Source organism: Phocoena sinus, chromosome 6, assembly GCF_008692025.1.
Source record: "Phocoena sinus isolate mPhoSin1 chromosome 6, mPhoSin1.pri, whole genome shotgun sequence".
Taxonomy (NCBI): domain Eukaryota; kingdom Metazoa; phylum Chordata; class Mammalia; order Artiodactyla; family Phocoenidae; genus Phocoena; species Phocoena sinus.
In genome coordinates, this window is record NC_045768.1 from 83,330,580 (window position 1) to 83,474,758 (window position 144,179).

General features: G+C 42.5%; 1 protein-coding gene across 1 annotated transcript; it reads right to left on the bottom strand.

Moving 5' to 3' along the window:
• Positions 1-20,300: 20,300 nt before the first annotated feature.
• Positions 20,301-78,640, bottom strand: SLC28A3 (solute carrier family 28 member 3). Its single transcript, XM_032633892.1, has 18 exons — positions 78,563-78,640; positions 50,981-51,079; positions 47,453-47,532; positions 43,908-43,999; positions 42,308-42,497; positions 41,123-41,267; positions 39,526-39,639; positions 38,838-38,915; positions 35,917-35,997; positions 34,442-34,522; positions 32,122-32,247; positions 30,396-30,526; positions 28,667-28,835; positions 28,069-28,266; positions 22,354-22,435; positions 21,602-21,700; positions 21,271-21,391; positions 20,301-20,421 (listed from the first exon to the last, which is right to left on the bottom strand). The coding sequence occupies exons 1-18, from the start codon at positions 78,638-78,640 to the stop codon at positions 20,301-20,303; spliced, it is 2,085 nt and encodes a 694-aa protein (XP_032489783.1).
• Between the last annotated feature and the right edge of the window lie 65,539 nt (positions 78,641-144,179).

Below are 144,179 nucleotides of genomic sequence, written 5' to 3' on the forward strand. Positions count from 1 at the left end.
AACTGGCCTGCTGTCTTCAGGGACTCAGTGATGTGTAACAAGAGATGAGTGTCCCAGATTAAAAGAAAATTAAAGAGCATAATAATCTGATATAATGCATGGTCCTGGATTGGATGCTTGGTTAGCTAAACTAGCAGGAATGCATTTTGGGTACAGTGTGGTGGTGGAGGGAGGTGGTTGAAAGGTATTAGCTTAGAATAAAATTTATGAACATGGAAAGATGAATTATTATATATATATGTGATATATATGCATAGAAAGAAAGTGTGGCACAATGTAGATATAGGTGTTAATTGTGGTAACCTTGGGGAATAAGAATATGATGTTTTAATTTTCCCATTTTTTCCTTATTGACATTTTCCATTTTTTCCAGCTTTATTGAGGTATAATTGACACATAATATTGTGTAAGTTTAAGATGTACAATGTGATGACTCATACATATATATGTTGCAAAATGATCTAATTTTTTAATAGTGAAAAGATATTGCTTTTGTAATCACAAAAGGTTGTTAAAAAGAAAACAAACCAAGAACTGCATTTCTGGGCAGTGATAATAAAAAGGGTCGGGTCGGGGAAGCCGGGTCAGCCAAGCTGCTTGTGGGCTAACACAAAGGATGTGCGAATAGTCCCGGCCAGCCTGGGGCTTATCAGGAAGTCCCCGGCAGAGATCATAACTCTACAGTCACGTAGCCCCACTTTTCCCATTTTGAGGCGCAGGTGAACAATTTAAAATTTGTTACAATATAATTGAATGTGCCGAGTGACTTCCCACCGACGATGAATTTTGAGGGCTGGGGACAGTTGGGATAGAGGCGCAGGGCGGGAGCCTCATGGGAGGGGCTGGGCTGTGATGCCAGCCTGTGTCCGCTGGCCATGCCTTGATCTTGATGGGATTGATCTTGATGGGAAGCATCTCTTCAACATGCAGTCTTTATAGCTTTGCATATCATCTGGTTAATTCCTCAAGGCCAGCTTTTACCAGTGACACTTTCCCTCGTCAAAGCTTTTCCTGAGAGAATTCTGTAGGAGGCAGATGGATGACACAGTTTTCCACCCAAACAGTAAATGACATGTTAGCTGAAATAACATCCAGAAGTTCTCTGCTTTACCTAATGAGTCTTTTCTCCCAGGCAGGTTAGTGATATTGAATGACACTTTCTGAATATTCAAATGAAGGGATGGTGGAACAGCTTCTCTAATCGTTTTGATGGTAAATACAGGACAAGGAAAAACAAAACTAAAAATGAATTGAAGAAGAACCAGAGGGTTATATCTCAATAAAACTGGGGCAAAAAATTTACTCTTAAAATGAAGCCAAATACCTAAAAAAAAAAAAAAAAAAAAAAAAATTACTCTTGCAATAAATTACCGTAAAGAAACAGAAAAAGAACGAACCAGAAGGGAAAGATAGCTCACAGAACAATGACTTCAATCATAATTTGCAAGGTCACATCTGCCCTGAGCGAGGGAGGTGGAAAGGCCAAGTGTACACTCCATTCCTTAGTGAAATCAGTTAAGTTAAAATCGGATCATCTGGCCTATCTAGCGGAGTCCCAGGACCTAGAGGGACTAAGTTGGCAAATTTGCTTCCAAATGTGTGGAATATGGATGGCCATTATGTGCAGGCTATGACTTAGGGTGAGACCGATGTTTCTTACAGAATAGCCCTGTTTGTGAAAGGCTGTTTGCTGGTGTGCGTGGCTGGCTTTTTCACCCTCAAGATGTGCAGTTTAAATTAGATAATGAAAAGCAACCTAAATGCATAAAAAGTAGAACTATGGAGGGAGAAAACTGATGTTTACCTCTCGGGTTGTTTGGCATCGTTTTCTGGCGATTCAGTGTTGACACTCAGGATCGCCCACCTCAGCACGGTGACATCTCTTAATGCTGTTGAACACCTTTTTGCCACTGGGCTAAATATTACGACTTCAAATGTATTAGCTTGAATTATATGATTTTTGTAGGTCAAATATGTCCGAATGGCAGCAATTTCATGTAATTTAATCTAATAATTGGCCTTTTCCCTTAGAGGAGCTGAGACATGAGTTGGGAGACAGAAGAGTAACTTACCAGTGGATGCAAAATGATTAAGAACTGGAATTAAGAAGGCTTTATTTTGAAATCAGTAACGTACACATTAGTAATACCTTAAAGTTTTTCCTGACCGCCTCCAATAGGTGATTCTTTTCCTAGATGAGCCATCTGGTCGAATTTATAAACCACAGGGGAAATCGACCCAATGACTATATGCAACTCAGTTTTATCCCAAAATATTATTATCTGTCTTGACCACCCACCTTACTCCCAAGAGCTGACTCTGGAGGTTTTCCAGAAACAAGTCCACCCTCACACAACCCAGATTTACGCCCATGGTAGATATCTGGCAGAACATGGTGAAGCTCTGATGGCAAATCCCAAAGAAGAGTTAACGTTGGAGCCGCTGCAGCAACTCTGGCACAAATATGCAGCTTCCCAAGGTGACTGCTCACTTAGACGTGTAAGCGCTGGTTGTGCTTCTTTTAAAATCAGACCCAGGGCTTCCCTGGTGGCGCAGTGATTGAGAGTCTGCCTGCTAATGCAGGGGACATGGGTTCGTGCCCCGGTCCGGGAAGATCCCACATGCCGGGGAGCGGCTGGGCCCGTGAGCCATGGCTGCTGAGCCTGTGCGTCTGGAGAGACCACAGCAGTAAGAGGCCCGCGTACCTCAAAAAAAAAAAAAAAAAAAAAAATCAGACCCATTACTTTATAGTCACACCTCCTGAGACAGGCTCAGGGTCTCCGGTGTCCCCGGAGAGGCATTTTGCTCCTTCTGCCTGAATTTTATGTAATCTCATATCCCAGTGCAGTGGGTGTGACCTGGCAGTTTCTTTTTCAAGTTCTAGAAAGACTCACCCCTGGATCATCTGTTAGGGTTTTAACTTTTGGAGGGTGGGGGCATTACCATTGTGATCATGATGCTTCTCAGTTTTTGTCTTAACCGCTGCTGAATTTCTAATATGGATCCAGCTGAAGTGCTGGAATCACACAGCATGATACTGGACTGGTACTTTCTCCTCTTGCAAGTAGTTTTTCAATTCTGTTGGGTAAAGGACAATCATGACTTTCCTGACACAATTAAATGAAAGATCTAAATTAGTCCAAACTATCCTGAAAGTCAGATGACAAAAGTTCAGGTCTCAGTTCTGAACTGACTTGCTGTGTTATCTTAGGCGAGTTAATTAACTTCTGGCAGTACTACTTTCTTCACTGGGAGAATAAGGGCATTAAAGTAAATAATCTCCCAGTTACCATCCAACTCTAAAACAATCCAAGTCTGTGTAAAACCTTGTATATTGTTAAGCCATTAAATTATTCCATAGTCCTTACACATTCACTTTTGTAGAAAGTAAAAGGGAAGGTAGCTCAGAAACAGGTAGGTTAGTAGGAAAATCCAGGTTTTAAAATGTTTATGGTAATTTTGCATAATATGGAAATAATTTAATTTTAAAGATATTTTCATCTTTATAAGAAAATATTATATAAGAGAGCTCTGAGGGTTCTGGAGGATGGCTCCCAACACCTAAAGTTTCTCAATTATTTTATATGTTTGAAAATTGGGATTCATGTAAATAGAAGTAGTCATATATGTTAGAATAAGTTCATGGTCACCTTGAGGTTCCTTTTTGTAGGTGAAGATCGATGAGGTGCCCATTTTACTGTCTGGAATAAGAGCTGAGCATTTAGGCAGAAGAATGGCATTTGCAGAATATTTGTCACTAACTTAGGTTTAGGGCTGATGTTAACTGGATTATTTCATTTGTTGTCTTGGGTGTCAGCGACCTTCCCTGATTTGCTCCAGCGTGAAGTTTGGGCTTGAGCGTCCTTGCTGGTGACATTCTGCCACCTTGTGGCCAGCAGTGGACTTCAGCATTGTGCATTGTCCCCAAAGTGTACCAGGGCAGAGAAGCAATATGTGACAGGTGTTTCTAGCCTTTGGGATTCCAAGCACAATTCTGTGAGTTCTGTTCGTTATTTACAGACTCTTCTATTGATCATCAAATGTTTGTGTTTCATCCCAGCCTTAAAGGAGAGTCAGTAATCCTTTAACTCTTCAAGCTTACATCAGCTCACATAGCTGATGGGATGGCAGAAATAAAGAGAGGTTTAAGTGTTGGAAATGTCTGATCTGATCTTAGTTTTGCCCCTAAATAGATTCTTTTTTTTTTTTTTTTTTCAGTACGCGGGCCTCTAACCGCTGCGGCCTCTCCCGCTGCGGAACACAGGCTCCGGACGCGCAGGCCCAGCGGCCATGGCTGACTGGCCCAGCCGCTCCGTGGCACGTGGGATCTTCCCGGACCGGGGCACGCACCCGTATCCCCAGCATTGGCAGGCGGACTCTCAACCACTGCTCCACCAGGGAAGCCCCTCCCCTAAATAGATTCTTGCTTCAAGGAAGCCCCAAGTCTGGAGTTGAGAGGCCAGGTTCTTCCTGGTTCTGCAGATTAAAAACTGTTCATCCTTGGGAAGACCAACTCACCCCTCCGTGCTCAACCAACAATTACAAGGCTTTACCAGGGTTGCCGCATGTCTGTTACTGCACATCACAGCACCAGTCTGTGGTAGGTACTAGTTTTATCCTCATTTTATAGATTTACTGAGGTTCAGAGACATTGAGTAACTTGTCCAAGGTCGATCAGACAAACCTTAGTAACACGAGTCCCCACAGGGAACCCCTCAGCCTTATGCCTGTGAAATGAAGTAAAAACACCTACTTTAGTATACACAAAGCAGAAGTAAGATCAAGTGAGATGATAATGCAAATGAAAGCTTTTTTATTTTTATTTATTTATTTATTTTGGCCCTGATGTGCGGCATGGGGGATCCTAGCTACCTGACTGGGGACCGAACCCGTGACCCTGAATTGGGAGTGCAGAGTCTCAACCACAGGACCACCAGGGAAGTCTCCTGGAAGCTTTTTTAAATGAGAAGGATCTACCCAGTTGTTGGCTGGCATTTTAACAAATGATCATTATTGCTATTATTATGCATGATGTTGAGATTGTTGCTAATGGCAAGCAAAAATTGTTTCCTCAATGGAAGAGAAGAGTAACTTCTTGGGGAGGAATACCTAGATCGATTAAAAAGTTATTTGCAGTTGCTATTAATGATGTTCTGTAATGCTCTCATTTTCCTGTCTGCTGCACAGTTTCAAATGAAGTTGATCCTAATTAGAGATTCCGTTTGTGGGAAATGAATTTGTTTGTGAATTCCATATATAAGTGAAAAGGTGGCTTTGGGCCGCTGGAGGATAACTAGACTGGTGTGATAAAATTTTGAGGTGTTTGCCTGTAGCTGCCTAGGGGAGTTGGACAGTTAATTAAATCGGGGAAAATAGATGTTCCATCATCCTCTCTGAGGGATCAAAAGGAATTCATTTTGTGTTCTGTTTCTGTGGGACTTGGGTTACTTGCAATGACCGCAGATATACTCTCATATCTCTACTTTACCAATTTAAGTGCAGTATTTGCATCATGAAAACAAGTAATGCTCAGGGTAAAAACCACCAAACAAAAAACAATGTATCCTTCTATTCTCAAATCCAATGTTGGGTAATAGGAAAGCATACCTTAACAAAACCTAGCCAGAAAGTATAAAGGTACCACACTGGATGTGAAGTATGTAACCATCTGGTTCAGGTAGCACATGTTCACTACTCATTTCCCACACTGTCTCACAAATTATTCCTTCAACAGGATAGAGCCAGAAAGGAACCCAGGCTGGAGAGCAAGATCCTGCTTGAAATGCTGTAGAATCAATGGAGCAGGCATGAGGCTCCATCAGGAAGCATCTCACTAGAAATTTTGAAAACGTGTCTCTGTGACTTTGGCGGTGTCTGCCCTGCTGCCCCTAGCAAAAGAATGTTGTGTTGGAAACCATTTTAGTTTCCTTTGCGGGATACAAACTGCTGACATTTGCCACTTTGTATTCACAGTTGGGACACATGACCCATAAGTTAAATATTTACATTTTTTGTCCTTGTGTTTTTCTTTTAGTAAATGACTGCTTTACTTGGCTGTATTTTATTCATTATCTACTTGTATCACGCAATTCAGAGATATGTAGGGACTGCAGATGGAAAAATCACATACAAGTGCACACAGACACACAAAAATTTTAACAGATTTGAAATAATCTATAAAATGTAAGTTAAAATAACTTCAAGGGTGTTTTAAGGAGAAAATATCATAACAAGAAAGGTTGGGGTACATGGAAGGGAGGACATATCAATCCTGCCCATTTCTCACAGGTGATGGTGATGCTGGTGGTAGACAACTTGGATATGGGGGGAGTTTGGTTTTTTAAACCACCTTCTTATCCTCGCACCTGTTATCTCTCCAAGTCCTACCTAGAGAGTGTTTGTGAGGGATGGGAAAAAGAGCATTCAATCTAGCATACTACATAAATGAGTAGACAGGGCACTTTCAAGTCAAATTACCTACACTGGGATTCTCCTGGCCTGTATGGAAGAACGTCATGAAACAACCGTTTCTACCGTCAGAACGTTGTGGCAGTTGTTGTTATTATATTACGTGATGGATGCCCTCTTTATGGAGACTCTTACGATGAATTAATTTGTTCTTAGCATCAGGAACAGTTGTGTTTCTCCTGAGCAATTAAAAAAATAAACGTCATGACACTGAGATGTGTCTTTAAAAGACTTATTGTCACACTGACCATTAGAAAGCGTGAAGCTAAAGTTGCAACTTATTCACAGCGAATATATAAGACTATATGGTATTTATTTTTGTGCTAAGTTTATTTCTGGCTTTATTGTATGTTTTTATCTTTTTTCCCCTCATTTATGGTAGTAGTAAGGATTAGGTTTGGCTGTGTGGAATGAAAAACCCCAAACACCAGTGACTTAAACAAGAAAGAAGCTTCAATTTTCTCAGGAAAAAGGTGGGGTAGGGCTTCCCTGGTGGTGCAGTGGTTGAGAGTCCGCCTGCCAATGCAGGGGACGTGGGTTCATGCCCCTGTCCGGGAAGATCCCACATGCCGTGGAGCGGCTGGGCCCGTGAGCCATGGCCGCTGAGCCTGTGCTCCACAACGGGAGAGGCCACAACAGTGAGAGGCCCGTGTACCGCAAAAAAAAAAAAAAAAGTTTGGGTAGGTTGTCCAAGTTTGGAATGGCAGCTCCACCATCATCAGGAGACCGGACTTCTAATGTGTTGCTCTGTCATTCTCAACACACAGCTTCCAACTCATGGTCCAAGATGGCTACTCTCCCCATTATGTCTGTGGCCAGTCAGCAGGAAGAGACACAACCAATCCTCCCTTTTGAGAATACTTCCTAGAAGTTGCATAAACAACTTCCATGTACATCCCATTGACCAGACCTTAGTCATATGGGTACACCTAGCTATAAGGACAGCTGGGAAATGTGGGTAGCCATGTGTTCTAGCTAAAAATGAGGACTATTAATACTGCAGAGGAAAGGGAGATGGGCTAATAGGGAACAAGTAGAAGGCTGTGCTAATTTACGTTATTTTATGAATCTTTGTGAATTACTTTAAATTCTATCCATACTGGGACAGGGGTAGTTATAAGTAATGAAGGAATAAATAAGTTTACATTCCTTAGAAGGAGGATGGATCTTGTTATTGCTTATGTTTAACATCTCAGAACCGGTCTTTGATGCCGTGGAGTTCTTCAATAGTTTCTGTAATCCCAATTTGGGATGCTCAGATCACTAAGCGTTGGCAAAAGTAGGACTGGGGAACTTGAGCTATTGTTTTTAATCTCTGAAAGCCTAATGAGCTATATACATTTCACCTGAGCTGAGGGGGACTATATACGTCTTTGATTAAAAGGGGGAAAATCATTATTCAATATAGCTATCCCTTGGTATCCTCAGAGATTGGTTCCAGGACCCCCAGCGGATACCCAAATCTGCGGATGCACAAGTCCCTTATAGAAAATGACTGGTACTGTCGGCAGCGTATCCGTGGGTTCTGCGTCCGCAGATTCAACAGCCTGCGACTGGCATTGGTTGAAACCGTGGATGCGGAATCCCAGGATACGGAGGGCTGACTGTACATGCAATTTGTTTGGTAGACAAATATCTTTCAAAGAGTGCGGCTCTTAGGGAGCCATGGTGATGTAAGAACATGACAAAAAGGAACAAGAATGGTGAAATGTTTTGGTGCTACTGACCGGAATTGTTTTTGTATTGAGACTTTAAAGTTATATAGGTACACTAGGGCAGTAGTTTAAAAACTTCAGTGTGCCTAGGACCTTAGGGACATGGTTAAAACTGCTGGTACCTGGGCCCCACCCCCAGAGATTCTGATTTGTTACCTTGGGAACAGCATTTTGACAAATATTGGACTTAAGGTTGTTAATTGCCCAAGGTTAAACATTTTTAAATGGAGTTAAACTTTCCTTTGAAAAAGAACATGAACAAGTCACTAAAAAAACCACAGAATTTGCTTTGAATACTTTATTTTCCAGGTTTCTGAAGGGTCCAGCGTTTCTTCTCCCTGTGACAATCTCTTTCGTGAAGCTTGACCCTCAGACCAATTGAGCACAATTGAATTCCTGCCTAAAAGTTAATGATTTGATGAGGGCTTTTAGCACTCTCTTGCAGCTCTGGACACCTGACATGCTGGGCACCAATGGGCATGGAGAAAGCATCCTTAGGTTTTTCCTCACCATGGCAACCAGTGCACACTGATCTATGTCTGTCAGTTTCCAGGCTGGTGACTCTACAGAGTCACCTGTGCCACAGCAACAGGAGAAAGCTGCAGCTGACTTTGGCGTTTCAAATGCTCTGGATACAGCATTTCAATCCCAGGTCCCAACTTCTTCCTCTTTGTAGTTTCCTAGTGAGAAACTGTTTGACTCCGGGACTTGGGGGCCTGAGAACAACAGGGTGGGAGGGGGGGTTCTGGGATGTGAGTGATATTGGCTGCTGATGTGGAGCTGTCAGAATTGGACAGCTGTCAAATTGGAGCTGTCAGCTGAACCAGCAGGAAATAAAAAGTATGAATTTTAGGGGAAGGGAGGGAATCACATACATAACAACAGCTTGTAATTTTGGCCAGGAAGTGAATTACAAGTTCTTCACTCCATGCAAAATATCAAGACACAAGGAAAATCAATCATCCTTGCCTTTGAGTGTTTGTGGGGGGTTACAGTAAAATTAGGATGGGAAGGAGAGAGGGATGGTAGCCTTGAATTTTTCCAAACATTTTACTATAAATTTTTTTTCAAACATACAGCAAACTTGAAATAATTTTGCACTACTTAGATTCTACTATTAATATTTTATTTTACCTAGTTTAATCACATTATTCACACACATCCCTCTGTTCTCCATCAATATATCCTACTTAAAATTTTTTAAAATATTCTGATTATTATGTCCTTTCTTTCCTTCCAATACTGGTGTTTATTACTGTAAGGTTGGATCTTAACAAACGGCACTGCGAAACAGAGGAAAGCTTCAAGTGAGCTTTATTAGGGAGCGCTCCCGGGCGAGGTTCACTGGTCCGAGAGAAGGGGGCCAGAGAAGTCGCACCCGGCCGAGGGTTGGGCAAGATTTTATAGGGGAAGAAGGGAAAGGGGTGTGGTGAGTCTGGGAGGGCGCAGGGTATTCCTTATTTGGTGGTCTGTTCGGGTATCGTGGCAATATCTGGTGCCGGTTGCATCAGTCTTGGGACCGTTAGTCCCGCCCCTCGAAAGGCGGGAAGGCTGGGCCGGGTGGGAAGTCCCCAGGTCAGTTCCTGGAACTGGGTGGTCCGGAAAGTCTCCAGGTCAGTTTCTGGAGCTGGGTGGTCCGGAGAGTTTCGGTCTGATGCAACCTGTGAATCTGATTGCGTTCCCCTGCCTCGGGCCAGTTGGCCTTACAATTACCCTCCTTTTTTTGTCCTCATTCACCCAAAGCCATAATCTTTAATGATTATGACGAAGGACATGATGATGATAAAACAAAAATAGCCACCATGGGATTGAACATACGCTAAATGACAAACACAGTGCTAGCCAATTATCTTACTATCTCATTTGTCAGAATGAGAAGGAAGTATAGTTATCTCTCTTCTAATGATAAGGAAACATTCTCAGAGATGAGTGGCTAAACTAGAATTCAAACCTGGTCTTGCCTGCCAAATTTGCCTTGGCAGTCCAGTTTCAGGAGAATAACAGTCCTAGAGATTCCCTTTCAAACTGGGTTAGTGAGAAATTCACTAAAATTACTATCAGGATCATTGCTAATGTCACTTTTTGCATGTAGAGAAATCTTTAGTTCAGAGTATAATGAAAAGGCTAATCTGGGAACCAGGATTATCTGTGAACCCTCTGGGTATCTGCATTTCTTTGCACAGGAGTGAGGTAGGCAATATTTTCCTTCTCTTCATCATCATTGGTGAAATTTATTGAATTCCTCTATGGGCCAAACACCCCACGTTCATTTGATTCTCTAATCTAATTCTTCGGGGTAGATATTATAACCTCCGTTTTAGAGATGGTGGGGGAAGGAAAGGATCCTTTCTTATACCCTCTTGGGTTCAGTGCCTGGGGGCCATGAATTAAACACATAAAAGACAGGTTAACAGAAGAAGAAATCTACTTTGCATATATATGGGGGCTTCAAAAGAAAGAAGAAGAAACCCAAAGAAGTGGTTAGACCCGGGGGCATGTATACCATCTTAACAAAGAGTGATAAACTGTGAAGTTACTAGACAAAGGAAGTGGAGTAAATTGTAGGAAGTAAATTAGCAATAAATTGTGCTTCCCAGGGCAGTAAATTGTGGGAAGGTAAATATATAGGGGCAACTAGTGGAAGAGAAGAATTATAAATTTATTATGCAAACTCAAATTGGTATTTTCTCCATTGATAAGAGTTGTCTCCAGTGATTAAGGGTTGTCATCATCTTCCTGGTGTAGGAGGAGACACTTTTACAAATGGAAATTTATGCCTTGCTTTTAGACAGAAAAGAGGAGGGCAGAGAGCTAATTGCTTTCAGCTCAAAACAATCCTTACACAAAAGTGGCATCTTTTAGGGTAGCATACCTTGATCCCCTTCAAAATCAAACAATTGATCCTTATTGGAGATAGATCAAGGGAATAGAACGGAGTCTATATAAACCCCAATACGTGGAATGTTATTATGTGTTAAAAGTGATATCTTAAATAAATGGCGAAAATAGAAACTACCAGTATTCAGTAAATGAAGTTGGGACAACCATCTAGCAAAAATGAAGTTAGAGCCATATATCACACCACTTACCAGGACAAAATTTAAATGGATCAAAGATTTAAATATGCAAAGTGAAACCATAAAAAATTTACAAGGAAATTACTTTTTTTTTTTTGACCACACAGTGTGGCTTGTGGGATCTTAGTTCTCCAACCAGGGATTGAACCCAGGCCCTCACCAGTGAAAGTGCTGAGTCCTAACCACTGGACTACCAGGGAATTCCCAGGAAATTATTATTATTATTATTTTTTGCGATACGCGGGCCTCTCACTGTTGTGGCCTCTCCCGTTGCAGAGCCCAGGCTCCAGATGCGCAGCCTCAGCGGCCATGGCTCACGGGCCCAGCCGCTCCTCTGCATGTGGGATCTTCCCGGACCAGGGCACGAACCCGTGTACCCTGCATCGGCAGGCGGACTCTCAACCACTGCGCCACCAGGGAAGCCCGGAAATTACTTTTTGACTTTGAAATGAAGATGGATTTTTTTATGACACAAAACCTAGAAGCCATAATTAATCAATACATTTAAACATGGAGGGGAAAAATGTATGCATGGCAAAAAAGCACCATAAAAAAGTAAAAATACAGGGCTTCCCTGGTGGTGCAGTGGTTGAGAGTCCGCCTGCCGATGCAGGGGACATGGGTTCGTGCCCCGGTCCGGGAGGATCCCACATGCCGTGGAGCGGCTAGGCCCATGAGCCATGGCCGCTGAGCCTGTGCGTCCGGAGCCTGTGCTCCACAACGGGAGACGCCACAACAGTGAGAGGCCTGCGTACTGCAAAAAAAAAAAAAAAAAAAAAAAGTAAAAGTACAAATGACAATATGGGGAAAATATTTACAGTTCTTATTGCAGATAAAGGCTTATTCTCCCTCATAGATAAATAGCACCTACAAATGTCTGAGGAAGAGACAACTTACCCAATAGAGAAACTAATAAAGGGTAGGAATAAAGTATTCACAGAAGAAATGCAAATGGTTCCTAAACATACAGAAAGATTCTCAGCTTCATTAAGCAAGAGAAATATACATTAAAAAACACTGAGGTACCATTTTCTTTGCATTTTGCAAAAATTCATAAGTTTACTAAAGCACTGCACTGTGTTTGGCTGGTGAGAATATCAATCAGTCAAATCTTTATGGAAGGTAATTTGTCAATGTCTTTGAAAATTACAAATGTACATGACCTAAGTTTCAGCAATTCCATTTCTAGAAAAGCGACATATGTGGAGGCTATTTACTGCAGCATTTTGGGGATGCAAAATGTGGGATATAACATAAATAGAAAACTACTAAATAAATCATAGTAGATCCATATGATATGTACAAACGAATGAAGTTTTTATATAGTGATTTAGAAGGAGTCCTAGGATATATCATTAAGTGACAAAGAGCTAGATACAGAACAGGTGTATAGTATGCGGCTATTTGTGAACCATCGGTAGGTACAGGGAGTTGACTCTACTCCGTCTCCCTGCAAAGGAGAACCCATGGCTGCTCTCCTGGGCAACCTGAGGAGATAGGACACACAATTCTGGATCCTGCTTTTGCTGGAAATTGCTGGCCCTCCCCTAACTGGGTGAACAGACCCAGGCCCAAGTACCTATGCAATGCTCTCCCATGCCCTGCCGTCAGCTTGCCCTATATCCAGCGGAACTGGCAGGAACCCTACTTTTTTTTTTTTTTTTTTTTTTGCGGTACACGGGCCTCTCACTGTTGTGGCCTCTCCCGTTGCGGAGCACAGGCTCCGGACCCGCAGGCTCAGCGGCCATGGCTCACGGGCCCAGCCGCTCCGCGGCATGTGGGATCTTCCCGGACCAGGGCACGAACCCGCGTCCCCTGCATTGGCAGGTGGACTCTCAACCGCTGCGCCACCAGGGAAGCCCAGGAACCATACTTCTTGATTTTCCATGGACTAGGACTTTCTTCTTGCTGGACTGGGTCTAAGTGGGGTTGGGAGTTGGCATTCAAACTTACTTTTGTTTTATTCGTACCCAGTTAATCTGTGTTGGCAGTACAAAAGCCCACTCAAGACATAGAGAAATCACTTTCAGTTTCAAGTATGGAACTAGAAAACTCATCTTTAATCAGATGAAGATAACCTGGTGTGTCATTTGCCCAGAGTTTTTACAAAGCTGATGTCACTGTTTAGTGTATAAAATCCCACACAAGCCCAAGTTCACTGTCGTTTCATTTACCTTCTTGATTGCCAGCAGAATCTAGCAGGTGGACAAGCTTTATACTGTAAATATGTCGTTCATTCAAAGTTTGATCATTTGGCTTTGCCCTGAGACTTAGCATTTATGTTGGGAGATAAAATCTCTATGTGTCTCTAGCATTTTTGTATGTCTTACAAGGAATTAATCATGAATTTGTGCAAAGATTTGACTACAAGAATATGTATTGTCGATGTGTTGGTAATCATGAAAAATGGGAAACGTCTGTAATAGCCAACCATAAGAGATTGGGTAAATTCTGGTACAGTGATACAGTGGGATGCACAACAGCCATTTACAAATGATGATGTAGGAGAATACTTAACAACATGCAAAAGTGTTCATGATATATTAAGAGGGAAAAGCTGGCCTCAAAGTAAATCACAATAGTGATCTCATTTTGAAAGTCTTAAGCAAACACACACATTGAATGACTATATAGCACAGATTATTAGCACTTGTTATATTTTGTGATGGGATATGGATAAAGTTTTTATTTTCTTCTTCGGATTTTGAATATTTTTCTACAAAAATGAGGCTGATTACTTTTGCAATAAAGCATCTTATAAAAGGTATTATGAGAAGGGGTAGAGACAAAAACACCTCTGAGCACCTCTCCCTATACAGTTGTAGCAGGCCAACATAGGGAGCCACCTCTGGAGCCCCAAATCTCTGCCTTATCCCCTCAGGACCCCCCAGGCTCTGGCCAGCTGCTGGGAAAATTCTCTGGATCTCTGACCCGTTTCTCACTATTGATGTCTGGACAGTGTCTGTCCTATCTGACCAGAGGCACTTGTAAAAAACTGTAACCTGAATAAAATTCTCCCCAAACGTTTTCCTGGTAATAATGGGAAGAGGGAGGAGAGAGTATTTAAGAAATTAATTTTATTTTCAGGTCATCTGGAAGACCACCCTCCTGCTAATTTTAGATGGAATTTTGATCGAATTTTTTGGGAATACTTCTGTAACTTTTGAGAAAAGAAACTTTCTTCAGTGTCCAGCTGCAGCCTCCTGTGAGCACCTGACCCTTGTTTGAGAACGCTGGTGTCTGTTGCTATGGAAATGTACTCAAGTCAGACTGCAACAGGAGGACCTCTGGTGAGTCCCCAAGAACATATTGTTTCCTTCTGTTTGGTTCTTTTTGGTTTAAGTATACACAGAAACCCTCACTTTCTGGATAACCCGTTTTACATGGCCAGACATTGATGAATGGATGGTCAAAGAGAGCAAATAATTCTCAACCCTTTGAGATGTCCATCTCAGAAAGGGCACGTTGAATTTTGATGGGTGAATTCTAATGAGAATTTGAGTCTTTGTTTTGTGCAAGTGCTTTTAAGAACTGGCCAATCTTTCCCACAAATGGGATTAAGTTTATCATGGCTCCTAAGTAACAAAATTGTTAGTTGCTGGATGCTTCTGTACCTTGCAAGCTATTGGAGCCAAAATCTGTCATGGTATGATCAAAGCTCACCTCAAGTATGTGTTGGGCTTTCCTACAATACTTGCAAACTACAAAATGTTTTTTACATTTCTTGTCTATTTTTAACTCATGTTCTTGTCCTACAGTTAATGTTAAGGTAATTTACTTTTACTGGAGACTTAGAAAAGCCCCGTGATTTTTCTCAGAATGTGGTACAGTGAAAGTGCCATCATGCGGTATGTAGCAGCAGGCTAATCAACATTCTATTCAACCAAGAGTGACCTCACGGTGCTCTAGTCTCTCAGTTATTCCCCACTGAGGCTCAGTCATCACTGGTCTTCCAGTTTGTGGCCTGAAGCCCGCCATCTTGAAAATCCCTGTGAAGAGCAACATATAGTAAAAAGATTCAGCAAGATTATGAGGGAGAGGAAGGGTGATAAGGAGCAAGCCCCCATGTGGCAAACGATGCCTTCTTCACATTCCAATTTATATTTCTGAAGCTTAAGATATTCCGATACTCCTAAAGAGTGTGTGGCAAATAGAAATCTCTCTCAAAAGCAAATATTCTACAAAAACTAAAGACAACCTAAATGTCAATCAAGAGTAGACGTGATATATAAATGGTGGTGTAGTCATACAATGGAATAATACTCGGCAATAAAAGCAGAATGACCTACTGGATAAAACTTAAATTCATTATGCTGAATGAGAAAAGCAAGAGACAAAAAAGCATGTGCTGTCAGGATCCATTTACATGACATTCTAGCTGAATCGTTTATTTGAACTAATCTCTAGGGGAAAGAAAATCAATCAGGCTTGCCTGGGAGTATGGAAGCGTGGGGGAGAGATTGACCGGGGAGGGGTACCGGGGAGCTTTCTGAAATGATGGAAGTGTGCTCCATCTTGATTGGGGCGATGGTCACATGGATGTATGTATTTGTCAAAACTCATCAAAATGTACACTTAAAATCTGTACATTTATTGTATATAAATGATACCTTAATGAAGAAAAAGTGTCTTTTATAGCCTTTCTCTGTGAGGCATTTTTCTAAGTGCTTTATATGATTTAACTTACTTAATTCTCACAAAAATATGAGGGAGGAGATGTGTTTGTTTGCACTTTATAGATGGGGAAACTGAGGCACAGAGCAGTTACATAAATATCTAAGGTAATGGAGCTAGTGGCTGCGGCCAGGATTTGGACCTGAGAGTTCAGGTCCAGAGATGGACGCTTAGCTGCTGAATCATATTTCATACCTGCCAGCAGTTGCAACCAGCTTGTGGTTTCCCGTTTCCTATAAGAGCTTTTCCAAATATGATAGCAGAACAATTGCTCATACAAGCAGAAAGAATCTGGTTACTTAAGTACACCTCTTTATGTTGGGTATTGAGATGCTTTTAATGATTCCATTTAGCTTCAAGGTAGATAACACTACTGAATTGCCAACTGGCCTTGCAGAGATTATCAGGAAGACTAGTTGCTTGAACTTCATTTGCTAATCATTGTTCAGGACAGTTAATGCTGTAAGACAAGCAAAATCATGTGCATGGTGTTGCCAAGAAATAGAAGGTGAAAGTAATTCTGGTATTGGGCTTGAAAGAAGATTCATTCACTCCAGTTTGACAGTTATAACTTACTGTATAGTTTATTATATACTGAGAAAAATTAACAGTGATACCAGGGTTCACTGTGGCTAACTATGGGGAATGAGATTGAGGTGGGAGGAAGATTTCCAATTTCTCCATTATACACACTGGCATATCATTTGCAATTTTTATTCTGAGTATGCATTTTTGGATGATATTTTTACAAAGTTTTTAACAGTGATCCAGTTAACTATTGTTGCTTATGTGAAGGTTAGTCATTTTGCAATATTCATTCATTCATTCATCGAATAAACATTTACTGAATGTCTACTAGATGTCAGGCACTAGTACTGGAGATACATAGGAATTAGTAGTCTGTCTAGTGGGTCAGACAGACATATGGGTTAACAATTATGAAATGAGGTAGGTACTCTGCAGTTGAAGGAACTCAGATTAGACCAGGGAATATTGCCCTAATTCTCCTTTTAGCTACAGTAATCTATAGATTTGGTGGCTTTACATGACTTAAAGTGGGTTGGGGGAGTGTGGAAGGAGATGAGGCATTTCTGAGTGACTTAGGATTCTACTGTCCTCTTATTTTATGAGTGTTACTGGAAGCATGCCCAGTGCATGGAAGATACAGGTCTGATTCTTCCTGTAAACATGACTTGTAATACATCAGTTTTTTCCTAATCTTGGTTTCTCATACTAAAGTGATTGGGGAATTCCTTGGCGGTCCAGTGGTTAGGACTCCGGAAGCGGCCAAAAAAAAAGAAAAAAGAAAAGAAAAGAAAAAAGAAAGAAAGAAAGAAAGAAAAAATAAAGTGGTTGGTTTTCAGTTGCCAGAGGACTAAATCTCAAGATTGTCATTTGAGTGCTTTTTTCTATTCCATGGCTATAGGCTGTACCCCTTGTATCAGTCACTGTCTTCCTATTTTGCAAAAGGCATAGTGAGTAGAGGAACTGACTTGGTGCAGATCCATCATTTACTTTCTAGAGTCTCTTGAAATAGAAATGCCAAGTAGTCTACTAAAGACCAGAGTAGAAAGAACTCCCTCTACATCCAGGGGCAGTCACATGGCCTTTGTAATAAAAAGGGAAACACATTCATCATCATAAGCTTGTGATCCAGAAAAAGAATGGACAAGTGTACACTTTTCTTCCTGCTTCAGCTTAAAACAAAGTTGCTTTTATTAAGTAACAGGCTGTAAAAAAGGTAGCTTTTCTTAGGACCATGTGGTTCATTAGCCCCATATGGTGCACATGTACCAAGGATTTCTTTAATCCTGTGCTCCTGCCTGTATAAAATGTGAATGATCGCCTCTGCTGCCCCTGCTCCAGTACATTCAGAGTAGTTTAATCCTTCCTGGCACACTGTGTCCTTCAATACCTTCTTTATAAGCATGCCTGATTTTGGAATTGTTCTGTAATTGGAAGTCAGCCTCACTGGGCAGGTGCACATCTTAAGCTCTTCACAATGGCCTACCAGCCTAACTAAACCACAGAAACATGAAAGCAATTAGGGTGGGAGCATTTTCAAAATGATGCATGTTAGTAATCTGTGTAGTTACAGAGACCTTCTCACTCAGACCTAATTGCTTGGATGTTCTATTTTACCAGTGGAAAGAAAAATCAAAGAAAAATGTCCATATTCTATGACTCCAACTATTTTTGGCTGAGACCCTAAGTCTTCTGTAAGGTCAGAGAATTTGTTTATAACTGTAGCTTCTGGATTGGAGAGAGAAATGCCATTTCTGACCCCCCCCCCTTTTGCAAGCCAATGGAAAATAACAAGGAGAATAAAAAGCCGGAAAGCAAACTTCCATCTTCATTGAAATTAGGAAACATTCATAACTGGATTCATAACTGTATTTAAAAAAGGGCTTTCAAAAAATGATTCTGAAGAACATAGGGGCAGGACAGGAATAAAGATGCAGATGTAGAGAATGGACTTGAGGACACAGGGAGGGGGAAGGGTAAGCTGGGATGAAGTGAGAGAGTGGCATGGACTGATACATACTACCAAATGTAAAATAGATAGCTAGTGGGAAGCAGCCACATAGCACAGGGAGATCACCTCAGTGCTTTGTGACCACCTAGAGGGGTGGGATAGGGAGGGTGGGGAGGGAGACGCAAGAGGGAGGAGATATGGGGACATATGTATATGTATAGCTGATTCACTTTGTTATAAAGCAGAAATTAACACACCATTGTACAGCACTTATACTGCAATAAAGATGTTTAAAAAATAAAATAAAATAAAAAAGGGCTTTCAGATTAGTGTCAGTGTGAAAGATAGACTCAGAAAGACGGCTAGGGACTTCGGATTTCATGGACAGACAAGACAGTGCAGAATTCTTCAAAGTAGATTTCACAGCCTTGGCTTGAAACAAGGTCAGGGTGCACAGACTGACAGCAACATGCTGTCAGCACTAAGTGACCTCAGGCGACAACCGAGGAAACACACAGACACTCCATCTTTGACATCTTAGAAGACTATGGCTGGGTGAAGGATAAACTGTGAGGAACAAAGAGCCCTCCAGCTTCTATGTCTGCCAAAGAAGAGTGAAGACATCACCGTCCACCAAAACTCTCCATCGACTGGCTTCACTGGGAAAACGGAAACTTCCAGCCAGCCCAGAGACACTCACAATGTTCCCAGGGGATTGATAAGGTTTCTGGAGGCAACGAGCCTCAAGTGCTCACCAGCTGATTTACCTGATCCTACCCTTACTATCCTTTCCCATAATATGGCTCAGGAATAATATCTCCCTCCCTCAAACATTAAAAAAGAAACAACAGGGCTTCCCTGGTGGCGCAGTGGTTGGGAGTCCGCCTGCCGATCCAGGGGACGCGGGTTCGTGCCCCGATCCGGAAGGATCCCACGTGCCGCGGAGCGGCTGGGCCCGTGAGCCATGGCCGCTGAGCCTGCGCGTCCGGAGCCTGTGCTCCGCAATGGGAGAGGCCACAGCGGTGAGAGGCCTGCGTACCGCAAAAAAAAAAAAAAAAAAAAAAAAAAAGAAAGAAACAACATTAAAAAAGAAATCAGCATGCAACTTAGGTGAACATATAATATTTAAAAGGAAATATCACACATACTCACAGAAGTAGATGAATAAAACACATCAGAAAATTTATATTGCAAAGCAGATGAAAATTAAGACAACGTATTTCTCTAAGAAGCAGTCTGGCAACATATATTAATACCAAATATATACACACACTTCAATTCATGTAGGAAATCATCCTGTAAAATTTCATTGTCCGTTATGTTAATCATGAATATTTGAAATATGGAGCTATTTCATATATGGAACTGAGGAACTAAAATTTAAAAACTGATACTAATTTCAGTTATTGGAAAACTTTTAGGTATTATCTGGAACAACCTGGGTATGTAAATTTATTTTTCAGCTGTAAATTTTATGAGATCTAATTACAGATTGCCTTGCCAATGAAAATTTAGCTTCTCAAGATAAGCTCTAAGTATAAAATATACACTAGATTTTTTAAAGATTTAATGCAATTTTATTTCTAAAATAAAGTCTAAATACTGAAAGGGCACAGTAAGTTCCAAGAAAAATATGATACAAATGATCAATAATAAGAAATATCCTAGTATATTGTACTTCGGAGATAAAGAGTCCTTTGGGCATTTAGGTCCCTACTTCATCATCACCACCACCATCACCACACACACACACACAAACACAAGTCAACTATTTACACATGGATTTAAAAAAATTACTCTTGTGCATGAACAAGAATGAAAACACAAATAAATTACTCAAGGTATTCCAAAACCTTTTTCACATTTTTTCTGTTGGAGAAGTGGCTGAACTCAAAAAGGAATCCACCTGCAGTTTAGTGTTGGTGGATTCAACAAATTGCAGCAGTGCTTCAAAGAATATAGGCTATGGTTTCCTGCTGGGATGACCTCACTGGAACCGTTGACAACAGTGCTGGTGAAAAGTAGAATAAAACAGTTAGTTGAACCTCAGAAAACAGAAACAGTAGATGAACAGAAGATGACATATTAGAGATTGCATAGGGCGAGAAGCTGATATCCTGCCTCACATTCCAGCTAGGGTGGGTTAAGGACAGAGGCACCAGAGAAGTAGTTTTGACTCTTAAATCCTGTTTGGCCTGAAAGACTCACCTTATTTCCTCTAGAGTAAAAGAATAAAGGATAGAAGCAATCCTTATAAAAACACGTGCACATTAAGAAGGGCAGATGGAGTGGTGATACTGCTTCTGAAGATAGAGACTGTACAGAATGGGGGTGGCTGGCATGGGTCACTGATGGCCCCTCATCCATTGTAGCGTCACCATCACCATGTTGTCAGGGAAGCCTGCATTGCTTGATACCCTTGAACGGGAGGCAGTACCTAGTGACTACTAGGGCATGGGCTCTATGGGCAGAAAGACCCAAATTTTCTTGGGTCTTTCTATCTTGATCTTGCTTGCACTCATTTTGCTTGGGTAAGTGACGTTGCCTCCCCAAACCCAGATTTTATCTAATGCTTAAAAAAGCAGTAGTGCCTAACTTATACAGCGGCTGCAAGGTTTAAGTGAGCTAATTCATACAAAGCACCTAATACACAGCTGGGGGCATATTAAAATGTTTGAGCAGCGCTGGTTAGTGCTATGGTTTCTAGTCTTAGTTAGTCAAGATGAAAGGTGGTTAGAACTGCCAGACAAGTTCTTATATTAAGAGTTATGAAGTTACAAAACTAAGTGGTTGGGGTCTTTCGGTCTATTTTTTTTTATTAATGATGGATATAAAGAAGTTATCATCAAGAATACAATACCTGTTCAGTAGACTCTGGCAACAAGATACTACATCGGTTGTGTTTCTAACCGAGCTGGAGTTGAAGGCATTCTCCAAAATGTGATGACAGTTGCTGTCCACAGGAGTGCTGGTAAGCATGCCTGGAAGTGGAACAGAGTACTGTTTATTTAATTAATGAAGTCACTGAACTCTCCTTCTATTGTTGGCTTCTCCACCATGCTCCACACTTTTCACTTCACAATCTGCTTAATGGCAGCTGTGCCTCTCAGCTCTCTGCAGAGGCACCGTCCCCCCAAAGCTGCCATCCTCTGAGCACAGGGAGACCGGACACAGAGGATGCAATGCAGTACCTGCGATGCAGGCTGTCATGAAGCAGGCGACGGTCCCCGCAATCAGAGCTCTCACTGCTCCTGTGGCGATGTCATGCTTTCTGGAAGGAGCTATGGATGCTGGGAAATGTGGAAGCAAGCATGGTAGATTAATGTTGAGCCTATTGATTAGAATTCCAAACTCCCAGCCTTTGAGAATTGTTCTGGGGCTGGAGTCTCAGGTCCGTTGACTTTTCTTTTTTTAAACTGAGCTGGAGAATTCAAGATTCAAGAGCTTAGTGATGAGCTCCACGTCCAGAGAAGTTTCTCTGGTGTAGGAGAACTCACAGTACGTTCATGAGGGCATGACAAGGCAAATGGGTTTCAAGGAAGGATTCCAAATATCTGCAACTCATCTGTCACCATCTCCTTCTTTGCCCGTGGTGGCATAGAATTAATTAATCATGGCATTTTCCCATTGAATTTCCACTGGCCCTCAGAATCCTTCTCTAGCTGGTCATTATAAATTTATTGGAATTGGCAGACAAAGTGTAATCTATTTGTCATCTTTGAGTGGAGTAACACCTGTACATTTGAGCAGATTTTTCCCGACATTAGCTTGAATAGACATGGGAAAAACTACATTGCAGAGCAGGGATAAAAAATAGACCCAAAAGAATTTATTGCTGTTGCAGGGCTCTTTTTTTCGGGCACAAATAATGTTACAGAGCAACATGGAGATTGGAAGAATGTTTATATCATATCTGTTGTTGGAGAATATTCTTTTCACTTACTGAGTCCGCCGATCACTATTCCTAGGGAACCAAAATTGGCAAAGCCACAGAGAGCATAAGTGGCAATTGTCTCAGCACGAATCTAGAAATAAGCATAAACACACAGATGTATACATGATGTGACCCAGCTGAGTATATCTGGTATCCTAACTGGGCTTCCTATTCCGACTATGGTCAATATTGACAAATAAATGTACAGTGTATGGTGTCAAACACCTGTTGCTTCCTGGTCTCTTTTTTCCATCTCCCCTTGAATTTTTTTTTTTTTTTTTTTTGGCTGTGAGGGGTCTTCGTTGCTGCCTGTGGGCTTTCTCTAGTTGTAGCAAGTGGGGGCTACTCTTCGTTGCGGTGCGTGGGCTTCTCATTGCAGTGGCTTCTCTTGTCTTGGAGCATGGGCTCTAGGTGCACGGGCTTCAGTAGTTGCGGCACGCAGGCTCAGTAGTTGTGGTGCACGGGCTTAGTTGCTCTGCGGCATGTGGGATCTTGCTGGACCAGGGATTGAACCCGTGTTCCCTGCATTGGCAGGCAGATTCTTAACCACTGCGCCACCAGGGAAGTCCTCTCCTTGAATTTTCAGGGAGGGAAAGGGGCTGTGTGGATTCAGAGACTCTCCATGAAGTCCTTGGAGTTGGTACTGTTGGCCTCTACAAATGCTATTTTCTGCTCGATGATAACTCTGATATTCCGTATGACCTGACCACTCGCTATACTGTGTCAGGCACAGTACTAGCTGCTGACAATACAAAACTGGTCCCAGAAATACTCACATTACATTTATTTGACAAAGGACTTATTCAGAATGTATAAAGAACTGTTATAACTCATTAAGAAGACAAGCACCCAATAAAAAACATAAAGAGATTTCACAAAAGATATGCAAATGGCCAAAATAAGCACATGAGAAGATGTTTGACGTCATTAATCACCAGGAAAATGCAAATTAAATTAAAACAATGAGCTCACTACACATCCACTAAAATGGCTAAAAAAGAAGGACAACACCCCGTGTTGGCAAGGATGTTGAGCAATTGGAACTCTTGTACATTGTTGGTGGGAATGTAAACTGACACGGCCTGTTTGTAAAATACAAACATACTTGGCAGTTTCTTATCAAATTAACATAACAGCCTGTATGACCCAGTAATGCCACTCCTAGGAATGTTCCCAGGAGAAATAAAAACATGTGTCTTCAAGAAGACTGCGTGAATATTTATAACAGCTTTATTCATAATAGCCCCAAGCTGGAAACAACTCAAATGCCATTCAGTTGGCGAATTCATAAATAAGGTGTGGATATGCATTAAAAAAGGATACTACTCTGCAGTAGAAAGGAAAAAACTAATACATGCAACAACATGAATCCTAAGTGAGTCCATTTATATGAAATTCTAGAACAAGCAAAAGTGATCTATAGTAAGAGAAAGATCACTGGTTTCCTGGGACTGGGTTGGGGTGGGATGGGGTGTTGTTGACAACTGGCCATGAGGGAAGTTTTCTAGGTGTGGTGGAAATGTGTAGTATCTTGATTGTTTGTGGTCATGGTTACACAGGTGACAGATTTATCAAAACATACGTACACCAAAAATAGGCCTTTTTTGTATGCAAATTATACTTCAGTGAAAAGGAATTACCTTAGTAAAAACGAAGCTCACAGATACCAGAGGGGCTCCTTTCAGCTGACTGTGGTGTGTGCTTGCCTTTCTTTGTTCCTCAGCTCTGACCAGACCATAGGAATGTTAGGTAGTGGGAGAGTGAATAGTCCTTTCACAGGGCAGTAAGAAGATGGCAGGTGACTTCTTGGAAGCGTGAGCATGACCCTCCTTCTCTATTCCAATAGGCAAGAGGTGCTGCTCAGGCCAGACAACCTTCCTCAGGTTGAGGGGCTGATTATGGGAGGCTTGGAAGATTCAATAGGCTCAGTTGTTCACCAGAGGCACAGCCAATCTGGCAAAGGCACCCACACAACCGAGGCAATAATTTTCTTTTCCAAAATCCTGAGGAAAATCTATGATTTGGTTCAAAGAACAAACCTTTTCTTTTTTCTTTCACTAACTGGATTTTTAAAAGCTCACATTCAAGACTCAAGTGCTCATGGTTAAGTTTCTTTTTTTCATGGTAAGTTGTTTGTTGATTATAAGGCTCCTCTTTTCTTTCATAATTTCTGAGAACTCCTTTGTTGATATTCTCAATCAGTGTGCATATAGTGGGCAGGAAAAAAATATTTCAAGTATTTGAGCAGTCCGCTGTTTCTGGAAAAGCTCATCATCTTTGTCCCCTGCTCTGTCTAGTGCTTTTCATTTAGTTCAGTTGGCTTCACAAATAGGCAAGCTTGTTAAGAGACCGTGAGGAGGGAGATGGCATAAAGTGCTTGAGATTCCTCTTTCTCCTTCTGGGGATCTGTGGGAAAGGGATACGCAGACGTGGCCATGTAGGGTTTTATGATAAGAGGAAAAGGAGGCTGGGATGATTCCACTTTGCCTTTGCCCATAAATGTGCAGGATTATGTGATGGAAAGACAAATACCGTATGATATCACTTATATCTAAGTGGAATCTAATCCATCCATAATACATCTTCCAGCTCTCCTTGCACAGGAGCAAAGGTGCCACAAGGACAGTCATTGAAGCATTACTTCTAATAGCAAAAAATTGGTAACTGTGTTCATCAACAAGGGACTGGTTAAAATAAGTTATGATGTGCTCATACTGTGTCACAGGCATTGATATGGCGTGGCATCCGAGATATGTTACCAAGAGCAAAGAGCAACACTAACGACAGTGAGCATAATGTGGAACAGGGAGAGGAGGTGAATGGCAAAGAAATAGGGAGGATGACTTCCTTTTCCCTCCACATCTCTTGTACCTTTTGAATTCTGTACCATGGTATGTTTTATGTGTAAACAAACAAACATGCAAAGTATTATATTTAAGAAGGAGAAAATGATGAAAATGGTGGAGTGATAAAGAGCTCATTCTGGGGACAACGTGCTACATACACATTTCTCTTATTCTTTTAATTGAAGTATAGTTGATGTACAACATTGTGTTAGTTTTTGCTGTACAGCAAAGTGATTCAGTTTTATATATATATATATTTATATATACATACACACACACACACACACACATATATATTCTTTTCCATTATGGTTTATTACAGGGTATTAAATATAGTTTAATTAATTAAACCAATTAATTAACCAAATTAATTAACCAAATTTAATTAACCAAATTAAACCATAATATGGTTTATTACAGGGTATTAAATATAGTTTATTACAGGGTATTAAATATGTGCTGTACAGTAGGACCTTGTTGTTTATCAATTTTATATATTGATAGCAGTGGTTTGTATCTGCTAATTCCAAACTCCTAATTTATCCCTTCCCCCTCCTCCTTTCCCCGTTGGTAACCATAAGTTTGTTTTCTGTCTGTGAGTCTGTTTCTATTTCGTAAATAAGTTCATCTGTGTCATATTTTAGATTCCACTTAGATATAAGTGATATCATATGGTATTTGTCTTTCTCTTTCTGACTTACTTCACTTAGTATGATAATCTCTAGGTCTACCCATGTCACTGCAAATGGCATCATTTCATTCTTTTTTATGGCTGAATAGTATTACATTATGTATACCGACCATACCTTCTTTATCCATTCATCTGTCGATGGATATTTAGGTTGCATCCATGTCTTGGCTATTGTAAATAGTGCTGCTATGAACACTGGGGTGCATGTATCTTTTCATATTATAGTTTTGTCCAGATATATGCCCAGGAGTGGGATTGCTGGATCATGTGGAAACTCTATTTTTAGTTTTTTGAGGAACCTCCATACTGTTTTCCATAGTGGCTGCACTAATGTACATTCCCACCAACAGTGTAGGAGGGTTACCCTTTCTACACAGCCTCTCCAGTATTTATTATTTGTAGACTTTTTAATGATGGCCATTCTGACTGGTGTGAGGTGATACCTCATAGTTTTGATTTGCATTTCTCTAATAATTAGTGACGTTGAGCATCTTTCCATGTGCCTGTTGGCCATCTGCACCTACACATTCTGACCACTTAGATGGAGGTCGTCGGTGGGCATAATGCAATGGATTACACTGGGTTTTTGCCTCATGGACCCAGATCAAATGTTTTAGTCATGTGGTACTTTTTCCAGTAGATGGTGGGACACTCCCACCACTTGTTGGTTGGTAAACAGAAATTGTAGGAACTCATCCCCATTTGGTTGATTGGAAATAACAAATTGGGAAAAACAAAATGTTTTCCCCTTTGTGACTCAACAATAGCAGAAGCCATTGAGCTCATATCTCCAAATATCTTCTGTGGGTCTGCCTCTGGTTGGGCTCACTCCCAACCTAAATCAGCTCTACTGTCCTATTTCTGTCCTCTTAATAACCTGTTGACAAACCTGCTTAGCACAACCAGAACTGAGAGCTTCCTTTGAGCAAAACTACGTTCTCCAGGCAACTGCCAGTTGGGGATGGAAAACATTTCACTTAATTTAGCCTATTCTTTACTTTTGGCAGAGAAGCAAGCTAGTTTGTGGTGGCCTCCAAACAATGTGGACATTTGGCCAAGCTGCATTGCGTGGTCAGTTGAAGAATGAACATTTGAGACGCAGGAGACCTACTGTCCTAGAGCTCTTGTTCATATCAGATGTGTGGGTCAAAATGCCGCTGACCGTAAAATACAAATCAGTACTCTCCTGGAGTTTGCTGTGGTATTTGTGTGACAGGTGGGAGGAAAATTTGCATGTTTGGTGTTTGGGAGGTTGGGTGAGATGGTGGTGGTGGTCAGAGGCGGGCAGTCTCAGTTAGAACCTTGGGCAGCATGCTTTCCCTCCCCGTTCCTTTTAAAGCCAAATACCTGCCCAGGACATTCATTCCAAATGGGTTGTTCTAATGAGTCATGGTGGTGGTCGGAAATGTTCACCATTTCCCTAAGAGTTTCCACGTGTGACAATTCTGTTCTTCTGGAAAGTAGAAGTTAGAGACTCAGCTGCAAATATGGCTTAAATAATGGCCTCCTCCAAGTTCCCTCATCCCATTCAAGGCCAAGCAGACATGAGCATCTCCTTGCACGCTACGGACCAGAAATCCTGACATAATTATAGGGTGCTTGTCTGAAAGGCCCTGAGCTTTTTCTCTTCCCTCATCCACTTGGAGAGTAGTTACTGTGTCTCACTGTTTCTTTCGATATCCAGGTGCTATGCGGCACTTAGGTAGTTTCTCAGAGTTCGAAAAATTTCTTAAATAGGAAGGAAGAGTCCTTCCTGGTCATTAGACTATGAGCCCCATGAGAGCAGAGGCCTTATCACTCATTCAACACCGTGGCCTCCGTACATAGCACAGTGCTCACAGAAGACATTCCATAAATATCTGTTGATTGATTCCAATCCCAGCTCATATGACTCTGGGTTTGTATTGATAGTGCTCAGAGGTAAGTGATCACAGTGGTAAGGATTAGCTGCGTTTCTTTCTGTACACACACACACGCGCACGTGCGTGCGCACAGACACTGATTAACTCAACACAACTGACAATTATGAGTCACTATGTACATTACGATGTCAGAGATTTGGGGCCTGTTTCCTTCTGACGTACCCCAAATGCCTGGCATGGTGCCTGACACACAGAGGCAACAGCAGCTATTTGATGAATGTATGTGTGTGACAAAGAAGTATATTGGCGGGAAAAATTTACTCACCGACATATATTGCTGCACACCATCCACAAATTTGGGTCCACTCTCTTGCCTTAAATGGATCAATTCTGAGAGTTTCTGATAAGCCACAAATTCATTGAAGAATGTCTTATAACCTATGAGTTTGGCAACCATAAAGCTGTCTTGCCAGTCCACTCCCATCATGAAGGAAAAGGGCATGAAGATGTAGGAGCATATTACCTACAAAAACCAAAAATGGATACTTTATTAGAGTAGTGATTTGCTTCCGGTTCTTCGGCCTCACGCTCATGACCAGATTGTTCCCGCCCCCTCTGTGTGTCTTTTAGGCACAGAGATCCCTGTGCATTCTCTAGCCTGTCTATATCCATTAGGAGTCAAGGTTGAAATTGGGTCATTTGAAGTAACCTGGATTTTGGGGAACGGGGTCAGGACAGAATGGTTCTGTGTTGGGGTAAGGAGGGTGATAGGAGACAGCAAAAGGGGTGTGGGATTCATGATAAGTTTGTACATTGTATAAGAGTGCACTATACACGTTAGGAAAGGCTGTTCACAAACCTATTTTATTTTTAAACAAAGATTGGCAGAAACAAAAAGGAGGAAAAGCATGATAGAATCATACCTCGAAACTCAGTTGTGGGTAGTCAAACATGTTTCCAAACCAGGACAGGGCTGAATTCACAAAAGACAACAGGGCCAGGAAGGCAATCAAATTCGCAGCGATGTTTGCCACCAGGGGAATGGATGAGGATGCTCCCTGTGCTGCGGCTTCTAGGAGATTCTTTGAATCACTTTATCAAAAAATAGCAATTCCAGAATTACCAAGGGATTATCAGTGGATGGACATCACAGGTGTAGAAATGGCATAATCAGAGCTCATTCAAATGGAGAGACAAACTCTCAGACCCATGTCCTGGCTGAAATACCTGAATTCTGTGAAATCATGATGGGATTTATAATCGTTGAGTGTAGGTGATGGGCATATGAGTGTCTAAATGTTATACTACTCTTTTAATTTGGAGGCGTTTATAATAAAAAATTGGGATAAAAATATTACAGGTTTTAACAATGATGTTTAATTAAAAGTAGCTTTCAGAGAATATTTATAAAATATTCACAGTAAAAGAACTAGCAATTCAAGGAAGGCCTGTGTATCCACCACCTCGTTTAAGAAATGGAGAGTCACATCAGCTTTGAGCACCCCCTACTTCATCTCATCTTCTTCTCTCTAATATCAGAGGTACTTGGCCCATTGGAATTTGCTTATGATTCCCTTTCTTTTCAATTTTCTTTATCCCTACATAATACATTGTGTCAGTTTACATACTTGCTAACTATATAAGTGAAATCCACATATTCCATATATATTCTTTGGCAACTTGCTTTTTCACTCATGGTTATGACTCTCTCTACATACAAACAAGGGATGAATCTCAGAAACATTGGTTGATGAATTCTGTTACTTAATGACATACTTTTGAATACCCTAAATCCCTTAGTTTTTTCCACCCTCTTCTCTTTCTTTTGAACAGGGCAAAAAGTAAATGAACCTAAGAGGGGTTAGAAATACCTATATCGGGACTTCCCTGGTGGTCCAATGGTTAAGAATCCGCCTTCCAATGCAGGGGACGTGGGTTCGATCTCTGGTCGGGGAACTAAGATCCCACATGCCGTGGGACAACTAAGCTTGCGGGCTCTAGAGCCCATGCATCACAACTAGAGAGACTGTGTGCCACAACTAGAGAGCCTGTGTGCCTCAACTACTGAGCCCACACACCACAACTAGAGAGAAGCTGGCCTGCTGTAATGAAGAGCTCTCACATCGTAACTAAGACTTAATGCAGCCAAATAAAGAAAGAAATATTTTAATAAATATATAAATAAATAAATTTTAATAAAAAGGAATACCGATACCACACTTTTCTTCCCTATTATATAAGAAACTTCCAGAAACAGTGATCCTATGGCTTTCTAACAGTCTTAAATCATGGCCCAATGAACCCTATGCTATATTTAAAATTAAATATCTCTTCACCTAAAACTAATATAATATTGAAAATGAACTATACTTCAATCTAAAAAAGTTAATTAAATGAAATATCTACACTGAACAGTCAAGGAAATGTATTGACATTTAGGTATTGATATTTAGAAAAGATCTCCTTGAGTACTGAAACAAGATACTTTGGGTGAAGCCTACATAGTCATGGGAAATTAAATTCACTTTAATTCACTGTGTTCTCTGATAATCAAATTCTTGCTGCACTTTGGACTGGAGCAAACCTCCCCTCCCACCAACCTCCTGCTTGTATAGTCAGTAACTAATAACTAGGTGAATGTGTCTCACTTACCCATTTTCCATTTTCATGGCATTCTTGAGGGTTATTTTAGGTGTTTCTGTCTCAGGCCAAAAAAGTTTAGAAATAGCCAATGCCGCAGGTGCAGACATAACTGAAGCAGTTAACAAGTGAGAGGACGAAACCTGTGATTTCAGGAGAAAGAAGACCAACTTAGGTTTAGCTTTTCTGTTGTGTTCTGAATGAATGGCTCAAATGCCTTACAAGGCAGGCATTGATTATGTGCCAGAAATCAATGTTTCTTTGGAGGCTTGGAAGAGCCACACGCTGGGTATCACCTTGAGAGGAGGGAGGAAGTTATACCACTTGACCACATCCTCGGGGAGAAGCACAAAACCACAATCTGAGCATTCAGAAGAGAATTAATCCTGTGTTGTAGAAATTTTCAAGGAAGATAACTCTACCTCTCTGTTGTTCCTCTGAATGTTCATATAGTCCCTAAAGCTATTTCATTACATCATCAGTTTAGATGGTGGGTATCTGGGGTGCAGGCATGGGTACACCCCTCTCCATTTTCCTTTTGCTTTCCTGATGTCCTTTGTGCCCCTACATAATATGTGTTTATCCAGAGTCCCTTTAATCTGTAAGCGATTTGTTTTCCTCTTTGCAGGTCTACTTAAACTCTTCCCCCTTCCCTTCCCACATCCTTGTCTTGTTTCTGGATTCTCTTCCCTGTATTTTCAGAATTATAGAATCTGCACCTGCCTCCCCACTCCCATTCCACACAGCACAGTTTTGTATGTAGAATTCCTACAGCAATCCATCTGGAGAGTCAGTCAAACTGGTATTCCTGAGGTCTCCTTCACCCTTTTTTTCTTCCCTCTTCCTACTGATTCGCTCTGTGAGGCTCAGATGAAGTCCTGGAATGAAACTTGCCTATCTTGTAAGAATTCCTCATCACCTGGACCACACAGCTGCTGTGTTATTCCATTTCTCCACCAGGGGTTGTAAATAAGCCCTGTGCTCAGGGCATGTGCACCAGTTACCATAACGTTCTTCAGCGCCATCGCATAGACACACTGCTTTCAAACTGGGCTATACATTGAAACCTGAGGATTGAAAGGGAACACTGATGCCTGGGTCTTGTCCCAAGAGATTCTGTTGAATTACTCTGGGGTAGGGGCCTGGGCATTAGGGCCTTTAAAAGCTCCCAGGTGATTCTAACGTGAAGTAAGTTTTGAGAATCAGTGCTGTAAGCCAGGAGTCAGAAAATGTTTTCTGTAGAGGATGAATAGTTTTGGCTTTTAGGGCCACAACTACTCAAGTCTGTATCATATAAGCTGCTTAGATAATGAACAGGATAGCTGGTTTCCAATCAAACTTTAGTTTACTTTAGTTACAAAAAAAGGAAGTGATCTAAATTTGGCCCATGGGCCATAGTTTGCTGACCACTGAACTAGATGGCCTTTAGTGTCAGTAATAGGTTGTTTTTTTTCTTTTTTTTAACTTATTCAAATTTTCAGCCAAATTAACCTCATAATATGATTTCATTCTGCTATGGGTGGATATAGTTCACATTTAGGTGGCAGAGATATGAGAGTGAAACACCAAAGCTCCTTGGGGTCACTCCATTCAAATGTCAAAGAAACTGTGACCAACTAGACAGCAAAAAGAACACTCTTTTGCCCTCCTTATCTGGCAGCAATAGTAAAGGAAAAAGCAGAAATGACAATAGCAAACGAAGAAGAGGTTTTATAAATTAATCCCCAAACATTCTTACCCCAAAAGAAATGTATGCGCCTAAGACACTTCCAGCAATAGTAGAGAAGCCAGCGGTCATGATTGCGTGGAGTTCAGACTTGGTGACGCTCGGTAAATATGGTCGGACCAGCAGTGGAGACTCTGTCTGGAAACAAAAAGTGATCAGATTAAACGTTCCCTTACGAGGACATGCTAATTTACTCAAAATTCCATTCTCTACAGCAGTATTTCTAAGAGTGGACTTCAGATCAACTCTATCAGCTTGACTCAGGAACTTGTTTGACATGCAAATTCTCAAATTTCCTGAATCAGAAACTCTGGGGCTGGATCCAGCAGTGGTGTTTTAACAAGGCTTCCTGGTGGTTCCGATGCGTGCTCACGTTTGAGAACCCACACCATCATTGTCTGGGTCTTTTGGACTCCAGGGCAGTGCGCATACAGAGCCACGTGTGAAGTTTGCAAGGCCAATTCACATAAGGCTCTCACCTAGCCTAGGATTGGACTGTGATGGCTTAGTACTCTTTTCTAAGGTTGGAGCACCATGGGCCAAGTAACTGCCCAGTGGCCTGGCCTTGGGAACTGTGATTCCCAAACCTCTGTGACTTCCTGTCTTCCAGCTTCATCTCAACAGACCCTAAACCTCTTTGCTGATACTATAGGGAAACAAGACACAAGTATGAAAAAATACCAGCAATAACATATACCGGTTCCCACAGGCCTATTTCTAATTGAGAATCAGAGACCCCCTTCTTCCCCTTGCATGGAAAGGAATCAATTAGAGTGTAGTTGTAAAGGCTTGAGTCCCATTAAGGAGGGCAGGTGGCCTGCAGCATGGGCTCTCCATAAATAATAGCTGTACTTTTAGCATATTAAGTATCAGATTGAGCACCACAGAAGCATGTGTGCAATTTTACAATTTTCCCCTCATTATTTCTAATTGTGCTATGAGATTGAGTGTGCTGAGCTTCAATTTATGGACCAAATAGAAACTCAGTACATGAGCCCTCTTACCCTGCAGGTAGGAGTAATCAACTCAAGATGGTGCCCTAATTAGTCCTGAGAGATTTTATGACTATAATTATAACAATTTCAACTCCTGGGCAAAGAAGTATGGGCCCCACTCTAAAGACTTTGCTCCAGGCTAGTAAGCTGGGCTTACCAATCAGAAGGCTCAGCCTGCCTGGAGCAGTTGTAGAAGTCTACTGATCTGGAGCCATGTGTTTTTCTGGGTGACTTGATTTTTGCTTCGAGTTCAATTTCTTTGCACAGCCGTGCTAGCAAGTATTCACACTTGGTTTCCTTGGTGTGTGATTCCATTCTGCCTGAAGCCATATATCCTGAATGATGAGGATGATTATTACCATTTCTTACTTATCTACCCCTTAGGAATGCTGCCATTTTGAGGGACAGAACTTGGCAACATACTTCTTTGCTTAAATGGACTTCGGGCAAAAGAGCATCTATCGGGACTTCCCTGGTGGCGCAGTGGATAAGACTCCACACTCCCAATGCAGGGGGCCCAGGCTCAATCCTTGGTCAGGGAACTAGATCCCACATGCGTGCTGCAACTAAGAGTTTGCATGCCACAACTAAGAAGCCCATGTGTCACAACTAAGGAGCTGGTGAGCCGCAACTAAGGAGGCCTCCTGCAGCAACTAAGACCCGGTGCAACCAAATAAATAAGTAAATAAATAAATATTTTTTTAAAAAAAGAGCATTTATCCACGTGATGGATAAGGAAGGTGAAAATACTTTTGCTCATCAGCATTTTTCTTCAGACTCAGCAAAGAGACTGCTCAGATAAGTTGAGAATGAGCTTAAGTATTTATATGGCTGCACGGTGTTGGTGGAAAGCCTTTTTGGTCTCTTTTGTTGCCACAAGCATTATACTACAGAGTGTGAGGCTGTCTGTTACATGTTTGCAGCTTCAAGATAAATGGTGAACTCCATTTGAGTAGATGAGCTGCTAGCCTCTGATGGGTGGGCCAGAAACCTCAACAATTCAGTTAATTCAGAAAGGACTTATTGAGAATCTATACATGAGAAGCCTTATGCTTTGATAAAATGATTCAATCTTTCTTCCTCTCCATAAATTCTCAAGGACCCAAATTCCACACTAGTGCATTGATACTCTTAGAAGGGCGCTCTCTCTCTCTCTCTCTCTCTCTCTCTCTCTTTCTCTCTCCTTGGAATCTGGACATTGTCAATATTGAGGGTTCATTATCTTGGCACCCTTCCCCCTACACTAAAAGAAATAACACCGTCATATTTTTAAATTTCTCTTTCTGGAAAGAGTATCCATTTTAGCAAGTGTTTTGTTTTTTGATATTACAACTTACCTGTCCAACAAATATATTGCCAGAAGCAACTACAGATTCAACAGGAGATGTTCCCATAGTCACTAGCATTACCCATCCAACCTAAAAGGCAAAAAAGGATAAAGTCAGTAAAGAACTATTTGTATACACAGAACTTCAAAGTAGGGATAAAAATCTTTAAACTGGAGGAAAATACTGAGGCCTTCAACAATTGTATTAAACTTGAGTATACCTTATATAGTCCGTACTGTAGTCTGATCAAATCCTATTTGAGTGGTAAGTCTGAGTCATTGTATATACTTTGAACACTATACAATGTCTATTGAAATGTCTATTTCATACAAGTAAAGTTTTTTGAATGTCTATTGTGTACAAGTAATAAGTTGTAATAATTGCTAACAGTCATAGCAGTCTTCACAGCATTCCAGGCACTGTTTTAAGCCATTGTTCTAAGTAATGCATTTAATCCTCACAATAAGCCTTTGAGGGAGGTCCTATAATTAGGCCCATTTTACAGAAGAGGAAACCAAGGCACAGAACAGTTTAGCTGTTCTGTCAAAGTTTGCCTAGCTAATAAGTAATGGGATGTAGTTGAGGTTTGGCCTTTTCTACTTAACTCTCAAACAAACATGGTTGATGGTCCCAATTTGTAGTGGTCCTTCCAACCAGGGACTGTGGTGCCCACCTCAGAATGAGGACTTCCTGTTGCATCCTCTCTCCTTCCTTCCTGCTTCGATGTGGACACAGGAATGCTGAATGTTTAAACTGACAATTAGAAAACTATGCGCCCTGGTGCTCTTGCTGAAACTTTTAATTCTGCTGGTATTCTGGCTCTCTCTCTCTTTTTCTTTTTTAAAGTAAATAAATTTTATTTCTTTACAGGGATCAAAAGAGGGCTGTGTCTGTGCCCAAGCCCTGTATACACTGCCTTGCTCTCATGTGCATTCAAAGTAGCTTACAAATTTCTGAGTTTGTGATCTAACATAATGTATGACTGACAGCTGCTGGGGCAGCAGAACTGAGGTTAACTTTTCAGACCTAAAAAAAAAAATTTGTGTGCTTACAAAAATCCCTCAGGAGAAAAGATCAGCTTCCCCTTCTTCTTTGATTCTCTAGCAACTCCTAGACCAGGAGGGTCCACTTTCGTTATCACCTGAGGATAAGCAGTGACTGTGTAAGCCTTGGGCAGATAGCCAAGATGAAGGGACAATCAGGTCCCCATCCCTTGGAGTCAGTTCTTTGGCTAACGGAATAACTGCTTCATGAAGATGCTCAGTGTGTTGCAAGTCACAGCCCTATTAGAAGTCCTGGAGATAAAATTCCCTCTGTGGACCCATGTAGGATTTTTGGGTTTAAATCTAATAACTTGAGGTGGGTGTGGATCTTGGTACAAAGGGAAAGGTACTTTGGAAAAACCCAGATAAAAGGCATTCAAGAATTTGTCCCTGCGATAATCAGCTCTACACCGGTCACCCACTGCCTTCTAGTCCTGGTACCTTTTTAATGATCCACTGCATCAATCCAAGGTAGTACAACATGGACATCACAGTGCTGAAGAAAATCACGATGGGCAGGACCTGGGGGTGGTGGTGGGGAAGAGTGGTCATGGGTTAACATTGGCCCCAGCAGTATTAGTAGCTTTCAGATCAGTCTCCTTTCTGCCTCCTTTTCCCCCTCTGAAATGTCATCAAAATACTGGAAACTCCTCTTGAACTAAACAATGTTTTTAACAGGCAACTTCCCCATCTACAGTCTCTTACTCTAATTTGTTCTGGATAAGCTTGGGTCTATTTCATAGGAAACTTGACTTAAAAAAAAAAATCCTGCTATGATGAGCTTTTCTTACTTTAGTTTCTAAGAGAAGGAATGACGTTTTGGGGGGAATTTGTAATAATTAGATCAAGAAACTGAAAGCCACTGGCAGATATTCTTGTTGTTCTGATATTAAACAGACATGGGCTTCACTACTTATTAGCAAAGTAACCTGGGTCACGATTAAGTGTGAGCTACCTCAGATCCTTATTCACAGTAGTGACACAGTAGGTGCTTAAACAATGCCTTGTATAAAGCAAGCATTCGTGGATTTAGCTTTTAGAATAATAACTATTTTACCTATAGATTTTTGAATCACTTTACAAAGATTAAACTCTGGAAACTAGTTTACTTCTGTGTTAACAAAGGTTGTCTTTTTCTAGATCTGATTTTCCTGATGCTCTTTGGATGCCTTCAATGCAGCTTGTGTGTCTACAGGGAACAGTTTCTTCCCTGCATAGACCACACAGAGCTGTGGTCTGGGTCCCTCCCCACCCCTAGTCCATTGTTCCCCTTCCCCTCTGTTCCCAGCTAAATGGCCAGGGACAAGCTGCCACCAGAGACACAGAATGGCCAAGGACAATTTGTACGGGATCTAATTTAGAAAAATCTATTAATAATATATATTAAAAGACTTTTTGTGCCATTATTCAGAGCTCGCTCACTTATGTGATTTTATTGGCTTTAATGGGCAGGCAGAGCCTTCCTGAAAGCTTCAGGGAGTTAAAGGGGCTCATCTCCCCAATGTTCCCACAGGAATCTGCTTTGGCAGAAAGGATGGAGACTACTGCCCTGGGGGCAGAGGGTTGGGGGAGGTCTGAAGACACTGGTGCAGTCTGGGCAGCAAGTTCCTCCTTCTCCGTGATATTATTTTTTGTAATTCTGGATTCAGTTCATGACAGGAGCATATTTCTATCTCAATTTGTAAACATTTGACCTTTCAGGGATGGCTTAGTTATCTCAGCACCAAAGTATCAAGTCAGCAGTTTAAAAAAAGATTCAGCATAGCAGTTGGCCTAACCGATGCCGAGGTAATTTGGAGGTAAATTTGGAGTCCCCGAGTGAGAAGACAATGGAGAAGTGTAGGAACAGTAGCACACCACAAAAAAGAAATCTGAAGGAAAAGCCAAATGCATCTTTCTGACTAATTGACAAGGATTTGCAGGGACTTCCCAGAGGAAGATGGGCTTCCTGGGGATGGGGGAGGCCTGGGAGAGAATCGATTAGGCCTGAGCATGGGGCCAAGTTGCCAAGTTGCCTTTCGCCTGTAAAATAACATCCCTCCTTTGGTTGGGAGGAGGCCCAGCTTGCAGGCCTGCCGAGGTCAAGGCTGTGCTGAAAGAGAGAGGGGAAAGGTTAAGCAAGGGGATGGCTCTGGAAGAACAAAGCTTGATGTGAGTGACCAGCTGTCCCGGTTTGTCTGGGATTAAGGAGTTTCCTGACTGCAGGGCTGTCACTGAGCTTGGACTGGGGAGGCATTAGCAGCCATATGTCTATTCATTGCCAGGGACCTAATGTTCTTTTCCCTGAAATCTCAGATACTATTACCCCGTATGATCTTTTTTAAGAAAATTAATTAATTAGTTAATTTTTGGCTGCGTTGGGTCCTGTTGCTGTGCGCGGGCTTTCTCTAGTTGCAGGGAGAGGGGGCTACTCTTCGTTGTGGTGTGTGGGCTTCTCATTGCGGTGGCTTCTCTTGTTGCAGAGCACGGGCTCCAGGTGTGTGGGCTTCAGTAGTTGTGGCGCACAGGCTTCGTTGCTCCGCGGCATGTGGGATCTTCCCGGACAAGGGCTCGAACCCGTGTCCCCTGCATCGGCAGGCGGATTCTTAACCACTGCGCCACCAGGGAAGTCCCCCCTACATGATCTTTCATAACTATCTCAGCAAATGCTACGAGACATCCAAAAGTACAGGCATACCTTGTTTTATTGTGCTTTGCTTTATTGCACTTCTTGGAGGTTGTGTTTTTTACAAACTGAACGATTTTGGTAAACCTTGGGTGAGCAAGTCTGTAGGCGCCATTTTTCCAACAGCGTTTGCTCACTTTGTGTCTCTGGGTCACATTTCGGTAATTCTCACAATATTTCAAACTTCATTATTATTATATTTGTTATGGTGATCAGTGATCTTTGATGTTACTATTGTAATTGTTTTGGCATTTTTTTTAGCAGTAAAGTATTTTTTAATTAAGGTGTGTACTTTTTTTAGACATACTGCTATTGCACACTTACTAGACTACAGTAGGGTATAAACACAACTTATATGAGCTGGGAAACCAAAAAATTTTTGACTGGCTTTACCGCGGTATTAATTTTATTGCGGTGGTCTGGAACCGAACCGGCAAAATCTCTGAGGTATGCCTGTGTTTCAGTATTCCTGACTTCCTCTACATGTTTCCCTGAATGTTACTGTCAAAAAATTAAATGTTTTCAGTCCACCGACTTCAGGTAAAGGAGAAAGCCCAGTGATGGGCTGTGTCCCTATGACATGCCTGGCAGGTATGTGCCTGGGTTCTGATCAGTTAGGTGCTATCTGAACATCTACAAAGACTGAGAAGTTACTGAAAAGGGAGCGTCTACATAGAAAGAAAGTGTTTGGCTTTACCTTAAATGCAAAAAAGTGGTCTTCGTATTTCTCACCAAAGACAAACGAGGCACCAGCATTAGTGTACTCCAGGAATGTCTGAGTTAAAGATGGGAAAAGAGCAGATCATTACAAGCACTGAAGAGGTAGTTACCATCCGCAGGACCTACGGCTCTGCAGAGGGTGGGGACTCAGAAAACTCGTGGGATAGACTTGGAGAGTTAATTTTGTCAACTTTCCCCCTCCAGTGGATGGCCTGGAAGTATATCTTAGACCTATAACTGCATACAGTTTCCTGGTGTTTCTGACATTCACTCTGACTCTAGGATGCTAACGAATAAGCTGGGTGTGGTAACTTGCTCCAGAAGCCACAGATGGTACATGGGAGGTACTGGTTGCCACTGGATGTAAAGAAGCCTGTTTCTCTGTTGGGGGAAACATCTTAGAAGAGTGACACCCCTCAGGCAGGATGAAGGGGTCAAATGGGATTGAGGAGTGATGTAGTGGATGGTATGGGTAAGAGACAACCAGAATATTAATAAATGACATGGATTAACATAAACAAAGTTATTTGTCTAATTCATGCTATGGAATTAAAATTTGGGTCAACTAATGCAGACAAATAAAGCTATTTCTGACATGGCTTGAGGGTTATATTCAAATGTTAAAAGCACTATAAAAGCAAGGCATTGTTTTGAACCAAATTTACCTGAACTTGTTTCCCCAGCCAATCAAAAGCCATAAATCCAGGTTCTGTCCTTAGTATCAAAAGCCCAAGAAGAAACTGTAACCCAACACCCCAAAAGACAGGCCTCCAGTAAACCTATACAGAAATAGGAAGAGATATAGGTTATTAGAATATGAATGCTGAACTCAGCATAAATGCCCAGAGGATCACTATTTCCTTGGAAGCTTCTCAGATGTGGCCTGTGATCCACCTTCTTTTGGAGGCCAAAGCAGTTGTGAGCAGAGAATCCCTCCATAGAATCATACCTAAAAATCTCAGGGTTGTGCTCCCTCTTCATAAACCTGAGATTAAGCCTTCAGTCCCAGCAGTGTATGTAACCATTTTGTCAAGATAAAATCACTTAGACACGAAGAGTAGTCTTAGAAGGGCCATTAAAAGAGGAAGAATCTGGCCTTCCTGGTCATGCTGTAAATGTTAGATACATATAATTATTTCCCCATTTGGAAAATGGAAAGGCCGAACATGACTTCTCTGTGTGTCCAAGGTTTGTTGATTTGACAATTTGTAAGTGAATTAAGTGAAATTCCACCCTGTTGAGGGGCTCTCATTTCACAGTAAAAGGAACCAATTAACTCTAATGCAGACCCAGGGAGTGCAGTGGTAATGGACAATCAAGTGCTTTCATTTTTGGAGTAGAGATGAGTGGCCTGCAAAGAACTATGGGATTGGAGGCACAGAAAATAGCAGAGATGGTCACCCGCACAGGGCAAAGAATTTGGATTGTATCAGGTGGCTTTGGTTTTGATTAATGCTCTTTTCTTTTTTTTTTTTTTTTTTTTTTTTGCGGTACGCGGGCCTCTCACTGTTGTGGCCTCTCCCGTTGCGGAGCACAGGCTCCGGACACGCAGGCCCAGCGGCCATGGCTCACGGGCCCAGCTGCTCTGCGGTATGTGGGATCTTCCCGGACCGGGGCACGAACCCGTGTCCCCTGCATCGGCAGGTGGACTCTCAACCACTGCGCCACCAGGGAAGCCCCAATGCTCTTTTCTTGGATCAGCCTTTCAGCCAGTAAAGTCTTCCAGACTTTGCCATTATGAAGCATATGTGAAAGTTTTGATATCTCAGAATTCTTGCCCATTTATTGGGTTACAGGCTGACAGAACAAGGGTGAGAATGGAATTCTATGTGAACAAAACTGCTTAAGTACAAATTTTTGGAGTAAAATAGCCTCAATGGCAAATACAAATTTGATAACTGCAGAATCTAATGGTAGAATATTAGATTATTTGTTGGTCTGGGGAAATCTGAATAAAAATGGATGAGTTTTCTTTGTATGTGTGTTTGATTGGGGGGAAGGGGGTACATGAGTAGAAATCGGACTTGACAGGAGAGAGTATCTCACTGGTTGAGCAACTGGAAAATTACTGAGAATGAAAAATGAGAGCAACAGTACTATTAACGTTCAGGAAAAGGGCACCTTAGCCACTGAAATATCATAGCAAGGTAAGAAAAATATTGAATAACAGTTCAACTCTCTCATACTCATTATTTTGAGCAATTTACACATGAGGGAAAAAAAGAGGGAAAAAGACCAAGAAATGATCGATTTCATGCTTACTTTGGTTGGGTGCTTGGAAAATAGAAATGTCAGGGTAATGTACATTATGAGTCCACCGAAGGACACCAGCTGCTGTTGGCCCAATTTGGCAGTGTCAAAGACCAGCCAGAAAATAACTCCCAGGATCAGGCAGCCCCAAATCACCCTAAGGGAACAAAGAAGGAGGCTTTGGCATCATTTGCTGTGCTAACTTTAAAATCTTAAACAGGCTTCAACTAACAAACAAAAAATGAGTAACACACCCTGGCACCAGGAAATTACGCTTCTAGAAATTGCAAGAGACTCTTTTTGGGTGTAGCTATAAAGGCACATAGTCAAAAAATGAAACAATGTGTCCACAACACTTGGGCCCTTTGGATATGTAAAGGGGTCAGAGAGGAGAAACGATGCTTGGAGAGGAAGTCCGGTGATTTCTTTGCGAGAGCTGCTGGGCGTCTTCATTTTGGGAGATGGGGGAAGCGTTCCCTTCTTCCCTTCAAGGGAGAGCTTGAAATGTGTCCTCTGCATTGGAGACCTCACCCAAGCCTCAGAGAACTAAGTCAGGCTTTAGCCTGGGTTCTGACTCCTTGGGGAATCTAGTGGGCATACAATAGCACTGAATCAGTGGATGGCAGAGCCAGGGAGGGTTGCTCTGTTGGGATTGTACAACCCTGGTTTATTAGGCAAAGAATGTGTGAACTTTCCTGGTAGATTCCATGTGGGCCACACTGGGGAGAATGGGTTCTGGGTCCTACCCTGTAGGGCCACCTGGAAAGAGAGGAGGTCCCACAGAGAGAGAGGCTGAAAGAAAAGCCCTGAATGGTCATTTGCAGGACAGGGGGTCCTATAAGAGAGAGTTGGCTTTACTAATTCACAGACCTTTCCTCCCCAAGAGTCCAGATTCGTGCCCAGAGCAGAAAGCTACCTGTCTAAGTCAGAACCGTCCCAACTTTTGGACAACATTTTATCACTTAGTGGCACTTGAAATTAAGACAGTTTGTAGGGACATTTGAGCACATCTTGCCTTATCTAGGCCTTGATGTCCTGCTTGTAAAATGAAGGCATTTTTTAACAGATTATTCCCTAGGTTGTTTCTAGCTTCAATATCCCATAAATGAGGAAGCAATTTCAGAACAAATCTATGGAACAGTGTTAGAAAAGACTAACATCACTCTCAACCTCAGTAAGAGAACTAAGAGCATTTACCACTTCAGCCAGAACCAGTGGCTGTCCAGAAGCCTTTGGCCAGGAGAGAGGAAATGAGCGATTTGAGAGTCATATTTGGCCATGAAGTGATCCCAGATCACAAAGAAGATGGCAACCACCGTGATCACGAAAAGAGGAAGGGCTCTGTGAAAGTTCAGCACACAGGCCGCAATCACCAGAGCCAGGTAACCTGTTGGAAGCAACGCAGACAGTGAACATCACCAAATCAGCTGGAGACCAGCCTCCAGCATTTATCTGGCTCAGCCAAGGGCAGGTTCAATCAGGAAACCATTGAATGCAGGGGTACTCTTGATATAGCTATAGGTGCCTCTGATTATAAGGACTATATTTTGGGTTCTTAAACAAATTTTAAAGTCTCACTAAGAATGCTAGGAGGACAGGGTGCTAGGTCTTTTTTCTCAAAGAACCTTCTGAATTCTTGAATCTTGTTGCCTGATCAGTGGGACTCTTGCTTAGTACTACGTTTTCTGATATTCAGACTTAGCAGGTGAGCTTCCATCAGAGAAAGGCCAGGCACTAAAGCAACTACTGGCAAAAAGATATTGAGTCTTCTAGTTTGTAGCCCAGATTTGCCTAAGCTTGAGTAGGAAAGTCTCTGAGTGTCACAACAACAATCCCTAAGTGCCACAGCATCTCTAAAGGAACGAGGTAGGGCGATGACCGAAGTGATGGCTTTTGAAGATGCTATTCTAGGGTAAGAACAACACGGTTTTCCATTAAAGGTCAGCAAACAAGTCTTTGTTTCCAAGTTAAGTTTGGCCCACCACTTGTTTTTGTAGGTGGCAAGGACAGTTGTATTTGTATATTTGTATTTTAATTCTACAAATAAAGTCGCCCTGGCACGCAGCCACACCATCTGCTTACTTTGTACTATAATGGCATAGCTGTGTGGTTTTGAGTATGGTCTGCAAAATACTCTCTGAGCTGGTACAAAGAAAGCTTTCAATCCTGCTTACTCCCTGTTCTAGCTGTGTGAGCACCGGGAAACTACGGACCTTCTGGGGCGGCAGCAGTCTTGCATACATGTCTGTGGGCTTGGGTGGGAGGGTTCACATTTTATAGACAGGAATGTTCTTTCAAATGGGCCCTGGAGCCCTTTGTTTGGAGGGAGTCAAAACAGGACACCTGCTCATCTGTGAAGACAGTCTAGTCCTGCTTTCAGGTAAGAGGAGTGGGCTACATGACCCTAGGCTCCTTCTTGTGTTGTGTTCGTATAAAGCATTGATTGATTACTTATATCACCCCTTCAATTAGGTTTCTGCCTTGTGATTATCACCATGTTTTCCAGTTACCTGAATTTGCAATATCCAACCCTCAAATCCATACCACAATAACAAAGTGAGAGTAGGTGACCTAAAAAATGAGCTGCTGGCTGCATAAACAGGACAGGGAAGCTATCTACATGGGCTTCTCAAGTTGAGACCCATCACTCAGGGGCATCCTGGTTAAATTCTCTCCTCTCTGGATGATTCAGGGAAGTCAAGGGGAAGGGAAAGATTTATTTGTTTTCTACAGAAAACAAATATTTGAGGGATCCTGAAAAAGAGACATTGGTATTCCATCCCCTTTTGTTATTTACCTGCTATTAAAATGCCCCAGGTCGTGGACTTAAGGATTGTTTGGTGTTCCCTAAAAAAATCATAAACTGTACCACACTTCCTTTCCAGGCACCTGTAACAACACAAAAGCAAGAAGGCAGACAGAGGTAAACACCACATACACGACATAACCTGGCATGCTAAAGCTAGATAAGGCTTTGTAAATCAAGCAGGCAAACACATTCATGAAGTATGTGTCCTACAAAATAGAAATAAGAAACTCATTTCATTTTAGACTAAAATCAGCCATGGCTTGCTAACCTTTGCTGAATGGATGTGCCAAAGCCCTGAGGAATTACAGAGATGCAGAAAACATGCTCCTGGAAATAAAGCAGGGGACAGGATAACTAACCAAAAGCTGAGAATAAACCATAGGACGAGAGTGTTTCTCACTGTGCCAGGAGGGCCTCCATTAGCTTGTAAGCTCTCATGTAAATGTTGACTTAAAAAAGAAAATTCCAATGGGGACTTCCTTGGTGGTGCAGTGGTTAAGAATCCGCCTGCCGGGCTTCCCTGGTGGCGTAGTGGTTGAGAGTCCGCCTGCCGATGCAGGGGACGCGGGTTCGTGCCCCGGACCGGGAGGATCCCGCATGCCGCGGAGCGGCTGGGCCCGTGAGCCATGGCCGCTGGGCCTGCGCGTCCGGAGCCTGTGCCCCGCAACGGGAGAGGCCACAACAGTGAGAGGCCCGCATACCGCAAAAAAAAAAAAAAAAAAAAAAAAAAAGAATCCGCCTGCCAATGCAGGGGACACGGGTTTGAGCCCTAGTCCGGGAAAATCCCACATGCTTCGGAGCAACTAAGTCCATGCACCACAACTACTGAGCCTGCACTCTAGAGCCCGCGAGCCACAACTACTGAGCCCGCATACCACAACTACTGAAGCCCTCGCTCCTAGAGCCCATGCTCCGCAACAAAAGAAGCCACCGCAACGAAGAGTAGCCCCTGCACGCTGCAACTAGAGAAAGCCCATGTGCAGCATTGAAGACCCAACGCATCCCCCCCTCCCAAAAAAAATCCAATGAACCCTCTCCCTTCTGGTTCTCCCTTCTGGTTCCCAAAGTGTGAACAAGCTGGAGATTCCCTGTCCTCAGTCACCACCCTGTTTAGAAGGAGGCTGACGGACTTCACAGGATGCTTACGCGTAAAGTAGAATTTCGCGGATTTGAGGGCCGTTAACCAATGGGTTGTCATATAGCTTTTTCAGAACGTTCTGGAATTGTTGGTGTATTTGTTTCTGCCCAGAGCTTTGTTACAGGGCAGTGTGTGGTGTGTGAGCCACGTGTGCATCTGATCACTTCTTCTGGGGAGGATGTTGTCCACCAGTGAGGGAGTCTGGAGAGGCCACAGGCCTGTACCCATAGCAACTGTCCTTCCTTCTCCTGGGTGCTCCCGGTTGCCCCCCCAGGCCCTCCACTTACTCTGAAACCTGGCTTCCCTGCACATGTCTCTTTGCTCAATGTGCCTTCATTCTCCCACCTGAGGCCAAATGGAAGGAATTTACTCACACATTTAATCATGACCACTTCCAGGCCACTAGACAGGATTTCTAAAACAACCCCTTCTCCTATATAGAAGATTCTCAATCCCCAGGATCTCAAAGGACTCAGCCCCCGCTGGGAGCTCCCGTCCCCTTGGTGAACACCTCCAGTTCCCTTCCCTCCAGCAGTCATGCCCCTGTGTCCAAATCTCAGCCCCCTTCACGTTTCAGGGCACAGCTCAAGCCCTTTGCTTCTACAAAGCCTTCTTGCATTTCGTCAAACAGAGGCATTCCCCTGCGACTTACTCCTACTGTCTCCTTTGATTGTATTTCGTTGTGAAGCCTCAACTGACTGTAACTTCTTGGAGAATAGATGTCTGTGAGCCCAACACCAGCACCATGGGCATTAAGAGTGATTGGCAGGCCTTTGTCGAATTCTTAGCTAAATGAAGTGGTAGTGCGTATTGCTTTTCTGGAACAATAGTTTATAGCTGTGAGTTGGGACCCATTAGTGGGTTGCGGAGTCAGTCACACTGTACATGATGATCATCCTTAAACAAAAGCATAGGACATCTCAGAGCGTATCATACGTAGTGACGACAGGCATTATTTCATGAAAATTTTGTCTTATGTATGTGTGTGAATATGCGTACTGAGAATTAGAAACACTGTTCTGGAACATATTGAGGGAATATAAGTATAGTAAAGACTTAAATTTTTCATGATCTAATTTAGGAAAGGCTGCTGATGCATTGTCCTCAGCTGTGGATATAGTGTTATAAAGTAGCAGCATTGGAGGGCAGCATGTAATAGGGCACGTCCATCTACTTTAAGTTGCATTGATCAGATTTTTTAATGGCAAGGAATGTATATAGTGCAACTTGACACTTCATAAAAGGAAGTACTGTAGCTAGAAATAGTTGCTTTGGCCATTTGGTTATCTAGGCTGAACAACTCCCAATCTCCTGGTGGTTGTTTTCCATCCATTAACACGGATGAAACCTGAGTACCTCTGACCACCCAAGAGAAGCTCTCAGCCCCCAGGATTAGAGATTCATGAAGTAAAACAAAGGATGAAACTAAGTTCAGGTTTCCAAGGTGGCAAATATTCTTGATGATGTATATGTGACAAGAGTTTTTTTTTTTTTTTTTTTTTTTTTTATGCGTTACGCGGGCCTCTCACTGTTGTGGCCTCTCCCGTTGCGGAGGACAGGCTCCGGACGCGCAGGCTCAGCGGCCATGGCTCACGGGCCCAGCCGCTCCGCGGCATGTGGGATCTTCCCAGACCGGGGCACGAACCCGTGTCCCCTGCATCGGCAGGCGGACTCTCAACCACTGCGCCACCAGGGAAGCCCGTGACAAGAGTTTTTGATCCTAATTCTGGCCGAGTCTATCTTCTGATACATAAAAATAAAGTCCCTCAGAGACTTAGGAATTTATACCAAATTTAAATAGAATTTAGAACATTTACAAATACTTTCATGTTATGATAGAGTACCAGACAATCTTGGACTGGGAATCAGAAGCTGAAATTTAAATTAGCTTTGTTCCACTAACCTTGGCTAAGTCACTTCTCTGAGCTTCATTTTTCTGATCCAAAAAATAAAAATAATAATTTGTCTCTCCTGCTAATGGGAGATAAGGACTTGCAACATTATGATATGATAAGGTAAGAGCAAATTTGTTGGGATTTAAAGTGAATTGGATTTTGAGAAATCAATTGCTTATTGATTGAACATTGTGAAGATGAATTAACTACTTTTGTATAGACTGGAGCAATTAGTTGGCAATTCACAGCTTTAATTAGAAGATTGTCCTGGATATTGGGTTCCCAGGACATTAGCAGTTTGAATTTACCACGTTGATTATTCTAGACCTCCATTACTTTTTCTGAAAATGGTGTTGGGTGGGTCGTAGGGAGGGGAGATTGGTGGTGACCATCTCTGATAAATCATAATTAATGTTAAAAATTAGATGAGAATTTAAAAAGTGTCAAAACCACTGTGTTGAGGAGGTAAGTGTGGTTATTTCTATGGTATAAACCTGTACCCTTTTTGATGTGTCTCTTGGTCATCCTCATCTTCATCATTTCTTGGAGAATCCTGCTCGATGGTCACTTGTTCTTCGCCCTCAAAATCAAACATTGGAACAGAGATGGAATGATGAGAATCCTGAGCACGATGGACTCTGATCTCTTTTGCTCAGAATTTTGGCTAGGAAATTTTTCCAAAAGGTCCTTTTAAATTATTTTGCAAGATGATGGCTCCGATTATCTATGCACAGACATTTTCCCCCTTGTCACAAAATATCCAGGTTCATACATTTCTCCCTTTACTTCAGAAGGAGCCATTGGTATTTTCTCCATTTCTTCAGGGAGAGGGCTAATATCTCTGCTTTTAGTTCCTGTCTCTACATTCAACTCCCGCTCTGTTTTCAGGCAAGTGCTAAATGAAGTTAATACCAGAGGCTGCACAAATCTTCCTTAATACTCTGCCAGCCCCACTTTCCAAAGGACTGAGACTAAGGCTGGTTTTATTTTCCTGGCAGCCCAAGGCTTGGTCTGCAGATATGAACAGTAGCTCAGCATCTTCAAGAGCTGTTAAACTACACTTGGGAACTAGGGTTCTTCTATCAGTTGGGTTAAAGGAAATATTTCCCTTACTCAGCTAGTACTTGCTCTAACTGACTGAGTGAAGTATATACCTGGGCTATCTTTTATGGACAATCTTTCTAGGTACTGTTTAGCTTTGAAATATCCATGACCCATCCTATTCTTGTGATGGTGGAGAGGATTTCCTGCATCTCATCATTTTGCAATAATGCCTCAAACTGGTCCAGCTATTGTAAGCAAAGGCAAGGGAAGGTTGGGAGGAAGCTGGTAGATGTGGAGCAGTTTTGAACATGCCCTAAGAGGTATAATGCCAAATCTCAGCTCTAGCTTTTTGTCAGATCCCATGAGACCTTCAATTCTCTTTACTTTAACCCCCCCCACGCCCCCCAAGCAAAGAAATTAGTTATTAGCATGTCTCTGAGCTGAAAGGATCCTCAAAGATCATATAGTCCTTTGATACCAAACTCCCGTTGTACTCCTGACTTAGGCTGCCTTCCTGTTTTGGGCTGGGCCTCAGGTACAAGGAAGGTGATGGGATGATTGTAATAGAGACCAGCTGAATCCAAGCTGTAGCTGCAAAGGTCAGGAGTACAGAGAAGCCTTTCTCATTTTTTCCCACCTAACACCAAGCTTGGCCAATAGTCAAAGTTTGGTAAATTTTTGATTTAAATGATCATAATTGTTATTTTCTGAGAGTGAAATTGTCCCAAGTTACCTACTATATGGAATGTCTAGCATTCCTATTGTTTTCTTTTTTGGTTTTTAACCCTTTCTCACTTTTTTTTTTTTTTTTTTTTTTTTTTTGCGATATGCGGGCCTCTCACTGCTGTGGCCTCTCCCGTTGTGGAGCACAGGCTCCGGACGCGCAGGCTCAGCGGCCATGGCTCACGGGCCCAGCCGCTGCCGCGGCATGTGGGATCTTCCCGGACCGGGACACGAACCCATGTCCCCTGCATCGGCAGGCGGACTCCCAACCACTGCGCCACCAGGGAAGCCCCCTTTCTCATCTTTAAAACAAAACAAAACAACAACAAAACCTTCTTGACCCTACAACCATGGGACATCTAACCTCCCTCCTTCCCTTCACAGCCAAACCACTTGAAAGAATTGCCCTTACTTTTGGTGACATTCCTTCACATCCTGCTCACTTTTCAAGCCACTGTGACCAGACGTCTACGTCTGAGATGGCTTCTGCTAAGGTCACCTGCCAAGGTCACCTAAGGACCATTGTTGCCAAATCTAGTGGCTACTCCTCAGTCTTCATATTTCTGTTTACAATAATACCTAATTTTTTGTTTTTGACTTTTTTTGGTGAAACAATTAAAAAAAAAGACTTTTAAGAGCAGTTTTATTTAGGTTCATAGCAAAATTGAGAGGAAGGTACAGAGATTTCCCATACTTTTCCGCCCGCCCCCAACCCCATGCAGCCTTCCCTATTATTGACTTGCCCACCAGAGTGGTACGTTTGTTACAAATGATGAACCGACAAAGTCTATAGTTTACATTAGGGCTCACTCTTGGTGTCCTATATTCTGTGGGTTTGGACAAGTATTTAATAACATGCATCAACTGTCATAGTATCATACAGAGTGTTTTCACTGCCCTAAAACTCCTCTATGCCTATCCACCCCTCCCTCCCATCTTGGCAGCCAGTGATCTTTTTACTGTCTCCACAGTTTGCCTTTTCCAAAACATCATCTGGGACCATACAGTATGCAGCCTTTTCAGATTGCTTCTGTGACTTAGTAATACACATGTAATGCTCCCCCATGTCTTTTCATGTCTTGATAGCTCATTTGTTTTCAGTGCTGAATAATATTTCATTGCCTGGATGGACCACAGTTTATTTATCCATTCGCCTACTGAAGGACATCTTGGTTGCTTCCAGGTTTTGGCAATTATGAATCAAGCTGCTATAAGCACCCATGTTCAGGTTTTTGTGTGAAAAGAAGTATTGTTTTCTCTTTTTTTGGTTGAAGACTACTTAGTGATATGAACACTTTTTACAATATATTAAATGAAATAGGCAATGACCCAATAATATGAAAGCATGATCCTAATATATGTGACATATGCCTATTGATGTATATGTACTTATATTAAAGTGAGCTATATTCTAATATGTTAGGCACTGATTGTTTGTTTGCTGGAACTACAGTTCATTAGGTCATTTTTTGTCTTCCAAATTTTGCTGCAATGATATTTCAAATTTTTTACTTCAAATAAGTTATTCTTTTATCATGAGCAAACTCCCCCCAGAATATGCACCCAAAATTACTTTTTTAAGAGTGATATAGATGGGCAATTTGCTCCCTTTTTAGCAGAAGGCTGTCTTCAAATGAGATCCTTACACCTGTAACTTATGTAATATTGTACACCAACTCTACTTCATTAAAATTTTTTTAAATTAAAAATAAATCTATACTCAGTGAAAATATCCATCAAAAGGGAACACATAATAAAGATATTTTCAGGCAAAGAAACAAAAAAATGAGATCCTACCCAGAATTCAATATATAAAAGAAATAAGAGGTGGCATTGTCACAGAGCACCTCGGCTTGCTGTGTACACTTAGATGTCGCTGAGGAACCGTAGGGTGTGATGCACACAGTTTTAGAACCATGTCTTAGAACCTTACTCTTTTCTGCCTCATTTACTTTAAAATTGAGATGTTATCTGCTGAAGCCAGTGCTTTCTGCCTTGGGATGGAGTTTGGAATCTAATAGTAATAGTGAAGTGTCAGAGCAAGCCTGGGTACTCTCCCCATCAGAGAACTCTGAGCACAGTTGTATAAACACAAAATCTTTGTTTGGGCATGTGTGTTTTCCTCATGACTGCCTTACACACTCAAATTACCATTTAACTCATTCCTCTGAGTGCCAGCTGAGTGCCATGCTTTCTGTCCCCATAGCTGTGGCACAGTAGTTAACGTGGTGATAGATTCACTCACTGCTTTCCAGCCGTACCTGTTTGCCATTTTCTTGCTCTCTGTTTTGCACAACTCTGCTCCTTAGTGAGTTGTCATTTCCTGATGTGTTCTGGTTTTCAAAGCAGTCGTCATCATACTAGGAAAAAATACAGATTGCAAAAATAACATTTCAGAGCCACAAAACAAATGTTCTTTCAATGAATGATAGCCAAAGACTTTTGAGGGACGGGATGGCAAAGATGAGGTGTTTAGATGAGTCAGCTGATTAAAGAAAGAAACAGGGAAGCTTGGCACATAAAGAAACACAGATGATTTTGAAAATTTTTGACAATTTACTGTCTGTAGAAGCCACATAAGGAAGAAGGAAATTATCTCAATCTAGAAATGTAGATCCTTTTGTGTTCTTTTTTTGGGCCGCGTGGCTTGTGAGATCTTAGTTCCCTGACCAGGGATTTAACCTGTGCCCCTTGCAACAGCGACATGGAGTCCTAACCACTAGACCACCAGGGAAATCCCTAAATCTTTCTGTTTTCTAATATGATCTTACAGTACATATGGTGGTTGATACCAAAAATAAGTTTTAGTTGAAAATTTGGATCACATATTTCGCTTATATTTTTTTCCTTAAAGATATGAATGCTTTAAGTACAAGACTAACAAATGCCTAAATGTTTTGCATTATTTCACTTCTTTGATTAAACATGTTCTTGATCAGTTTTCTGCTTCTGATCTTTCTTTCCTCCGGATCTGTCTATATTCCTTCTTCGTTACTCTTCCTCCATAATAAAGTGAGTCTCCTGGCCTGCGGAGTCCGTTGCACACTCCTTGGCATGGTTCAGGGCTGCACGATCCAGCTCATTTATCTCACTCTGCTCCCCTTGCAGGAACCATGAAGGAACACCCAGCCAAACAGAACTACGTGACTTTCTCCAAGCCCAGGCTAAGTTCTCCTGCCCTGAGCTTGCCATATTCTCTCTGCTATCCTGCAAAATTATAAAATATTAGCAGTTCCTTATATGACAAGATTTAAAGATAAAGCATGGTTCAGCCAGTACCGTGATGACCTGAAAAATGCATGTGTTGTACTGAAGGTCATTGTTTATATCTGAAACATGGATGATTTTGGTTTGTGTTGTTATGATAGATAAGATTGGTGTAGTCCAACTTGAGGAAGACAGAACGGAACAAAGTTGCTGGGTCTAGGCCATGTAACTTTCTAATAAGCAGAGCTGAGATAAGCATGTTGGTTTCCAACCTCCTTTCCAACACATCACACAGACTTTCAAATTATAAAACAAAACAAAATATAGTAAACCATGGGCCGGATCATTGATCATTTTATTCTTAGATGTTGGATCTATGAGATGTTAAAATGTGTTTTGTTCGGTTGAAAGCATTCTCTGGTAGTAATGAGCATAAGAAAAAAAATGGCTTCTTTTGTGAGACCAATTTTATTTTTACTTTTTTTGATTTTACTTTAATAAACTGAGTAGGGTTTGCTCTTGGATGGGTATCCTGACCCCCTACCGCTTTTTCCAAATGTGACAAATACCTGGTTCATTTATCTTTTACCTATTTTGGGTGGGTCCAATCTTTCTCCCATCTCAGCCCAACTAGACATTTTATATGGTACTTCATTCCAAGTAAGGCAACAGATAGATAAACAGTGTCGGGTAGGTGTCTATATCTTTTCAGGACATATTCCCTGCTAGCCCTGTCGGCTGTGACCATGTCTTTGAAAAAGGAACAAGTGTATGAGTTTGATTTTAAATTTAAATCTCCGGCTGGCCCCACAGATCTAGGGAAAAAAACGCAATTCTGACTTGTATTACGTGTTCCATTTACTGAAACACAAGAGTGTATAAATGTGAATAAAGTCTAACTTCCGGCACACATATGATTTATGCATAAAAGTTTTGTGGCCAAACAGCTTTATTGTGTTACAAGTGCTCATACCTTACTTTAGCCCAGTTCCTTGCACATAGCAGATACTAACGATTGTTTGTTGAATTAGTGAACCAAGGTGACTTTAACATTGCATTATCTAGTGCAGTGTAGTACCTCTGGATACTTGGTATCAAAATATAGTGGTATGGGGTTTCCCTGGTGGTGCAGTGGTTAAGAATCCGCCTGCCAATGCAGGGGGTACAGGTTCGAGCCCTGGTCCAGGGAAGATCCTACGTGCCACGGAGCAGCTAAGCCCGTGCGCCACAACTACTGAGTCTGCACTCTAGAGCCCGCGAGCCACAACTACTGAAGCCCATGGGCCTAGAGCCCATGCTCCGCAACAAGAGAAGCTACCGCAATGAGAAGCCCGTGCACGGAAACGAAGAGTAGCCCCCGCTCGCCGCAACTAGAGAAAGCCCGTGCGCAGCAATGAAGACCCAACGCAGCCAAAAATAAATAAGTAAATAAATAAATTAAAAAAAACCCCAAAAATCAAAATATAGAGGTATGTGGGGGACAATACATATAGTGTGGAAAGATGACAAAGTGTTGCTAATTGCTGAAGCTGGCTGATGGGCACTTAGGGACTCCCTTTACTATTCCTACTTTCATGGGTGCTGAAAATTTGCTTAATAAAAAGTTAAAAATAAAACCCAGCAAGAGTTGGTGGAAAAACAGGACACAGGTAACAGAGGGGGCTTGGTCCTTTAGGTCCCTAATTACACGTGACCCTGGGCAGGTCATATCTTCCTACCCCTCCGTCCACCCATCTAGACAGCATACTTTCGACTTGTTCTCATGGTCCCTTCCAGAATCCTGACATTTTCTGGTTCCAAGAGCTTCAGCTTCTTGGTGCTGATTATTCCTGCCACCTGGTGGCAGAATCTGAGACTTCCTTGTGGAACAAGAGGGTGGAGCTGTCCTTTTTAAAGTTAATGAAAGAGGAAGGGGGGGGAGGGTTGGCGTGGGGGTGGGAGGGTTGGCGTGGGGGTGGGCATAAGCGGCAACAAGAGCACCTATGGATGTATTTGTAACATTAATGGGATTGTTTTACCTCTGTTAGATTACACGCTTTGGCTTTTTTTTTTTGATTGATTGATTTTTATTTTTGGCTGCACTGTGTCTTCCTTGCGGTGCGTTGGGTCTTCGTTGTGGTGCGCGGGTTTCCCATTGCGGTGGCTTCTCTTGTTGCGGAGCACGGGCTCTAGGCGCGCGGGCTTCAGTAGTTGCGGCACACGGGCTTCAGTAGTTGTGGCTCGGGGGCTCTAGAGCGCAGGATCAGTAGTTGTGGCACACGGGCTTAGTTGCTCTGTGGCATGTGGGATCTTCCTGGACCAGGGCTCAAACCCATGTCCCTTGCATTGGCAGGCGGGTTCTTAACCACTGTGCCACCAGGGAAGCCCCCATGCTTGGGCTTTTTAGTGTTTTCAGAAGAACAATATCTCCCGGCTGAGGATTTCCAATAGAAACAATTGGGGTGTTTGTGGGTGTTAATTGGTGCCTGAAAAATGACCCTTAAAACACCTATATCTCTGCTTCTTTTTAAACTGGAGTCGTGGGAGCTATATAACAGGTGGCCCATAATTACTTCTTAGCTCATTGTTTCTTTCCATCTATTTAGCAATTCAGATTAATAGATAACTTAGTACACCGGACTCCTATAACCATGACTGTATTCTGAGGGCACACCTGTCCACCGGATGGGTAACAACATTGTGGGTGTCGTGTATGAGTATTTCTAAGCAATTTACAGCACACCACTTTTAATTTCTCTACTTAGTGTTAGTGGCTGAGTGTCCTAAGGGTATGATCTTGCACTGGGCTCCCTCTGGAGGCAGATCCTTGAGCCAGGAGTACACGGTGCCTGGGTTTTTTTCCCTACCTGTCTTTTTTTAAAAATAAATTTATTTATTTATGTGTTTATTTCTGGCTGTGTTGGGTCTTCGTTGCTGGGTGTGGGCTTTCTCTGGTTGCGGCGAGTGGGGGCTACTCTTCGTTGCGGTGCACGGGCTTCTCATTGTGGTGGCTTCTCTTGTCGCGGAACAGGGTCTCTAAGTGCGTGGGTTTCCCTAGTTGTGGGTCGTGGGCTCTAGAGCACGGGCTCAGTTGTTGTGGCGCATGGGCTTAGTTGTTCGGCGGCATGTGGGATCTTCCCGGACCGGGGCTTGAACCTGTGTCCCCTTCACTGGCAGGCGGATTCTTAACCACTGTGCCACCAGGGAAGCCCCCTACCTGTCTTTCTGATCTTGCATTTCCATGCTGTTTGAGCAACTATAGATCTACAGTGGCTGTTCCAGGGGATACAGGTGGACAGAGGCCTTTTTAATTAATTTCTTCCTTTCATTCAGTTTCTAAACCATATAACTTCTAGAACATAGAAGTTCTGAAAACTGAAATCACCCTCCCCCGCCATCTATTTGTGGAGGGGGTCCCCTTCTATAGAGTTTTAGCTGAACACATCGCCACCCAGAATGAAGGCTATGATTCTAGGCTTCCCTTTTAACTAGGTTCTGGCCAATGAAATGTAAATAGAAGTGGAGCCCTGAGTGGGGCAGCTTGGGGTCGCTCCTTAAGAGATGGCTGGCAGGTCCTCTTTGTCCCTTCTATCTTCTTGTCTGTCCTGCTGCCTGGTGTGTGGATGGTTCCAGCTGGGACATGAACACCCGGGCCCCATCCTGGTGATGTCAAAATGGTGAACCGGAGGGCGGGGGGTTTGAGCCCCTGAAAACCTTGAGCTGTGCTACCACCTCCTGACTTACCTGCAGGAAGCAAACTTCTCCCTTATTACTTTTCGCTTTTATGTGCACCTAAACTTACATAATATTTAGTAGGTACAAGACACATCATGAAACCCTTTGCAATGTTTTGTATCAGTATTTGATCCTGGACTTCCCTGGTGGCGCAGTGGTTAAGAATCCGCCTGCCAATGCAGGGGACACAGGTTCGATCCCTGGTCTGGGAAGATCCCACATGCCGTGGAGCAACTAAGCCTGTGCGCCACAACTACTGAGCCCGCCCACCCTAGAGTCTGTGTGCTGCAGCTACTGAGTCCACGTGCCATAACTACTGAAGCCCACGTGCTCTAGGGCCTGAGTGCTGCAACTACTGAAGCCCGTGAGCCTAGAGCCCGTGCTCCGCAACAAGAGAAGCCACCACAATGAGAAGCCCACGCACCACAATGAAGAGTAGCCCCTGCTCGCTGCAACTAGAGAAAGCCTGCGTGCAGCAATGAAGACCCCTCACAGCCAAAAAAAAAAAAAAGAAAAAAGAAAAAAAGAAGTCTGATCCTAAGAGTCCTGTGAGGTGGGTACCAGGATCCCTCTTTTTATAGATGAGGAAACTAAGGCAAAGAGAAGATTACTTGACTCAGGTTGCACAACCAGAAGTAGATGAGATGGAATCTGAACTCACACTGTCCAACTGCAGGCCATATTGTACTCATAGAGTTTGGCCCTTGGGCCAAGACCCTTTGGCCTTGGGAATGTCTAAAGACATAGTAGTGTACCTACAGATTGAATTCCCTTTCAATTAAGAAAGCCTGATTTGGACTCTAGACAAGAGTAGAAATGACAGAGGTGTTGAAGATTCCAGAAAGGCTTGTGGCGACTTTTAAACTCTATTTAGGTTCTGGTGGTCATTTCTCATGCCAGCACGGTGGCCTTCTGACCCCGTAGACTGGTTCTAAGTCAACTGTGCCCTTTAAATAACACGAATGGACACTCCTGCATTTGTGGGCTGGTCATGTCTCCATGAGTTTGACATTCTTTCTTCTTCTAACTGTGCCTGCTCCACTCACTTGGTCTCTCCCTCCCATTGTGGCCCTGATTGAACAACGTGGCTTCCATTTCTCGGCTGCGGTTTCTCTGCCGAGACTCAGCATCACTGTGCCAGGGGGGCCTTTCTTTCCACCTTCCTTATAGAAGCTGCTCTGGCCCCGTGTGTTCTGACTGGGTGACTGACCTTGCTGAGGGGGCACAGCTGGGCTTTGAGACCTGGGGCAAGGACGGAAACCTTCACTCAAGTAGACTTTGACCCTAACCTTTGGTTGGACGTGGAGCATATAGGTTTATGAAAGATGGACATTTCCCAGCTGGCAAAGGGGTGTTGACAAGGATCCCGGGAAGTCGCTGTGAAGTTCTTTAATTCGTTCTAGGGCTTAGCATTACCTGGCGAGTTCTAGGGGGATAATATACCTTGGGTGGAGGGCTTTATGCCAGCATAGATTAGATTGGTGATAAAAGTTGTTTATTTAATTTTCTACATATGTATGTGTGTGTGTATCTATTTTCACATCTTTGTACACCTTTAATGCAAACTTCCTGGAAGTGTCATCCATGCTATGCAGCCCAGGCCCCAGGGGTAGAAACTGGTTTTTAGCCATGCAGGCTAGTTGTGTTTTATCAACAGGTTGCCACAAAGGCCCACAGTAAAACCAGATAGTGGACAAAGTAGACTAAGGGTCACCACTTTCCTTGCCTTGATTTATCTCTGTGTTTCCATACCAGCTCCTGAGAGCTGAAGGACACTTGCCTGATCTATCTCTGTGTTTGTTTCAAAAGTACCTGGTGTTTGGCAGAGGTGCTTTGCAGCTGTCCTGTGAGAGATACATGCTTTGAGAGATATGCAGTGGTCAACCCCCCAGAGCGGGCTCTGACTTGACCACAGGAAGGCGCCTGCACAGATGAAACCTGGAGGTATCAAGAGTTACCTTTGCTCCATTACCGTGCTAAGATCTCCGCCGGAAGGCGGGATTTGTACTCTGCTAGGCACAATTCGTGCCGTGTGCAAAGGAGTGTGGAAGACTGCGCATGCCCCAGCTGCCCTTGGACATCTCCATCCTTTCCTAGAGCTTGATGACCTGTCTGCCTCCTAACCCTTGGAATTCCCTTACTCACTCCCTCCAGGGAGAAGGTGCCTTTAGAGCATGAGTTCCCCTTCTCTATTCTCTGGCTATAGAATAAAAGCCCATCTGGCTTGCACCAAGCTCAGTTTCATTATTGGCAGCATGAGCCCAGGTGGGAAAGAACTCCCTCACTGAACCAAGGGGGCTTTGGTTTGGCTACCCCGAGACGGAGGCCTTGTGTTTAATTCAGTAACAGAAGCAATCAATGTGGTGCATTCTGAGAGCAAGGCAGGCCTTAAATGTTGCCATGGATGTCAAAGTCCCAAGGCCAGCAACAAAACTGGGAATGTGATGTCATTTGGACTGGGGACTGTGTAAACCTGTATTTTACCCCCTGGACTCTAAGCTGAGAAGGCAGATACTTTGTTCTCTGTTCTCTGCTGAATACTGTGTGCTCAGCACCGTGCCAGGCATGGAAGTGCTCAATGACTGTTTCTGAATGAATGGAAAAAGGGCTCTCAAACTTAAAGTAACAGATAAAGCTGTGTCTCTACAAGTGGTACAGGACTAGCACAGAACTACTTTCTCTATTTCTTTAAGAAGGTTATCTTATGTTTTAATATTCTAAGCCTTAAATGTCTAAGTGAAGGTGTTAGTAATACATCTCCAGTTTCAGTTGCTTTTCTGAGCTTCTTCAAGTGATCTAACCTTTCTGTATCCATTTCTCTGAACATGGAATGGGACTAGACTAGGACAACAGCCTCAAACAATAACTTAAAATTCCAAAATGCGATATAAAGAGATCACAGGCAGTGACTTAACATAAATCTTAGATAACTGCTTCTTGGAATATTGGTAAATTATCTATATGAATTGGTGCTGCATTATGATAAAAATCTTGGGTTCCGTGGTCATACCTGGGTTCAAATCCAGCCTTACTTTCTTTTTTGTTTTTGTTTTTTTTAAATTTTATTTATTTATTTATTTTTGGCTGTGTTGGGTCTTCGTTTCTGTGCGTGGGCTTTCTCTAGCTGCGGCGAGCTGGGGCCACTCTTCATCGCGGTGCGCGGGCCTCTCACTGTCGCGGCCTCTCTTGTTGTGGAGTACAAGCTCCAGACGCACAGGCTCAGTAGTTGTAGCTCATGGGCCTAGTTGCTCCGTGGCATGTGGGATCTTCCCAGACCAGGGCTCGAACCCATGTCCCCTGCATTGGCAGGCAGATTCTCAGCCACTGCGCCACCAGGGAAGCCCCAGCCTTACTTTCTTGAGGCCTCATACCCTATTACATGGGAACATAGCTTTCTTTACCTACCTAGCGGGGCTGTGTGATCAGTCTGGTGCCACACACACTAAGTACTCATTGACTTTTAGGTTAATTTTATGGTTTAGTTTGCTACTTGCTTGCTTGCTCTGGGGCATTTAGTCAATTTGTCCTTTTTTTTTTTATTCATGTAATATTTTATTTACCGATCTCTCTGAAACATGCCAAGATTCATATGGCTAACGGAACTTTCCATGTTAAAACGTTGGTTAACACACAAATTCCTAACAAAAAATATTTTAATGAAGGAATCAACATGTGAACATTATATTTAGGTGGTAAAATTCAAGTTATAAATATAAGATAAATATCAAATAATATCATATTTTTGGTTTAATGGAGAACAGTTGTGACAGTCATGCTTAACACCTTGATTAAGTAATGAGAGAAATGGGTTGGGGTGTCGTAGAGGTATGCAAAAATTTAACAGTTCAAATAATCCTTAGCCCTTCTGAGAAAATACAGATGGCAACTATGTGGCATATATTTCTGTAATATGGTTGTTTCAATCCATTAGTGAGCATTCTGTTCATGCATTTAAAGTATGGCAGATGTTTCTGAGCACTGAAAATTAGATTCAGAGTAAGTCTTTGCTCAACAAGTTAATGATATGATGAATCCCTTATATTTAAAAATAGAGTTTATGGAATCTAAAAAAAAAAAAGAATGATTCTGAAGAACCTAGGGGCAGGACAGGAATAAAGATGCAGATGTAGTGGCATGGATATATATACACTACCAAATGTAAAATAGATAGCTAGTGGGAAGCAGCCACATAGCACAGGGAGATCAGCTCGGTGCTTCGTGTCCACCTAGAGGGGTGGGATAGGGAGGGTGGGAGGGAGATGCAAGAGGGAGGAGATATAGGGATATATGTATATGTATAGCTGATTCACTTCGTTATACAGCAGAAACTAACACACCATTGTAAAGCAATTATACCCCAATAAAGATGTTAAAAAAAAAACCCAGGGACTTCCCTGGTGGCGCAGTGGTTAAGAATCTGCCTGCCAATGCAGGGGACACAGGTTTGAACCCTGGTCCTCGAAGATCCCACATGCCGTGGACCGACTAAGCCCACGCACCACAACTACTGAGCCTGAGCTCTAGAGCCCGCGAGCCACAACTACTGAGCCTGCGTGCCACAGCTACTGAAGCCCACGCGCCTAGACCCCATGCTCCGCTACAAGAGAAGCAACCGCAATGAGAAGCCCTTGCACAGCAACGAAGAATAGACCCTGCTTGCTGCAACTAGAGAAAGCCTGCACGCAGCAACGAAGACCCAACGCAGCCAAAAATAATTAAATAAATTTATAAAAATAAAACAAAACATAATATATAGTTTAACTTTGTAAAGTTTAAGGTAAAGCATACTTGTTTTCAGTTATTTTTAGATATAGAGACTACACTACCATACATAATCAGCTATACTGCTGTGCACAGTTAATTCCAGTTAAATATTTTGTATTTGCTGGTCATCAACAGCACAAAATTTATGCTCCAAAAGAAATATATCAATCTGGCAAAACGGTTAACATTTAATTTTCTTTTAAAGACAGATTAACTAAATTTAAGGAAGAATTGGCTTTTCTTGATATCTCATTTTCAAATTACTGTTACAAACTTACCAGAGAGTAAGTTTTTATTTTGCCTAACATCAAACAATCTTCAAAAAGTTTCCAAGATAGCGGCATTCCTTGTTCCATTTCCAAAACTAAATAAAGGCTTTCTAACTGAAAGCATTTACATTCCTAGCCCTCTAAAGTAAACGTTAAGAAAATGATCTCTTGGCTTCTGAATAGCCCACTTAGTTACATAAAGTGTTTTCTGTCCGAACACTTTCTCAAATTCAAAAGATATTTACTTCCTAAGAACATGACAAACAGTCTTCATTTCAAAACATTCAGTCCGTTTCCATGGCAACACTGATGGGATTCCTTGGCCACCATAAGTCACATTAGTTGACTGTGGAATTTCTCAATCTTCTTTACATCTTGAGCTTGGTCTGTTCTATACACAAAACAAACTAAATCATCTGTTACTTTAATACCCAGTCTCCCATCAGAATGCCTATATTTGAGAACCACACGTGCCTTCATAGGGTCTGCGAGGTAGAGTTTCTCCACTGCGTGACTGAATTCCTCCTGTGTCTGGTACTGCGGCATCATGGGCCCGCGGCAGAACAGGAGAGGGAGGCAAAGCTACGGACCAGAGGTGGCGTGACGCGGCCCACCTACTGCGGCAGGGGCCCAGCCGCTCAAAGTGGTGGCGCCTCTTCGCCACTTTGTCCTCTTGTTGAAAGTTGGCATGTAAAAGTCAACATCTGTTTTGTGAATCTAATCTCTTCAAATTGCAATCATTCCTCCCCCCTCTTAACTATCATCCGTCTATCTATCTGTCTATCTATTTTAAAACTCTACAAATGTCAAATATTTTAAGGCCAGTTCTATCTAAAATTTTCTTTCAAGTTGCATGAGCATTACCTTGGAACGGTTGCATTTTCAAAGGCAGTATTCCAGAAGCCTCTGATCTTTCTGACCCTCTTGGTTCTGGTAACCTCTGGCTCAAGTCTTGGGTTTACGTAACCCATAATGTGAGGTGATGGGCACTGGCTAGACTGCTTTTCTGTGAGATGTGCCTGTTTTTCTTGCCAGGCTGTGTGGGTTCACAGACCGGGTGCCGAGGAAACCACCTGACCAGCCTGGGACTCGTTATCACACTGCCCTGGAACAATTCTCTGTCACCTCTGAATGCTCTGAACAGAGCTTTGAGTTGGCTGCAAGGAGTCAGGGCTACAGAACACTGATGACGTTCTCCCCTCGTGATCTTTGTGAGCCATAGGCAAAAGGAAGCTCTAAGGATAGAGACATAAGGAGAAGTGGAAAGAGTCAGAGTTCTGTACCTGAAGGAGAAAAATTAGAGGAAGGTTTCTATTTATTGGATTTAGAAAAAAATACATTTAAACATGCAAGTATTCATGGAATATGACTTCTGTGAGCTTTCTTGAAGAAACACCTTGAGGAAGAACCAGCGAAACAAATGATAAATGGAGAAATTTTGGCAAAAGAAGTGATAGCATGTTTTGAATCTTTTTAATGAATCGAAATCCAAAACAACTCCAGGGAGTAAGTTTCCAGAACAAATTATAAACATCACAGCCTCTGATAATGTAGAAAAGATTATCAGAGCACCACCTGAAGGAGAAGGAAACAAAAATTTTGATGGTAGGATAAATATGCCAGTTTCCTCAACTTTTAATTTCTGGGAGCTGGAAGAGATTATAAGTAGCAGTGTTTAAGATAGAAAGGTAAACACTAAAAGATATATAGTCAGTTAAAATTAAGTGATGGAAGAGAAGGAAATAAAAGAATGGAAAGTAGAAAATATAGAAATTTTGTGATTACTCACAATCTTAAGTTGGTTATAAAAGGAGCCATTAAAACAAACAAACAAACAAACAAACAAAATATGTCTTCAGAAGAAACCAAACAAAAATAAACCAAACCAATGAAAATTTAAAAAAAAATCACATCGAATATGATGAGAGAAGCTAAGGGCAAGCAAATCTATTTGATTGAGTCAGATGGAATAACAGAACACAACCATATACTGAAAATGACTCAGAAAGGTAAAACATGCAGTGGTCATCATCTTAATCAATCAAGGCTGAAGAGAGGACAAAAAATTCCATTACCACGTCCAAAAAGAAGCCAGTGCTCGGGGTCCAATCTCACTCTCTGAAGGATGGCTATCTATGTACAAGTGGCATAGATTAACAACGGAAACTGGGAGAAAAATCTAGAGACACATTTAGAAAGAGGTTGAGAGAACTCTTTCAGTCTATGACAAATCAAGTGGGAGAGTAAGGTTAAAGGAAAACCAAAATGACAACAAAAAATAGGAATCTAATTAACAGCTCTTGGACTCGAATAAAAAATATAATATTATGGCCAAGACTTCTAGTTGTCCCCAACATCTATTCTTCCCCATTTCCTTTAGAAATACAGCTCTGAATTTTAGCAGGGCCTACGGTTTCCCAGAAAAAGGCATATTTCCTAAACTCCCAGTGGTTATGATGAAGTTCTGCCACTGTGATGGAAGCTATGTGCAACTTCTGGGAACTGTCCTAAAGCAGGGCAGTTGGTGGAGCTGATGCACCCGTTTCAGAGTGTTTTAAAATACATAAAATTAAATATATAGGATTAAAAGGAAGCCAATTATATTGAAATACAATTATTAAAATATTAAAATTAATTTGTGATAGAATAACATATATGCATCTTTATTAACATAACATATATGCATCTTTATTAACACTTTAAAAAACAAGGAAAAAAAACCCCAGCAAGGTCCAGTGGCAAGTTCCAATAACCACTTTAATTTCAATGCCATGGATGTAAATTATGCAATAGATACAAATTCTTTTTTCTACTTGTACTTAGTAACTCAATGTAGTGAGGGCCCTTTAGCATCTGTCACATACATTTCAAACATGGAGTTCAATCTCCTCTTGGTCTGTGGAGTAGAATGTGCCCCTTTCTCCTCAGGCTCATGGGAAAGGTTTCCCTGCCCACTCCCCACCTGATGTATCTCTTATTTATGAAGCCACCATAAATGGATACATCTGAGAGAATATGGACCTTTTTTTTTTCTTGTTTGTCATTGGAGGTCCTGGTTTTACTTCTGGTTCTGTCCATATTATCATCCTGTAAATCTACTAGTCAGATAAGTCCAAAAATGCCCAAGAATAAAGGAATTAGCATCTGGTTCATATAGATTCTTGAAGTAAAGAGAAAATGAGTGATGGTTAAGCTTCCTGCTTAATTGTCCCAGGCTGATGTCATACAATTTTTCTAAAAGAGGTTGTATTTTTCTATCAGAAATGATCAGAGTCCTGGGTTATATTTAAAAGATGAAATGCAGATTAGCTTCCAATGTAATTCTGGTGCCAGACCAGACTAGCTCAGGTAGGCTGGAGATTGGTTGCTGCATGCAATGTCCACTTGTTTGGGCCATTCCACTAATGCGGCAAGATAGAGGTGCCATGAAGGCCAACCCTCAGCCCCACTCCTGATTCTGGTAGTCTGGAAGCAGGAACCTGGTAAAAACCATTAACATGACCTCATTTTTATATACTCTGATCACTGGCCAAATTTGGGACAAATTGAGTACCAAAAAGTAAAAAATGTGAATAATAACTGCAACTTATGTCAAAAAATACGACGGAATGATGGATGGATAGAGGGCAGCATAGATGAAGAAATCTGTGATAAAGGATAGTAAAATGTAACTTGTAGAATGTGGGTGATGTTCACTATGAAATTCTTTCAACTTTTCTGTTTGTTTGAAAAATTTCATAAAAAGTGTTAGAAGAAACAAATAATGTTGGTAATTGATTATAAAACATTGAATAAAAGGGAACGGTAGTCTACAACGATACTCAAAAAAGAGAGAAAGACAAAAAAAGGGAAGTTCATTCTTTTCAAAACAATGTGGGGTAAGGAATACTGAAGAAATGAAAGTTACCATTTTGCAACTCCCGAACTAATCATTGATCCAGGAAAGGGTCATCAATGGATGCAAAAACCATGCGGTGAAATGTGCTGGGGAACTGGATATTCACATAGCCTGAAGAATCACTGCTCAGATCACTTACTAATTAGAAAGAGAGAAATGTAACTTTATAATGGGATGGTCGACCTGTCACCACACTAACCAACTCATCACCAATAGTGGAGTTAAATTTCTCCAAAAACACATATGTATATGTTTTCCTTTTTTCACATGTGGTTTCCAGATCCTGGAACTAGCTAAAAGTCGTATAAATGTAGAATTGTACACTCCGAGACATCACTGCCCTTCTCCTGCTGGGTTGTCTTTCACTCTTATCTTAGTTTTTCATACTTGTACTTGATAATGTGTGATTATTTCAGCCTGGTTCCAATTTCCTGTTATTGTTTCTTTTGCTTTTCTTTGACTTAGGCTGTTGTTTGAATACTTGAAGACCCTCCCACAGGAACTTCTACTATACATTTTTTGAGAGGGAGAGGTCTCAAGACACGCATGGAGAAGCTAATCCTAACAGCAATAATATGACAACATCTGGACTTCTTACACAGTGCTCTGTGCTTTCCCATGCACTGCCTTACTCAACCCTCTTTTCCCTTGATTTTCTAATAGTTGCATCTTTATCAGTTTTTTAATATGTGAAGCCAAGAATTCTTCTCCCATTAAAAACCAGTTTTCTGGGCTTCCCTGGTGGCGCAGTGGTTGAGAATCCGCCTGCCAGTGCAGGGGATACGGGTTCGATCCCTGGTCCGGGAAGATCCTGCATGCCGCGGAACAGCTAAGCCCGTGTGCCACAACTACAGAGCCTGCGCTCTAGAGCCCGAGAGCCACAACCACTGAGCCCACATGCCACAACTACTGAAGCCTGCGCATCTAAAGCCCGTGCTCTGCAACAAGAGAAGCCACCGCAATGAGAAGCCGGTGAACCACAATGAAGAGTAGCACCCGCTCACCGCAACCAAAGAAAAGCCCGCACGCAGCAACAAAGACCCAACACAGCCAGAAACAATAAATAAACAAAATTTAAAAAACCAAAGAAACCCCACCAGTTTTCTATCTGCACTTACTGGTTGCTACTGTCTGAATGTTTGTGTCGCCTCAAAATTCATTATGTTGGGGCTTCCCTGGTGGCGCAGCGGTTGAGAGTCCGCCTGCCGATGCAGGGGACACGGGTATGTGCCCCGGTCCGGGAAGATCCCACATGCCACGGAAAGGCTGGGCCTGTGAGCCATGGCCGCTGAGCCTGCGCGTCCGGAGCCTGTGCTCCGCAACGGGAGAGGCCACAACAGTGAGAGGCCCGTGTACCACACACACACACACACACACACACACACACACACAAAAAAAAAATCATTATGTTGAAACTCTAACCCCCCAAAATGATGGTATTAGGAAGTAGGGCCTTTGAGAGTTGCTTAAGTCTTGAGGGTGGAACACTCATGAATGGGAATAATTAGTGCCCTTATAAAAGTTAGCCCACAGAGATACCGAGCCTCTTCTACCATGTGACGACATGGTAGTTTCAAAGGTGCTGGCTCTAAACCAGGAAGAGGGCTCACACTAGAACACTGACCATGCTAACACCTTGATCTTAGACTTCCAGTCTCCAGAAATAAATTTCTGTTGTCTTTAAGCTACTGAGTCTGTAGTATTTTGTTATAGCAGCCTGATCAGACAAGACACTGGTTCCATTTTTTGCCTCATATTCACTCTTGAACCCATGCCAAAATGGCTTGGGTTCAAGAGTGAATATGAAATGGAAATCACCCTTGCTAAAGTAATCAATGGTTTCCATTTCCCTAAGTCCAGTTTTCATCATATATAGTGGACCATTTACTCCTTAAAATATTCTTGTCCCTGACTTCTGTGATCACATTTTGCTAGTTCTTTCCTACCATCTGTACTTCTCCTTCTCCTTTTCCTGTACCGTATAAGCCTTTTCACTCAACCCTTAATGTTACATATAGTTCCTTGGGGCTCCATCCCAAGCATTCTCATTCATTCCTTTAATAAAACTTACTGTGCACCTACTATGGCATAGACACTGTATTAGTTACAAGGCATTGCATTACAGTCCCTGTTCTCACGGAGTTTAGAGGAAAAGCTGTCAATCATAAATTATTTAATTGATCATTAATTATAGTCGGTATAAGGACTATTAAAAAGTTCAAGGTACTACTTCTACGGGTTAACTGGAATAAACTTGGCTGTGTCTGACATTCCAAAGATGCAACCCATTTAGTCCCAGGGGAACCGGAGGTGCTCTTATAAGGAAAACATCTTCCTATAGTTGAGAAAAAAATTAATAAACAAGGATAAAATCCCTTTGAATTTCTCAGTTGAAATTAAGATTCTTCTTACTCTCATTTCCTTCTCTGATTTGTTTTAGTAGGCAAATCTCCAGTCTGTCTGAAGGGATCAAAATTCAGATGGTGAGGGCTTCCCTGGTGGCACAGTGGTTGAGAATCCGCCTGCTGATGCAGGGGACACAGGTTCGTGCCCCGGTCCGGGAAGATCCCACATGCCGCGGAGCGGCTGGGCCCGTGAGCCACAGCCGCTGAGCCTGCGCGTCCAGAGCCTGTGCTCCGCAGCAGGAGGGGCCCCGGCAGTGAGAGACCCGCGTGCCGCAAAAAAAAGAAAAAAAAAGAAAAAAAAAATTCAGATGGTGAGGTGACTGTAGATTGTGTTTTGTTTATAAAAATGCTTTCACCATAGGCCACAAGGCTGGTGGTGGTCTTCTTTCTGTAGGCCTCCTGTCAGCCAAAGATCAAAAGATTAAGAAATTTACGCTGTCTAATATTTATAATATACAAAAGCTATGAAGGATGTAATAACACTTATCTGTGAAGCAATTTAGTCAGATTAGTCACTGAAAGACTTATTTCTAATATTTAAATTTATTTCTTAATTTTATTTCTAAAATTAAGAGCAGAAAACATGGCTTCAGCTTTTATTAAAGTCTATTATTGGAGTACTACAGAATAAGAAGGAAGAAAAGGGAAATAGGGAAGGAGAGATACAGGTGGTGTCAAGAGACATCAGATATCATTAATGACACCTTCATCTTGTAACTTCATCTTGTATTATCTTGAATAGCCCCTAAGCTATTCAAAATCCTGCTTTGCGTTTGCAACCACTGGTTTATACAGTGGGTATTACAACTTGGGACCTTCCTGCAAGTTCAGTGAAATCGACTCCAAGTCTACTTTTGGTTCCTGCTTCAGCTACTCTCCAGCCCTCTTTATGTAAAGGAGTGTTTTAGGGAATCCCCTGGTGGTCCAGGACTCTGAGCTTCCACTACAGGGGGCCCAGGTTCGATCCCTGGTCCGGGAACTAAGATCCCTCAAGCCACGAGGTGCGGGAGTGGGGAAGAAAGGTGTGTTTTATGCCAAAGCCTGAATCACCTGCAGGATAAAGCTTGAGTCAGTAGTGCCTATCTGATTCTTATTTTATTGTGGGGCTTTACGGTCATTTATTTCTAAGTATTATCCTTACTTAGAGTATTTTATACAAGTCAGTTGCACATCGTTATGTCATAGGCATTTGAATTTGCTCACAGTTGGAAAAAATTTGCTTTTTGGTGATTTCTAAAGTCACCTTAGCCATCAAGCACTTCTTTCCAGGGAGTACTAATTAAGTAATTAAGTGCTAGAAACACATCAAATAAACTTAACAGTGTATAAAAATTTTAAAAGAAATTCATTTGATTAAATAGAACATGAATCAAAATGAACCAGAATATCTGTAAATAACTTTCTACAGTGCTTTGAAGAGAGACAGATGTTGAGGGCCGAGCTCTCCAGCGTGCTGGAGACCTCAGGGACATGAGGTTTTACGTTCAGTTGACATGGTAACAATTCAGATCTGCATGTTGGCATCTCTCACAGTTTTTCTATCAGTGGATTCCAGTATTTGCTATGAGAAGAGACAGACTTCACACCTGGAGTTGAAAATTTGGTTTGGCCTGCACCAAAACAGCCTCCCCATGTAAATGGTTTAAATAATAGTTGCTGATACTTGAGCATTTGCTAGGTACTAGTGCTTTACATTAATCTCCCAAAAGTCTTATGTTGCAGGGTGTTAGTACCTATTTTGGGATGAAGAAATAGGCATAGAGGTTAGGTCACTTGCCTAAATGGCGGACCTGGCAGCCTGGCTCTGAAGCCTCAACCCAAGGGGTTTTTTGCCCTCCTCGTAATGACTTAGTATGTAGCTTTCAGTCTCAGTGTCTGTGCCCTGCTGTCACTCTCACTTTCCCACCCACCCACCAACTGTCTGGCTTTTTTCAGGAGCTCACCCCTTTCCTCCCTCTCCCACTTCCTCCTTAACAAGAGGCCCCTTGCCATCTGCAGCCAAGGTCAGAACCACATACGCTATGGTCAGTACTTGGAGCACAGTACTTACTCCCACGTGTGCTTTTCTAAATTCTTCCTTTCCCACTTCTTTCTTCCCTCTTCCCTGACCTCAAGACCTCATGCTCTGCAGGGGAACAAGGAAGCGGCTGTGTGGGTCAACAGAAAGCCTCACATTGCTGACTCCTAGAAATATCTTCTCTTGACTTTATGCCCTGCCTTGCTGACTCCAACATAACCTGTGCCTAAACCTTTGCTCCCCAGCTGCTTCATCTCCCTGGGTCTGACCTCAGTCCTCAATTAAGCAATTAAGTAATTAAGCAATTACTTTGTTTCAAACCTCCCTGGCTGCACAAGTCAGACCAGTGCTCTCTAAGCAACTTCCTCCTTGTAAGTGTTCCTGAACCGAAGGACTTGACTGGATGAGAAACTCAGAATGCAGTAATGAGAATTAGAAAAATAAACATTCTTGGGGCTTCCCTGGTGGTGCAGTGGTTAAGACTCTGTGCTCCTAGTGCAGGGGGCCCGGGTTTGATCCCTGGTCCGGGAATTAGATCCTGCATGCATGCCGCAACTAAGATTTCGCATGCCACTACTAAGGAGCTTGCGAGCAGCAACTAAGGAGCTGGTGCGCTGCAACTAAGGAGCCCTTGAGCCGCAAGTAAGGAGCCCGCCTGCCGCAACTAAGACCTGATGCAACCAAATAAATAAATACTTAAAAAAAATTATTTAAAAGCTAGCAAACTTATAAAGTGATGTGACTGACAGGGTAAAATGATTGGTACATTTCCAAAGCTGAGCATGTCAGCAAAATAAGGCAACTGGGTGGTCCAGAAGGGGAGCTGTTATGCCTCTCTTGGCCCCTTTTGGACTGTGACACTTTTTCATGGTGCAGAGAGCCTTGTCTCATATTAATGGGTAAATAATGAAGCAAAATGGGGTTGTCACTCTCCCAAAGTCCAATTCCAAGATAACTGCCATTATTTGACCTGTCTTGCAGTTCCTCAGAAAATCCCACTCACAAGGCATGTCTTTATTTAATCTGAGTTAGAGTTCACCCAGTGCTATTTTCCTGCGGGCAATGGTTTAAGGTAGGCGGCTGCCTGAGGTGGTGATAACAGTTGGAGAAAACAAGATAAACAAAAATTTAAAGGAAAAGCTGGGGAATGAGATATCCATAAGGGACTTTGAAACGCTCTGATATTCCTGGGAAATTAGAAGCCCAGGGACATGCCCAGAGTCATGTTCATGCTTGAGAAAGACCTGAGAAAAATCAAAGTTCTCATCTCTGGCTGATGTTGAAACTCAACAGAGGCAGGGAGTAAAGTAAACATAGAACTGTAGCCAGCTTGCCTGAGCACTGAAGGCAATCTCCCCAGCAGGCACACAGAGCCCTCAGCAAAGCCTGGGAGATTTATTGGTTCCAGCCACTTGGGAATTTATATCAGATCCTTAAACTAACTGAGCAGAGACTTTAGTGGCCACACATGACAATAAATGCAGACTACATAAAATTATTTCAGTTAATTCACTAAAGAAACAAATAGTAACAATAATGACAACAGCAACAAACAGCAACAACCATAAAGCCTGGAGAAACGGGGATGTATCTGTTTTCCAGAATTGCCACATTATTTTTTGTTTTTTTATTAAAGTATTGTTGATTTACAACGTTTTGTTAGTTTCAGGTGTACAGCAGAGTGATTCAGTTCTATACATATATTCTTTTTCAGATTATTTTGTTATATGTAATTAAAATATATTGAATATAATTCCCCATGCTATACAGTAGGTCCTTATCGTTTATCTATTTTATATATAGTAGTCTGTATCTGTTAATCCCAAACTCCTAATTTATCCCTCCCTCCCCGCCCTTTTCCCCTTTGGTAGCCATAAGTTTTTTGTTTTTTTTTTTTAACATCTTTATTGGCGTATAATTGCTTTACAATGGTGTGTTTGTTAGTTTCTGCTTTATAACAAAGTGAATCAGCTATACATATACATATGTTCCCATATGTCTTCCCTCTTGCGTCTCCCTCCCTCCCACCCTCCCTATGCCACCCCTCTAGGTGGACACAAATCACCAAGCTGATCTTCCTGTGCTATGCGGCTGCTTCCCACTAGCTATCCATCTATTTTTTTTTTTTAGCTATCTAGTTTACATTTGGTCGTGTATATATGTCCATGCCACTCTCTCACTTTGTCCCAGCTTACCCTTCCTCCTCCCTGTGTCCTCAAGTCCATTCTCTATGTCTGCCTTTTTATTCCTGTCCTGCCCCTAGGTTCTTCATAATCTTTTTTTTTTTTTGGATTCCATATATATGTGTCAGCATACGGTATTTGTTTTTCTCTTTCTGACTTACTTCACTCTGTATGACAGACTCTAGGTCCATCCACCTCACTACAAATAACTCAATTTCATTTCTTCATTAGTTTGTATTTTATGTCTGAGTCTATTTCTGTTTTGTAAATAAGTTCATTTGTATCGTTTGTTTTAGATTCCACATATAAGTGATATCATATATTTGTCTTTCTCTGATTTACTTCACTTAGGATGATAATCTCTAGGTCCATCTATGTTGCTACAAATGGCATTATTTCCTTCTTTTTTGTGGCTGAGTAATATTCCATTGTATATATGTACCACATCATTTTTTACCATTCATCTGTTGATGGACATTTAGACTGCTTCCCTGTCTTGCTATTGTAAATAGTGCTGCTATGAACATAGAGGTACATATATCTTTCTGAATTATACTTATGTCCAGATATACGCCCAGGAGTGGGATTGCAGGGTCATATGGCAACTCTATTATCATGTATTTTCTGTGTCTTAATTTACTTGTGGGGAAAAAAAAGCGTCTAGATAGCTCTAGCCAAGCTTGTCCTGAGCTACGTGAAAACATACTCAGTTATCTGAGTGTGATTCATGCTGATCTCCCTGATTAATGTGTTGAAGAAACAGCACTCTTCCAACCTCAGAACTTATATATTCAAAGAATCTGGGTTCAAAGTCTATGCCAACATTCCAGCATTTATATGACCTCCCAAATTTTGAGCTCCATTTAACAATCTCTCCAAACCTGACTGGCTCACCAGGTGAATCATGGAGTGAGCTGGCTTTCCTCCGTGTATGTGTAGAGTAGAGGCACAATTCCAGTCTAGGGCTGTCTCAGGACATTCATTAGTGGGTCCTACCCAACCGATGTCAGAGCAAGGATGGGCCCTGTGCCTCCAACGGCCACTCATGGCAAGATCAATGTTTACTCATGGGCAGGAGAACACTTGTGCTGGGATTCTAAGGGACATGCTTTAGGACAGAGGTTCGTTCAAAAACTTGCCTGGGGGCTTCCCTGGTGGCGCAGTGGTTGAGAGTCCGCCTGCTGATGCAGGGGACACGGGTTCCTGGCCTGGCCTGGGAGGAGGCTGGGCCCGTGAGCCATGGCCGCTGAGCCTGCGCGTCCGGAGCCTGTGCTCCGCAACGGGAGAGCCCGCAACAGAGAGAGGCCCGCGTACCGAAAAACAAAAAAACAAAAAAACAAAAAAACAAAAAAAAAACTTGCCTGGATTTTCACCGTTAGAAGTTCTGAGTTTTATCCCACCTCTCCTGCTGTCAATTTCATCTCTTCCTTTTCTCTGGATCCTTTCCCCTTCTTTGAGTTTGAAAAAAATCTTTCAGTTGTCCTATTCTAAAAAAACTTACCCCAAAGATAGACTCTTGGGATTTGTGGTATTTGTCAAGTGAAGAAAAGATTTTTCTTTTTAAAGTGATGGTGAAATAATTGAATGTCCATGTAGAAACACAGAAAACTTGACTCTCATCTTACACTATACATAAAAATCAGTTTCAGAGGGACTAGAGGCCTCAATGTAGAAAGCAAGAACAAGTTTATAGAAAATATGAGAGGGTATCTTCATGATCTTGCAGGGTAGAAAGTGATTTCTTAAACAGGATATATAAAACAAACAACTGATAAGTGGGGCCACAATATAATTAACTTTTGTTTATCAAAATGTTAAAGAGCGAAAGACAGCTTCAGAGTGATAGAAGACTTTCATTTTGAAAGAGAACTCTTTCGAATCAATAGGGAAAAGACAAAATCCAGTAGAGAAAATAGACAAGAGACTTGAGCAAGTATTTCATAAAGTAGGAATCTAATGGCCAATAACACAAGAAAATTAAAATCAAACCTCCCTAATATATGACTATACACCTACCAGAATCACTGAAATTAACAAACCCGATAAATGTTGTTGAGGCTGTGAAGTAATAGGAACTCACACTCTGTGGATGGGAGTATAAACTGGTAAAACCACTTAGGAAACCAGTCTGGAATTATTATCAAAGTTGAAAGTGTATATGTATTCCCAATGACCTAGTAATTCCACTCCTACGTATAACCCCAAAATACGAGCGTTATTCACCAGGAGACACGTACAAGAATATTCATAGCTGCCTTTGTTATTTTGAAGTTCCCCAAAGCTCCAGACTTAACGAGGCAAAGTCCACTGACAGTAAAATAGATAAATTGTGTAGTATTGACAGAGAATACTGTGTATCAAGGAAATTGGATGAACTCTGGTTACACACAGTACTATGGCTGAATCTTAGAAATATAAAACTGAGCAAAAGAAGCCAGATACAAAATGATTCATCTTACCTAATTCCATATAAATGTTCTAAAAGAAGCAAATAATTTTTTTTGAGGTTTTCTACTTATATAAAGTTCAAAAACAGGTAAAGGCAGTGTTTAAGGATTCATAATTAGAAGTTAAGGCATAAGGCAAAACGGCAAAGTAGTTACCACAAAGTTGGGAACCTTGTTATGCCTGAGTGGGGGGGGCAGTTGAACAGAATGTGCAGGGCAGGGGTGTCCGAGCTAAGGGATGGCAATGTCCTATTTCTTGACCTGGGTCGCACTTTATAATATGTTGTCTATTTGGTTTTATGTGTTTTTCTGCATATCATAATTTACAATGATAAGAAAAACCCTGCCTACAATTTCCATCTTGCCTCTCCCGAGCCTGTCCCTCTTCTCTCCTCTCCTCTCTGCCAGGGGAATGTCCTTTCTGTCCTCGTTTTCTCCAGTCTCTTAACTCCCACTTATAACACAGACTGTCCCGGCCCTCAGCCCCGGTCACCAGTAATATCCTAATTAGCAAATCAGATGAACGTGTCTCTTCCATACCGTGGAGGGGTCTTTGCTGTTCACCTTGTGGTTCTCTTTCCCCTCTGCTTCCCCAGACCTTCCCTCCTCTGGTTCCGTCCTCTCTCTCCCTCTGGCTTCTCTGTTTCATCCTCTGACTTCTCTGACTTTGCTGCTCCTAAAACACTGGCACTTCCCAGGTTTCCCTCCCAGTGGTCTCGTCCACACCCTGGCCACCTCTGTGCTAACAGCCCGCAAACGTACAATGTCCCCTTCCAGGCTCCAGGTGCAGGTGTGCCTAAAGCTTCCTGCTCCATTTATATCTGTATCTGGATGTTCAGCATCATAATTTCAACCAGCAGCCTCAAAATGAAGTCATTCTTTTCCTTGCTCCAACCCGATTCCTAGATTTCCTATCTACGTAAAGGGAATCACTTCCAAGTGGATATCTCAAGCTAGAAATGTGGACTTTAACCTGTCCTGGCACCAAGAGCTACTGTTACTATGTTCACACTGTGCTAGGCACTTGCTACGGTCTGAACGTTTGTGTCCACACACCACGCCCCCCGCCAAATTCCTGTTTTGAAAATGTCATGCCCCGCATGGTGTATTAGGAGGTGGGGCCTTTGGGAGGTGATTAGGTCATGAGGGAAGGGCCTTCATGAATGGGTTTAGTGCCTTTATATAAAAGACCCCAGAGGACTTCCCTGGTGGTCCCAGGGAAGTGGTTAGGACTCCATGGTTAGTCCCAGTGCTTAGGACTCCATGCTTTCACTGCTGAGGGCACGGGTTTAATTCCTGGTCGGGGAACTAAGATCCAAAGCTGTGCAGACAAAAGCCCAGAGAGCTCCCTTGCATTTTTGGCCATGTGAGGACGGGGCCCTCACCAGACATAGAATTTGCTGATGCCATGATCTTGGACCTCCCAGCCTCCAGAACTGTGAAAAATATGTTTCTGTCTATAAGCCACCCAGTCCGAGATATTTTGTTACAGCAGCCTGAGTGAACTAAGACAGCATTTTAAAAACATATATTACATGTATTTTTTGCATATATTACAGAGGAGGACGTGGGAATATTCGCAGGCAGAGCAGCTCTGACTCCTCACCCTGACTTCTGCCCAATTCCACGCAGTGGCCTCTTAGGAGCACAAGTACTTTCCCCCTGCGTCAGTTTCCACCGCCTCTAACCTACTTCTGATCATCACACTAACCTCCTAACTGGTGTCCCAACCACACACAAATCTCTTTCCATTTTTTGTCCTTCTTTAACAGGGCTAGTAGAGTCCTTTAATGATTTGATAGTGTAGATTTTTTTTTTTTTTGGCTGCTCTGCGTGGCTTGCGGGATCTTAGTTCCCCCACCAGGGATTGAACTTGGGCCCTCAGCAGTGAAAGTGTGGAGTCCTAACCACTGGACCTCCAGGAAATTCCCGAGAGTGTAGACGTTGATTGCTTTCTTCTCAAATGCCTAGGCCACGTGACCTGACGCCAGCCTGCCCCCTTTCCCTACTCCCCAGCCCCAGGTCCGCATCTTCTCTACCCCAAGCACACAGGCTGTTTCAGGCCCCTGGGCCTGGGTACAGACAGTTCTCTTTATTTGTGATGCTCTGCTGACACCCCTCCCTGTTCAACTGGGAAATCCCTGCCCACCCTTAAGCTCTAACTGATGTTCTCCGAACATCTGTGATGCAAGATTAGCATACTATTCCTTCTTGAACTCGTCTCCCTCTCTAGCAGTGGCCACATCCAGGGGGCAGTTAACAATCTTGCTGAGTAAATACGTGTCTCTGGAAATTCTCGTTGAAGGAGAAGCCCTGGACGAATAACCTGGTCAACGCTTGCTGGTGCTGGTGTGTGGTACTCTGCGGGGTTTGAGAGGCACTGCTCTGCACCCTGAGGCCTGGAGATGCTCTGCTGTGGGAGAAGAGTGTGAGGGATAGAAAACAGGGCGGCTTTCAGGGGCTCTGTGTCTTGCTCACTGACCATGGGCAGCCAGCTGCTGGCAACAGGCACCCTTCTCCACTGCAGATGCCTTTCTCTTGCTGCCATATTCACTTTGACCCTTTATCCCACTCCAACCCTTCCATTCTTTTGAATCAGAAAAGGCTCCCTGCTTTATGCTTTTTTCTCACTTATGATGGCGATCAGGATATGCCACTCCAAATATGCCACTTTGGCTTAAATATGCCATATTTAAGCAGATAGAGGAAGAGCCGAGAGCTCTTTCTGTGTCTGCCTTCAGTTCAAAATAATTCTTAGAAGATATCTTTTCTCTTCCTCTATCTGCTTAAAAACAGGGCATAATTTTCCCTCGTGCGAGTGTTGCCCTCTCCCATAACAGACAAAGAACAACCATAGTCACTGGAGACAGAAATGGCGAGGAGATACCTCATGGTCAAACCTTATCTTCCAGTAGTTACCTCCATATATTTCCTCAACACTTTCCCACAATTTATTTGCCCTAAGAGCCCAACCACTCTTTCCTTTGTCTAGTCACTTCTCCACAATTTATCTCCTTTTTTTTTTTTTTTTTTTTTTTCCGGTACGCGGGCCTCTCACTGTTGTGGCCTCTCCCGTTGTGGAGCACAGGCTCAGCGGCCATGGCTCACGGGCCCAGCTGCTCCGCGGCATGTGGGATCTTCCCAAACCGGGGAACGAACCCGTGTCCCCTGTATCGGCAGGCGGACTCTCAACCATTGCGCCACCAGGGAAGCCCTTATCTCCTTTTTAAAATAGTATATAAGCCTCTGAGTCTTACTGCTTCTTTGGGATGTTCCCTTCTTTCCTGTGAAGCCTTCTTTTCTGTCACTTTTATGTGTACAAAAAATTAAAAATATTAATAAATATTTTTATTAATATGCCTTTGCTCCTGTTTATCTGCCATTTGTCAGTTTAATTCACAGACCTCAGGAACTGAACATTAGAGGGTAGAGGGTAAGATTTTTCATCCCCTATACTTATAATCTATGAGATAAGCATGACTGTGACACATGCACAGATAACTAAACCGAAGATCAAGGAAGTTACAATAACTTGTGAGTAGAAGACTCAGGACTTGAGTCAACTTCAGTCAAAGCCCTTTTACCTTCCTTGTTCCTTTCTTTGTTAGTGCCTAAACATTTGTTTTGCCTGTTTATTGAAGCTGAAGCCCAAGAGATTGCTGACACCTGCTCATGTGAGCTTCCCATGTTGAGTGTCAGGTTAGGAAAAGAAGTATTCTTGGGGGCTTCCCTGGTGGCGCAGTGGTTGCGAGTCTGCCTACCAATGCTAGGGGACACGGGTTCGAGCCCTGGTCTGGGAAGATCCCACATGCTGCAGAGCAACTAGGCCCGTGAGCCACAATTACTGAGCCTGCGCGTCTGGAACCTGTGCTCCGCAGCAGGGAAGGCCGCGATAGTGAGAGGCCCATGCACCACGATGAAGAGTGGCCCCCACTTGCCACAGCTGGAGAAAGCCCTCGCACAGAAACGAAGACCCAACACAGCAAAAATAGATAAATAAATAAAAAATTTAAAATATATATTTCATTCTAATTCGAGGCAGGGAAGTAAGCTACTTCAGTGCTTAAAAAAAAAAAAAGAAGTATACTTGGGTACAGCCCCGAAAAATCCCCATCCCAGACCCAGTCAGATAAAAGCCTGGTGATTTATGGTGACAGGACTTCTGTGGTACCTAGCCCTGGGCCAAGCAGTGTTAATCACTCAGCGAGTTTTGGATGATGACATGAGATGATTTGGGTACCTGCCCCCTGCAGCAGGGCAGGTACCCAGGCCACCATCTGACAGGGGCTCTGAGACCTGGTTTAAGAGAAAGGGACCCTGAGGTCCTAACTACATCCAGGATCTGGATTCTTCCCCATTCTTCCCCTCTCACCAGTTCTTTGGGAAAATGTCTGTAGGTAAATACTATATCTGTGGACTTCCCTGGTGGCGCAGTGGTTAAGAATCCGCCTGCCAACGCAGGGGACACGGGTTCAAGCCCTGGTCCGGGAAGATCCCACATGCCGCGGAGCAACTAAGCCCGTGCGCCACAACTACCGAGCCTGCGCTCTAGAGCCTGTGCCCTACAACAAGAGAAGCCAACATCAGGAGAAGCCCACGCACCTCAATGAAGACCCAACACAGCCAAAAATAAATAAATAAATACATAAAAAAACAAAACAAAACTATATCTGTGCCATATGAGCCCTAAACACAAGTAGGAGAGGACAATCTTGTCTTTAAGTGGCAGGGACCAAAACAGTTTCGGTTAAGAGACTTTTCAGGTTTGTCAACCTGAGAAGAACCCAAGAAGGAAAAATAATAGGCTTAAAGAGTGCCACTAAAAATCTTATTGCGTTCCAAGAAGCCCTCTGCTGTAGTTAAGAAACTTGCCAGAAAGTCAAGGAAAGAGCATTACTTCCATTTACTTGGTCTTAAACAAGAGGAAAGGTCTGCTCACCTGAAAGCCAGTGTTGCTGCAGCCCTCAGCTGTGAGTGCTGCCGTCCTCTGCAGCTCCAAAGAGTTTTTGCTGCTCATGGATTTGGCTGGGCTCCGAATTCTTTTCAGATGTTTGGGCTGGAGATCCCCTGTACCTGTGAAATAGAACACTGCCTCTTCTTTAGGTCAGGATGCCACCTGCTATTGTAGGAACGTGGACACTGCTTCAGCTTGGAAACTTTGACCAAAGTCTCCTGGTTGGGTTGAGGCAGGAGTGGCAAGGGGCGGGGTGGGCACTTCCAGATCAGGTCCACCCACCTCATTAATCCTTCTTCTTATCCTCATTCCCGCCGGCCCATTTACACTCCAGGAAGAAGACTCCTGTGCCGCTCAAAACAGAAAAGGACATTTTCTCTACAGTGTTGAGGGAAGGAATCTATTTCCTGTGCTGGTGTTGGGCACTGGGAGTGGTTGGTGGCAGGGAACATAAGTACTGGCTGCTACCAAGTGAGCAGACTTCTGCGCTCGGTCCCTGCTTGGGACATTATATATAGTGGTCTTGGTTTCTCTTCGGAACAAGGGAAAACTGAGGTGTCCCTGAACATCACCTCAGTTAACACCTCAGATTAACAAAAACTGACAGTTTGCCCAGGGTCATTTGGCCAATCAAGGGTCAGTGAGAAGTCAAATTCAGGTCTGGTGGATTCCAAAGCCTTTTTACTGCTGTCTGCAATCAAGGTTGCTTTTAAAAAATCCAACTCCTAGAAATGCAAAGATGTGGCAGGTAAATGAAAAGTGACCAACTTAATCAAAAGATTCTTTGCTTTATGAAATTATTAGCTGTAGGATTTTTTTCAAAATAGCAATTTCCCCTAGTACATTTAAAATGAACTCTCACGTATCCATTAATTATTATAATTGTGTGGCCTGTGTGGAAATGTGAAAAATGTTTATAAGTGAAAAACTAAAATTTATGAACTGAATACTGCATATAGTAGACAAAAGAATGGAAAGAAAACATCAAATATTACTAGTGGTTATTTCTGGGTTGTGGTTTTGTGGGTGATTGCTATTTTCTCTTTCATCCTTTGCTAGATTTTCTATAAAGAGCGTGATTTACTATCATTATCATCATATTGAATATATATATATGTTAACATATATGTATTACATATAATATAATATATAATATATATGTTAAGAGCTCACTGGACCCATACTGCCTGGGTTCAAATCCTGACTCTGCCACTTACTGTAGCAAACTACAACTCAGCTCAAGAGCTAAACCCAGCCTGCTGCCTGTTTTTATGCAGGCCCAGAGCTAAGAATGGTTTCTAGCTTTTAAAATGGTTGAAAAAAATGGAAAGGATGACTATTTCATGATACAAATAAACCCTATGAAATTCAAATTTCAGTGTCCATAAATGAAATTTTGTGGGAACACAAACATGCCCATTCATTTATGTATTGTCTATGGCTGCTCAAGACTCAATCTAGTTTAAGGTTAGGGAGGATCCTTATTCTCCAGAGAAAAAGAAAAACCTTCATTCTTGTACTTATGGTTGTAATTGCAGAAACGTAACTCAAATGTCTGACATTCTTGCAGATATTGTTATATGAACCTTTTAAAATGCAACAATCCTATGTTTTCTCTGCCCCTAGGCTACAGACAGTATGTTTGAAAAGATACAAGCATGTTTGAGAGCAGGTCATGGTGCAAGCAAGATCACACTACAGCGTTGATTAAAAGACACAATGACCTGCCCATTTCATTCTCCAGCAATAACAGCTAATAGGAAAAATTGAGACCTAATTAGAGCAAATTGCACATACAACTTGAATGCTAAAATGCAAAAAAAAAGATGGTCATTTCCAGAGAAGTCTTAACTTAAAATGCTACCTATCTGAAACCTATGGTTAAGAGCTTTTAGAACTAATGAAAATTCCGACTTTCCTGGCAGCACAAGAATTAACTTGATTCATGGGACTATCACTAGAAATGATGGTACCTTGATAGAAGCGATGGCTCATTTTGCCCTATTTGGAAATAGAAATTGTGACCAGAAAAATCACCGTTCAACTTTCCAAGACTGCATATTAAATCATTCCCTAGTCATGCAGAATCGTTATTTGTAAGGAATAACTGAGCCAAGGCCTGAGAAACTGTCTCTTAACTCCTCTGTGTCTGAGCTATTTTCATTGCAGGGTCCCTCAAACTCAGTTTTAAACTTTGCAACCATTGCGTAGCAACCGAATCACTAGACTTTTTAATCAAATGATTTCTATGTCCTATTCCATTCCCTAAGAGTTGGCTTTTAGACCAAAGACCCATGGGCTGTATATATACCAACCCATTAATGAAAAACCTCCCTACCCCCTTCAAATTTATTAAAAATGTGAAAGTAAAAAAAATTATAAATACATGATAGTAGGTCTTGCTTCATACATGTAGTTCTATAGTGAGGTCATTCTTTTCCTTTTGGTGACAGTGTTTCCAAAAAGAGTAAAATTAATTTAAAAAAATTGTCCCACGTTGAGAACAATGTATTATATGTTTCATAATTTTTCTCTGCTCCCACTGTCCTCCCTGGAAGGACATTTCATGTACTACAGAATAACATTTTTTTAATATATCTTTTTTTTTTTAATACATCTTGAAGTAGTTTAATAAACCAAAAATGTAATCCTGGGATGGCTGCAAAGCTTAATCTGATTAACCAACTTGAATTTTTCAGATCATCCAGGAAAGAAAAAAAGTAATAATGTGTATTTGAAATAGAAAATACTTTGGGATGTTTTTCCAACAAAATCACCTTTGTAGTTAGATTTTGCTTTTCAACACCCCCACTATACAGTTGGTACTAGGAAAGGCCAGGCACAGCATCTGCTGCCTGGGTAATGGCACCTGTGATTTAAGATTACTTGGCGTCTGTATCACTTTACTTAGAATCCTGGGAAAGATGATCTTGGCACATTGGTGGACCAATAAAACACTTGAGTCTCAGGGGACAAACTGACTTTTCCAAGAACATAAGTACTAAGTGGCAACGTTGTAATTTGAGCCCATGCTTCTGAAACCTGGTCCTGTCAAGAGCTAAGTTCTGAAAGGAAATAAAGCCCAAGGGAAGCACAACTGAGTTAATACCCCGAAGTATTCATTCTGTTAGTGGGGAAAGCAAACCATAACCAAGATAAATGCAAAAAGGTTAATGAAAAGGGAAAACAATGAGGTTGTCAAGACAGCAGAGTTTAATCCACTTGTGTACTTTGAAATCCTCAAAAAATGTGCCAATGCACATTGAAGTGATTTTTTTTTTTTTTTGCGGTACGCGGGCCTCTCACTGTTGTGGCCTCTCCCGTCGTGGAGCACAGGCTCCGGACGCACAGGCTCAGCGGCCATGGCTCACGGGCCCAGCCGCTCCGCGGCATGTGGGATCTTCCAGGACCGGGGCACGAACCCGTGTCCCCTGCATCGGCAGGCGGACTCTCAACCACTGCGCCACCAGTGAAGCCCAAGGTGATTCTTAAGAAGGCCCAAGTGTTGACCTGTCATATTGATTCCCCTGGAAGTGAATGCTTAGACCTGCAAGCTATAGGAGGGCAGGGATGGTACTCATCGTAGTCTCTGTGCTTAGCATTGCTTAGAACAGATCAGGCTCAAGGCTGAATAGTTTGTCCATTGACCAAAGGGAGAAACTGGAAATCCCTACCTTCCTGGGTATCCCAGGAATATATGTGAGCTGTACAATGAACTGTGACGGAGGCCAATTCCCACTGTCCCGCCCTCCCCAAGAACCAGGGCTTGGAGGAGGGCGAAGTGAGACTAGGGTGCACATTTTAAGGGGACACTCACTCTCAGTATTATGCGGGCACAGGGTCAGGACCTGAGAGTGAGAGCCTTCTTAAATTTTGCACCCCAGGCACCTTGCCCAGCTCATCCTACTCTTGTCCCTGCCACGAGCAAGCCATGAGTCTGCTTTGGATGAGTATAAGGTAGCAGTTAAGCACGTAGGCTCTGGACTCAGTCTAGCTGCCAACCCAGGCTCTGCCTTTTACTAAAGCTAACTAGCTGGAACCTCAGGCAAGTTACTCACAGGTATCCTCTCTAAACATCTGTTGTTACCTGCAAAACGAGGTTCATAGTTGTGCCTACCTTATAACAGGCCTGCTGGGTGGGTTTGATATGGTATCGCATGATAAGTGCCTGGTGCTGTGTAGGAAGAACGCATACACTCAAGATTCCAGGGCAAACCTGCCAGCAGCTGCTCCAAAAGGCAACCTAGGGGAAACATTCTTTGTCCCTTTTCACAGTTGAGAAAACAAGACACAGTTTGTGAGGGAATGGTGGGTGGATGGTCAGCTAAATAAGGCTGCTACTGGAAAAAAATATTGCAATCTCTGGAAAAGAGAAATCTGAGAAAGAGAGAAGTGAGAAAGAGAAAACTCAAATATGTTTTCTTCACCATTTTGCTACCATGATGGCAAGAATCATGAATGGATGCTAAAGCTAGTGGCTGGCAGAATTTGATGAGAAGGACATTTACATGTCTCTTAGTGTCTCCCCACAAATTACATATTAATCAAAGAAAAACAATACGAGAACTTTATAATGGTGAAAACTGGAAGACACCACCTTACCCAAACGGTCAGCAAAAATGGGGAAAAGTGACATTCTGTGCCTCCTGATAAGATGCACTGAGCAGGACACAACATCATTTCTGTGGTATTACTGTCCCAAATGTATAATCTGAGTCTAATCAGAAAGACATTAGGGCCAAGTGAGGGACGTTTTATAAAATAACTGCCCTGTATTCCTCAAAATTGTTATGGTCAAAAAAGACAAACAAACCAGACGACCATTCCAGATTACAGAATACCAAAGATATTTGACAGATAAATGCAACACATCATCCTGGAGTGAGTCCTGGACCAAGGGAAAGGTTTGTTATAATTTATAGGACAATGTAGGGACAATTGACCAAATTTGAATTTTGGTCATAGTAATGTATCAATCTTAAATTTCCTCATCTTGATAATGAAACTGTTGTTATGCAAGAGAACGTCCTCACGAAATAGACATTGGAGTATGTAGGAATAAAGGAGTATGATGTCTGTATTTATTCCCAAATGGTTCAGAAACAAAGCAGCATGTAAATGTATATGAGATGAGAGAGAATAAATAAAGCAAATGCATTATGTTAATGGTGAATCTGATTAAATGATGAGAGTTTTTGTTATTCTTGAAAGTTTTCTATAAGTTTGAAATTATATCAAAGTAAAAAAGATACAAAAAGACGTTTCGTGAATTATTATATATACAAATTATAAACTTAACCTCCTTGTCAGTTATGTGTGTGGGCAAGGAAATTGTTAATTTATATATATATATATATATATATATATATATTCTCTTTTTATTTTGCACTGTAAAAAAGAACAACCAATAGCATACTGCTTTTCTTCACCTCCGTATGGATTTTAAGAAATTTCCTTTTCTCCAGGAGAAATGGCTTATAGACAGAAAAAATAGTATCAAATTGTGAAATCTGTGAACCTCAGAAGTCAATATCTTGAAGACTACTCCCAGGGGCAGGGAAGAAAACAAGTGTCACAGAGATGAGACAGGCACATATAAGGAGAGCAAGCTGGGGAAATGACCGTTTTCAATGCCACTGACCCAGAATACACAGTAGGTACAATCTTCCTCCTGGCATCTCCTGCCACCAAGGTTGAGGAATAGAAGGATTGCAACAGGGCTGCCCTGCTCAGAAGCTGGCCTATAGCTGAAGTGAGCACTGGTTTCTCACTCGGTCTAATGAGGGCACTCTTAGTCTCAGACTTCTCTTGTGAAATGGGTTTTATGTCCACGCAACACTCAGGATATTCCAGTTAGAAGGTCTCATATCCCCCTTTGAGGAAGTAGAGCTGTGGGGCTGCGGCCAGCAGACAGAGCCAGGTGTCATCCTAACACTCAGCACCCACCCCCCCAACCCCAGCCTGCCCACTCACTGCCCCAGAAACCCTAATTTATTTCTTTATTTCTTTATTTGGCCGTGCCACGTGGCTTGCGGGATCTTAGCTCCTTGACCAGGATTGAACCTGCACCCTCGGCAGTGAAAGCATGGAGTCCTAACCACTGGACTGCCAGGGAATTCCCCAGAAACCCTAATGTATATTTTTTTACATCTCTGAAACTATATATTATCCCACATATTTCCCCCTATGTTGTTAAGTACAGATTCCATACACATTTTATTACTTGTGTTCAGAGTTGGGATGGATTTATTAATAGCAACAGCAAAGATTCTGCTACCTAAAAAGGTTAAGGTTTTTGGTATAGGGGTTTCCTCTTATATAACATATCCCTAAAACTGTAAGATTTGTCATTACTAGGTCAAGCTACGTGACTCAGAATAATAGAGATGCCAAGTAATTGTCAGTGACATTGAATTTAAAAAACTTAAGGACGTACCCCCAAAGTTGTAAGTTGTCCTTAAAAGTTGCTCTAAGTCTAAAAGTAAATGTTTAAACCACATCTTGAGCTCTTATTTTCAGCCTCACCCATCACTATCTAGTTATTTCACGTATTGGCAGAAGCTTGAGATAGTGTCAAGGTTCTTACATCAGTTGGTAGAACATCTGGAAGCTGCAGTATTATTTGTGAATGCTGGGAAATATTGATATTGAATTCCACTCGATCTACTGCGCTGGAAACAATCTGAGCAGGAAAAGACTATGTCCTACTTATGCAGTGTAACAATCCCAGACACACAACTATGTAAAAGTAAGCAAGGGAACCTTGGATTCTGAGTTTTTCTGTTCAATGTGGTTTGTTACTTATCATTTGCTTTGTTAGCGTTCATTAGCATTATTTCACACTCATCAAAATAATCATTCTGGGTAACTTCCATTCATTCACTCAATACAAATTTTAGTTACTAAAAGCAAAAAAAGAAATCCTATTCCCAGCGTCCTCTTGTGAGGATTGCACGTACTGAGATATTGTTTGTCATTGTCCTGTTACAGGAGGACCCAGGCAGACAGACCTCCTGGGCTTCCCCTCATTTTGTTCTACTCTCTTTCTTGCTCACAAATCTTCCAGGACCTCGGGACTCTGTTCTGGCCTCAGAGCATTTTCACTTGAACTTGGTGTAGCCCCTAGACTGGTTCATTCTCATTGTTCAGCTCTCAGCTGCTCAGGGTTGCTGCCCCAGACCACCCAATCTTCTTGCCAGACCTCCTCTAGTTGAGCTCACTGACTGTCTTGTGTGCCACAGAATCCCCTGTGCCAGCACAGGGCCTGGCCTGGAGGCAGCACAGAGACAGCACAGCTATACAGGGGCTCTAAAGGCCTGGTTCTCAGCTTCTAAATACTGTCCCCCTCAAAGGAACCAGACAGGTGCACCTATGACTTCTTCCAAAAAGGAAATTTTTAAACGGGAGGTTGTATCTAAAAGAATACTCTGAAAAGGGCTTCAAAAGTAGTCAAAGTCAAGATGATTTTAACATCAAAAAGAACAATGTTTATAGCGGAAATACATTAAGTCTATGAAAAGTCATACGTCCATAACCATTCTTAAAATAGAAAACTCTAGAAAAAACCCCTCATATTTATCACCACTTAAGCAGGTTTAATCCCTTACTGTGAAAGTTAAGGAGAAAAGTAAGCATTTCCATCATCCAGCAAGAACTGCATTTCAAGGTAACCAAATAGCTCCAGCTGATGAGAAGCTGTTTTATATAATGCCAAGAGCAAATATAAAAGGAATGACGGGATTTGAAAAGCATGATTTGGAGACCTCTTGAGCAAAGATGATCAGCTTGTCTTAAATAACTGAGTGGACAGTTGGTGGGGTGCTGGATATCGTATGGAACCAAGGTCACGGCACACAGGTGACATACTGGCATGGGGGACAGTGAAATAACAGAAGAAAGAGATCAGGCCAGTTTCAATGCATACGGGCAATTTGTTTTCAGTGGGTCCACCAGATATTATGAGCGTCTGATGTGGGACAACGTGAAGTACACATCACTTCTGTTTTTGCATGTGGAAGTCTTTGTGTCTTTTCTCTCAAGAGCTCTGAAGTTAGACTGCCTGTTCTAACCCGTTATTTCCCCTCTTCAAGGTTGGGTTCTTGAGCAGGGTATGCAATCTCTCAGAGCCTCAGTTTCCTAGAGCTCTTAGGCTTTTGTGAGGACCAAATAAGAATATCTGTGAAATTGTTGGACCAGGGCCTGGCACTTTCAAGACTCAATAAATTAGCTATTGTTGTTGTTACTGTTGTTGTAGTAGTGAATACTACAGCTGTAATTGCTGTGTATAATCTCCCCTCTCCTGTCCTCATCCCAGTCCAGCCCATGAGATTCTAGACTTCCAGCAGGCTAAGTATGAGAACCCTGACATCAAGGTGTCAGGAACCAGGTTCCAGACTCTCCCATTGTTAAGCCACCTGCAGGACCTGAGTGAGTCAGTCACTCAAGGGCTCTGACCTCCAGTTTCCTCACCATGAGCCTGGAAGAGAGGTGGGCATGGTGGAGGGGACCTTAAATGTGTGCCATATGGGGAAGAAAGATGATACGAAACAGGGTATTAAGGTGTCATTCAGCATGACTGTGTTCTAAAACCCGGGACACAATGCACGTAAGATAAAATGTGATGTTTCCCCCAGTCGGCGGGCAGGACACTGGCCTATTTTTCTTAACATCTTCCAAAGTAAAACTGAGGGCTGCCCTGATTCTACTCCTTCCAAATACTTGTTCACTAAATCCTTTAAATTTGTTATGATCATAATTCTTAGTCCAGAATAAAAATTCCATAGCCCTGTCCCCTAATAAAACAGTACAATGTACTTATTGACTACACTGATTGCCTGCTTGCCTGTTAGACCATAAGCTCCATGACAGCAGAGACCTTTGTTTTGTTCATTGATGCATTCCCAGCACCTACAACAGTGCCTCACACATCGTCAATGTTTGGCAAGTAGTAATTTAATCGTTCAAGAATCCTTACAAAGTTATCAGCTTGGTATAGTGATTGTTTTTGTAAAATATGGGGCTCAGGTCCTGTAAAATGGCTATATTCATTTGTCTCCATCCAAGACTGTTTTGAGTCAGGGAAACGTCAAGGCTGAGTAAGAGGTTCGTAAGTACGTGCAGTGTGTGCAACTCTCTGTTGCAGTCTGGGTTTTCCCCATAACTCTCCCTGTGCTGTGTAGTCACAGGAAGTGAGTAGGAATTCAGATTCCAAGCCCTGCCTCTCTTTGTTCCTCCTAAGTGAGGGCAGCTGACCACAAAGGAGCCTGTCAGCGCTGAAGTCTTGGTCTTCCGGAGTGGGGTGAGGCGGACATCAGGGAGTGGAGACTTAGCACAGCCTTGGCAGACAGCACAGACAGGGCAAGGGGTGCCCCAGGCAGAATTGCCTGGTAAAAGGCTTCGTCCCCCCAGTGAACCACGATGGAGCGCCCTCCCTGTCTAGACCCATAAAAGCAGATGAGCCTCAGAAGTTAAGCACCGTGCCCTGGGTCACACAGCTGGATCCTGCTGGAGCCAGACAACCCAATCTAGGCTGTCTGCCTTGAAGACTTGAGTTTTCCCCACTGTTCCCCTTCTGCTTTTGGCATCTTCAGCTCCCAAACGAATATTTACTGAGAGCCTATCATGAACCAGGCACTATTCTAGGCGCTTGGGAGTCATCAGTGAACAAAACAAAGATCCACGTCTTGCTCTATGGGACTTGGAAGGCAAGAGAAAGACCCGGAGACCAAGCCAAGAATTTTGCCTTGAGCTCTTGCCTTGGGAGCAGAGACAGAAGGCCAGCTCTTTAAATTCCTGTAAAGGCACGCTTTGCTTCTCTCCTGTCCTATCTGAATGTTCTGCACACAGCCCAGCCTCAGCATTAAAACTTCTCCAGATGGAGCCTTATCGGTCCTTGTAGTTCTGTGTAGTCTTTATCTCAATCCCTGGTTCAAGAATGGTAATTCAAGCAAAAGTAAACAAGTGTAGGATGTTTTTGGTGGGAGGTTTTGCAGCCTAGAATTCCTTAAACAGGAGACGGGTAGCAATCAGGTAATAATAGAGGGAACTGGTTTGCCAGAAAGTGCCTGTGACATCACTACAGATCAGATTAGAAGAATAGGAATTAAATTTGTGACAGTGATTGCCTCTTCAGAGTAAGACAAGGAAGCCTGGTTCAGTGGCCAACGGGGGCCTTGGTGAAAGAATTGTTTATCTGCGTGCACTATTTGGATTCTTTAACAAAGAAGTGTCGTAGAGCAAATTGGATTGAAAGTTAGTTGTCAATTCTGGCTGGTGGGAACATGGTTGTTTATTATTCTACTCCTGTGCTTCCTGTGTGGTGACTATATTGATTAGAACAAGGTGGTAGTGGTTAAGAGCAGATTACCTGGGCTCATTTCCAGCTCTGTCACTTATTACCTGTGCGATCCTGGACAACAACTCAGCCACCCTCTCTTTATTCATATGTTCATAAGATTGAGTGAGTTGGTATGGAAAGCATTTCGACTAATGGTTGACACATAGGACTATCGAAGCATTAGCTGTTACTGTTATTATAACTAAGAATGTAGTTATAAATAACTGTAAATTAATCAACAAAAAAGATGGATAGGATTTTCTAAATGCAGAGAAACTTTGCAATCTTGATCCAGGAAGTTCTGCTAAGGCCGGAAGACTTCCGCGAAGTGGGCCTGATGTGTGGAGCGCATCAGGGGACCCAGATCATGAGCGAGAAGTGAAGAGAAGCTCTGAAGTATGGATGCTCAGGGCATTTGCTTGAGTCCACTCAGTGACATCCAGCAAAAAAGGGCCCTTCCATGTTGCTCCAAGAAGAATTAGTAATTTATCTACAGGAAGCATTAATTCCAAGAAGCAAGGCACAAGGCTGTTTTCACACCCTTCTATACAATAAGGTTTTTTCTTTTTTTAAAAAAATTGTTTCCTGCTGCTCTTTTCATCCATTTTCCAGTTATAGCCTACATGTGCAGCAGATTAGCCTCACTGCAGATGTGGGTTATTTAAATGCATGTATATTTTTAAAGTTGAGCAATGATGTTTTTTTCTCCTTTAGTTTATACACCAAACACATTTCTGCTATCTTTGCTGAGAGAAAATTATATCTTATTTGTATATTGCCTGTAAGTGAAATGACTTTTCCCAAGTTTATTAATTTCTGACTTTGCATGTAGAATAGAAAAATGACTCAAAATTTAGTCTTTAAAGGAAAAAAAATTGTGAACCCATGTATGGCTGTTAACACAACTGATGCCATCTTGGGCCCATACAGTTCTTCCTGTCCTTCTGCTGACCCTACCCAGGCCTGTACTGTGCCGTAAATCACTTCTCTGTCGTCAGTGGCTTGGTAGATAATAGATATTGTTTACTAATTATCAGGGCCAGGTGGCTTCTATGCGCTATTAGTCCCCAAACAATGATGAAGACCTTCTCGGACGTATTCCCGGTGCCCAGGAGACTAGTTACCCAATCAGTCATCTTGACTCAGGAACGCACATCCTGTTTCCAAGCACGTACCCCCATACCTGGGGTTAACTATAAAATTGTCCCAGCGGCCCCTTGGTGGTGTGGAGTGCACCTGTGAATGCTTCCGGATCATTGTCTGCCCGATCCCACCCTGGGAATAAGTTAAACTGTAATAAACTGATCTGTTGATTAAATGGTCTCAAGATACCTTCCCAGTTGGGTGGGTACTTTTCATTCCCTCCATCCTCCAACAATCCACATAGACCAACTCAACCAATTCTCTTTGTAACTCGCGTCTCTTCGTACATTCTATTTTTCTTCTCCACTCACTGCCTTCTCAGATCTCCTCACTCTTTCTTCAAAGTGTTCTATTCTTAAACCTGACTTTCATTTCTCAAGAGACTAAATCCACTTCCTCTGCAGGTCACTTCTCCGCATCATGTGCTTGATCACACTACAGGATCCTCATGCATTGAGGTCACTAGCGACTCCTTCTTGCTGCAAATCCCTAAACCCTGGGCGGTCCTTATTCTTTTTTTTTTTTTTTTTTTGGCTGTACGCGGGCCTCTCACTGTTGTGGCCTCTCCCGTTGCGGAGCACAGGCTCCGGACGCGCAGGCTCAGTGGCCATGGCTCACGGGCCCAGCCGCTCTGCGGCATATGGGATCTTCCCGGACCAGGGCACGAACCCGCGTCCCCTGCATCGGCAGGTGGACTCTCAACCACTGCGCCACCAGGGAAGCCCGCGGTCCTTATTCTGATGCTGAATCTCGGCCCTCCTTGGTTGCAGTTACCCTAGACTTCCGCTGCCCTTTCCTGGTACCCCTCTTCCCTCGGTCACTTCCTCTTAGTTGCCTTTGTCACTCCTTTTCCTCCACCCATCCGTGGGGTGTTTGTTAGTGTCCCTAGGGCTTCCTCCTACTCTAACACAGGGATGCGATTTACAGAGTTTCTCAGATAAGGTCTATGAATGGAATCTCCCAAAGGCATCCAAGCATTTTTGCATGCATGTTGTGATATGATTTATAATAAGACATACGTATTTGGTCTTCCTTCCCCTTTCCTGGCACAGAGCTCCTGAAACTCTTGTAAATTCCTAAGCACTAAGAGAGTCTTTTGTTCTATGGAGGCAACTCTGGGTGGGCTCCTTGATGCTTCTGGATGGAGGCCGGTCACAAGAAAGACCAAGCCATGGAGAATCTTGGGATTTTCAAATTAATCCAACCTGATGAAAATGCTGTTGGAACCTGTGCTGGTCAGAAGCACAGGTGACAACCTGGACTTGTGATTGGCATCTGAAATGGGAGTGGGGGTGGTCTTGTGGGACTGAGCCCTTAACCTGTGGGATTTGATGCTATCTCCAGGTAGATAGTGTCAGAATTGAGTTAAATTGTAGGACACACAGCTGGTATCTGACATCTGGTGTCAGAAATCTTATGAGTGTGGTACTAGTGTGAGAATCAAGGAGAAACACAGAAGGATTTTTCTTATGCACATGTACTTTTCTGGAGAAAGCGTCTTGAGCTTTCATCATCATTCTTAAAGATCCATGACTCCATAAGAACCAGTGGAGAGAGAGTAGGAGGATATGAGGAAAAGACGCCAATGAAGTCCAAGTTTGCAGAAGGCAGATGCTCCATACCCACATTTGGAAACATCTCCACTTGGCTATCTCACAGGTACTTCCAACTCAGTGTGACCAACCTTGAAATCAACCCCCAAACAGGTTCCCATTCCTGTTTTCTTTCATCTGTATGTGGCATTGCCATTCACCCTGCTTCCCATGTCGGAAACTTGGGGGAGAGTTTAGGTTGTTAATTTATTCTAACGTCTTACACTCAATCCCCTTCGATACCTGCCCACTTCAGACACTCACCTCCTCTCACTTAAACCATAGCCATAGTTTTCTTGCCAACTTCTTACCTATAGTTTTTATTCTAGTTTATCTTCACATGACTGCCCAAGAAGTATTTCACATGTGGACATTTCATCATGTCACTCCCCTGCTCACTATTCTTCCGTGGTTCCCCATTGCTCACAGGAAAAAAAAAAAACCTAAGCCAGGCAGGTAAAGTCTTGGTCCTCGCCCACCAGATGGCATTATCTTTCATCCCCCAACAACAATATGATCAGCCATGCTGAACTCCTTGAGGTCACGCTAAAGATCCCTTGAGATCAGGCTACACTTTCCCACAGTGCTTTGCACATGTGATTTCTCTGTATAGAACATCACCCCCAGAGCCTCACCTCTCCCTTTATTGTCCACTTGCAATCCACCAAGCAAAGCTCACCCCACCTTTTAAGCCTCTCCCCTCAAGGGCCTCCTCCTTGGTGATGCCTTCCTGGCTGCTCCAGGTGACATGGACCAGGCTCCTGGGATCCACCTACCTCCCAGGTACACCTACCTAGGTACACACCTCCAACTTTCACACCCCTCTTATACTGCATTTTCATTTTATACTGCATTGAGTTTCTGCATCCTTAAATGATTTGCACAAGGCAGCATACTCTCCATGCATACAGAACCAAAGCAAAATCAATGGAAGGAGCAAAAGAAAGTTTTGACACAGAGATCTGGGCAACCAAATCATTCTAAGCTAAAAGGGAGTGAAGGGGCTATATAGAGAATTTTAAAACTCACATGTGGAGTTCACTCCACTTAATTTCATTTGTATCATTGATTCCTCTGGTATATGTTGAGATTTATTTGTGGCTGTGAGGATTAAACAAGATTAGCAAAGTGGTATTTTACCCAGAGCTAAATGCACTTTGTAGTGATTATCTACTTTGCTTATTTCCTCTGCCAGTCTCTGCAATCCTTAGACGCATAGGCTGTGTCTTTTCAAATGTTTCTCCTCAGATCCTAGCAGTAGGCAGAGACCTCTGTAAGTTCTCCATCAGTGGGAGGTGGTACTGTCTCTTGCTGTTAAGAATTCAGTGAGTTTTTTGAATGAATGTGCAAAATAATGAACCAGAAAGAAGTCATTTTCTAATAATTCTTATAGAGGTCATTCATCACGCCTTTGAGTAAGCAGGGTGCCTACCAGGCACTAGACGCAAGCGAGTAAAGCAGTTAGGGACTCTAGGTGAGCCTGACTCACAGGTCTGCTGGAGGCTGTGGGTGTGGTCCAGAGCGGGTGTGGTTCAGAGTGGGCGTGTCCCGACGGGCGTGGTCTGGCAGGGTGGGTGGGGCTTGGGTGTTAAGTGAGGCCACCCCATAGGCTTTGGGGGCTCAAAACGGGGGGGTGGGGGGCGGAGGACTTGCCGACTCAACCCGTTTGAACTTCAGATCATAGGAACTGGTTCAGAAGAGACATGCAGTTTCCTGCGTTGCAGGAGGCAAGGGGAAACCCTGCGGGGTAGAAACAGGCTTCAAGCCCTCGCGGGCTGTGTGACCCGCGGGGCTCATCCTCTGTCTCGGGTGGCTTAGGGGGCTTTATGAGTACACAGGCAATAAACGGTACTTGTTTCTGTGTTGAAAATTTCAAACACATCATTGATAAGTATTTAGGTCAGATCCCTCTACCAGAAACCCTCCTGGCCAAATCCCTAGGTCTCATTCTCCTTAACTTCTCTGGGCCCTGGCTCTGCTAATGACGTCGCTCTTTCCTTGACCCTCTCTCTAGCCTGATTGTCTTCATTCCAAGTGCTCCTGTCCCACTCCCACCCCCGGGGGGGAGGTGGCTGCTTCTCTAGATGTCACCTTTCTCTCCAGTTTCCCAGCCCACTCCCCACCTCTCCCCACCTCCCCCGTCACCTTTTGAGCCACTTTCCAGATCAGTATCCCTAGCCCTGTGCTCTCATCCTAACACTGTTCTAATCTCTATTTGTCACCTTTTGGTTTCAAGATTCCTTCCCTGTTATAAAGCATGATGGACCACATGCCCTCTAATACTTCTTCCAGCTCTAGACTTTGGTTTGGGGCAGGCAGATGGAACAGATAAACATTTAAAAAGGCACATTTCATATGATCCAACATTCCACTTGTAAGAATCTATCTTACAGAAATACACAAATCCTCAGGGACATATGGTCAAAGATATTCATGGTGGCTTAATAAAAGAAAAACATTAGAACAGCTTATAGGGGAAACGGTGAATTATGGTACGTTCATACCGTGAGAGAATAAATAGAAGTTAGAATAAGCCACGTCTGTAAGAACTGACATAAAAGATTCTGCAGAGTGTGTAAAAAAAAAAAAAAAGTGAGTTGCAGAACAATATTTGTACCATTATCCCATTTGGCGGTGTGTTTGGGAGGAAGCATGTATATGAATACACATTTTAAACCATGTATTCAAGGTTTAAACCAGGGCACCTGAATTAAAATGTCTTTGGGACTAAGCTGAAAGCTACAACATATAATAGAGCCTAGGAATAAATAAAAAGGCCGCATTATAATGTATTAAATTGCAAAAAACGTAAAGACTAATCTCATGCTAAATCTCTAGTCGGGGAGGAGATAAAGTTCCTAGATTGGGAAGGAATCTAGAACTGCAAGGTCTTTGAGGCTAGAGTGGCAGAAGACAAAGCAAAAGTCTTGGAGGTGTCCCCTTTAGGCCTCTGCCTTCTATTCTAAGAGCTATGGAAGCCACTGGGAGATTTTCAGTAAAGGAGAAGGTATGGGTAGTGGCAATTCGAAAAAAGTATAGAGCCTTAAAGATGATTTCTCTGTCATTTACTGGGATAGACAATCGTAGAGTTTAATGGTTTGGGGGGGCTGGGATGGGCAGGAGAGTCTTGGAAATATTTGAGATTCTTCATGGGGCATCTAAACATGTAGATCCGGAGAAGTGGTGAAGGAAGTTTGAGTGAGTTCAGATCATGGCCCTCAGAAGTCAAGCTGGAGATAGAAATGTGAGTTGACTACGTATAGACATGTAGAGTGAACAGGATGAAAATGGTCCAAGGTTAATCCCAAGAGCTCTGACATATCATTATGAGGATTAAATGGAAGACACACTTACAACCCCCAACACAGTGCCTGGAACAGAGTAGACACTCAGTAAATGTTAGTTTCCTTCTCCTCAAGAAACACTTGTTAAATGAGCTGATTGTCAACAACTAATCCCAAACAAGACCGACCTTTAAGAATAAACCTGCAGGGAATTCCCTGGCAGTCCAGTGGTTAGGACTCTGCTTCCACTGCAGGGTACTCGGGTTTGATCTCTGATTGAGGAAATAAGATCCCGCATGCCGCAAGGCACGGGCCAAAAAAAAAAAGAATAAACCTGCAAATAGGGTCACAGGGCTAATTCAGATTACTGGCCATTGCACACTTTTTGAGTTACACAAATAAAAGCATTTCAAGAAAGGAAATTCTGTTCTCTGTACCCACCATGGGAACCACAAATGATCTCCGGTGCCTCTTCCCTGGTGTGTTGGATGGAGGGCCAGACGCCATGTTCACTCCCCAGCTCGCCAAGGAGAATGCCTTGTGAGTCCGCTGGCTGGGCGTGGATAAACCCATTTTAAAGGACCTGTTTCTGTCTTCCACTCTACCCCACCCTGATCTGTCCCACCCTAGGTCCTAGGGTAGACCTCAAAAGGATAGACAATAGAAGCATCTAAATTTTCAGCTCCGGGGGGAAAAAAAATTAATCTCTCTTGTAATTACTAAGGGAAATTTCTGGTTTGGAAATTTGCTGAAGAGGCTCACACTAGCCATTCCAATCCTATTATGCCCCTTTCTTCAATTACAAGAGTCCATTTGCCTTTTTCTGGGGGAGATCCGGATTATTACTGCTTTTTGTATTACTAAAGCTTATTGACTAGAGAATTTCAGATGCTGTTCTGAAGGTGAGTGAAAGTAGAGTACACTAACTTGGTGTTAGAATTTGGTCTTTAGGGGAATTCCCTGGCGGTCTAGTGGTTAGGACTAAGTGCTTTCGGTTTATCCCTGGTCGGGAACTGAGATCCCACAAGGCCAAAAAAGAAAGAAAACTGGGGCTTTAACAAGTGGGAGGAGACCTGAGGAGACTGGGAGAGGAGAAAGTGTGAAGCCACAGAGCTGTTTCTGTATTGTTCATATTGAGAGGCCTACTTGACACCCACGTGGAACTGAATTTATGAGGCTGGAGCTAGAGCAAAGTCAAAGGTGAAGGTAGAAATTCAGGACTTATCTTCATTTAAATCGGGTGTGATTAACTTTTTTTTTTTTTAATTTATTTATTTATTTATTTATTTTTGGCTACATTGGGTCTGCATTGCTGTGCATAGGTTTTCTCCAGTTGCGACGAGCAGGGGCCACTCCTCGCCGCAGTGCACGGGCTTCTCATCGCGGTGGCTTGTCCTTGCTGCCGAACACTGGCACGTGGGCCGTGTGGCTCACAGGCTCAGCTGCTCCGCGGCATGTGGGATCCTCCCGGACCAGGGCCCGAACCCCCGTCCCCCGCATTGGCAGGCAGACTCCCAACCACTGCACCACCAGAGAAGTCTCGGGTGTGATTAACTTTTCATGCCGTGCGTCCCTTTGACAGTCTGGTAAAACCACTAGCATAATATAATATGCTCCTATATTAATACAGTAAATAACCGATCTAGAAGGTAAATCTGTTAAATTAATTATCTGAGATCTGAGAAATTAACAACCATAATCTCAAAGTAATAAAAAAGGAATTGACATCTTTAGGTATGTGGAAAAATTGTAATGTAATATGAAAATGTTTCTGATTTCTGTTGGTGACAAAGTCACAGGTACTGCAGTACTATTGTACTCAGACCCCCTTTATTCATGAATGAAATACTCAATTTCAGTTAGCGATTAGTGAAAATAGGATATTTTCCCCCAGCCAAGTTCATGGATCCTTTGAATGGTATTTAAAGCCACAGAACACAGTGAAATCAACTAGTATAAAGACAAAGAAGAAAAGGTTCCTAGGACAAATTGCTGAGATATTCTGAACTTAAGAGGTTGAGCAAAGCCTCCATTACTCAAGAGACTGAGAAGGTGCAGGCAGTGAGGTAGGAGAGGAGCCTGGAGAGGGCGGACTCAAGAAACCAAGAGAAGGAAAAGTCTTTGGGGGAGGTACCATGGATCTGCACTGCTTATCATCTCTCCAGGGACTTGCTATGTACAACATATAGATTCCTCTCTACTGTACTGGACCATTCCCGCCGTTCATTTGTTCATTCATTCATTCATGTTTTTCAACGCCAACAAGATACTAAGCAAGGTTTCTAAGTATGGGGATACAGAAATAATGACCACTTACTCTATGACAGGCATTCAGTATTATGAATTTAATTCTCACAACAACTTTTTTAAAATTATTACTCAGTAGATGACTTCAAGGCAGGAGAGGTTAAATAACTTATCAAAAGGAAGAGATGACACTTAGGTGGTTTCCATGCCTTGACTGTTGTGCATAATGCTGAAATGAACATGGATGGAAGGTGTCTACAGCCCCTTTCACAGCTCAACTTCCCCCCAAAATTTGTCTGTTGTCACTCTGCTTCCTCCATCTCCCCTCATTCTGCTTCTTCGTCCCATGCCAAACACATTCTGACGCCCTCACTTATCTGAAGCTGCTCTTGTCAGCATGCCCACGACCTGAACGTTGCCAACGGCTACTTCTCTGTATCTCTTTTTCACCTCCCAACCTCCGTTCCACTTTCTGAAGCACCTTCTTCTGGCTTCCATGACTCATCAGTCTCCTGGATTCCCTCCTACCTTACTAGTCTTTCTCAGTCCCCTATGCCGTGTATGAATAATAATTCTCAAACTGTGGGCTACATTAGAATTTTGTGTTAAGAAGAAAAAAAAAAGATGACTGGGCCCCGCCCCAGACATTCTGAGTCAGAATTGGTGGTCAGGGTACCCATGCCCCACCGTGTTTTAAATAAATGGCACAAGTGGGAATTCCCTGGTGGTCCAGTAGTTAGGACTCCATGTTTTCACTGCTGAGGTCATGGGTCAGGGAACTAAGATCCCTCAAGCTGCATGGCTTGGGCAAAAATAAATAAATAAATAAATAAGTAAATGGCACAAGTGATTGGCACACATCAAAGTTTGAAAACTACCACCATCCAGGATTTTAAAAAATTACTTTTTCATGGTTTAATTATAATAGAATCAACACAGTACTCCTTTCATACTTTGTATGTCACCATAATCCCATTTATAAAATGTCATAATTGGATGTTATGTCTCATTTTAGATTTCTGTGATTTCAGTTGAGTTATCATGGATGCAGGAAAGTACACATTCCATAAAACCAATCATAAAGCCAAATTCCCTTATTTCCATCCTACGCCTGAAAATAGAAGCAGCCACTACCCTGGGTCTGGGGTCAGAAGACCCAGTTCAAGTCCATTTTACAGATGTGCTTTTCCAGTTCTGGACAAGTTGTGTAACCTTTTTAGACCTCATTTTGTCTCATCCGCATTATGAGGATTGCCATAATCCCTGTCTAGACATGATTCATTGTTCTATTGGCCTGCTTCCCTCTCTGCCTGAGAACCATTTGTTGTTTCAAAGTTCCAGGACAACAGCTGGAAATGTACCCATTCATCAGTTTCTATCTCTGGAGGAGTCAGAATCTTTATCGAAGACACTGTTTTGATACCTATGTTTGTCTGGCACAATTATTTGAATATATTATTGAAAGATTATTTTGATAAAAGATGAGAGGCTAGATCATAGTTTCATTGCTTTGGAGCACAGACTTTTTGTAAGACTAGATAAAACAAGATTTAGGTCCATCTCTAAGTAAAAGGTCTGACAAATCTCAAAAAAGTCTATGTTCATCTTTTGTTCCATTTTGTGTGTGCGTGTGTGTAAGAAATAATCTGCAGGATTCTGATTACGGTGTGGGGAGTGACTGGACGAACAAGTGCTAAAATAGTAAGCCCATTTCTGTACTTCCCTGATGGTTCAGTGGCTAAGACTGCGCTCCCAGTGCCTGGGGTCCAGGTTCGATCCCTGGTTGGGGAACTAGATCCCACATCCCACATTCCACAACTAAGAGTTCTCATGCTGCAACTGAAGATCCTGCAGGCGGCAACGAAGATCCCACATGCTGCAACTAAGACCCGGAGCAGCCGAATAAACTAAAAAAAAGAAAGACAACCATTAAAAAAAGAAAAAAAAAAAGTAAGCCCATTTCTTAAAAAGGTGAAAGAAAACTGCTCTGAACAGATCCATTTGAAGTTTTTTTGTTTTTTCTCCCTTCCTCTCAATCTATAAAATGAGCAGTTGTTAGCAAGCTGCCATAAGCACAGTTCATACAACCTGTTTTGGCATCTTGATGAAGTCCCAGCTCTCTCCTTTTAGGTGATCTGACCACCATCTTCCATGAAGGGTGTGCTCAAGGCGGGTATGATAATAATCCAGAGCTGTGCTGTCCAGTGTGGTAGCCTTTAGTCACATGTGGCTATTTAGATTTAAACTTAAATTAATGATGGGACTTCCCTGGTTGTCCAGTGGTTAAGACTCTGCGCTACCAGTGCCGGGGGCCTGGGTTCGATCCCTGGTTAGGGAACTAGATCCCACATGCCACAGCTAAGACCCGGCACAGACAAATAAATAAATAAATAATAGATAAACATTTAAAAAAACACTTAAATTAATGAAAGTGAAATAGAATTAAAAACTCACTTCCTCGGGCAAGTTAATCGCGTTTTAAGGGTCAGTAAGACACAGGTGGCTAGAGGCTACTGTGTAGGAAAAGCATGTAGTCAAGCACCAAAAGATTACTGCTTATTACAAAAAAACAGACATCTCAAGTTAGTCATTTTAGTGCTTTTCTATGTATGGGAAGATGCAAGAAACTGGGCTCATTTGAAACTTTCCCTTAGATATGCATCTTAACTATCTAGGTACTAGTATATTTAAAGCACAGAATTCTTCCTGGTTTTTTTTTTTTTCCATTCTGAATTCCCCCTCAGAGCGCACTCCCCTGGGCGACTGCAGTGGCTAATGGCTTGATCCTTGTAGAACTGGAATGGCAAGTAACATTTTTTTTCAATACTAACTTCATTCTGCTTGGTTTTCTCTTGTCCTCTACTGCTTTTGCAGACTGATCTCAGAAAGCAGTGCACACTGTTTAGATACCATGGAATTCCCCTAACTGGCCTCAGTACTGTCCCCAAATTGTAGCCTTTACCTGAATTCTAAGCCTCCAATTTTGTGAAACCTATTTGTTCTGAAAGGCCAAAGATGTAATGAATGGTCCCTTCAGTGGACTCCTATAGCTCTTGGAAATAAGAACAGTTCACTTATCGAGTGCCCACCGTGCACCAGGCATTGTAGCATACTCTCTACATGAATGTTTCATTTATTTCTGCCATTGAGAGAAATGTTCTCATACTTATATGAGATCAATACGGGTTTTAGTCTGTTTTTTTGATGAGAAAAGGGAGACCCAGAAAGACTAAGTCCCATGCTCAAGTTGATATAGAAAGACTCACCAGCCAAGCTCCCCACCCTTGCAAGAATTGTTCTGATCACGTTATGACTTGTACTATTGCTATTTGTTTACCCAGTGGGCTATAGTCTCCTTTAGGAATGGGACAGGGTCACACTTGTCTTTATATTCTTTATAATTCCTGGCTCAACCGCTTTTACACAGCAGGGGTGCACTAACTGGGTGATGGAGTGATACTCAGAATGCCTAACCTTCGCACTTAGAATTCTCAAGGCTATTCACATCCTTCAACAGAGAAGAAGAACATTTTAATTAGAAATGTGAGAGAAGTGAACTGAAAGCAAAACTTGCCAAGAAAATCGGAAAATTGTTTTCAGATTGGCTCTGAGGTTAGGGAAGAAGGAAATGCTGCCGTGGGTGGAGGTGCCTTAGGAAAGGGTCCTGTTACATTGGGTTCAAAGCCAAGTTCTTTGCTGCCTGAAGTCCTGTTCTCATGGAGTTGAGATCGAAATCCCCATTTACAGATGAAAATGTTGCTCGCCCTGGCAAACTGCAGCAAATTGGCTGCCTGAAGATGATGTGCTTTGTTAATCCATCATCAGGCTGCTGTCGGGTAGGGGGAAATTTCCCCCTCTACCCCCTTCTGGTCATCTCCTGGCTGGACTAATCATAAAATTGGCACAAGACAGATTAACAGGAGGAAAACAAATTTTAACTCATTTGCATGGAGGTATCATGGAAATGGGACCTAAGAAGTGGCCAAAGCAGGCAGCTTTTGTACTTTTTAGACAAAGAAACAATAAATTTGTGAGGAATTGACAGGATAAAGACACTTTGGCTTTGGGTGCTTAATTAGTGAAAAATCTAAACAGAGTTTGATTTTGGGGGTAGTAAATTAAATAAAATTAATTTTATTTAGTAAATAAAATTACTAAATTAAATAAGTAAATTAAATAAGTAGTAAATTAAATAAGTAGCTAGGTTTGTTTATACAGCTTCCCAGTCTGAATTTCCCATCTCTGGGGATAAGGGTGTCCTCTACCTCCAGATGCAGGGAGGACACCTTTCACATGGAGATTTATTTCCTGCTTTCAGGGGGGCAGAGAGGAGAGTCAAAGTGTCTCTCTTGCATCAGCTCTTTCTTAAGTAACTTTATTTTTGTTATTTTATTTTTATTTTTTTTACAGTTATTACAAAATATTGGCTGTATTCCCCGCATTGTACAATACATCCTTGAGCCTGTCCCAATAGTTTGTACCTCCCAGTACCCCCCAACCCACCCCAGTATTGCCCCCCTCTCCCTCCCCACTGGTAACCACTAGTTTGTTCTCTATATCTGTGAGTCTGCTTCTTTCTTGTTATATCCACTAGTTTGTTGTATCTTTTAGATTCCACATACAAGTGATATCATACGGTATTTGTCTTTGTCTGACTTACTTCACTTAGCATAATGCCCCCCAAGTCCATCCATGTTGCTGCAAATGGCAAAATTCCATTCTTTTTTATGATTGAGTAGTATTCCATGTATATTTATACCAATCTTTTAAGTAACTTTAATTGAAAATAATCAATATGTCATTGAGACATATTTTGGGGTGGCCTAACCTGGGCCCCAACACTGTGCTGGACATTATTGAAACCCAAACTGAAAAGGGCTTTCTGATCTTCATGGACCATCATTAGGTGGACATGTACATGACAAACACTTCTAAACTAGCTGTCTTAGCCAGTTGTAACTCGTTGTCTTAGCAAAGCTGTGAAGGAGCTAACGAGGAATAAAGTGGGCAGATTTTTTTGCTTTGTGCTCCAAAGCTACAGGTTGCCTTTGACCACGGATTAGAATGAATGGATTCATCAGACCCGGATACAAAGAGGCATTTATTACACAAAAAGGTGGCATATCAAATCAGTGGGGAAAATTTTGTTGATTTAGTGCACAGTGCTGGAAAAACACATGACCTTCTACGAAGGTGACCTTGCCTGAAACAATCTACTCCTTTGGCAGTAGTTTCCTTGTCCTGCCCCCGTCTGCGTAGCGAAGCACAGACTCTGGACGCGCAGGCTCAGCGACCATGGCGCGTAGCGAAGCACAGACTCTGGACGCGCAGGCTCAGCGACCATGGCTCACGGGCTCACGGGCTCACCCGCTCCGCGGCATTTGGGGACTTCCCAAGGCGGGGCATGAACCCACGTCCCCTGCATCGGCAGGCGGACTCACAACCACTGCGCCACCACGGAAGCCTATTTTGTGAGCTTTTTGAAGCTCCTTTCTATCTGCTAGATGAGGTGCTGCCTGATTCATGAACTGTTAGGGTATATCTATTTAGGAAAGAGATTGATACGTGTTCAATTCGTCAAGATAGTGCATCTTTTCATATGCTTGTTGGAAATTCTGAAAAATGCCTGTTCATGACTCTTGCCCCTTTTTCTGTTGGGTTGTTAGTCATTTTATTAATTAGTAGGAATTCTACAGTTAGTTGTAACAAGCTGTCAAAATCCTATTGCATTTTTGGAATTTTGTGCATTGCAAGAATATTAACTATTAAAAAAAAAATCAAAAATAGCTTACTAGCAGTCTTAAATGTTGGTGTGCTTGAGAATTGTAGGGGATGAAAAGGTTTTCCTCAAGCCTCTTAGGGTTCCTGGCTGGGTCTGAAAATTAAACCGACAAAGATAAACAGGAGAAAAGCATACAAATCTTATTGAATTTTTACAAGTTCATAAAAGAATGAAGACATACAGAAGTGATCAGAGCAGGAAGCTTTTATACCTTTCAGAGAGGAAACAATACATTTGTGAAGAATTGACAAGACAGTGGGGTTTGGGCTAGAGAGTAGTCCAGCTAGGGTAAGTTAGTCCTTCTCTTGCTTAACTAGGAAGATAAAAGTTATTTAACAGGGTTTGTTTGCAGATCCTTCTGGTTGGTCTCTGGGCTGATAAGTGTTTGTCTCCAGTCAAAGGAGAATTTATTTCTTGCCTTTAGGCAGAAAAGGGGAAGGCTTTCTGCATTTACTGTTTCTTAGTTGCTATCAGCTCAAAATAATTTTTATGTCAAAGGGGGATATTTTAGGGTGACATATCCTGGTTTCCTTCAGAATTATCTGGAACGTTAAAAATGCATATTTCCAGACCTCACCTCCAGAGAGACTAATCTATTAGATCTGAGGTGGACACAGCAATGTGTATTTCTAACAATTGATCAACTTGGGTCTGGCTATTCCTAGAGAAGTATTGTCTCAGAGGGCGTACAGGGGAGAACTGGGGAGGTAAAACTGGACAAGAGTGGAGGAGAGAGGAAGTGAGCCACTTCAGAGAAATTATGCGGTGAACAAGAGAGAAGTTTGGGGAGCTGAGGTTAGAGGGCATCTCCTTTCCCGTCCAATATGAGGACAGTTGAATGTTGAACGTGAGCGTGTCTTGATTACAAGTTTGGGAAGGGAGAGGATGTAAATCAATGCCAAGGAGGCATCATTCAGGAAGTGACTTTGTGAGAATTAAAAGTTGGCTCAATAAGAAGTAAAACCTCAACTGAGACGTATTCATTCATTCATTCATCATACAAATGCTTGTTGAACACTTACTGGCTGTCAGATACTGAGCAAGATGTTGGGCATGCAAAGATAAATAAGAAAATGGTTCCTTTGCCGAAAAAGAACGGGAAAGACTGATACACAAAAGAGATACCCAATAGCGTACACTATATGCTACCACAATGGTTAACAGTGCAATGAAAGTAGTAGTTGTTGGAGTGGGATCATCAGAGACATTTTTGCAAACACCTCCTCCACCCTCGCATAATTTTATTTTATTCACTCAATGATCTTTTACTCATTCACACCTATTACGGGTCAGGTACTGTAAGGAATAAGACAGGCAATTCCTGGTCTTGGAGAGGCAACTTTTTAATAGGAAGAGATAGAAAATGTGATGATCAACCAATAAATGAGTAAGAAAAATAGCAGGTGGTGATCTTTTTAGGTATAAAATTAAAACAGGAAGGGACATCTTCTCTGAGTCGGTGACATTGCAGCTCAGATCAGAATTGAGTCCTCAGGCAAATGTGGAGGGTGTGGGGTGGGCTGGTGGGGGAAGGAATGAGGTGGAGGTTAGTCAGGGCAGGGAGAGCCTTGTAGGAAGAGGAAACAGCTAGGTGCGGACCCTCTTGGTGGAAGACAGAAAGGCTGGAGCACAGCGGGGGAGGAGAAATCGGCCAGATCCTAAAGCCAGGGTAAAGAATTTTATTGTATTCAGTGCGATGGGAACCTACTAGAGGATTTTAAGGTGGCGAGTGGATGAGATTTGATTTACATTGATGACTGCTTTATAGAGAATGGATTGGAGTTGGAAGCAGGAAAAGTGCTGGGAGCCTATTATAACAAGTCCAGGACTAGGGACTGAGCAGTGTAGGATGGCAGTAGGAGCAGCAGAGGTTAGAGAGGGGAGGGTCTGGTTACTCTGTGGTGGAGAAGGTAAGACCTGCTGTTGGAGCAGATGTTGGCTGTGAAGGGGAGATAAGAGTCAAGGCTAGCTGCCCCTGCTATCTCAGATCTTCTCTCTCACCCTGAGAAGCTACCAGACACTGTCAGCTCACTTCCCGGCGCCTCAAGCCTGCCCTCTCCTCCTCCATCCATCCATATCCACATTGCCTACTAAATGATTTTTTTACATCAGTGATACTTCTAAACCAAGCTAATCACATCACTCCCCTCCTTAAAATTGTTCTGAGACCAAAGCCCAAACTCCTTAGGGAAACGGAAAGGAATTATAGGTTAAGTACTTTTTCTACATAGAATCCTCATTTAATCCCTCCCAGGATTCCATAAGGTAGTGATTTATGAGTAATACATTAAAACCAGAGGTGAAGGAATTTGCCTGAGATTACAGGGTCACAGAGCCATTAAATGGAAGGTGCTGGTTCGCAAGAAGCCAGTGGTTTCCAAACATGGCTGTAACAGGGGCCCTTGTTGAGGGGTGGGGGAACCCCTAGGGCAACAATTTCTGAATATCCTGGGGAGGAGGTGACTTTTTTTTTAAAATAGATATTATTTTTTAGAGCGGTTTTACATTCATAGCAAAATTGAGTGGAAAATAACAGAGATTTCCCATCATCTCCTGCCTTGACATATGCACAGCCTCTCCCATTATCAACATCCCCCAATAGAGTGGTGCGTTTATCACAGTTGATGAACCCACAGTGACACAGCATTATCACCAAGAGTCCACAGTTTACATTAGGATTCACTCTTGGTGATGTACATTCTATGGACTTGGACAAATGTATATTGACATGCATCCATCATTATAGTATCATACAGAGTAGTTTCACTGTCCTCAAATTCCTCTGTGCTCTGTTCATTCCTTCCTCCCCACTTGCCCCTGGCAACCACCGATCTTTTTCTGCTCCATAGTTTTGCCTCTTCTAGAGTTCATATAATTGTATTCATGCAGTATGGAGTCTTCTCAGATTGGCTTCTTTCACTTAGTAATATACATTTAAGGTTCCTTCATGTCTTTTCATGGCTTGATATCTCATTTCTTCTCAGTGTTGAATAATATTCCATTTTCTGAATGTACTAAAATTTATTTCTTCATTCACCTAGTAAAGTACATCTTGGCTGTATCCAAGTTTTGGCAGTTAAGAATAAAGCTGCTATAGGGACTTCCCTGGTGGCGCAGTGGATAAGACTGCGATCCCTGGTCAGGAAACTAGATCCCACAGGCACGCCGCAACTAAGAGTTCGCATGCTGCCACTGAGGAGCCCGCCTGCCTCAACCAAGTCCTGGTGCAACCAAAACGAGAAAAGAAAAAAGAAAGAATAAAGCTGCTATAAACATCCATGTGCAGGTTTTTATGTCAACATAAGTTTGCAGCCCCATTGAATCAATACCAAGGAGCGTGATTACTTGATCATTTGGTAAGAATATGTTTAGTTTTGTAAGAAATCCCCAAAGTGGCTGTATTATTTTGCATTTCCTCTTGCTCCACATCTGACCAATATTTGATGTTTTCAGTGTTCTGAATTTTTACCATTTTAATAGGTGTCTCGTGGTATCTCATTGTTTTAATATGCATTTCTCTGATGACCTATGATATGGAGCATCATTTCATATGCTTATTTGCCATCTATATATCCTCTTTGGTGAGTTGTCTGTTAAGGTCTTTGGCCCATTTTTTAATCAGTTATTTCCTTATTGTTGAGTTCTTTGAATATTTTAGATAATAGTCCTTTATCAGATGTGTCTTTTGCAAATATTATCTTCCAGTCTGTGGCTTATCTTTTCATTCTTTTCACAGAGTCTGTCACAGTGCAGAAAAATGTAATTTTAATGAAGTCCGACTTATCAATTCTTTCTTTCATAGATCATGCCTTTGGTGTTGTATCTAAAAAGTCATTGCCAAACCCAAGGTCATCTAGATTTTCTCCTATGTTATCTTGCAGGAGTTTTATAGTATTGTGTTTTACATTTAGGTCTGTGATCTATTGTGAGTTAATTTTTGTGAAGACTATATTCCTTATTTTTGTATGTGGATGTTCAGGTGTTCAAGCACCATATGCTGGGTATATTTTTTGTTGTTTTGACCACAGTCAGGCACATCTATAGCTGTGACAAAAAGATCAGCCACAGCATTTCTGTAGAGGTTTCTTGAAGGAGTATGTGGTCTTAAAGCAGACTTTGTGTCTGCTCCGGCACCTTCCAGCTCTCCAGAAGTGGATAAAAAATACTGTAGAGTGTCAAGAGAGCACCTACCCAGGGAAGAAGCCCAAGGGGGCTTTGAGGTCATGGGAATGTTCAGTCCCTTGATCTGGGTGGTGATGACCTGTAAAAATTTGTGTACTGTATGGATGTTATGTATCAATTACAAAAATAATGGGAGGCGGGCAGTACAGTGTACAGGTTAAGAGACCGGGCTCTGGGCTCAGGTAGATCTGGGTCTGAATCCCCGGGTATGTGACTTGGACAGGTCACTACCCTGTCTCCAGACCTCAGTTTTCTCACTTGTAAAATGGGTAATATAGCTTCTACCCTCATGGTTATATGTAAGGTTTAGCAAATCTTAAGATTAAGAATTCAATAACTTGTAAAATAATTAGTTCTTCTTTGCCCATATTATCACTGAAGACAGAACATTACCATTAGATACCATCAGAAATGTTTTTGTTAGTGAAAAGGAGGTACAATTCTTTCTTGGAAGTTTGTGAGATTCTCTCAGTTTACATCTCCAAGCCAGGAGAGGGGAACCTTGCTCTAGTGCCGCACTCATCACGTGACCTCTTGGGCCATGGTACTGAAATTTTTACTTCAATTTTCCATTTCTGTAAGATAAGGGCAATAATCTTTGCAGATGCTACTGATGAGATGATCAGTTCAAAATGGAAAGCGTGATCCAAAATTGTGATACCAGGGCTGTTAGCCGAGGTCTAGGAAAGGAATTAAGGTGCTCTGTTGTCACACCCTCCTGAGAAATTGATGGAGTTATTCCACCTGGAGGGACACTGGAATCGCCTCTCCTTTTTTTCTAATTGCACAAGATTCTGCCTGGACAGGAAGAGCTCACCTAACAGCGAGACTATTTCACACACCCTTGGTGTAGAATCTCTTCCCCTTGAGGGATTTCCTGATGGGTTTAAGCGCTTTGCTGAAGCAGTGAGTGACGTCTGAGAGCGAACGCTGTCGTTTGTTGTTGCTCTGTGTGGGGCGTTAAGGGACTGTGTTCCCTGGAAGTTGGTCAAAAACAGTCCAGGAAATAGTTTTAGAGCACGTCGTGATTCTGGTAAAGTCCTGAAGAATAGCAGGCTTAGGGAGTAGAAAAAAGGCAATCAGCTGAAAAGAATTCTGAAAGCATCATTAGGTGTGTATGTTCTGCTTTCTCCAAAGTCAGAATGAGTAAGTGCGATGGAGTGAGAATCTGTTAATCATAGTTTAAAGCCTCTCCAGCCACCAACATTCCCATCCCCCCAGCAGCTGCTAATTCTTTATCAGGAAAAAGTCATCCCATGTGAAAAGTTCCACTGAGGTCGAAGGTCTGTAATTTAACCAAATCCACAAAGTGTTTCTAGTTTTAAGTTTTAAAAATAGCTTAATCAGATCTTATCAATGCACTAGGAAAAAGTCAGGCCATTGGAACATAGATTTAGGGCAGGATTAAGCAGTGTGTGGGGTTTCAAGTAGCCAATAATGCTGCAGATCATATGCTCTCAGCATTGGCAGGAAATCACAGGTCATGACCAGAACACCATGCAAAGCAGGTAGTCCCTTTACACCCACATCCCTGGATCTCAATGCCAAGGGCAATTAAATCATCCGTGGGAATTGTGCTTTAAGAGAAACCAGACTTTCTCAACCTTAGCACTAGTGAGTTTTGGGCTGGGTAATTCTGTGGTGTGAGGGTTGTCCTGAGCCTTGTAGAATGTGGGCAGCATCCCTGGCCTCTCCTTTCTAGAAGCCAGTTGCACCTCCCCTGTCCCACTTTGTGACAATCAGAAATGTCTCCAGACATTGCCGTATGTCTCCTCAGAGGCAGAATTGCCCCTGGCTGAAAATCAGGGGCAATTCAGGGTACAATATCATCTTATGAAATTTTGTTTTTAATTTTGTTATTGGGAAGACTGTTTTAACTGGAGCACCTTAGAGAGACTGGGGTAAGAGAAGGAAAAAAGTTGCCCTAAGTCAGGCTGGGCTGCAACATTACTGTTCTGGATTGCTCCTTGGAGATCATTGGTTAAACCTCCACTTTACAGATGAGGAAACCGAGGAAACTTCACTTTACAGGGAGGCAGATCATTTGTCAAGGCAAAGCTTGTGATCTGGAAAAATGCTGGAGAACCCCCATGGAACTTTTGCTTTTTCCCTTTTCTGAGATTAAATCCACTAGAAGAGTTAAAGAGGGAATCCTTCTTTTTTTTTTTTTTTTTTTTTTATAAATTTATTTATTCATTTATTTATTTATGGCTATGTTGGTCTTCGTTTCTGTGCGAGGGCTTTCTCTAGTTGTGGCAAGCGGGGGCCACTCTTCATCGCGGTGCGCGGGCCTCTCACTGTCGCAGCCTCTCTTGCTGCGGAGCACAGGCTCCAGACGCGCAGAGCTCAGTATTTGTAGCTCACGGGCCCAGCCGCTCCGCGGCACGTGGGATCTTCCCGGACCAGGGCTTGAACCCGTGTACCCTGCATTGGCAGGCAGACTCTCAACCACTGCACCACCAGGGAAGCCCCGGGAATCCTTCTTTTAAGGACACTTTTATTTTCTCTCTCATGGTGTTGGCAATGAAGCTCACAGCTTTGAAAAATATAAGAAAGTAGTGTTTCACGCATGGCCTTCTGTGTGACTATGATGGGAAATGTGTTCTGTTCAACTCAATATAATACTCACTGATCACTGACGACTATCGAACATGCCAGGCATGGAGCTAAGCGCTTTAAACGTAAGTGTATCATTTAAGTGTTGCAGCAACCCAATAGGTAGATACTCCTACCGTCCCCATTTTAAAGATAAGGAAATTAGGGATTAGTGAGGTTGAGTTGCCAAAGGACAAGCCTTTATAAATGATGGGCCTGGGGTACAAAATCAGATGGCAGGCTTGAGAGTCCACTTCTTTTAACCACTAGGCTCAGTGGCCTACCAGGGGAGGGAGTTTTTCTTTTTTAAATTTATTTTTAGCTGCATTGGGTCTTTGTTGCTGTGCAGGCTTTCTCTAGTTGTGACGAGCAAGGGCCACTCTTCGTTGCGGTGCGTGGGCTTCTCGTTGCGGTGGCTTCTCTTGTTGTGGAGCACGGGCTCCAGGTGAGCGGGCTTCAGTAGTTGCAGCATGTGGGCTCAGTAGTTGCAGCCCGCGGGCTCCAGAGCGCAGCCTCAGTAGTTATGGCGCATGGGCTTAGCTGCTCCGTGGCATTGGGATCATCCCAGACCAGGGATCGAATCTGTGTCCCCTGCATCGGCAGGTGGATTCTTAACCACTGCATCACCAAGGAGGTCCCGGGAGGAAGATTTTTATTGTAGGTAAGACTGGCTGCCAAGAAGAGGACTGGATTCCTGCACGCAGAAAGTCAGAATGGAATTGAAGGGCTTCTCATATTTGGTGTAAGTTCTGTTTGTATATATTTGGAGGACTCCCCAAACTCAGCTCTGATAATCTACGCAATAGGTGCTAAAGAGTTGATTCTCATTACTCAGATTCTGTATTTGCGAGTTCATCTACTTGTTAAAAATTATTTGTAATCCCCAAATCAGTACTCTTTGTGCCTTTGCAGTCATTTGTGGATGTGTGTGAAGTGGAGAAGAATTTCAACTGCACGTTCCCCGCTGAGGTCAGACAAGATGACACGGCTCTCATAATGTGAGCAAGCGTTCTTTTCCCAATCTTTTTGGGGCCACTTATTTTTGCATATTTATGCAAAAATATTTTTTTCCCCCATATTTGTTGGTGACTTTGCTATTTAAAATAGGCCTCAAGCGTAGTGCTGAAATGCTGTCTAGCATTCCCAAGGGCAAAGAAGGCTGTGACATGTCTTACAGAGAAAAGATGTGCTGCCTTAGATAAGCTGCTTTCAGGCATGAGTTATAGTGCTTTTGGCTATAAATTCAGCATTAATGAAACAACAGTATATATTAAATAGGAATCTTTAAGCACAAACACATATAAAACAAAGTTGTGTATTGTTGGTTGATGAAACTGTGACCAGAGTTTCTCAGGAGCTGACCTGTGGGTTTCCCCTAGGAACAGTGGTTCAGTACTTGCTAATTCAGTTTTTGCCATGAATTTATAGAACACAGCTATCACAAGTAAAAAGAATTGCCTGTACTGAGCCTTAAACTGAAAAATATACATTTTCAGTGGCAGTAGGTGGAGGCTTACAAAATGTGCTGACAAATTTGGTGCATCGTTGTGAGTATAATAAATATGCAGGAATAACTTTACTTTTTTACATTAGATGGCTTAGAAAATATTCCTTTCTAGGATGTCAGGAAGGTTTTATTTCATTTGACCCCAGGCAGTCGTTGTAATTTTTCCCTTGTCTATTTTCTTTTGCTTGTAGAACATTTCTACTAATTGTAGGAAATCCAATTTCAATTCCCATTTTGTGCTGGAAATGCATTACGGGTGGGCTTAGTAGATGCTCAAGAATATGCCGTGTATTAAGGTGATCTGATTCAAATTGAATCTTGTAGAGGACACACAAAGCATTTGGAAGACGCCTGGGTGTGAAGGACTAAAGAAGTAGTAAGAGGGCTTCCCTGGTGGCACAGTGGTTGAGAGTCCGCCTGCCGATGCAGGGGACACGGGTTCGTGCCCCGGTCCGGGAAGACCCCACATGCCGCGGAGCGGCTGGGCCCGTGAGCCATGGCCGCTGAGCCTGTGCCTCCGGAGCCTGTGCTCTGCGACGGGAGAGGCCACAACAGTGAGAGGCCCACATACCGCAAAAAAAAAAAAAAAAAAAGAAGTAGTAAGAAAGCAAATGGGCTGGTCTGAGGAAACTGGGATTGCCTTCTTGGTCTTTTATTCCTTGAGTTAGCTTGTAACTTTCCCAAGTGCCTCAGTGTCACTCAATCCACCCTGCTGGCTGTACTAGTCGTGCTCTTGCTCCTTTCTGGTTAAATAATTGATTGATTCATGGTCTGTTTGAAACTTGTGCCCTCTGTTCTTGACCAAACTTCTGAGGTTTGGTCTCTAGTTAAGGGAAAGGGCAATTTTTTCATGATGTGGGGATAAGAAAGGAGTTCTCACCTGCATCCCTTCCTGTTTTTTTTTTTTTTTCCAACATCTTTATTGGAGTATAATTGCTTTACAATGGTGTGTTAGTTTCTGCTTTATAATAAAGTGAATCAGTTATACATATACATATGTTCCCATATCTCTTCCCTCTTGCGTCTCCCTCCCTCCCACCCTCCCTATCCCACCCCTCTAGGTGGTTACAAACCACCTAGCTGATCTCCCTGTGCTATGTGGCTGCTTCCCACTAGCTACCTATTTTATGTTTGGTAGTGTATATATGTCCATGCCACCCTCTCACCTCGTCACAGCCTACCCATCCCCCCCCCATATCCTCAAGTCCATGCTCTAGTAGGTCTGTGTCTTTATTCCCGTCTTACCCCTAGGTTCTTCATGACCTTTTTTTTTCTTAGATTCCATATATATGTGTTAGCATACGGTATTTGTTTTTCTCTTTCTGATTTACTTCTTGAGAACGAAAAATGGAGCTGGAGGAATCAGGCATCCCTTCCTTTGTTCTGCAGATGCCGCCCTGGGCTCGTTTCCCAGTCTTGCCCCCACCTCGCCCCCCCATTTCCTAGCAAAGGGCCTTCCCTGAGATGGTATTGCCTTCAAGTCTCATCCCTAAGAGGGTCTCCACCTAGCGGTGGGCCTGAGTCTAGCAGGCCATCCTGTTCTTTGCTGCCATGTGAAGCCTGGCCCTCTCTGAATCTGAAGTGAGAAAACATTTTAAATTTCAATGACAAAATCACAGAACTTTTAAATAAATTTGACTAAGTTCTATGAGCATTATCTTTGAAGCTATGACCACATCACTACCGTTATCATTTTAGTTGAAGGATTTAGTAAAAGTATTGTTTTAGTAGAAGGTCTTCTAGTCTTTCTAGTGTGTTCCTTTGTGGGCTAGAAATGGTGTCCCTCACAGAAGTTATCGCTCACAGCCGGGTAAAGGGAGGAGCACACCCAGAAGCCTGGTGACCAGAGAGGTCTGCTTGGGTCAGCTATCCGTGCTTCACGTTTGCAAGCAGCATAGAAGTAAGTTGAAATGAACAACAGACAATGTAGAGTTAGCAATACTTTTAATAGAAAAAAAAATAGCAATATGCTTAATAGGAAAAAAATTGCCCTGAGAGCTTCAAGGCAGTGTGACCTGAAGGCTCAAAAAACCAACCAACCAGCCAAACAAACAAACAAACAAAAACCCCAAACCAAAAAACCCCCAAACCCTAAAGCAGGATGGGTGTGTCTATGCGTAGAGGGGTGGGGTGATGATGTGGGGAAGGGGATTACAGTCTAACTACTCTGCCCAAACAGACAGATTTAGGAAGAGTGATCCTCTCCCCTCCCCAACCCCTGCATCCCACAATTGTTCTATGAGAAAGGAAGTCGCCTCCCCAAGATCAAATGGGTAGTAGGCCAGAGCTTAAAGTTCCCCTTTCGGAGCCATATTACCATATTGAGAACACATGAGCTCTTGGATGGGGTGTGAAAAAATATTAGCTATTACAACGGCTTGTGGTCCTCCAAAGGAGCACATTATATCAACAAATATACAGTAGATCTGTTAAACTAAAGTTTCACAGGCGGGGGATGATCAGGGGAAAAATGTCTCAAAAGGCTCCTTAAGGGGGACATTAATACTAAACAAGGTTGAGAAGCACTGTGTCAACCACATTTCGTGGGCAGCAGTTTTTCTTTCATGAAAACATTATTTCAAACATCTCATAAGAGATCATGAACACTTGGGTGCAGATGTGGCACCCTCTGTGGTGCTATAAACATATAAATAGGTAGTGACCAGGAAGCAAGGTTTGATTTAATTCTTTAATGAGGGAGTCAGCAGGTAGACCAAAGTGCTGCTTCAGGGCGTTTGAAGGAAAGGGGTTCGGGGAGTCCTTAGGGAAATGGGAGCCCGATCAGAGGCCAGGTTGGATGCATGACGTTAACTTTCTACAGTGCAGAGAAACTACGACAGCTTTGGGGTTCACGTTTCTACCAGGTCATATAGTCAAAGTGACTTACCAATTTATGCAGGCTAACTTCTAACCTTATAATCCCTGGGGGTGTCAGGTGAGGGTCAGGCAGACTTATTGGGAGGTGCTCCAGCATGACATAGAACATGAAGCAATTACGCCTCAACTTTTCATAAGCTTGGTGCACGGTTTTCTTTAATAGGAGTATGGATTTATGATCACTGTTCTTCTGATTATTGCTAATTGAACACTTCTGGAGTGTGGATTCCTGATTATGGGTCTTTATATGATGACCAACCTTCCTAGATGAAGAATAATCTTTACACACATATCTATAATACCCCTTCAGACTTAGTATGTGCTAGGCATTGTTCTAAGTGCCTTGCAGGTATAATGTATGTTAGTCAGGGTTTTGCAGAGAAACAGAACCAATAGGATGTGTGTGTGTGTATATATATATATATATATATATATACACATATATATATAGAAAGAGATTTATTATGAGGGATCGGTTCATGTGATTATGGAGGCTGGCAAGTCCAAATCTGCAGTGTGGGCCAGTGGGCTTGACACCCAAGAGAGCTTATGGTGTAGATGAGGTCCAAAGGCAGTCTGCTGGAGAATGCCTTTTTACTCAGGTGAGGGTTGGTCTTTTTGTTCTATTCAGGCCTTCAACTGATTGGCTGAGGCCCACCCACATTAGGGAGAGCAGTGTGCTTTACTCTTCCTATTAAAATGTAAGTCTCAACCACAAACACTGTAGCAGAAACACCCAGAATGATGTTTGACCAAATGTTTGGGCACCCTGTGGCCCAGTCAAGTTGACATATAAAATTCACCATCACAGTACGGATGATTGTAATTTCAATTTTTCTGTGGAGTAAGTGGAGGCTCAGAGTAGGGAAGCAACAAGCCCAAGGTCACACAGCCAGCCAGGCGGTGCTCTTAACCACTCCCGTGTCAGTCTCTAAAGTGACACTACAATTCTCCTATGTGCTCAAATCCTCCCAGTTTTGAGAGCTTTGAGGTGCTCCCCCTTCTCAGGTTGAATCAGCCTCCAAAGCTAATAGCCTTTCTTGCAAAATGCCTTTCACCACCCACCCACCATTCCTTCCATCCCCTCATCACCGCCTGAGTTCTACCCACTGGCTGGAACTACTTTTCTGAGCCTGGTGCTGCAGGCCTTGCACACTGTGCCCCCACCTCCTGCTCTGTCTTCCTCATTCCTCCTTTCACCCCCTGTGTCCTCTGAGCTGAAGCCACTGCCTTTGCTCCCCTTTCCTTTCCTGCTTCCGGCTTCTCCTCATTGGGATGGCCTTTTCCCTGTGGGTCTATATGGAAATCCCACCCATCCTCAAGGTCCAACACAGATGTGCCTTCCTACACGAAGGCTTCTTGCTTCCCCCATCTTTGGAACAAGTATATCCTTCCTGGAAATGGGTCAGGATGCTGAGTGTAGTTCAGAAACAGGGATTTGGTCCTCTGGGATGAATTTTATCAAGGATGGACAGAGGGGAGAAGGGTCAAGGAAGATGGATGGGCTGGAAAGGGCACAGATAAGGAGGTTAAAGTATTTCACTGGGAGAGAGTAGAAGGCATGAGGGGTTGAGGGTGGGAGGAGGGTAGGGTTCTGCACTGTGTCAGTGTGCCGGGTTTAGTCACACAGAGCCCTAAGGGGTCCAGGTAGGGCACCAACATTGCCCACTGCTGTTCTGCCCACCTTGTGCTCTAATCAGAATTGTCCAGCTGTGCAATTAGGAGAGTATAACTGGGACCAACCCTGCAGAACTCATCAGACTGTAAGCTCCCTGAGGGCAGAAGTTGGTCTGTTTTGTTCACTGTTGAATCCTCAGTTCTTAGACATGTGCCTGGCACGTTGCAGGGACTCTAAATGTGTATGTTGGATGAATGAACGAAAGAGATGGGCAGAGCAGGAGGCAGCATCATTTTCACATGCTACACTCCTAGGAGAGTTTTTAAGAATTTGAAAAGCACAGGTAAGATTGTATTGATTTTTCCTGGAGTCCTGGAAACTTCAAATATTGGATACTTCTTGCCAGGTAGAACTTCTCTCCAGGAACTGTAGGTCTGTAAACAGCAGGGTTTTCTTGGGGACCCTCCGCCTCCCCCTCTTCCCACCCATATCTTTCTTCTTATATTGAAACATGACCTTTTGTGTGGTCATGTACAGGGATTAGATTCTTTTTTTGGTAGATCACAGTAGCCACCAGTAGGTAGAGGTGGATAATACTAGATGGACTCAGATCAAATTTTGCCCCACATAGACATGTATTAAACACACACTGATTGGCAAGTAGGCCCAAATCAGTTCATACAACATGATCATGAGCTCAATGAAGCCCCAGCTCTCTGAGGCTAGGTTTAGAGGCACAGATGCAATAATAGTGAGGAGGTTGGATGCGGCTAACTTTACATGCATCATGCAAATAGAATCCTCTCAATGGCTGGATATAGGACCATTTATGGAACAAGCCTCAGGTACCATTCCTAAAGAGAAGGGGCTACTGTACCCTTAGCTGGTTCAGGCAGCAGGGGTAGGTGGGAGGCAGGTGGCATTTGTACTGTAGTGAATCCACTTCTTTTGAACATCAAAGTTGGACATAATCAGATTTGTGCTTTAGAAAATCTGGTTCTGGCTGCTGTGTGTGGAAGGAACTGGAGGAGACCCAAGTGCATGGATGGACTAGTTGGGAGATGGCTGCAGGTTTCTTTTTTAAAATTTGTGTTGCATTTATTAATATTGCAGCTCAACAAATCCTTGGTATTTTTTCCCTTTTTTATTAACAGATCTTTATTGGAGTGTAATTACTTCACAATACTGTGTTAGCTCTTGTTGTACATCAAAGTGAATCAGCCACATGCATACACATGTCCCCATATCGCCTCCCTCCCACCCTCCCTATCCTACCCCTCCAGGTCATGGCAAAGTCCCAAGCTGATCTCCCTGTGCTATGCTGCTGCTACCCACTAGCTAACTATTTTACATTCTGTAGTGTACATATGTTGATGCTACTCTCACTTTGCCCCAGTTTCTGCTGCCCCCCCACCTCCCATCCTCAAGTCCATTCTCTATGTCTACGTCTTTATTCCTGCCCTGCTGCTAAGTTCATCAGTACGTTTTTGTTTTTGTTTTTTTTAGATTCTATATATATGCATTAGCATACGGTATTTGTTTTTCTCTTTCTGACTTACTTCACTCTGTATGAAGACTCTAGATCCATCTGTCTCACTACAAATAACTCAATTTCGTTTCTTCTATGGCTGAGTAATACTCCACTGTATCTATGTGCCACATCTTCTTTATCCATTCATCTGTTGATGGACATTTAGGTTGGTTCCATGTCCTGGCTACTGTAAATAGTGCTGCAATGAACATTGTGGTACATGACTTGTTCTGAATTATGGTTTTCTCAAGGTATATGCCCAGTAGGGGGATTGCTGGGTCATATGGTAGTTCTATTTTTAGTTTTTTAAGGAACCTCCAAACTGTTCTCCATAGTGGCTGTATCAATTTACATTCCCACCAACAGTGCAGGAGGGTTCCCTTTTCACCACACCCTTTCCAGCATTTATTGTTTCTAGATTTTTTGACAACGGCCACTCTGACTGGTGTGAGGTGACACCTCATTGTGGTTTTGATTTGCATTTCTCTAATAATTAGTGATGTTGAGCATCTTTTCATCTGCTTCTCGGCCATCTGTATGTCTTCTTTGGTGAAATGTCTATTTAGGTCTTCCGCCCATTTTTTAACTGGATTGTTTGTTTTTTGGTATTGAGCTGCATGAGCTGTTTGTATATTTTGGAGATTAATCCTTTGTCTGTTGTTTCATTTGCAAATATTTTCTCCCATTCTGAGGGTTGTCTTTTCGTCTTGTTTATGGTTTCCTTTGCTGTGCAAAAGCTTTGAAGTTTCATTAGGTCCCATTTGTTTATTTTTGTTTTTATTTCCATTACTCTAGGAGGTGGGTCAAAAAAGATCTTGCTGTGATTTATGTCAAAGAGTGTTCTTCCTATGTTTTCCTCTAAGAGTTTTATAGTGTCTGGTCTTACATTTAGGTCTGTAATCCATTTTGAGTTTATTTTTGTGTATGGTGTTAGGCAGTGTTCTAATTTCATTCTTTTACATGTAGCTCTCCAGTTTTCCCAGCACCAGTTATTGAAGAGACTGTCTTTTCTCCATTGTATATCCTTGCCACCTTTGTCATAGATTAGTTGACCATAGGTGCGTGGGTTTATCTCTGGGCTTTCTATCTTGTTCCATTGATCTATGTTTCTGTTTTTGTGCCAGTACCATATTGTCTTGATTACTGTATCTTTGTAGTATAGTCTGAAGTCAGGGAGTCTGATTCCTCAAGCTCCGTTTTTTTCCCTCAACGGCTTTGGCTATTCGGAGTCTTTTATGTCTCCATACAAATCTTAAGATTTTTTGTTCTAGTTCCATAAAAAATGCCATTGGTAATTTGATAGGGATTGCATTGAATCTGAAGAATGCTTTGGGTAGTATAATCATTTTCACAATATTGATTCTTCCAATCCAAGAACATGGTATATCTCTCCAACTGTTGGTATCATCTTTAATTTCTCTCATCAGTGTCTTATAGTTTTCTGCATACAGGTTTTTTGTGTCCCTAGGTAGGTTTATTCCTAGGTATTTATTCTTTTTGTTGCAATGGTAAATGGAAGTGTTTCCTTAATTTCTCTTTCAGATTTTTCATCATTAGTGTATAGGAATGCAAAAGATTTCTGTGCATTAATTTTGTATCCTGCAGTGTTACCAAATTCATTGATTAGCTCTAGTAGTTTTCTGGTAGCATCTTTAGGATTCTCTATGTTTACTATCATGTCATCTGCAAACAGTGACAGTTTTACTTCTTCTTTTCCAATTTGTATTCCTTTTATTTCTTTTTCTTCTCTGATTGCCATGGCTAGGACTTCCAAAACTATGTTGAATAATAGTGGCAAGAGTGGACATCCTAGTCTTGTTCCTAATCTTAGAGGAAATGCTTTCAGTTTTTCACCATTGAGAATGATGTTTGCTGTGGGTTTGTCATATATGGCCTTTATTATGTTGAGGTAGCTTCCCTTTATGCCCACTTTCTGGAGAGTTTTCATCATAAATGGGTGTTGAATTTTGTCAAAAGCTTTTTCTGCATCTATTGAGATGATCATATGGCTTTGCTTCTTCAGTTTGTTAATATGGTGTATCACATTGATTGATTTGCGTATATTGAAGAATCCTTGCATCCCTGGGATAAATCCCACTTGATCATGGTGTATGATCCTTTTAATGTGTTGTTGGATTCTGTTTGCTAGTATTTTGTTGAGGATTTTTGCATCTATATTCATCAGTGATATTGATCTGTAATTTTCTTTCTTTGTAGTATCTTTGTCTGGTTTTGGTATCAGGGTGATGGTGGACTCATAGAATGAGTTTGGGAGTGTTCCTTCCTCCACAATTTTTGGGAAAAGTTTGAGAAGGATGGGTGTTAGCTTTTCGCTAAACGTTTGATAGAATTCACCTGTGAAGCCATCTGGTCCTGGACTTTTGTTTGTTGGAAGATTTTTCTTTTTTTTTTTTGTGGCACGCGGGCCTCTCACTGTTGTGGTCTCTCCCATTGCAGAGCACAGGCTCCGGACGCGCAGGCTCAGCGGCCATGGCTCATGGGCCCAGCCGCTCTGCAACATGTGGGATCTTCCCGGACCGGGGAATGAACCCGTGTCCCCTGCATCGGCAGGTGGACTCCCAACCATTTCGCCACCAGGGAAGCCCTGTGTGACATATCTTTTGCCATCTTATTTATTTTTTTGTGAGTCGGATTGTGTTCCTGTCATACTGGTTGTTTGGCCTGAGTGTTCCAACACTGGAGTTTGTAGGCTGTTGGGCAGAGCTGGGTCTTGGTGCTGAGATGAGGACCTCCGGGAGACCTCACTCCAATGAATATTCCCTGGGGTCTGAGGTTCTCTATTAGTTCAGTGGTTCGGACTCAGAGCTCCCACCTCAGGAGCTTCGGCCGGACCCCCGGCTCGTGAACCAACATCCTGCAAGCCACAGGGGGTGGCAAAAAATTTTAAAAAAGGAGAACAATAACAAAGTAAAAAATAAAATTAGACTAGGAAACTACAGATATGTTAGAAAGAATATAAAAATAAAAATATAGGTGAAACAACAAGCAGAAGGTAAAACAGAACCACAATAGTAAAAAAGAGGAGGAGAAAAAAAAAAAGGTGGAAAAGGCCTTGGCTGTGGAGGGCGGGGCTAAGCAGGGAGGAGGTCTGGGTGGTGGGTGGGGCCTATGCTTAGGACCCACAGGGCTGGAAAAGGCCCTGGGAGGTATGGGGGGTGGGGCTTAGGCTCAACGGAACAAAAGGGGCCTAGGCGTGCCTCCCACCTCTGGTCTCAGAGGGTGGGAGACCCCACCTGGGAGCCCAGCAGGCTTCCTGGCCCCGAGTGGGTGGGTAAATGCCCTCCACTCCTCTCCTGCTCCTCCAGTCAGGAGACCCCCTCCTGCCTGCCTCTCCTGATCTCCCCAGCCTCCCTCCTATGCCCTCAGGACCCACGTGGCCTGGAGGGGGCTTTGGAGGGTGGGGGACAGGCCTGGAAGCTCAGCAGGCTCCCCGGGCCGAGTTGGTGGGGCAAACACCCTCCACTCCCCTCCCCTGCCTCTCCTGTTCTCTCCTGGCCTCACTCATATGCCCTCAGGACAAACCGGGTCAGGAGGGGATCTCTGAGAGTGTAGAACCCAGCCCAAGAGCTGGGCAGACTTCCCCAGCGATTGGGCAAGGGAAACGCTGGGCATGCTCCCCCACTGATCCGAGCCCCCGAGGGTCCCTCCAGGCGTGGGAACCCCTCCCCCCTCTCAGCCACTCCTCAGGGCGCCGGTCCTGTCCAGCCTCCACTTCTCCTCCCCCCTCAGTCCCCCAACATCCTACTGGTTCGCTTGGGGTTTCCTCCCATCTCCTTGGGTGTTGGGGTCCCCCACCAGCATCCAGCAGGCACCATAGTTCTGGGGAGATGCGAACTCTGCATCTTCCCACCTTATTTCCCTTTTAAATTGAAAGAACATTTTTGAGCACATAGAATGTGCCAGGCATTGGGACAGGTATTTTCCCATATACTATTGCGTTGGCCAAAAGGTTTGTTTGTTCATTTTCCATAAGACGGCTCTAGTAGCACTTAGCTGTCCTTAACTTCATTCGAAGCAATTTTGTTAGATTGTATTGTGACAGCTGTCATATCAGTGTGCATTAGAAAGAAACTTATCAGACTTCCCTGGTGGTGCAGTGGTTTAGAATCTGCCTGTCAATGCAGGGGATGTGGGTTCGAGCCCTGGTCCGGGAAGATCCCACATGCCATGAAGCAACTAAGCCCGTGTGCCACAACTACTGAGCCTGTGCTCTAGAGCCCATGAGCCACAACTATTGAGCCCGCATGCCACAACTACTGAAGCTCACACACCTAGAGCCTGTGCTCCACAACAAGAGAAGCCACCACAATGAGAAGCCCGCGCACCGCAACGAAGAGTAGCCCCCACCTGCCTCAACTAGAGAAAGCCCACGCACAGCAACAAATACCCAACACAGCCAAAGACAAATAAATAAATAAATTTATTAAAAAATAAAAACTTATCAAAATTGGTGAATTTTTGTGTAGCTATTTTAATATTGAAGATGGAAGAAAAAGAGCAGCATTTTTGGCATATTATGCTTTATTATTTCAATAAAGGTAAAAATGCAACTGAAACGCAAAAGAACGATTTGTGCAGTGTATGGAGAAGGTGCTGTGATTGATTGAACTTCTCAAAAGTGGTTTGCGAAGTTTTGTGCTGAAGATTTCTTGCTGGACAATGCCCCATGGTCAGGTAGACCAGTTGAAGTTGATAGCGATCAAGTTGAGACATTAATTGAGAACAATCAACGTTATACCATGTGGGAGATAGCCGACATACTCAAAGTATCCAAATCAAGCGCTGAAAATCATTTGCACCAGCTTCGTTATATGAATCGCTTTGATGTCTGGGTTCCACATAAGTTAAGTGAAAAAAACCTTCTTGACCCTATTTCTGCATATGATTCTCTACTGAAATGTAATGAAAACGTTCCGTTTTTAAAACAAATGGTGATGGGCAATGAAAAATGGATACTGTACAACAATGTGGAATGGAAGAGATCGTGGGGCAAGCGAACTGAACCACCACCAACCACACCAAAGGCCAGTCTCCATCCAAAGAAGGTGATGTTGTGTCTTTGGTGGGATTGGAAGGGAGATCTCTATTATGAGCTCCTTCCGGAAAACCAAACGATTAATTCCAACAAGTACTGCTCCCTATTAGACCAACTGAAAGCAGCACTTGAAGAAAAACGTCTAGAATTAGTCAACAGAAAACGCATAATTTTCCATCAGGATAACGCAAGACCACATGTTTCTTTGATGACCAGGCAAAAACTGTTACAGCTTGGCTGGGAAGGTCTGATTCATCCACTGTATTCACCAGACATTGCACCTTCGGATTTCCATTTATTTTAGTCTTTACAAAATTCTCTTAATGGAAGAAGTTTCAATTCCCTAGAAGACTGTAAAAGGCACCTGGAACAGTTCTTTGCTCAAAAAGATAAAAAGTTTTGGGAAGATGGAATTATGAAGTTGCCTAAAAAATGGCCGAAGGTAGTGGAACAAAAGGGTGAATATGTTGTTCAATAAAGTTCTTGGTAAAAATGAAAAATGTGTCTTTTATTTTTACTTAAAAACTGAAGGAACTTTTTAGCCAATCCAATATTTCATTTCATTTCACCTTCACTGTGACTCTGTGAGGCAACCAGAACACGTGTAATTTTTTTATACATATTTGACTTCTGAAGAGGCCGCTGCAGTTTTTCAAGCAAGAGATGTTGGTAGCTTTGACCGTGGCAGTGGAGGTGGATAGATACCATCCACAGGCAGTGGATGATACCATCAGCAGACTGTGGTCATGGGATAAAAATGCGGAGCAAGGCCAGACACCTCCACCTCTCTCGCATTTCCAACCCACAGCATGTCTGCAAAGCAGATCTCACAGCCCTCCTGGGGACATCACATTACGTCAGGAAGTCCTGTTGGAGGAGCAGAGGATGGAAGGTATGGAGGTAAAAACCTTGAGTTCAAGTCTCACTACAACCACCTGCGTTTGTGGCCTGGGAGTGCTCGCTGACCCACCCCTGGGCTCAGTCCTGGGTGTTGAAGCCTGAGAGCAGGGCAATCAGCCCCGCCTGGCTCACCTCACAGATCAAGGTGATGACATATGGTCCATCTGGGTGCTGTAAGGCTTCCCCAGGTCACGGCTGTGCACCGTGCACTTTCCCACTCGGCTCCTGTCCTGTCTTGGCAAGAAGGTCGGGGAGCCACCCTCTCACCCTGCACAGCCGGTCCTGGAACGTGCTCCCCACAGGGCCTTCAGGGAGGACAGAGTGGGGCCCCTGCTGGCCTCTGTGTGTAAATTTTGGGAGAAAGTGTCTCTTCCTGGTAGACAAATTTAGAAAGGGAGACTGCAGCCCTCGGATGCGCAACTTTGGAGCAGAAGTCACTTTTGTGCAGGGAAGAGTCGCAGTCTCCCGGGAAGGTGTGTTCTGGCCAGAGCACAGGGCTCGGAGCAGACCCTCATGCTCTGCTGGCCCGTGCTCAGCGGTACGCTTTTCTCTCTGCTTTCTCCCGTTTTCCACCTCCCGGCTGGCCGTCCCACTCATGGCAAGAGTCTTCGGGCAGCTGGGATCTGCTCCCTGAGATCAGCGGATCTCAGGTGCACTCAGCTGCCATTCTGGGCCCTTGGGGAGGACTTAGTACCTTTAAGTACCTGTTCCTCCAGGGAAAGCGGGGGCCTTGGCTAACTCTGGCTCTGGGGACAGAAAGCATGCCCCATCTTTGCCAGTTGCTTCCCTAAACCTATGCATGTCATGCAGGCACTGATTAGAAGCAGCTGGCATTTAAGGCGCTCAATTATTCACAGTGATGCAAAAAAACTGCCAGGAGAGGGGGCTGGTGGTCAAAGCTGGGAGGTAGGTGGGGTGGGGGCAGGTGGGAGAAGCTGGGAGGAAGGTCACTTCAAATGTCCAGAGAAGGAACAGGCTCTCCCTCAGTGTTGCCCTAGGGGTGTTTGCTTATACATAGGAGGCCAGGAAGCTGGTAAAACAAGCCCGTGTTTTGAACTGGGAGCTAGCTTACCAGGTACCCATGTCACAGCCAGACTGGCCTAGGCAGAGGTTGAACTTCCCCCAAAATCTATCTGGCTGTCACTGTACCTCAGTTCCCCCATCTTGCTAGGGTTCCATCTCTCAGATACCAGCTCTAACCTTCCATGATCCTAGATTCCTTCCTGCATGCGTTTGGGCTTTTCCATATTTAAAACACAATTATTGATTGAGTCCTTAAAATCAAATGCTGCCAACTAGCATTACTTCTATTTGCAGATCATTAAAAATAAGGATAGTTCCTTGGTCGATTCCAAAATGATCCATTATATAACGAGCCAAAAATTTAAAACTTGCAATGCACTCAATTAATTATGAAACTACCAATTAAGGGGAAAACAACACTTGGGTTCCTTTCCTCATGAAATAGAAATGCAAATATTTTGCCTGATAATCTTCAAGTTACCATCATGGTAATGGCAGTGTAAAGTGTGGCACATATAGTTCACCTAAATAGGTGTGTAATATACACACCTTATATGAATTAAAAAATTAAATATTAATAAATATTGACTATGCAAAATGCATACAGTCAGTGCATGTTGGAAAGAAAATTTCAAATGCAAGGCAGTCCTCCGGCTCTTTAATTAGGTTTTATCTGGTGTTTTATGGTATTATAGATTCATTATTATACACATCATTTTTTAAAAACTTAATCCATCTGTAAAGATCTCCAGAAAAGATTCTGTTCGTTTCCTTGGCCACTCATTTCTGGATTGTAACAATCTTGCCCATTTAGAAAGTCTTCTTTGGGTCTGTCCAGCCTAAATTTCTCACGCTGCACCTGGGCTCTAAGGGCAGCTGAGGCCCATTCTGTTTGGCTCACCCCATGGGCTAGTGCTCAGGGCTGTTCAGGACCAGGGAGGGTCCTTGGAGTTGCCGAATTTAGCAGCAGGTCTCAGGTGGAATGAGCCCAGATTTCTGGTAAACGCTGGGAGGAAGGTCAGCTCTGGGCACTCAGGATCAGGGCCCCTTAGGACAGGGGGCAGGAGGCAAAGCTGGAGAGCTGGCAGGCATGGGGTTAAAGACAAGGTACAGATCCCCTAACTAAACAAACGTTCAGCTCAATCTACATGAGCCCAGGACATCTTCCCCTCTCTGTCTTATCATCTGTAAAATAGAAGGTTGAACTGGGGGTTTCTAAGACTTATTCCGCTGTGAGTGTTCTGGGTTGATTTTGTGTGGGCAGGCAGGACCACTTTGCCAAAATCATGTCTCTTATCAACTATCTCTGATTTCTCCTACTGTATTTGTGAAAGAAGGGATTTTGAAATTTGCAAGAGAAAGGGACTGTGCATGAGATAAAGTAGGTGAAAAGATCAAGGCACAGACTGCTTGTGTCAGCCACGCACCGGGGATACAGCAGTGAACACCATAGGCGAGCGTCCTCGCACTGGTGCAGATACGAGAGTACCTGCGTGTGTGCTTAGAGCGCCTCCTGCCGGCTACGCAAGAAATGCTCAGTTAAATAATGCCTCTGGGTCCAAGGGTGGGGGAATTGCCTTTACGTTGTAGAGCTTTTGTACCTTATGAGTTCTGTGCCATGTGAGTGTATTTCTATTACTATACACGAAATAGTTTTTAAAGAGAAGAAGGGAAGTGATGTGAGCGCCCACCTGTTTTTTCATGCCGTTTGGGTCCCACTCCGGTGGAGGCGGCGCTGGGAAAGCCGGCGGCAGCCTGTGATGACCCGGAGTGGCCACGTGGTGACAGTGTTTCCCTTGGATCGGCCCAAGGTAACACGTCCCCGTTTTAATAAACTCCCCACTGCGCACTGGGGGAGGGGCGGGGAGGTTCCCTCTAGGTTCAATTTATGGCCCTCAAGTAAAGATGCTAAATAAGATCCTGAGTGGAAAATAATGGCTGTAACAGATATCCTCTGGTTCCTCCCTGTCTTCTTTCCTATTAGAACTTCTGGCTAAGAGCCCCTTAGCTGCAGGCAGGGGGTGTATTGCACGAAAGAATCCGAGGAAGAAGCTGGGTTGATTTAGGCAGACCAGGATGTGAGTGAGGGTGGAGAGGCAAAGAGCAAGGTTGTGTCCATCAGGCAAGGGTGTCCGGGGAAGGGGCGAGAGCCCAGAACCTAAGAAAGGGATTGGATTTAATGGAGAGCTTGTCATTTTCTTTCACTTACCAGCTGGACCCCCCAGGGCCTTTCTTTCTGAGGGGTTGGGGGTGGGGCAGGGAACGGGGAGCTTCTTCCACCCAAGACTTGCAGAGGGCGAGGCGGTGAAGTGAGGGGAAGCTGCAGCGTTGAAGCCCTTGGGCAGTTTCAGCAACCTCCTAGGCCAAGCTCCTCTTAGGTGAGATTACGGGGCTGGTCCACCTTTGAGGTTCCAGGGTCCTCAGTTCATGGCTTCCCCTGGATCACTGGAGAAATGAATCAAATACCCAGATTCTGGGGTCCTGCCATTGCTTTGTCTGTTCTGGGGTGAATTGATAAGAAACTGGCTTCCCCTGCCCAGCTTTATTGAGATAGAATTGACAAATAACATTGTGTAAGTTTAAGGTGTACACGTGATGATTTCATATATGCATATATTGTGAAGTGATTACCACAAAATCTAGTTAACATATACATCACCTCACATGGTTACACTTTTATTTTTTTTTTTATGGTGAGAACTTTTAAGGTCTACTCTCTTAACTTTCAAACATATAATAAGTATTGTTAACTATAGTCACCATGCTGTACATTACATCCCTGGAACGTATTCATCTTATAACTGGGAGTTCGTACCCTTCAGACCAACAGCTCCCCATTTCTCCCGCCCCAACCCCCTGGCAACCACTAACATACTCTCTGCGCCTGTGAGTTTGACTTTTTTAGATTCCACATGTAAGTGATATCATACAGTATTTCTTCCTCTGTCTGACTTATTTCATTTAGCATAAGATATGTATATGATATTTTCTTTATCTATTCATCTATCAATCGATACAGGTTGTGTCCATGTCTTGACTATTGCAAATAATGCTGCAATGAACCCGGGAGTTCAGAGATCTCTTCAAGATAGTGATTTTATTTCCTTTGGATGTATAACCAGGAGTAGAATTGCTAGACTCCAGTAGTAAAAACTGGCTTTTAAATTAGGTGTAGAGGAGATGGTATCAAGGTGTGGGGAAAACCTGGAAAAAGTCTCCAATTTAGATTGCTTCTTAAGAGCATTTAAATTCTTGCTCCACTTTAAAGAAATAGAAACTGGAAATCATGATCACTACATATAGATGGAGTTTATGAGAGAAAGACCATGTGGATCCAATCAGCAGATCTATCCCCAAAGAAAGGCCTTGGGTCACCACCAAAGCTGGGGAATGAAAGAACATTCATATGTATTAAGTCGAAATTGAATATTTGAGTTATGTATGTATCGTCTTTTATGATTCTGTGCTTTTTTTTTATTTCCAATTAACCACCCATCTACAGGTGGGTAGTTTTGAATATAAGGATTCTATATCAATAATAAATGCTTATATCACAGGATGAATGTGGGGAAGAACTGAGATCACACAAATCTTCTAGTCCAGTGCCTGACACGCAGCACGTGCTCAGTAAATACAAATCTTCATTCTCCTCTCTTTCCTTTTAGTGCCTGGGAATCACAACTTCCCAAGACAGCTAATTCCATTTCCAAACAGCTTTAGATTGTGAGAAGCTCTTCTAAAGCCTTGTAATTTCTATCTATTAGTCTTAGTTTTGCCTGTTGGGTGTACACAGAACCAAAGGCAGTTCTACTAGTATTGGAAAACACAGACTTGTCCCTCCAGGAGCCTTTTCTTTTCTGCAACGAACCCTTGTTCTTGTTTTTAACTGTCCTCAGATGATACATTTTCAAGATTCCTCACTCATTATTTTATGCATTCCTCTCTGGGCCCACCCCATTGGACCCAAGTGATACCCCAGATGAATGTGACATTCTATACGTGACACCATAGAACTACTCCACCACTTCACCATTATTCTTGACCCTCCCTTCCAACGAGGCCATCTGTCATGCATGAGTGTTGTGATAGTGTCAAATGTTGCTAATACAGGCCTTGTTGCTTAAGTCCTTTCCTCTGAGACTTCTGTGAAGCCAGGCCTTCTCTGTCCTGAAATTGTACATTTGACTTTTTCAGCCTGTATGTGGAAATCTGTATGAATTACATTTCATCTTGTTGGTTTCAGCCCAGTTTTCTAGCTTGAGTCCTTTTTTTTCCCAGTATTTTAATGCAAGTTATTCATCATAGTAACTATTTTTCCCAGCTTAATGTTGTCAGCTAATTTGGTAAGTGGGCTTTCTAGGTCTTTTTTCAAGCTGCTGATAAATGTAACAGACAGTAAAGGGATCAGGACATAGTCGTTTGACACTTATAAGAAGTCCTGCCTTCCCTTCCATTTGTTTAACATGAAATTTAACAAATATTTGTTAATCTGTACATGTCAGGCATTGCTCTAAATGCTGTGGAACGAGCAGTGGACAAAGTGAGAAAAATTCTATCTTTACAAAGCTTATATTTTAGTGAACATCATTTTGACTAAGTCCTGCCTCCATCATATATATATATATATATATATATATATATATATATATATATGCCTTTGTCCTTATGTAATTTAACTCACATTTGTTGATATTAAGAATTTGTTGAGTACCTGCCATGTGATGAGCCCTTTTTCTGGTCTGCATGCCTGTAATATGTAGGTAGGAGCTGATGCAGAACACATAGGCCCAGGTGTCCAGCCACTAGATTGGCAGAAAGCTGATGATCACAGCCGTGGGATTTCCTCTCCTTTTTGGGTCATCCATAAACTTCTTGAAACATTTGTGGTCTGAGAAGAAATTACTACAAACTTCCATTTTCGAGTGTGGGAAAAAAATCTTAGCGTTGGCCAGCTCTCTGTAGTGGCTACTTCTTGACACTTGGGGGCGCTGCTGAACACAGATTATCCCCATCCATTTGACCGTGTGGCCCCTGCCCCATCACCAAGTGCAGGTTGGTGCCCTTCAGAGGAAGGCTGGTTTTCCCCCCTCTGGGCCTCACTCGGTGGATTCTCTGGAGCAGCCCTCTGTCCTCAGTCCTCTTCCTCTAGGGCTGAACACCCCTGAATGGCTCATGGGACCTCCCCCGAGGATCTGAAACCCTGCCTCCCTGTAGTTCTGAGAATATTTTGGGCAGGTGATTAAAGACATTGAGGAGACCAGGTGCTGAGGTGGTTTTCCTTTGCAGTTCTCAAAATCTAAAAAATGTATTCCATTCCCTTCTGGAGATAATGTTCATTGATCAAAGCCTTCCCAATTGTTTTTCATTTAAAGTGAAAAAAACCAAATCTGATTCCTTCCTAAGGAAGGGTATAGGCAATGAGACACCACTTTGGGGGTGCTACTGACCACTGATTACTGCTCTCGCTCCCTCCATGCAGTGGTGGTGATAATGGCAGTCATGCAAGGGGGATGGTGCCGAAGGGCTGGTGGGGAAGGAATTTCAAAACTTAATGTATGAGTTGCAATTTTCCAGAGGTCTCTGTGCATCTTTAAATATCAGTAGGAAAAAAGTCTTCAGTGGGTTACCTCCAAACATATACATTAGCAACTTAGCTCATTTGATCTCCAAAATAGCCCTGCAAGGTAGCATTATTCTGGCCATTTCATAGATGAAGAAGCAGGTTCAGAGAGGTGAAGTGACAGGACCTCTCTATATAGGAGCTTTGAAATTGGGTCTGTTGGGCCCTGAAGTCTGACTTGGTCCGCCACGCTCTGCTTGTAGCTTCCCACCCTCTGTGCTGACCTGGACCCCCGTGCACCATTGTTCAAGAATGGAGAGGACTGCTGGAGGGCTTGGAGGCCCAACAAATTTCTTATGGGCTAAGAGCTTCAGAAAGGACTTTTTCTTTGCAAAGAACTGCTGGTTTGATCCCCTGAAGTAGTGCATCTGATTAAGCCAGCATACATAGTAGAAGTAGAAGGGTCATAAAGTGCTAGAGCCAGAAGAGACATCAGTGATAGTGTAGCTTAGCTTATTTTACTGAGTTGAAAACTGAGATTCGGGGAGCTTAAATGACAACTAGGGAATGTAATAAGGGAAAAGAATCTGGAAAAAAAAATACGTATGTATAACTGAATCACTTTACAGCTGAAATTAATACAATATTGTAAATCAACTATACCTCAATTAAAAACAACAACAACAAAAACCTGATTGTTGGTGACTTCAACTTAGAGGTCTTTGTTATGCTTAGAACAATGAACATTACTGGCATGTTAACATACATCGAACTTCCCGTTCTTGCCAAGACAGAGTCATAGGTTTATTTTTTTTTTACTGTTAACAGCTATAAAATGGGGCAAAACATATGAGCAACTATTCTCAGGCAGTGAGTGTCAGAGGGCTGCAGCTCTTGAGAGGAGGGAAGTATGCAAGGTGAAGTCCTCTTTCACGCCAACTTTTCGCCTGAGGCATTTTCTATACTGTAAGGAGTCTGGCTGGGGGAAGGACGAAAAGTCAGAAGGTCAAAGTTGCTAAGGCCGAGGAACTTGCAGGTTTGGGTACCAGAGAGGAGGGAGCTGAAGAGAAACAGACCCAGAAATCTGTTTAGGGACTTCCTTCAAGTCCTTTGCCAAATCTTTAGCTGCATATGCACTGAATGAGACTCTACAAAGTCAATTGAGAACAGCTTCTAGAGGACTGAAAGGTGAACAGTGATTTTAGAAGTTGCACGTGTTAAGGAGATGTTGGTGTTCTGATCCAGCTAAAGTGGAGCTGAACACTTATTTGAGTCCCCAGAAAGGCTCATCTCAGGAGAAAGGACTGTGTCCTAGGAATAAGGGGCATGCATGCCATAGCATTGACACCAAAGATGAAATAGACCTGCCTTAAAAAGGCCCAAAACCAAGACCGAACAGGATCAATATGACCTCTTAGCATTTAACTGCTTGTCAGAACAAATTGTCACACTTCTTAGAGGAATACAACAAAATTCAGAGTCTCTACAACATATTCAAAATGTTCAGCACACAAAAGAAAGTGTCTAGACAGGCAAAGAGTAAAGTTAGATATGTAGACCTTGCTTCCTTAGGCTTGAAACCCCAAACATTTTCTCTCAGTTGGCTTTTTTCCTTTGGGAATGTTTTAGTTTGACTTAAATGATGAATGGACCATGGAATATCTGGGCTTTAGCAATGTGATTAGATTTCTTTTTTTTCTTTTTAAAATTGAGATATAATTGACATATAACATTATATTAGTTTCAGGTGTACAACATAATGATTCCATATTTGTATACATTGTGAAATGATCACCACAATGAGTCTAGTTGACATCTGTCATCTTATGTAGTCACAGATTTTTATTCTTGTGATGATAACTTTTAAAATCTACTCTCTTAACAACTTTCTAATATGCAACACAGTATTGTTAATTATAGTCACCATGCTGTACATTATATTTCTAGGACTTATTTACTTTATGACTGGAAGTTTGTATCTTTTGACCTCCTTCACCCATTTTTCTCATCCCCAGGATTGGATTTCTGATCCAGAATAATAAGTTGTTTGTTTTTGAATTGCTCTTAATATCTTGGCTGATTTGCAGAGCAATTGTCCTGCGTATTTATTCATGGAGAAATGTACCTCTGTAGATAGGCTGGCCTCCCTAACTGGACCTCAGCATTTTTGTGGTTCAGTTGAAGGATGACATTTTGAAACACATCTGCATTTCCTCTCTTTCTTCTTTAAAAAGATTGTCATGTTTGTCTTTTTCTTTTTTTTTTTTCAATAGGGGACTTTGGGGAATGGGGATGGGGTAGTGGAGGCAAGACAGGGTGGAGAATTTTACATATTTGGGAGAATATCCTAGATTTCATTGAGCATCTGGATGACTGATAATAAGATAAGGAGGAACTGTAAAATTTGAGAAAAAAATTGTAAATTCTCCAAAAGAAATACCTTCTAGTTTTAAAAAAATTTTTATTTATGTATTTATTTATTTATTTATGGCTGTGTTGGGTCTTAATTGCTGTGTGTGGTCTTTCTCTAGTTGTGGTGAGCGGGGGCTACTCTGTTGAGGTGCACGGACTTCTCATTATCGTGGTTTCTCTTGCTGCGGAGCACAGGCTCTAGGCATACAGGCTTCAGTAGTTGTGGCATGTAGGCTCAGTAGTTGTGGCTTGCAGGCTCTAGAGCTCATGCTCAGTAGTTGTGGTGCACGGGTTTAGTTGCTCCGTGGCATATGAGATCTTCCCGGGCCAGGGCATGAACCCATGTCCCTTGCATTGGCAGGCAGATTCTTAACCATGGTGCCACCAAGGAAGCCCTCTTCTAGCTTTTTGTTTCATGACAAGAATTTATAAGCACTTTAAAAAAAATTTATTTATTTAAATTATTTTTGGCTGCGTTGGGTCTTCATTGTGGGTTTTCTCTAGTTGTGGTGAGTGGGGGCTACTCTTTGTTGCAGTGTGCGGGCTTCTCATTGTGGTGGCTTCTCTTGTTTGTGGAGCATGGGCTCTAGCCACGCAGGCTTCAGTAGTTGTGGTGCACGGGCTTCAGGAGCTGTGGCTCATGGGCTCTAGAGTGCAGGCTCAGTAGTTGTGGCGCATGGGCTTAGTTGCTCAGCGGCCTGTGGGATCTTCCCGGACCAGGGCTCGAACTCATGTCCCCTGAATTGGCAGGTGGATTCTTAACCACTGTGCCACCAGGGAAGCCCTATAAGCACTTTTCTTAGACAATTTCCACTTGTGTTGCATATCCAACTAATTCAGTTTTTACCTATAAAAAATGATTTTGAAACTTTCTGATTGTGTAAGAAACCTGAAGATGTACGAAGAAAAATTTTTGCAGTTTCTGATTTTAGATATAGTTGATCAGTTACCCTTTCTAGTAAAAATGATCCTTAATATAAATTTTTTTCTTTTCTTGAAAAAAATAAAGTTGCTTTCTAATCAGGAAGGAAGCAGAAGGTTTCTGTTGGAGACCTTTTTATTCTGGTTGCTGTTGGGGAGATTTACTGTTCTGGGAATATGCACATTTATTCAATGAGGGAATAAAATCAACATTAATGATTATTTTAAGACAGAAAACATCTTGAATCATGAAACCTGTAATTCATAGGTCTTAAATTTTCTCCTTGTTTCCAGTGGCTGAGAGCTCATCCTGCAGAATTAGGCCTCCATGCCCTTGGAATGCTCTGCAATTAATTAATAATTTATGCTGGGTGAACTGATATGCAGAACGGGGACAAGCCTACGTCCCGCACTGGGATTGCTTTGGCTGCTTAAATCATCAGGGAGGTTTGCCTGATGGAAAAGCTCTGTGCAGAGGGTGGCCCAGAGGCTGAAGGGCGAAGCTCAAAGTGATGGACACTTCTGGGCAGCTTTTTTTCTGCTCTCAGCTGTCGGTGTGACAACCTCTCTCTCTCACAAGTGAATCAGATGGTATTTCACAGGCTCTGACCATCCTTCTTTGGATTGTGCGGATTCTGAAACATTTTATAAGGTGAATCTTGAGAAAATGCCTTTATCTGGGCATGGGGAATTTAACATGCGGTTGAGAGAGAGATTTTTAAACACATGAGCAGGATTGATTAGCTTTTCTTCGGATTCTTGGGCCACTTCCATTTTAGTTTCAGTAAATGAGGAAATTTTTAATGAGCTATGTGATATTTGCTGAAGGCTGTGATTTTGGCAAATGCTAAATAGAAAAAAAATTTCTCTTCCCCTGCCTTCCCCTATCTATCTTCGTATTATTTGTACAGTGCTCTCAAATTATTTGCCAAAATCAGTGACACAACTGAAACCGCACAACTCAGATGGGATTCGAACCCAGACGAAACTCTGATTGGGACTTAAACCCATGACCTGGGGCTTGAACCCACTGTCTTTTTTTAATTTTTATTTTTTAACATCTTTATTGGAGTATAATTGCTTTACAATGGTGTGTTAGTTTATGCTTTATAACAAAGTGAATCAGCTATACATATACATATGTTCCCATATCTCTTCCCTCTTGCGTCTCCCTCCCTCCCACCCTCCCTATCCCTCCCCTCCAGGCGGTCACAAAGCACCAAACTGATCTCCCTGTGCTATGCGGCTGCTTCCCACTAGCTATCTACCTTACGTTTAGGTAGTGTATATATGTCCATGCCTCTCTCTCGCTTTGTCACAGCTTACCCTTCCCCCTCCGCATATGCTCAAGTCCATTCTCTAGTAGGTCTGTGTCTTTATTCCTGTCTTACCTCTAGGTTCTTCATGACATTTTTTTCCTTAAATTCCATATATATGTGTTAGCATACGGTATTTGTCTTTCTCTTTCTGACTTACTTCACTCTGCATGACAGACTCTAGGTCTATCCACCTCATTACAAATAGCTCAATTTCGTTTCTTTTTATGGCTGAGTAATATTCCATTGTATATATGTGCCACATCTTCTTTATCCATTCATCCGATGATGGACATTTAGGTTGTTTCCATTTCCGGGCTATTGTAAATAGAGCTGCAATGAACATTTTGGTACATGACTCTTTTTGAATTATGGTTTTCTCAGGGTATATGCCCAGTAGTGGGATTGCTGGGTCATATGGTAGTTCTATTTGTAGTTTTTTAAGGAACCTCCATACTGTTCCCCACAGTGGCTGTATCAATTTATATTCCCACCAACAGTGCAAGAGGGTTCCCTTTTCTCCACACCCTCTCCAGCATTTATTGTTTCTAGATTTTTTGATGATGGCCATTCTGACTGGTGTGAGATGATATCTCATTGTAGTTTTGACTTGCATTTCTCTAATGATTAATGATGTTGAGCATTCTTTCATGTGTTTGTTGGCAGTCTGTATATCTTCTTTGGAGAAATGTCTATTTAGGTCTTCTGCCCATTTTTGGATTGGGTTGATTGTTTTTTTGTTATTGAGCTGCATGAGCTTCTTATAAATTTTGGAGATTAATCCTTTGTCCGTTGCTTCATTTGCAAATATTTTCTCCCATTCTGAGGGTTGTGTTTTGGTCTTGTTTATAGTTTCCTTTGCTGTGCAAAAGCTTTGAAGTTTTATTAGGTCCCATTTGTTTATTTTTGTTTTTATTTCCATTTCCCTAGGAGGTGGGTCAAAAAAGATCTTGCTGTGATTTATGTCATAGAGTGTTCTGCCTATGTTTTCCTCTAAGAGTTTGATAGTTTCTGGCCTTACACTTAGGCCTTTAATCCATTTTGAGCTTATTTTTGTGTATGGTGTTAGGGAGTGATCTAATCTCATACTTTTACATGTACTTGTCCAGTTTTCCCAGCACCACTTACTGAAAAGGCTCTCTTTTCTCCACTGTACATTCCTGCCTCCTTTATCAAAGATAAGGTGACCATATGTGCATGGGTTTATCTCTGGGCTTTCTATCCTATACCATTGATCTATCGTTCTGTTTTTGTGCCAGTACCATACTGTCCTGATTACTATAGCTTAGTAGTATAGTCTGAAGTCAGGGAGCCTGATTCCTCCAGCTCCGTTTTTCGTTCTCAAGATTGCTTTGGCTATTTGGGGGTCTTTTGTGTTTCCATATAAATTGTGAAATTTTTTGTTCTAGTTCTGTGAAAAATGCCAGTGGTAGTTTGATAGGGATTGCATTGAATCTGTAGACTGCTTTGGGCAGTAGAGTCATTTTCACAAGGTTCATTCTTCCAATCCAAGAACATGGTATATCTCTCCATCTATTTGTATCATCTTTAATTTCTTTCATCAGTGTCTTATAATTTTCTGCATACAGGTCTTTTGTCTCCTTAGGTAGGTTTATTCCTAGATATTTTATTCTTTTTGTTGCAATGGTAAATGGGAGTGTTTTCTTGATTTCACTTTCAGATGTTTCATCATTAATGTATAGGAATGCCAGACATTTCTGTGCATTAATTTTGTATCCTGCTACTTTACCAAATTCATTGATTAGCTCTAGTAGTTTTCTGGTAGCAACTTTAGGATTCTCTATGTATAGTATCATGTCATCTGCAAACAGTGACAGCTTTACTTCTTCCTTTCCAATTTGGATTCCTTTCATTTCTCTTTCTTCTCTGATTGCTGTGGCTAAAACTTCCAAAGCTATGTTGAATAAGAGTGGTGAGAGTGGGCAACCTTGTCTTGTTCCTGATCTTAGTGGAAATGCTTTCAGTTTTTCACCATTGAGGATGATGTTGGCTGTGGGTTTGTCATATACGGCCTTTATTATGTTGAGGAAAGTTCCCTCTATGCCTCCTTTCTGCAAGATTTTTTTCAAAAACGGGTGTTGAATTTTGTCGAAAGGTTTCTCTGCATCTATTAAGATGATCATATGGTTTTTCTCCTTCCATTTGTTAATATGGTGTATCACGTTGATTGATTTGCGTATATTGAAGAATCCTTGCATTCCTGGAATAAACCCCACTTGATCATGATGTATGATCCGTTTAATGTGCTGTTGGATTCTGTTTGCTAGTATTTTGTTGAGGATTTTTGCATCTATGTTCATCAGTGATATTGGCCTATAGTTTTCTTTCTTTGTGACATCCTTGTCTGGTTTTGGTATCAGGGTGATGGTGGCCTTGTAGAATGAGTTTGGGAGTGTTCCTCCCTCTGCTGTATTTTGCAAGAGTTTGAGAAGGAGAGGTGTTAGCTCTTCTCTAAATGTTTGATAGAAGTCGTCTGTGAAGCCATCTGGTCCTGGGCTTTTGTTTGTTGGAAGATTTTTAATCACAGTTTCAATTTCAGTGCTTGTGATTGGTCTGTGCATATTTTCTATTTCTTCCTGATTCAGTCTTGGTAGGTGGTGCATTTCTAAGAATTTGTCCATTTCTTCCAGGTTGTCCATTTTATTGGCATAGAGTTGCTTGTAGTAATCTTTCATGATCTTTGGTATTTCTGCAGTGTCAGTTGTTACTTCTCCTTTTTCATTTCTAATTCTATTGATTTGAGTCTTCTCCCTTTTTTTCTTGATGAGTCTGGCTGATGGTTTATCAATTTTGTTTATCTTCTCAAAGAACCAGCTTTTCGTTTTATTGATCTTTGCTATCGTTTCCTTCATTCCTTTTTCATTTATTTCTGATCTGATCTTTATGATTTCTTTCTTTCTGCTAACTTTGGGTTTTATTTGTTCTTTCTCTAATTGCTTTAGGTGCAAGATGTTTCCTGTTTCTTAAGGTAGGATTGTATTGCTATAAACTTCCCTCTTAGAACTGCTTTTGCTGCATCCCATAGATTTTGGGTCATCGTGTCTCCATTGTCATTTGTTTCTAGGTATTTTTTAATTTCCTCTTTGATTTCTTCAGTGATCACTTGGTTATTAAGTAGTGTATTGTTTAGCCTCCATGTGTTTGTAGTTTTTACAGATCTTTTCCTGTAATTGATATCTAGTCTCATAGCGTTGTGGTCGGAAAGGATACTTGGTATAATTTCAATTTTCTTAAATTTACTAAGGCTTGATTTGTGACCCAAGATATGATCTATCCTGGAGACTGTTCCATGAGCACTTGAGAAAAATATGTATTCTGTTCTTTTTGGATGGAATGTCCTATAAATATCAATTAAGTCCATCTTGTTTATTGTATCGTTTAAAGCTTGTGTTTCCTTATTTACTTTCATTTTGGATGATCTGTTCATTGTTGAAAGTGGGCTGTCAAAGTCCCCTACTATGAATATGTTACTGTCGATTTCCCCATTTATGGCTGTTAGTATTTGCCTTATGTATTGAGGTGCTCCTATGTTGGGTGCATAAATATTTCCAGTTGTTATATCTTCTTCTTGGATCGATCCCTTGATCATTATGTAGTGTCCTTCTTTGTCTCTTCTAATAGTCTTTATTTTAAAGTCTATTTTGTCTGATATGAGAATTGCTACTCCAGCTTTCTTTTGGTTTCCATTTGCATGAAATATCTTTTTCCATCCCCTTACTTTCAGTCTGTATGTGTCTCTAGGTCTGAAGTGGGTCTCTTGTAGACAGCAAATATATGGGTCTTGTTTTTGTATCCATTCAGCCAATCTGTGTCTTTTGGTGGGAGCATTTAGTCCATTTACATTTAAGGTAATTATCGATATGTATGTTCCTATTCCCATTTTCTTAATTGTTTTGGGCTCGTTATTGTAGGTCTTTTCCTTCTCTTGTGTTTCTTGCCTAGAGAAGTTCCTTTAGCAGTTGTTGTAAAGCTGGTTTGGTGGTGCTGAACTCTCTCAGCTTTTGCTTGTCTGTAAAGGTTTTAATTTCTCCATCAAATCTGAATGAGATCCTTGCTGGGTAGAGTAATCTTGGTTGTAGGTTTTTCTCCTTCATCACTTTAAATATGTCCTGTCAGTCCCTTCTGGCTTGCAGAGTTTCTGCTGAAAGATCAGCTGTTAACCTTATGGGGATTCCCTTGTGTGTTATTTGTTGTTTTTCCCTTGCTGCTTTTAATATGTTTTCTTTGTATTTAATTTTAGACAGTTTGATTAATATGTGTCTTGGTGTGTTACTCCTTGGATTTTTCCTGTATGGGACTCTCTGTGATTCCTGGACTTGATTAACTATTTCCTTTCCCATATTAGGGAAGTTTTCAACTATAATCTCTTCAAATATTTTCTCAGTCCCTTTTTTTTTTCTCTTCTTCTTCTGGAACCCCTATAATTCGAATGTTGGTGCGTTTAATGTTGTCCCAGAGGTCTCTGAGACTGTCCTCAGTTCTTTTCATTCTTTTTTCTTTATTCTGCTCTGCAGTAGTTATTTCCATTATTTTATCTTCCAGGTCACTTACCGTTCTTCTGCCTCGGTTATTCTGCTATTGATTCCATCTAGTGTATTTTTCATTTCATTTATTGTGTTGCTCATCATTGTTTGTTTCATCTTTAGTTCTTCTAGGTCCTTGTTAAATGTTTCTTGCATTTTGTCTATTCTATTTCCAAGATTTTGGATCATCTTTACTGTCATTATTCTGAATTCTTTTTCACGTAGACTGCCTATTTCCTGTTCATTAATGTCTGGTTGGCTTTTATCTTCCTCCTTCATCTGCTGTGTGTTTTTCTGTCTTCTCATTTTGCTTATCTTACTGTGTTTGGGGTCTCCTTTTTTCAGGCTGCAGGTTCGTAGTTCCCGTTGTTTTTGGTGTCTGTCCCCAGTGGCTAAGGTTGGTTCAGTGGGTTGTGTAGGCTTCCTGGTGGAGGGGAGTAGTGCCTGTGTTCTGGTGGATGAGGCTGGATCTTGTCTTTCTGGTGGGCAGTTCCACGTGTGGTGGTGTGTTTTGGGGTGTCTGTGGACTTATTATGATTTTAGGCAGCCTCTCTGCTAATGGGTGGTGTTGTGTTCCTGTCTTGCTAGTTGTTTGGCATAGGATGTCTAGCACTGTAGCTTGCTGGTCGTTTAGTGAAGCTGGGTGCTGATGTTGAGATGGAGATCTCTGGGAGATTTTCGCCGTTTGATATTATGTGGAGCTGGGAGGTCTCTTGTGGACCAGTGTCCTGAAGTTGGCTCTCCCACCTCAGAGGCACAGCACTGACTCCTGGCTGCAGCATCAAGAGCCTTTCATCCACACGGCTCAGCATAAAAGGGAGAAAAAGTAGAAAGAAAGAAGTAGTAGAAGTAGAAAGAAAGAAAGAAAGGAGGGCGGGAGGGAGGAAGGAGGGAAGGAAGGAAGGAAGGAAGGAGGGAAGGAAGGAAAAAAAGAAAGAAGATAAAGTAAAATAAAATAAAGTAAGATAAAATATAATAAAGTTATTAAAATAAAAATATTAAGAGAAAAAAAGTAAAATAAGTAAGCGGACGGATAGAACCCTAGGACCAATGGTGGAAGCAAAGCTATACAGACAAAATCTCACACAGAAGCATACACATAAACACTCACAAAAAGAGGAAAAGGGGAAGAAATAATCTTGCTCTCAAAGTCCACCTCCTTAATTTGGGATGATTGGTTGTCTATTCATGTATTCCACAGATGCAGGGTACACATCAAGTTGATTGTGGAGCTTTAATCCGCTGCTTCTGAGGCTGCTGGGAGAGATTTCCCTTTCTCTTCTTTGTTCTCACAGCTCCCAGGGGTTCAGCTTTGGATTTGGCCCCGCCTCTCCGTTTAGGTCGCCGGAGGGCGTCTGTTCTTTGCTCAGACAAGACAGGGTTAAAGGAGCCGCTGATGCGGGAGCTCTGGCTCACTCTGGCAGCGCGGGAGGGCGGGGCACGGAGTGCAGGACGAGCCTGCGGCGTCAGAGGCCGGCGTGACGTTGCACCAGCCTGAGGCGCGCCGTGCGTTCTTCCAGCGGAAGTTGTCCCTGGATGCCGGGACCCTGGCAGTGGCCGGCGGCACAGGCTCCCGGGAGGGAGGTGTGGATAGTGACCTGTGCTCGCACACAGGCTTCTTGGTGGCGGCAGCAGCAGCCTTAGCTTCTCATGCCCGTCTCTGGAGTCCGCGCTTTTAGCCGCGGCTCGCGCCCGTCTCTGGAGCTCCTTTAAGCAGCGCTCTTCATCCCCTCGCCTCGCGCGCCAGGAAACAAAGAGGCAAGAAAAAGTCTCTTGCCTCTTCGGCAGGTCCAGACTTTTCCCTGGACTCCTTCCCGGCTAGCCGTGGTGCACTAACCCCCTGCAGGCTGTGTTCACGCCGCCAACTCCAGTCCTTGCCTGGCGCTCCGACCGAAGCGGGAGCCTCAGCTCTAGGCCCCGCCCGCCCCGGCGGGTGAGCAGACAAGCCTCTCGGCCTGGTGAGTGCTGGTCGGCACCAATCCTCTGTGCGGGAATCTCTCTGCTTTGCCCTTCGCGGCGCTGTTGCTGTGCTCTCCTCTGCGGCTCCGAAGCTTTCCCCCTCCGCCACCCGCAGTCTCCGCCCGCGAAGGGGCTTCCTAGTGTGTGGAAACGTTTCCACCTTCACTCACTGTCTTTTAATTGAAATTGCCCACCTGGTCTCAGGACTTAATGAAGCTCAAGTTCTTTATGTCTTGTCACAGAAAGAATTCAGTGAGAGACAAAGTGATAGGTAAGCAGTGGATTTATTTAGAGAGATACACATTCCATAGACAGAATGTAGTCCATCTCAGAAGGCGAGAGTGGCCCTGAAATATGGGGTGGTTAGTTTTTGAGGGCTGGGTAATTTCATAGGCTAACAAGTGGGAGGATTATTCCAACCATTTTGGAGGAGAGGTGGAGATTTCCAGGAATTGGGCCACATTTTGGCCTTTTATGGTCGGCCTCGGAACTGTCATCGCACCTGTGGGTGTGTCATTTAGCGTATGCTAATGTATTACAATGAGCATATAATGAGGTCTACTGGAGGTTGAATCTTCTGCCGTCTTGGATCTAGTTAGTTCTAACCACTTTTTGTCATATCCTCAATGGCTATGTCATTCTTTTGAAGGTTGTGTCCTGCCCCCTTCCCTCCTGTCTCACAGCTGCCTTCTTCAGATGGGGACCTGACAGACTGGCCCAGATTCCCGTAGCTGACAGCCAGCCGTATGTTGAGTCTTCTCTGTGGAAACACCAGTCTCTCAGACAGAAGGGCATGAAGCTCCAGGTGAGCCAGAAGGTCACTTAGCCTAAACCTCACAAGTGAAGGGTGTTATTTTTAAAATACAAAGTAGTTTCATTGGTTTATTAAAAATTACAATGCTTATTGAAAATTCTATGCAATACAACAAATAACAAAAAAGGTAAAAACCCAAGAAACACATCACACCCCCAAATCTCACCATCTATATGCAGGGATCACCAAACTTTCTGCAGATATGTAGATGGTAAATATTTTCACTTTTGGAGGCCCGATGGTCTCTGTTATTACAACTGAATTCTGCCTTTGTAGCAGAAAAGCAGCCATAGATAACATGTAAATGAAGAGGTGTGACTATGTTCCAATAAAACTTTATTTAGGGCCAGATTTGGCCTTGTAGGCTGTGGTTTGCTAATCCCTAATCTAGAATAACCCTCATTTGTATTAGGTACACATCACTTCCCAAATGTATATATATTTTCCTTCTCACATGTGTCTTTGTGAATATATCCATAGAGGAAAAGGGAGAGAACTAATTTTATATAAATGAAAGCACTTTCATAAAAATGAAAGCTATATTTAAAACATATTAAGTTCAATTTTACTTGAATTTAACAGAAGAAGTGAAGGGAAACAGCAGGAACTGCTGAACATCAGACACACGTTTCTTCACCACATGTGATAATAGTTCCTAAAATAGTGCTTCTGAAATTAAGGGGAAAAAAAAGATGAAAAGGTTGGGGATCCTTTTGCTTTTTTAAATTTCAGTTTTCAATTTTGGATGGAGCAGTGGACTCCCTACTGTGACCCATGAGGAAAGGTGCATTCTTCTACTTCTCCTGCTGCTCTGAGTTCTCATTACTTATTTGATTGTTTTAAATTGTCAAAGCTGATGATTTACATCCTGTTCTGTAACCACAATTACCTTGGTCTTTAGTCTTAGATGTTTAAATAGATGGGCTAATGCTTACCACTAATTTTTTTTTGATCAAGGTTTCTCCATGTCTGTGTCTTTTTTTTTTTTAAAAATTTTGTTCTTTCTTTTATTGAGTTGGATTTATTTATAAGTAATATTTTTCAAGAAGAACTTATAGGAATTTTATTCCCCAGTTCACCCCTTAGCATCATACTCGAAGGGCAAATTGTCTAGTTGCAAAGTTCCTGGGTTACACTTTCTGTCAAGTGTTGTATAATTTTAAAATCACAGCTTCTCCACTCTTTTGTCTGATTGTATTTTGTGGTCCAGAATCCCACTTTTTTCTCCCCGCAGTGCTGTTGGGTGCTACATTTCTTCTGTTATTTTCTGTTGGAAAACATGTATCTGTGTGTTCATGCTGGAGGATTATTTGGCTGTATCTGTCACACTTGTGGTAATCTCTCCAGGCCTGAGAATATTATAGGCATTGCTCCTTGGCTTCTGGCATTGAATATTGTTTTTTGGAAGCCTGAGCACAGCTTTGTTCACATCCCTTTGGGTATCTCCCTCCCCATGCCTGAAGGAATCCTTCTTTACTGTTGGAATTAATATCTTCTTGAGAATGTCACAGTATCCTGTCAGTTGTGTGCCCCTTTGAACTTCAGGTTTAGTTCTTCTTTTGTGTTGTGAAAATTTTCTTCTATTTTGTTTTTTACTATCTTCTCTGTTGCCTTTATTGAATTCTTTATCTTATGGACATCAATTATTGTCTTTGTTCCTGTGTATCCTCTCAATTGCTTTTACACTTTTGCTTTCATTTGCTATTGAAGGAAACCAGAATATGTCACCCCAAAATATGCCTCTTTGACATAAAAATTATTTTGAGATGATAGCAATCGAGAAGTAGTAAATGCAGAAGAAGCTTCCCCTTTTCTGCCTAAAGGTGGGAAATAAAGTCTCCTTTAACTGGAGACGGACACTTAGCCCAGAGACCAACCTGAGGATCCTGCAGACAAACCTTGGTAAACTAACTTTTATCTTCCTAGTTAAGGAAGAGAAGGACTAGCCCTAGTTAAACTACTCCTAGCTCAAATCCCTTTCTCTTGTCAATTCTTCACAAATGTATTGTTTCTTTGTCTAGAAGACATAAAAGCTTCCTGCTTTGGTTATTTCTTTGGGTCTCTTGTGAAATCTCCCATGTACATGTAAAAATTCAATAAAACTTGTATGCTTTTCTCTTGTTAATCTGTCTTTGTCAGTTTAATTTTCAGACCCAGCCAGGGACCTAAGAGGGTCGAGGAAAACTTTCTACCCTTCTATACTATGATTAACCCAAGCCTTCATTCTATGTCAGCAACTTGTCAGTCTATGCCAATAATTCCATGTCAGTCACTGTTTCTGCTTACTATTTCTATAATGATGTTGTTTTGATCCCTACTTTGTTTCCTTAGTTCCACAATCTCCCTTTTCATTTCACTCCACTACCTCTTCATTTTCACTTTGAATTAGTGCTTTACTGAATT

What these genes read in the sequence shown, in the direction of transcription:
- SLC28A3 (XM_032633892.1), bottom strand. Translation starts at nt 78,640, where the DNA reads ATGAGCAGCAAAAACTCTTTGGAGCTGCAGAGGACGGCAGCACTCACA. An exon ending in CTGGGGCATTTTAATAGCAG is followed by an intron (nt 42,498 to 43,907) that starts GTAAATAACAAA and finishes TGCTTCCAACAG; the next exon opens with GTTACCTGGCTCTGGTGATT. An exon ending in GGCTGGGGAAACAAGTTCAG is followed by an intron (nt 38,916 to 39,525) that starts GTAAATTTGGTT and finishes TCTTTAACTCAG; the next exon opens with ACATTCCTGGAGTACACTAA.